This window comes from Aquarana catesbeiana, linkage group LG02 (assembly GCF_042186555.1).
Source record: "Aquarana catesbeiana isolate 2022-GZ linkage group LG02, ASM4218655v1, whole genome shotgun sequence".
Taxonomy (NCBI): domain Eukaryota; kingdom Metazoa; phylum Chordata; class Amphibia; order Anura; family Ranidae; genus Aquarana; species Aquarana catesbeiana.
In genome coordinates this window covers 698,311,643-698,455,821 of record NC_133325.1, presented here as the reverse complement: position 1 = coordinate 698,455,821, position 144,179 = coordinate 698,311,643, and positions in this window count along the sequence as shown.

Sequence of the window (144,179 nt, the reverse complement as noted above, 5' to 3'; positions counted from 1 at the left end):
CGGTAAATCTTCCAGATCCCTGAAAACTATATTGAGTCCCTCTTTTTGTGTCTGTAGTTGGAATGGGAATTTCCATCTATACTGTAGATTATTTTTCCTCAGCTGCTCCACCAGGGGTTTTAGCGCTCTTCTGCGGTCCAGTGTAAATTTGGATAGGTCTTGGAACAATTGTATTGGAGCCCCTTCATACTGAATACCATTATTTTGACGTGCAGCTTGCATGATCCTGTCCTTTATATGGGCATAATGCATCTTACAGATAACATCTCTCGGCCTATTGGGATCCAGTCTTCTACTTCCCGCTGTTCTATGGGCCCGATCTATTAATAAGTCTTTTATTTCTATCTCCTGAGTTAGGTCCTGAAAGATCTTTTGTAGTGTGGTTATTAACTCTTTAGCGCCCACGTCTTCCTTTAATCCTCTGATTCTAATATTAGATCTCCTACTTCTATTTTCTTGCTCGTCAAAGTTGTTTATTAGTTGGTTTATCAGCTTTCCTTGTTTATGTACGTTTTCCTTTAACTTCTTAGATTCTTGTTCTACTTTTAAGATTTTGGTGTCTAATCTAGAGGTTTTTTCTTGTGTAGTTTTAATGGATTCCTTGAGCTCTTGTATTTCTACTTTGTATGAATTTTCCAATCGATGCACATATTGGTCCATATCCTCCCTAGTTGGGAGGGATTGGATATATTTTCTCATATCCCAGTTTTCTTTTTCCATATCTTTTGGATCGCTAGCTGAGCCTGTTGTATCTAATAATGAACTACTTCTGGGGTGTTGTAGTTGTAATTCTCCTGATGATCTGGATGTAGCCGATGTTTCCGCTATGTTTGAAATATCTTGTGGTGTATGTAACCCTTGTACAACAGATTTTTTGTTGGAAAATTTGAGATCCAGATCTCAAATTTTGTGTGACAGAAATTCCAATGGAAAATGTCTGATGGAGCCTACACATGGTCCGAATTTCCGACAACAAGCTCCCATTGAACATTTTCCGTCGGAAAATCCGACCATGTGTACGGGGCATTAGAATGCGTTTGAGACATTTTCACAAAATCTGTCTCTGTACACCAAAAGAAAGTTGATCTTAATTAGCTCCACTTAAGATACGAAGTGTCACTATTTTATTTGGAATCTGGCACAGGTGTTGTGCCGCAATGTAGAAATGGAACAAATCAGAACTACCTGAGTTTGGTGTACAAGTCACTGTCAGTACTAAAACTGTTGCAGTTGTATTTTGAATTTGGAGCAAAACATTAACAGAAGCAATGAATGCCAGAAAAGTGGCACAGCAGCTTTATTGAATTCCCCCCAACATGAGTAGGCATATCATAGCTCTTTTATGGCAGTAAATGATCTTTAAGATTTTGGTGTTGATTTTAACCACTTCAGTACTAGCCTGTAATAACCCTTTACTACAGATCATTTTTAGGAATGTGATTGTTTGACTGACATATACTCTACCATGCAACATTGCAACACTGTATCCAAACAAATTCTTTATAATTTTTTGAGGCCAGTAGAGATTTCTTTCGGTGGCATTTAATATTTTTTTTACTATGAAAATAGATCAAACATTCTGGAAAAAAAAATGCTAAGTATAAGTTTTCCTTTCTTTCCGTTATAAAACATATTGAATAAAAATGCCAGGACAGTATGGAAAATCCCCAAATGACTAATTTTTGAAAAGTAGACACCCCAAAGTGATCTCTGTTTTTGATACACAATATTTTGAAATTGAAGAAACATGCTGAGGGGTTAAAACATGGAGCTTTGTAATTCTGCACTAAACGTAGAGGTCATATATTAGGGAGGAAGTGGTGAAGGTCAAATACGGTAGGAGAATAGAGATAATGGGGTTAAAAACAATCCCGCTATCACAACCCCTCCCCAAGAATATGCTGCTGCCTGTGATATGAAACTTATGAATGAATGAGTCATTCATTCATTAGCTCCTCCTTCCTCTGTTGTAGGCTCTTCAATGTAAACACTACATTGTTTACATTTGTGATTGGTCATCACAGCAATCTCATGGTACAGGGCTGATCAGATTGTCTCATTACATAGTCTCTCTGAACAGAGCCATCCAATGACAGCTTTGGTCACAGACATTAATGGGCACACCTAAGAGTAATTCTGATTATTTATGAACAGCACTGCAGAAATAAGCATCCACCATCATTCAAAATTGTAGGGTGGTATTTAAGTGGTGAAAGGACTGTGGAATTTATCAGGGCTATTTTACTATTGTTATTATACAGAATTAATATAGCGCCAACTGTATATATATATATATATATATATATATATATATATATATATATATATATTAAAATATATACATGTACTATTTAAAGTGGTTGTAAACCCTCTCCTATACCCAGTGAAGTGAATAGCCTCAGATGATGCCCAGAGATTAAACAAATTTCCCTACATACGTTTTATATGTGTATCTGCAGTCTTTCCCTTTTTACACTCTTTAGAAAGTGCAGATCGTGTTACAAATCTTTCTTCCTAATTCAGCAGTGGGTGTGGAGTCTGGGCTTACACTGTGAGAGAGCTGATTGGAGGTAAGGCACACACCCCCTCCACATAGGCAGAGGAATGAAGAAACTTGCAGAGCTGCAGTCTGAATAGACAAGCTCTCTGCTTATCTACCTCTAAGCTCCCTCCCCGACACAAATTTCCAGCTGCTTTTATCTTGTATGTCTAGAGCTTGTCAGAAGTTATCATGCTGATAACAGAGAAATGGAGCAGCAGAAAGACACGGCACTCAGAGCTTTGGAGAGTGATAAGTAAACACTACAGAAATATGTGCCCAGGTCAGATTTCATAAATGGGGTTTACAACTTAAAAAATAAATAAAATAAAATAAAACTAAAAATTGTTCATACTGCTAATAAATGGAGAGCCCACCAAAAACTAATATTTAATTTTTTTTTGCAGATTCTAGAGAAATAAACCACCCAACAATTTCTATATCGCTCGAGGATTCTACTGGTGGGGTCTCTGTACGCGAGTTCCTGGATCTGCTGTTGCTACTATTAGGGCTCATGAACACAGGGCAGTTAAAAACCTCTTCTGAATGCTGGAAACCCTCAGTGAAAAACATCCGTTTTACAGCTTTACATACAGAGTTTAAGAGATAACCACAGGAGACCCTCCCAAATGCCCACAATGCATGAAAAACGAGTAAATTATTAAATATTTCAGACATTCTGTGAGAGAAGAGAGAGCAGTGGAGGTGATAGACAAAATAAATGTAGTTTTTGATTTTGATATACTGTGTATACTGGGGTACATGGAGCAGAGTACGAGATCTAGGGCCATTAGAACAGCAGTCCTGAGATGTCTTTACTAGGGATGAGCCGAACACCCCCCTGTTCGGTTCGCACCAGAACATGCGAACAGGAAAAAAGTTCGCTCGAACACGCGAACACCGTTAAAGTCTATGGGACACAAACATGAATAATCAAAAGTGCTAATTTTAAAGGCTTATATGAAAGTTATTGTCATAAAAAGTGTTTGGGGGCCTGGGTCCTGCCCCAGGGGAAATGGATCAATGCAAAAAAAAGTTTTAAAAACGGCCGTTTTTTCAGGAGCAGTGATTTTAATAATGCTTAAAGTCAAACAATAAAAGTGTAATATCCCTTTAAATTTCGTACCTGGGGGGTGTCTATAGTATGCCTGTAAAGGGGCGCATGTTTCCCGTGTTTAGAACAGTCTGACAGCAAAATGACATTTCGAAGGAAAAATTCCATCTAAAACTACCCGCGGCTATTGCATTGCCGACAATACACATAGAAGTTCATTGATAAAAACGGCATGGGAATTCCCCACAGGGGAACCCCGAACCAAAATTAAAAAAAAAAAAAAATGACGTGGGAGTCCCCCTAAATTTCATACCAGGCCCTTCAGGTCTGATATGGATATTAAGGGGAACCCTGGCCAAAATGTAAAAAAAAAATGACGTGGGGTTCCCCCTAAATTCCATACCAGACCTGAGGGTCTGGTATGGATTTTAAGGGGAACCCCGCGCCAAAAAAAAAATAAAAACGGCGTGGGGTCCCCCCAAAAATCCATACCAGACCCTCATCCGAGCACGCAACCTAGCAGGCCGCAGGAAAAGAGGGGGGGACGAGAGTGCGCCCCCCCCCCTCCTGAACCGTACCAGGCCACATGGGAGGGTGCTTTGGGTTAGCCCCCAAAACACCTTGTCCCCATGTTGATGAGGACAAGGGCCTCATCCCCACAACCCTGGCCGGTGGTTGTGGGGGTCTGTGGGTGGGGGGCTTATCGGAATCTGGAAGCCCCCTTTAACAAGGGGACCCCCAGATCCCGGCCCCCCCGTGTGAAATGGTAAGGGGGTACTTACCCCTACCATTTCACTAAAAAACTGTCAAAAATGTTAAAAATGACAAGAGACAGTTTTTGACAATTCCTTTATTTAAATGCTTCTTCTTTCTTCTATCTTCCTTCATCTTCTTCTTCTTCTGGTTCTTCTGGCTCTTCTGGTTCTTCCTCTGGCGTTATCGTCCAGCATCTCCTCCGCGGCGTCTTCTATCTTCTTCTCCTCGGGCCGCTCCGCACCCATGGCATGGGCGGAGGCTCCCGGTCTTCTCTTTATCTTCTTCTTCATCCTCTTCTCTTCTTCCTTCTTCTCTTCTTCATTTTCTTCTCCGGGTCGCTCCGCACCTATGCTGGCATGGAGGGAGGCTCCCACTGTGTGACGGAGTCTCCTCGTCTGACGGTTCTTAAATAACGGGGGGCGGGGCCACCCGGTGACCCCGCCCCCTCTGACGCACGGTGACTTGACGGGACTTCCCTGTGACATCACGGGGAATGCCATAGGGAAGTCCCGTCATGTCCCGTGCGTCAGAGGGGACGGGGTCACCGGGTGGCCCCGCCCCCCGTTATTTAAGAACCATCAGACGAGGAGACGCCGTCACACAGCGGGAGCCTCCCTCCATGCCAGCATGGATGCGGAGCAGCCCGGAGAAGAAAATGAAGAAGAGAAGAAGGAAGAAGAGAAGAGGATGAAGAAGAAGATGAAGAGAAGAGTGGGAGCCTCCCCCCACGCCATGGGTGCGGAGTGGCCCGAGGAGAAAAAGATAGAAGACGCCGCAGAGGAGATGCTGGACGAGAACGCCGGAGGAAGAACCAGAAGAGCCAGAAGAACCAGAAGAAGATGAAGGAAGATAGAAGAAAGAAGAAGCATTTAAATAAAGGAATTGTCAAAAACTGTCTCTTGTCATTTTTAACATTTTTGACAGTTTTTTAGTGAAATGGTAGGGGTAAGTACCCCCTTACCATTTCACACAGGGGGGGGCCGGGATCTGGGGGTTCCCTTGTTAAAGGGGGCTTCCAGATTCCGATAAGCCCCCCGCCCACAGACCCCCACAACCACCGGCCAGGGTTGTGGGGATGAGGCCCTTTTTTTTTGGCGCGGGGTTCCCCTTAAAATCCATACCAGACCTGAAGGGCCTGGTATGGAATTTAGGGGGAACCCCACGTCATTTTTTTTTTAAATTTTGGCCGGGGTTCCCCTTAATATTCATACCAGACCTGAAGGGCCTGGTATGGAATTTAGGGGGACTCCCACGTCATTTTTTTTTTAAATTTTGGTTCGGGGTTTCCCTGTGTTGAATTCCCATGCCGTTTTTATCAATGAACTTCTATGTGTATTGTCGGCAATGCAATAGCCGCGGGTAGTTTTAAATGGAATTTTTCCTTCCAAATGTCATTTTGCTGTCAGACTGTTCTAAACACGGGAAACATGCGCCCCTTTACAGGCATACTATAGACACCCCCCAGGTACAAAATTTAAAGGGATATTACACTTTTATTGTTTGACTTTAAGCATTATTAAAATCACTGCTCCTGAAAAAACGGCCGTTTTTAAAACTTTTTTTTGCATTGATCCATGTCCCCTGGGGCAGGACCCAGGTCCCCAAACACTTTTTATGACAATAACTTGCATATAAGCCTTTAAAATTAGCACTTTTGATTTCTCCAATAGACTTTTAAAGGGTGTTCTGCGGCATTCGAATTTGCCGCGAACACCCCAAATTGTTCACTGTTCGGCGAACTTGCGAACAGCCAATGTTCGAGCCGAACATGAGTTCGACTCGAACTCGAAGCTCATCCCTAGTCTTTACTAATCTAAAAAGGTGATTATGGGGAAATAGATCCTAGACCACCTTCTATTATGGATTGGCTGAGAAGGATTAACAATACAACAATAAGGGAAAAACTAGCTTACATGCGAAGGGGAGATAAGTAGATTTGAAAAGATATGGAAAGTATGGGTTGAAACTCCAGGATTGATACCCAAGATCATGAACACTTAAAAAAAAAAATTAAAAAAAAAAGGAAAAAGAAAAAAGCCAGAGGGTTAGCATTACAGTCAAGGCAACTAACGCTTGGTTCACACCTATGCGGGTTGCAGTTTGCATACTCCAGGTGCATTTAGCATTTTTCAATATTCATTTTTGATTAATTGAAGTCTATGGAACCAAAAACCAGAAAAAGTCCTCGGCCCTTTCCATAAAATGCATAGACGTGAATGTGACCAATAGGAAACCATGTTAAATCGACTGTAGTGTGTTTCTGAAAAACTGAAAAGGCACTAAAAAAAATGCATATGTGTGAACCAGGCCTTATAGGTCAATGCAGCCAAGGCAGCCTTTGAGTTTTTTCCATTCCAAGCCATTTGTGGACTTGAATATTTTTTCTCAAATCAGAAAATTTTACATATCTGCAAACACATAACAGGAATATCATGCACAATGAGGGGGTCCCCAAGATGTATAAAGGCTGATAAATGGTAAAAATCCACTGGGATCCAGACAAAACATTTTAGTATTTCTAGTGTTTAAAAAGAAAATAGATTAAAGGGTTGGTAAGGTTAGCCAGAGTTTCTGTGATATATCCGTTTAGACCATTTATACTACAGCTAAAAGGAGATTAAAAGTGCTTTGTATTGCACCTATACTGTGTTTCTTTATACTGTAATCCTTCCATATATTATCTAATAGACTTTGTAAATGAAGCACATTTAAATCAGGTTTGTCACTAAATGTTATAGGTAAAATTTGTCTCATTTTCAGAAAAGGAAAGAGGTATTTTTCATGTGGCTGATTAGATTGGATCCTAGCTCTGTAATTTTTGCCATTTGTTTTACACGATGTGTTTAATTATGCTTTGCAAATCTCTTCCTGACAGCTCAGAAAAATAGCATTGAGTGCCAAACTGCTTTTGTTGTAACAAGTGTACTAGCCCTGAATACATACATAGTTACATAGTTAGTAAGGTTGAATAAAGACACCAGTCCATCCAGTTCAACCTGAGTAAGTGTGGGTGCGTGTCTACAATTGTCCCTATCCCTGTACATCTCACACTAACATCAGTCCCTACCCTCAATCCAAGGTCCCCATTCATATACTAGGGCCAATTTTGGACAGAAGCCAATTAACCTACCAGCTTGTCTTTGGTAGTGTAGGAGGAAACCGGACTACCCGGAGAAACCCACACAGGCACAGGTAGAAGGTGCAAACTCCAGGCAGGTAGTGTTGTGGTTGGGATTTGAACCAGCAACCCTTTTTACTGCTAGGTGAAAGTGCTATCCACTACACCACTGTGCCACCCAAATAAATGATGAGGCCTTCTTAGAAAAAAAAATTGCAGAAACGCTTTAGAAATGTTCCTGTCCCCAATGTTATTTATGAAGCAAATACAGCTGAAATGTTGATACACTGGTAATATATGAGCAAGATATAATCATAAAACCAGCTAGTTTATAATTGATGCTGCAATGTAAATGGATCTACAAGCCAGTGACTTATCACAATTACTCAGCTCGTTGTAATGGCAGCTAGATTCTCACATGTGGAAATCCTTTTGTACCCAGGAGTTGGCCACATAACTAATTATGTAAAGTGATAAGAATAGCGCTAATCCACACACACACACAAAAAAACCTTTTACAATCTGAAACGATATATATACTACAAATTATAACGTGTATATATGTGTTTTAACACATTTTTCAACATTTACATGTGTACAATATATTATATTATATATATATTTATATATATATTAAACCAATTCAGTAAGCAATATCTATAAAGTGCTAGTGCATAATATAAACTCTATGCAATATACTATAAAGTTGCTGAGATAAGGTGCAGAAAAGATCAAAAAATGTGCAACGATGAATATCAATATTAAAAAAAATAAACAAAAAATACAAAATATGCCAAATAGGTGAACAGTCTTTCCTTATGTGATTGTCAAAAAAAAAAGCGCAAAAAGCAAACTTCCCCAATATGTGAATCCTTCACTCATTTTTCTCAATTGGACTCACCAGATAAATAATTGGATATATCAACTGGAGGAGCACACTCTCCACAAATGGTCATCAGTCACAGTTTTTCTCTCAACTATTACAGCATATCATGGGAAAGTCAAAGAAAAAGGAAGGAGGCTTCCACAGCGTAAAATATATATCACAGGCTTGTTAAAAAACTATTTGCATTCCACTCACATTTGAAGAGTGCCTGCCCGACACTAGGGGTTAACACGCTCAGCTATGTATAGCTGTTCACCTCCAGACCTGTCATGGACTGCAAGTGTGAACTGGCAATCGCGATGTCCTCAGCGTCCTGGCCCTGCTCTACATCCGTTTCGTCGTGCATCCTCTCCAGTTCTGTCAGGTTGGATGGTAAACGTTGGTGGACAGCCATTTTTAGGTCTCTCCAGAGATGCTCAATTGGGTTTAAGTCAGGGCTCTGGCTGGGCCATTCAAGAACAGTCACGGAGTTGTTGTGAAGCCACTCCTTTGTTATTTTAGCTGTGTGCTTAGGGTCATGGTCTTGTTGGAAGGTAAACCTTCGGCCCAGTCTGAGATCCTAAGCACTCTGGAGAAGGTGTTTGTCCAGGATATCCCTGTACTTGGCCACGTTCATCTTTCCCTCGGTTGCAACCAGTCGTCCTGTCCCTGCAGCTGAAAAACACCCCCACAACATGATGCTGCCACCACCATGCTTCACTGTTGGGACTGTATTGGACAGGTGATGAGCAGTGCCTGGTTTTCTCCACACATACCGCTTAGAATTAAGGCCAAAAAGTTCTATCTTGGTCTCATCAGACCAAAGAATCTTTTTTCTCACTAACTTGGAGTCCTTCAGGTGTTTTTTTAGCAAACTCCATGCGGGCTTTCATGTGTCTTGCACTGAGGAGAGGCTTCCGTCGGGCCACTCTGCCATAAAGCCCCAACTGGTGAAGGGCTGCAGTGAAGTGATGGTTGGCTTTCTACAGCTTTCTCCCATCTCCCGACTGCATCTCTGGAGCTCAGCCACAGTGATCTTTGGGTTCTTCTTTACCTCTCTCACCAAGGCTCTTCTCCCCCAGAGAAGCTCAGTTTGGCCGGATGGCCAGCTCTAGGAAGGGTTCTGGTCATCCCAAACGTCTTCCATTTAAGGATTATGGAGGCCACTGTGCTTTTAGGAACCTTAAGTGCAGCAGATTTTTTTTGTAACCTTGGCAAGATCTGTGTCTTGCCACAATTCTGTCTCTGAGCTCTTCTGGCAGTTCCTTTTACCTCATGATTCTCATTTGCTCTGACGTGCACGGTGAGCTGTAAGGTCTTATATAGACAGGTGTGTGGCTTTCCTAGTCATGTCCAATCAGTATAATCAAAACCAGCTGGACTCAAATGAAGGTGTGGAACCATCTCAAGGATGATCAGAAGAAATGGACAGCACCTGAGTTACAGGTGAGTGTCACAGCAAACGGTCTGAATACTTAGGACCATGTGATATTTCAGTTTTTTTTTTTTTAAATAAATCAGCAAAAATGTCAACAATTCTGTGTTTTTCTGTCAATATGGGGTGCTGTGTGTACATTAATGAGAAACAAAAAATGAACTTAAATGATTTTAGCAAATGGCTGCAATATAACAAAGAGTGAAAAATTTAAGGGAGTCTGAATACTTTCCGTCCCCACTGTGTATATACTGTATATATATATATATATATATATATATATATATATATATATATATATATATATACGCACACACGTTATAATTTGTAGTATTCACCATTTCAGATTGTAAAATTTTTTTGTGTGTGGATTAGCACTGTTCTTATCACTTTACACAGTTCACTAATTGGTTTTTTTTTCACAGTTATTGGAGTAGCAGCTGTTCATTTGATCACACATCTCTGGCGCTGTTACTACTTATTACATATTTAATTATTGCTGATTAGTCAGAGTATTGCTAGCATGACAAGCAACCAAGCAACTAATCCAAAGTTATAGACCACAGCTTACCGTTTGAGTAGGGCACTAAAATGCTCTTATGTATATTGAGATTTGATCCCAGAGGTGGCAGACCTTCAAGTTATAGCCACACCAATAATGAGCAACGTGACTAAGCACTTTGGACCTGACCTGGTATTCTTTTAATTATAGCTCAATCTAGCACACTTATTAGTGTTAAAGCTATTATAAGTCAGTTTTGTTATGTTGCCAAGCTGTTCAGTGTATGCTGTTACAGGTTTAGCACTAGTTGGCCATCTATTTTTTTTGTCAAAGAATTAAAAAAACTTCCCCCCTAATATATCAGATATACTTGGGGTATTCCAACTATGTAAATACAATGCCAGCTGTATCGGATATGTTAATACCATTCCACACAGTATGTTCTTTAATATTAATAGGTAAGCCCCTTTTTCAACACAGTACCTCGAAGTTGATGAGCGTTAGGTTCCTCTCACTGTCAATGCCCCAAACTTTCAAATCCCTAGTCTGAGAGTGGACTACCTATTCATTACTATATGAGTTATAGTATAAAAACAGCTTTTTAAAAAGTTTTATTTAAATTTATATAAGATTTCCATTCACAACTTTATGCACGTACCAATTAGTTAAAGCGGGGTTCCACCCAAATTTTGAACAATATCTGTATGTATTCTCTTCCTTGCCTAGATGCTGACATGCCGTTTAAAAAAATTTAAATCGCCGTAATTACCTTTTAATTTTCTATTCTTCTTTGCACTTCCTGGTTCTCCTCCCGTGGGAGTAGGCGTGTTTCTAGCCTCTCCCAGACTCCTGGGAGCTAGTCTCAGGCTTCCCAGGATGCCACTGAGCATGTGCGGGAACGAGCGGTGAATGCTGGGAGCACAGCATTCACCACATCCAGGAAATAAATGCTTGTGGGCTTCAAATGCCCACAATGAAGATGGAAACCGCCTGCAGTGAATAATATAAGTTATTCTTTCCGACGAAAACTGACACAGGCGGACATATTACACACAATATGTGAGTATGTAATGCTGAGAAGAAAAGTTTGTGAATGAACTCAAAAAAAAAAAACGATAGATAGGTGGACCCCCGCTTTAACATGATAAAGCTCAACCATCTTCCATGGCTTGGTGTAGGTCTCTTCCAAATGCAAAAAGTCTGTGTTCAGCCATTCTCTAAATTTATCTCACACACTTTCACAGTTTAATAGGTACATAGTTAGTAAGGCTGAAAAAAATAAAGTTCTACCAATAGAAAAAAATGAATACATAGAAACACTGCATATACAGAACCCTATACCCACAGTTGACTTAGAGAAAGGCTAAAAAACTTTATTAAGCACGGTCCAATTTGCTCCAACAGGAGAAAAGAATCCTTCCTGATCCCCCGAGGCAAACAGATATTCCTTGGATCAAAAATCTCTGCTGTAATTACTTATAAATGTTAATAGCTGATTACATTCTGTGCATTCAGTATTGCTCACAGCTTTAAAAAAAAAATCAACTCAGCTGGGTAGAACTAGTTCCTGAGGCAATCACACCACATTGTCACATCTTTTACTATAAAGAAGCCTTTGCTTGTGTGGAGGTTAAACCTCTTTTCCTACAAGCGCAAAGAGTGCCCCCTTGTCCTTTGCAATGACCTTAAATTTAAATATTTTGCACCAAGTGCACTATATGAACCATGAATGGATCTATACATAGTGATCATAACGTCCTTTGAATGGCTCTTCTCATTGGAGAATAATAAATAACATACACCGATTTGGGTTACTTTTACCAAAGATATGTAGCAGTATAAATTTTGGCCAAAATTTATGAAGAAAAATGACTAATTTGCAAAATTTTATAACAGAAACAAAGAAAAATGCATTTTTTTTACCAAATTCAGTTTTTTGCATTTATAGAGCAAAAAATAAAAAAACCCAGCGTTTATTAAATACCACCAAAAGAAAGCTCTATATGTGTGAAAAGAAGGACACAAATGTCATATGGGTACAGTGTAGCATGAGTAATTGTCATTCAAAATGTGAGAGCACCGAAAGCTGAAAATTGGTCTGGTTAGGAAGGGGGTTTAAGTGCCAAGTGGGTAAGTGGTTAAAAAGCTCTGCATGATTTGAGATTAATGGGTCCCTCAAAATATTATTTCTAGTTGGGGCTTCTTTAAACTGTTGCACTAAATTGTCTACTAAGTTCATACATTTCTTTTCTTTTTACTGTTCCAGCAGTGCCATTATACAAGTCAGTTTCAGGGTAGCTAAAATTACCTATCATTGTCACTGTCCCAGCCCTTGCAGTTCTTTCTATCTGTGTAAAGAGTTTCTCCCTCATTATTAACACTGGGGGGCTTTAGCAAACTGCAGTAATTAACTTTGCAGTATGCACACCTTTATGTAACTCCACCCGTAATGCCTCAGCAGCATCAAACTCTCAATCAATGAGGTCCTCTTTTATGCTGACTTTTAGATCACACGTCACATACAGGCAGGCAGGTAGACAGGCTTGTAGTAGCTTAATTGACTTCCACATAAATTAACCATAGCAGTTTCAATGGTTTTGTTACTCTGTATAGAACTGCGTAATAGGTTGGCACACCCAACACTCAAATGCCGCGTATACACGATTGCACATTCCAACAACAAAACTGGATTTATTTCTGACGGATGTTGGCACAAACTTGTCTTGCATAAACACAGTCGCACAAATGTTGTCGGAAATTCCGAACGTTAAGAACGCGGTGACGTACAACGAGAAAACAAAGGCACAGTGAGGGAGATTGCAGCACTAACATCCCATATGTTAGTAAAGCAATCTCTCCATTTTCTTTTGTTCGTTCAGGCCCCCCCCCCCAAATAAATCTATATCAGGTGCAAAGGGGACTCCAAGTGACATATAGATAAAGATGTTAATTTTGTAAATAAGGCAATGTAGATCCTCCCAAAATACATGCCAGACCCTAATCTACATTGCATTATTTATAAAATAAAGGAAGCTTTCAGGGAAATGTGAAATAATGCCACTTTAATTGGCATTATTCCTTTGTAAGCCCAGGTTCACATTGAGGCGATTTGACATGTCAAATCACTTGCCAAACGCCGGCTATTGCCGGCAATAGCACCATCCAAATCGGTGAAACGCCACTCCGATTCTCAAGAGTAGTTCCTGCACCTGAAGTCAGACTGACAGTTGGCTACAAAATCGTGCAAGTTCAACTGAACTCACCTGATTTCAAACCCGCATCAATGTGAACCTGGGCTAAATGCCACTTTTGCTATACTACTTTGTTTACATGGTAGAGATGTACTACTTCACAGGCAGGTTTAGGAGACCTCAGGTCTTTTAAATTAATTATTAACCCCTTGTCTACCTAGGTATGTTTGTAAACTTTCTGCTAGTCAAGGGGTTAAAACAAGAGCGGGTATGCTGCTGCAGCTGTGAGCTTGGTATTGATTTTTTCAGCCAACGCTAATCTGTCATGTAGAAGTAACCTGGGCGGCTGTAGATCTGCCCGATCACTTTTACAGTGCCTTGAATGTCTTGCCGAAACCCCCCATCCTCCGCCAGTGCCACCTGCAGTAAATTCCTGGCTCTCCAATGCCTATGCAATGAATATACCCAGATAGACAATACTTTTGGCACTAACAGGTTCAGAGATGTCATTCTCAGGTTACTCTAACCAGCAAAGCAGCTAATCAAGCTTGATCTGTGCTTGATTAGCTGCCATGGAGGGCAGGGGAGACAGTGGAGGTCTAATAGACAGAAATATAATAACAGAAGTTAAATAAAACAAAATAAAAAATAAAAAGTAAACTTTTTTTAAATATAATTTTATATATAAAAATATATATTTTTGAAATGTAATAGCACCCCTGTCACCATGCGTACACACCCGAATGCAAACACATATGCATGTGTACATAAACGACAAACGTTGAAGTTAGAGCAATAAATCTAGGACAATAGCTCATAGTTCACTCCAAAGTGACAACCTGGAAAGGGTTTTAAAGCATCACCTATGAACGATTTTGGATACTACAGTTTTTTGCCAGTTTTTTGAGTGTGAACAGTTCTAAGGCTTGCATATCTAGATGCAACCCCATATTTTACCAAAAATACTTATATTGTGTGTGTGCACATTAAAACTCCTTTTAGTGTGTTTTTTCTGAAAATATGTGTTGACAAATAGTTGAGTGATTATCGTGCAACGTACTGTAAATAAATGCATTTGCCACCATTTTATTCTCTGAAGCCTCTGCTTTCATTAAAAAAAATAGTTGTTTTGTGGTTTAAAGTAAACTTCTAGCACTTCACTACTTCCTGCAAAAAACATTTTTTTTTCTGCATTGATATAGATTTTTATACGTTTGGTTGCACCTCCGTGAAACATACCCTGCTGTGTTCGTCTCATCCCTAACAACGAAACCTGTTTATTACATCTGGGATTCTATTTACCATTCAAATAGCAGATCTGGATGTATTTTTAAAGGACTTGTGAATTAAATTAACTGACTCGATGGCAAGAATTAAAATTCTTACAAAAGACTTTTTTGAATTTATAAATACGTCCAAACGAAAATCTTACCATGTATGGCCAGCTTAAAATATGCCACCTGACTAATTAAAACTCTCACCTGTTTGAATGGATGAATCACTGTACTTCTGATGGTCACCTGAGCCACTATCTCAAAAAGGAAGCAGCTCTGATTGATGTCCAAATTACAGTGCTGATACGAATAAATTGAGTGAATAGTCCCGTCAATTATCCAATCATGTGAAAATCTAATTCCTGTTTGTTTATTACATCTGCATAATAAAATTGTGTACTCAGTGTGAACACAACTACAATGTATTACGTGACAATTCTCTGTGTCTGAGAGGAAACAACTTGAGCCGTGCTTTCTATTCAGAAAGTCCTGTTATGGAGAATCCTTTCTAAAACATACATTGTATGAAAATATTGAAAACAGATATAAAACATTGTTTAAAAACCTATATTGCGCATTGTTTAAAAACCTATATTGTTTACTACACTTCGGTTTGTGAATGAACAGGAAGCCATTCAGCACAGAGCGCTTCCCATTCATTTACTGCCCCATGCAGCTGAAGATTCAGAGAGAGGCATGTGTGTTTGAGCTTTGGGGTGCACATCCTAATGCAATAGGCTGCACACACCTATGCTGAGAGCGTTGACCGGAGTGTTCTGGCCATCCCCTGTCAGAACACAATTGAACAGCAGGGGAGATCGCTGTTCTAACATCGGATGGTTAGTACATGTAAAGTGCTGTGGTAGCAGCAATTAGTAAGGCAAACAGCTAGGCCCTAAAAAACTATTTAAAGTAAAAATAAAACTGGAGTTAGGCTTTAACGAGGAACTTCTCCCTCCACCCACAATTATTCTTTGTTAAATCCCCATTTATCTGATGCTTGGTTTCTCTTAATTTAGATATTTACTCACCCAGTGGATCCAGCATGGTCCTGCTTTATGTGCTGCCACTGCTCAGGTCGCACACCGCCATCTTCTTCCTTGACACTATCAGGAGGTAGCTGTCTCTTCCAGGTTAAGGCCCACCCTCTCATTTTTCCCCATGAATGGAAGCTGATGCTTTCTGGGATATATAAGGTGCAAATCCCAGGAGGGACTAGGAGTGCAGCATGTCACTCTCGCTTAAGAAAAAATGGAGGACAAGTGGGACAAAATTCTAAAAATAAAAAAAAGGTAAACAAATAATAAATCAATAAAAAAGGGTGGATTTTCATGTAGCCTAGAGGGGGGGAATGATGGCAAGAAAGATCCTTTTATAGTGTGAAGGTCCACTTTAATGGCAGCACAGGCTTTTATTGCAGAGGATAATTAAATTGTTAGGTTTTAGTAGAAGTATTAAACTTTTGTCAATCTTAGTAAGTTAATAAACCCCTAGGTATGGAATCTGTAGTATCATGCAATGATCCAGAACTGGAGTTTCTGCTATTCAGTGAATAAACATAAACATGGATAAAAATATTATTCCACGCTAATAGCTGATGACGACAGATCACGTTTTGGAGGAGTAATTTCCAAAACATCTATACAAGAGATAGATTAGATACCATTACACCACACTTGTAAACAACACTTTGCATTGTGGTGGCTTTCATGCCTAAGCCCATTTCTAAAATTTGTTGCTTACAAGTTAAAATCTGTATTTTTTGCTAGAAAATTACTTAGAACCCCCAAACTATATATATATATATTGCAGAGAATCTAGAGAATAAAATGGCGATTCTTGCAATATTTTATATCACACTGTATTTGTGCAGCGGTCTTTCAAATACAATTTTTTTCGGTAAGATAACGAAACAGTAGTTATCCCAATTCTTTTGTATAAATGTAAAAGATAATGTTAGGGTGAGTAAAATAGATCCCCAACATGTCATGCTTTGAAATTGTGCACACTCGTGGAACGGTGACAAACTACACTACCTAAACATCTCCATAGGCGATGCTTTAAAAAGAATTAACGGTTACCAGGTTAGAGTTACAGAGGGGTTCTACTGCTAGAATTATCGCTCTTGCTCTGATGATCGCGTCCATACCTCACATGTGTCATTTGAACACCGTTTACATATGCGGGCGTGACTTAAGTCTTGCGGGTGTGACTTATGTGTGTGTTTTGTTTGCAGCGTAAGCTCACGGGGATGGGGACGCTTTAAAAAAAAATTTTTTCTTATTTTTTTTATTTTTTACTTTTTTTTTACATTAAAAAAAAATTAATCACTTTTATTGCTGTCACAAGGAATGTAAACATCCTTTGTGACAGTAATAGGTGGTGACAGGTACTCTTTATGGAGGGATCGGGAGTCTAAAAGACCCCAAATCCTTCTTTTGCACTTCAAAGTTTTCAGATCGCCAAAAAACGGTGATTCTGAATACTGTAGTTTTTTTTTTTAAATTGCCGCCATTGGCAGTTGAGTAAACCGGAAGTAACGTAGTGACCTCGCTTTCATTTTTACACATAAGAAACTGGAACGTAGCCAGTTAAGATTTCCTTCCAGTCTCACTCTAGCTGGCGGAAGGGCCGGATCGTGGATTGGGTCTCTCGGTGGGAGGGGAGGTCCAGGAAGAGTGGCGGAAGGTGGCGGGGGGACAGACGCACCTTCTCGCTTTTTCAGGATAACAGCCAAGCGGCTTCTAGCCGCATCTGTTGTTATCCCTGAAGAGCCGACCGCCCGCTCTAAAAAAAAAACGGCAGCTGAAGGCATCATCCTGCTATAACCTCCTAAAGCCGAGGCCGCATATATGCGTACGGTCGGCGCTAAGGGGATAGCTTTCTTGTATGACTGTGTTGTTGGATGTCCAGCAACATAACAGCTCCATACCAGTGATTTATAGGGCAAGGTCACTTGTACTTAATAATTTATTCTGTATATGCAGAGATTAGCCTGCTGCTTGATGTTTGACAGGATTTTTACAACCTTTATCTAACCTCACTTGCTGATAAGTCAGTTTGTTATTGTAGATAAATATTCTTGTCTTCAGTGGCTTTCTTTTGTTCCTTGTTTGCTGGAAATGATGACAATACAGTAATGGATCAGAGAATGTCCTGTTTCATAGGAAGGAGGTAATGATAACAATATCACATAGGAAGTTCAAATAGATTATATATCAATCATGTTCAGACATCATATCTTTTAATTAATGTAATCATGAAGGTGCATGTGCTATATTGTGTCTAGGCAGCACTAGGTCACTTGGTGACACTTCAGTATTGCTGCTCCGTTTTTTGTTTTTAGCCATTGGGTTAACCTTTAGGCATCAGAATCCAAAGTCTTCACCCCCACACACTTCCACCATACCTTGGCGTCATCACGTACAATGAAGGACCCTGCATTGGCTTTGATGATATCAGGATCTTAGCCAGCTGGAGCATGGGGGAGAAGGCGTTGTGATTGTAGGGAGGTGCAGTCTATTTTCTCCCCTGCAGGCATCGCTCAACTGCAGTGGCAGTGCAGAGGGATAGGAAGTCAGGAGGAACCTGGTTCCTATATGGTTTTCTGAGTCACTGGGGCAGCATTCCGATTAGATTCTGGCCACCCATGTGACTCTCAAGGAAGAAAGAGAAACCCCTGGAAGTCGTACATCCTCATTGTGCTACAGAGATGACTAGAGTGGCAACCTCAGCCTGGACTCTGACCAGACAATGCCACCAACGTGTTTCACTCCACCCCACTGGAGCTTAGACATGGGGATAGGGAACTCATGCGTATGGGGAGTATTTAACTACCTGCCAACCAGCAGCCGGTTGGCTCCCTGTTTTGCTTGCGTCTATCTAACAAGGTTACTCTGTGGTATAAGCAAAGAAGCTAAGACTTCTGCAGTGTGTAAATGTGCTTTTACTATACAAAGATGCTGTACATACAAAACTATTACAATCTTAGGAATACAATACAAGACTGACAGATATCTCTATAACAAGCAAAATGCCTAGCAAATGAACAACCTATGGTCTATATCAGTACAAATACACTTAAAGTTTATTCATCTTCTGTTGCTGTATGTTCGTGATCTCCATTGGCAATGATTTATATTGAGACCAGGCCCGTTTCTTGAATCATAAGTGGCTTCTGATCTTCAAAGCATGATGATGTGTGTGTATGTGTTCCAGTCTCTACTCACCCCATTTATGTGCCAGGCTGTTTACCATAGTGACCAAACAACAGAAAACATACCTGTTTACTGTAGCCGTAGAAACAATGGAAACAATGTTGAAAACTGTCAATTGAATACAACAATAAGTACTCATTGTCTACTCAAGCCAAAACCTGACAGTAATCTAACAGTCATTCTTTCAGTTTGAGAGCTGAAAGAATCTCAAACAAATAATGTCTTACTTGTTTACTGTAGCTATAGAGACAATAGCCTGTTGAAAACTGTCAATTGAATACAACAATGGTATCTAACCCCATTGTATGAAACAACATTTGTTTGAGAAATCTACTCAAGCCAAAAAACAGATAGTAATCTGACCAACTCACTATTGTAATATTGTCCCATGTATCTGATTAAAATAAAAAAATCATATTTTTAATAAACGCAACACACTCCCCTGCGCAAATCTGTACAGCAGCCGCTTTAAGGGGTATAGGTGGCGCGCGACCCTGGAGCCGATGTGCATAGCCAATCGCTCCTCAGAGAACTAGCATGGGAATCTGTCAATGCAAACAGACAGATCCCTGTTCTGACAGGGGAGTAGAGAGATCTACTGTTCCTAGTGATCAGGAACAGCGATCTCTCTCTACTCCCAGTCAGTACACTAGCCCCACAGTTAGAAACACTTCCCTAGGACACACGTAACCCCATGAATGCCCCCTAGAGTTAACCCCTTCCATGCCAGTGACATTCATACAGAAATTAGTGCCTATTTTTAGAACTGATTGCTGTATAAATGTCAATGGTCCCAAAAAAGTGTCAAAGTGTCCGGTCTGCCGCAATGTCACAGTCCCGATAAAAAAAAATTGCAGATCGCCGCCGTTATTAGTAAAAAAAATAAATAAAAATGCCATAAATCTATCCCCATTTTGTAGATGCTATAACTTTGGCGCAAACCAATCAATATACACTTATTGCAATTTTTTTACCAAAAATATGTAGAACAATACATATCGGCCTAAACTGAGGAAGAAATTCGTTTTTTTTATATATTTTTGGGGGGATATTTATCATAGCAAAAAGTAAAAAATATTGCATTTTTTTTTTAAATTGTCGTTCTTTTGTTTATAGCGCAAAAAGTAAAAACAGCAGAGGTGATCAAACACCACCAAAAGAAAGCTCTATTTGTGGTAGCAGGTGTATGTGATTCATTGTGATAGGCGTTTGTGTGAAGGAATAAATCTGTTGGTGCAAACCTAGAGTGCTACTCTATAGGATGCATAGTATTGTAAGTGCAGAAAAAAGAATATTTGGACACATACTCCCAATTAGACTAATAAGCAAATATAAACAAAAAAATAAAAACAAAAAAAAAACGTTATTAATATATATCTATAAATAAGTAGTGATAAGTCCTTTTATTCATGCATAACTCACAACTGAGGATTACAGTTGCTTAAACATTATATGAACCTGTATACGGAATATTCATCAGAATTACAATGGTTCATCCTAGAAGCCGTTTCATACCTTTTTTATCACAACTATTTTCTTTTCAACTCTATTTTCTTTTCAACTCTGGTACATACAAAGACAAGGAGCTTCTATGGGAGCCAGATTCTCACTAACCTATGCGAATCTATACATGGGCTGGTGAGAGGAGCTTCACATTTACCATACAAGGAGCTTCACATTTACAAAAAGATAAAATCTTTCATATTTCTGATATAGTGACGATCTGATCTTTATCACTAAACGAGAGTTGCCAAGGACTGAATTTTAGGACTATCTCAGCACGAATGATTTGAACTTACAAGCGGAGGTCCGCCCACCACTGCAAAAATTAAAAAGCCAGCAGCTGCTGGCTCGGACACTTACCTATCCTGGAGTTCATCGATGTCAGCACCGCGGCTGACGTTTCCATCAGCTGCCGGGTGCATGCTGCCTCCATTTGCGAGTAAGGTAACCCGGCGGTGAAGCCTTACTGCTTCACGCCGGGAACCCTGCTGCACATGCGTGAGGCTCCACTCTCTCCTACTGGCCTGGCGGCTGGGGAAGGAGGAGGGAGCCCAGGCGGTGAAGTCAATACCCACGGCTGAGGTTTCCGGAAAGATAGGTATCCTGCCCCCCCCTGCCCCACACCGAGCGGAAGTTCCACTTTTGGGTGGAACGCCGCTTTAAAGTTCACTATAGAGGAACATCAGACTGAAACCAACTTCTTAGATCTTGCTCTACCTGGATCCATCCAGGACAAGACTGTTAAAGTACATTTATTCAGGAAAACTACCTCCAAGAACTCTCTCCTGCACGCTACCAGCTGTCATGCTCCCCATACCATCAAAGCAATACCTTGAGGTCAATTCATCCGATTAAGATGAAAATACAGTACAAGCAGAGCACACACAAAAGGTGTACATGCAGGAAGTAGCAATAGGTGGCAGTAATGAGCTCAATGTGTGAACTCAATGACACAGAGCAGCAGAACCTGTGGAGTTGTCTTCTGTAGTGCAGTTTATCCAGATTCACCATTTTTAAAAATGAAAAGCATTTGATCACACCGATCTTGGTGTGATCAAATTAAACAAAAAGTGCTAGAAAATGTCTGGGGGGTGGGTGGGGGGGTCAAGTAGTTATAGGAGTTATCTTTAGATTTTAATTCCAGTGTTCCTTTTGGACTAGTTCTTTAGAAAATAAAATATTGTTGCAAAAAAGCTATGCAAAGCACAGCAGATAACACATGTCACATTTTCATTACAACTCCAAATGAAGGGAATTATTTCTGTTTAGGTATAGTGGGTGAAGGCATAAATATCATTCTTTTCTGCCCCTAGGAGATTTAGGTTTCAGTTTGGAATAGTGGTGAAATCTTGCGCATAATTCTTGGCCAAACTGGTGTCAGAAAAATCAAGCATTTTTTTATTTATTTTATTTTCTGCGGTGTAGAAGAATGTATTTAGTGTAAAGCAGATCCTCACCCAAGCCAGGTTTTCTGTATTGTGTAGCCTGAAGCCAGGTTTCATCCCCTGCTGAGTTTTCCAAGCTATTCTTGACCCCTGCAGGGTGTGGAACTATAAAACATCTGATTTAATTAAAAGCAGAGTATAGTTTTAGGAGTTGCTCTTGTACTTTATAAACGAAACCACTTGACAATTTTACCTGCAATAAAAGAGCATTCTGCAGTCCAGCACCTATAAGAGCATAGTCAGACCAGGGGGTTGAAAATACATATGGGTTTTAGTTGTGCATACTAATTTATGTTTTCAATGCTTTGTGGTAAAATTAAACGCAACGCAATTTGCACTTTATACACATTTAACAAGCCTTTTCCTCCCACTTTATTCCACGCAGAATTGTGAAACCATGAATAGTTTTTAAATTTGCAGTTGTAGCGACATTTGGGACTGGAACAAGTAAAGGATACTAATATTTATACAGTAGGTAAAGTTGATCCAGGGAATATCGGATTTCCTCTTGGGGGATCGGGAAGGAATTTTTCCCCCTGTTGGAACAAATTGGATCATGCTTTAGACCCCTTTCACACTGAGGCGCTTTCACGCTAAAAAAACCCAAAACAAAACAAAAAAAAAACAAAAAAAAAAGTGCCTGAAAAGCTCACGAAAACCTATTTCCATTAAAATCAATGAATGCTTTCACACTGGGGCAGTGCGACGGCAGGGTGGTGAAAAGACGCCCTCTCTTTTGAAATGAATGGGAAGCTCTTTAAAAGCGCCTAAAAAGCTCTTCAAAAGCGCTCAGTGTTTTAGGCTGGATTCACACCTAGGCATTTTTAGTGCTTTTTGCATATTTGCACTACAGAACATGTTCTATAGGAAACCATGCTAGATGGACTGTAGTGCAAATCTGCAAAATGCACTAAAAATGAATAGGTGTGAATCAAGCCTTACTGGCAGTTTAGAAGTGCCTCAGTGTGAAAGGGGCCTTATTTTTTTTGCCTTTCTCTGGATTAATTGTGGGTATAGGATTGTGTATATGGGTTTGTATAATCCCCCCCCCCCCCTTCTATTGATTGCACTGAATGGATATGTGTCTTTTTTTCAACCAGACTATGTAACTATGTAAGAAGCAGGCAGAAAATCGCAAAGAGTTATTTGAAATGTGTCACCAATACATCTCTGAACATCTGAAGGCTTCATTCTGAACCTGCTCCAGGGAAGACCTCATGAATCTGCCACATCCTAAAGAGAAACTCCTGGAGCTCTCCCCATTTATTTTGTTGCCCCGCTTACCTGATAGTGATATGTGGACATTTCAGATACTCACCCCTCCAGTGGATCCAGCGTTGACCTACTAAGATCATCTCATGTTCGGCCACAGCTCATTTTTATGCCGCCATGTTATCTCTGGCATCATTCAGAGGCCCACTGGCTCTTCCGGGTTCAACAGGCGGATCTCTTGATGATGCGCCAATAGGCCCACCCCCTCCTCCTGTTCTTGAATGAAAGACACCCAAGCGGAGTCGCAGCTCCGTGTATCCATTCAGACAAAGAGCCGCGGTTCGGCCCCTCTCTCTCCTCATTGGCTAACTGACTTTGATTGACAGCAGCAGGAGCCAATGGCGCCACTGCTGTGTCTCAGCCAATCAGGAGAGAGAGTCCTGGACAGTCGAGACACTCGTGGACATCGCTGGATCTAGATGGGGCTCAGGTAAGTATTAGGGGGGCTGAGGGGGGGGGGGGGGGGGCTGCTGCACACAGAAGGCTTTTTATCCCAATGCATAGAATGCATTAAGATAAAAAACCTTCTGACTTTACAACCACTTTAAGCATTTTTTTTTATTGTATCACTTTTGTCAGTATGCATTATATACAGAATTTTGTCTTTAGGAGTTAACCTAGAAATTTAAAGTTGATTGACATGTGAGACATGCAAATTGTATTGGCTGAGCATGCTTATTGCAGAGTAACAATAAAGATAAAGCTTGGAAAGTACAGACCCGACAGTTTTTTTTGTTTTTTTCTGCTGGGACTGGTTGGCCAGGGTGTCACATCACATAATCACATAATGTGCATATTTGTGCTAAATGCAACCAAAATTAGTTGAACCATACAATGGTCATCTTTTTGGCTATGGGCACTAGAAAATAATTAGTTACCGTAGGTTGATTTCCAATTGGAATTATTTGAAGACATGCCGCCATGTTTATACTGTGTATAAGCCTATAAAATGGATTTGTGTTGGATACAGAGCTGGCCATAGGCTATACAAAATTGCATATCTCCTCCCTCCCTCTTAAACTAAGGAGTAATACTCTTTAAGGCTCGATTCACACCTATGCATGTTGCTTTTGAGCGTTTTTGGAGGTTTTTTTTTCATGCTTGGCACGTTTTTGAGCCGCGTTTTTGCCGCGTTTTTGCGGCGTTTTTGCCGCGTTTTTGCCGCGATTTGCGTTTTGCGTTTTTTTTTTTTTTTCTTTTTCATTTTTTTTTACAGTCTTAAAAAAAATTACAAAAAAAAAAAAAAAAAAAAAAAAAAACGGCAAAAACGCACCAAAAACGCACCAAAAACGCATCAAAAACGCTGCAAAAACGGTGCACTTGCGTTTTTGATGCTTGTCCATTGAAAACCATTACATGCAAAATGCTGCTTTTTGCATGAAAAAAAGTCCCCGACCCTTTCCAAAAACGCAGAGATACAAAAAAGCATTGATGTGAACATGTTCCATAGGAACCCATGTTAAAAAATTCCCGTGCATTTCTGCAAAATGCAAAATGCATCAAAAAACGCGCTAGTGTGAATGGGGCCTTACTGTTATGTTTGTAATGGAGTGGTAATAGGCGAGTACTTTCCGTTGGCTTCCCTAAGGTGCACCTTACTATCAGGGATGTCAAACCCCAACACATTTTTTTGACAAAATTTACTGAGGGAGCACATTTTTTAATGACAACCTGAAGTATTGCAGAAACATTAAAAGGACCTGTTAAAAAGTCAAAACAGTGGGACAAAATGTGAAAATGACTAAGAGTAAGAAAGACTTGGGGCTTCCTGGGATAAAACAGAAAAGCAAGTTTGCCCACATGTTGTGCAGCAGTGAACGGTGGGCATGGACAGATTTTACCTACCAGGACAAGGAGCTTAAAGTGGAAGTGAAGGCAAAACCTAACTAACTCTATACCTACTCTCAGCCACATTCTAAGCCTAATCTACCCAAATCTGTAAAGAACAAATCCATAGCTCCCAACTGTCCCCGATTTCGAGGGACTGTCCCTGATTTGCAGCAATGTCCCTCTGTACCTCTTTCCCCCTCATTTGTCCCTCATTTTGGTCTGATCCATATAGTTTTATATAAAATGCACTTTTTATCTTTCAAAAAAAGTGTTTCCCAGTGCTCAACCTTTCATCCACATTCTAAATTGCTGCATTGTACAGTTTAAAAGCCAATATAAAGGAATAGTAGTGGTAAAAAAAAAAAACCCTTATGGATTTCATTAACCTTTTTTTTTGGTTAATTCTCCTTCAAGGGTGTGTGGCAGGGGGTGTGTCCTATGCCTACATACATTTGTTAGTAGGTGTCCCTCATTCCCCTCTCAAAATGTTGGGAGGTATGCAAATCGCTATACTTACCTGTTCTGCAGCTGCTCCAGTCCGCTCTCCAGTGGTGCTCTCTGTGTTCTGGAGACAGCTGATGCCCAATGCCTGGGAAGTGATGTCACCCATAGAGTTACTACGGGGTTTCCGTTTGGCCTTCTCTGCACCCGCCTACACACTGAAGCCGCTGCTGACAGCTCAGTGTGGGACTGGACTGGAGCAGCTGGAGAACAGATAAATATAGTGATTTTTTTCTTTTCAGGGCTATATAGATAAGTCTTAGAATGTGGCTGAGAGCAGGTTTAGGGTTAATTAGGTTTTGCCTTTACTTACACTTGAAAGGGGACGGTTAAATAGAATCTGTGCCCAGTCACTGTATACACTGCACAGATATGCCCCAAAAGAAAACAAGGACAGAGGGCACACCAGCCTTGCGCATTACCTCTGCAACACAAAAATGTATTAAAAGTAAAAAAAGTGTACTCACAAACGAGATGACAGGTAATGCAAAGTCCATCATTTGCTTAATCCAGCAAGATCTGCTGGCCAGTAGACTTGGGTAGGATGGAAAAGTCAAAAATAGGTTGACACGTTTCAGAGGCGCTAAGGAAGAGGGGCCACCTTTGAAACGCATCAGCCTACTTTGGCCTTTTTCATCCCTTCCAAGTCTACTGGGCAGCAGATCTTGCTGGATGAGGCCAATGATGGACTTTGCAGCATTATTATCTGTCTGATTTTATCACTCGTTTGTGAGTACACCATTTTACTTTAATACATTTTAGTGTTGCAAAGGTAGTGCACAAGGCGTTACTCCTGGGTTCTCCCTGACCTGTTAAGAGTGGCAGCACAGCCGATGCAATGGTGTGATTTGTGAAGATTTCCCTCTTCAATTTACTCTACGGCAATCTTTCGAGTGCAGGAGCATTTGTTTCTTCTTACACATATGCCCCAGTCCTTATACCCACTAAATATTTGTAATTACTGTGCCGCAAGTGAGAGTCTCACAGACACACATAAACCTTGGGACAAAGGGTCGTAAAAAAAAAAAAAAAAAGTAAATTAACGTTTCCATTGCATATGCTTTACACAAAAAAGATATCAGTTTGTTTAACTGAGCCTACCTTAAGAGCCCTTTCACACTGAGCCGCGCCGGGCGTTAGTGGTAAAGCATGGCTAAAACTAGCGGCGCTTTACCATCGTTTTAGCAGCGCTAGCGTCTGAAGAAAGGATTAAATGCCCCCCTTGTCCCCCCTTACATCAAAGTCCTCAGATTCCCGCTTTACATCAGAATCCAAGGAATTCTCCCCTACACCAGAGTCCACAGAATCCTCCCTTACATTAGAGTCCCTCTTTACCATGTGGTCCAAGCAAGCAATAACCAACGTCAAATGACAGTGCAGGCAACGACAGTTGGAACTGTAACCTGGGCTGGAGACTACAGGCACATTTTCACATACTTTTGTGGATAAAAGAAATCATGGTGTTTTTTTAACAAGCAACTCTTAAAAATATGGATGATTGCCAACCCTGCTTACCATAATAGGGTAATATGGTTGTACCATGGCAATTCCTACTAAAAGATAGCATTTGAATATTGTCTTGGGGTAGCATGGGACAAGTGTTTCACCTTGCCTCATGGTGCTTTTTTACTGTATGTCTCAGACTGCTATATACAGCAGTCTGAGACATACAGTATAAAGGACCATGAGGCAAGCCATCAGCTAAAGGAAAGACATTTTTTTCACTCTGTTTACAATGTGATGATGGTCCAGGATCACAAATAAGCAGGTTGTCAATTTAGGGGTAATGCTAAGGAGGAGTTTGGGCAGCTTTTTAGTGCAGACTAGGTAGAACAGTGAAGAGGAACAGTCTTGCATTATATTGTCCTATTAAGTGAAAAATGTTTTATTGCTTTAAGTCTTAATCTAGCAAGCTTCAGACCCGGTTTTTCACTCTAGACTTGCCCTAAGAATTAAAGTGCTCAACAGGGTCACAAGGATCAACTTAAAGCATTTGTTACCCCAACACCAACACATCATATTCCTTATATATGTACTTGTATGAGAAAGAATCCTGTTCTCTTTGCATTGCTTCCTTTGTGTGAAATCCCTGGTGTTCCTGCTAGTCCCCTTGCCTTCCTATTAAAAACTGACCACACTAAGCAGAAGAGCACAGTGTGGTCAGTTCTCTAGTTATGCTGGGAACTCTGTATACTCTCCTCCAATAATCAGACTTCTCTTGACACCCCCCCCCCCACTGCGCAGCCATTCACTGGGAAGCTCAGTGTGCTGATGCTTCTCCTCTCCTAGCTCTCATACAGCTGAGAACAGAGGGAATGTGATCACTTATAAAAAAAAAAATGTATAAATAACTTTTATATCTATACGAGAGAGAACGAGAGAATGAGAGAATGAGAGAACGAGACAGAGAGAACGAGAGAATGTGAGAACGAGACAGAGAGAACGAGAGAACAAGAGAAAGGGAACAAGAGAGAGAGAACGAGAGAGAGAGCGAGAGAGAACGAGAGAGAGAGAACGAGTGAACGAGAGAGAGAACGAGAGAGAGAGAACGAGTGAATGAAAGAGAGAGAACGAGAGAGACAACGAGAGAGAGAGAGCGAGAGAACGAGAGAGACAACGAGAGAGAGAGAGAGAGAGAGAGCGAGAGAACGAGAGAGAACAAGAGAGAACAAGAGAGAACGGGAGAGAATGAGAGAGAGAGAGACACTACTAGCTAGGAACAAAGATATGTCATTTCCTCCAGTCACCTCCACCCCACTACAGTTAGGACACACTAGGGAACACAGTTAACCCCTTGATCGCCCCCTAGTGTTAACCCCTTCTTTGCCAGTGACATTTACACAGTAATCAGTGCATTTTTATAGCACTGATCACTGTATAAAATGTCAATAGTCCCAAAAAAGTGTCAAAAGCTTCCGATCTGTCTTCTGCCATAATTTTGCAGTTCCGATAAAAATCCCTGATACCCGCCATTACTAGTAAAAAGAAATAATAATAATAAAAATGCCATAAATCTTTCCCTTATTTTGTAGACACTATAACTGTTGCGTAAACCAATCAATATATGCTTATTGCGATTTTTATTACCAAAAATATGTAGAAGAATACATATCAGCCTAAACTGAGGGGAAAAAAATAGCTTCTTTTAAAAAAAAAAAAAAAAAAATTGGGGATATTTGATATAGCAAAAAGTACAAAATATTCAGTTTTTTTTTTTAAATTGTCACCTCTTTTTTTGTTTATAGCGCAAGAAATAAAAACCGCAGAGATGATCAAATACCACCAAAAGAAAGCTCTATTTGTGGGAAAAAAGTGCGTCAATTTTGTTTGGGTAAAGCGTCGCACAACCGCGCAATTGTCAGTTAAAGCGACTCAGTGCCGTATCGCAAAAAATGGACTGGTCATTGAGCAGCCAAATCTTCCAGGGCTGAAGAGGTTAAAGCAGTTGGTTATATGCCTGGCACATATCTATGCCTCACTCTTTCACATTCCATAGTGGCACACTCTACACATTCTACATCTATCATAGTTTAATTATCATCACAAGAGTAAATATGACCAATTAAAAAGCACTGAAGTTGTATTCAAGCAAGATAGTGTTTGAAATAACATTTAAATAGCAGCATAGGAAAGGCGTCATGGGAGATGTTGGAGCAGTGAGCATCATTTAACTCACTTTAATTCACTTGAATGATTTCCTGTAGAGACGGCCAAAATGTAGAGGTGCTTATAATTAGCAGAGGCAGCTGCCTAATAGATTAACTCCTAGAAGAATGTGCATATCCGCTGGATTCTTAGCAATTCTACATAGGCGTGTGCACCAAGATCACTATTGTCCTGCTACTGATTTACACAACGCATGCCAGATAGGTTCCATATCTCCAGATATCATCATCACCGATAACAAATAATGCCAAAAAAATGTAATCCCAGTTACTGACTACTGACACTAGTTTAGACAACATTTTTCACTGAGCTTAAAGTATACTGTAACTACAGGCAAAACTTTATTTTGTTTTGAACTGAATAGAGAGGGACTTATTGGGTTTTTATTACTACATCTGCCCCAGTTAGGGAGATTCACCCTCTCTATTTGTCCTGTTTATCATTAGCATTGAAAGTGAAAGTAAAAGAAAATTCAAAATTTTGGGTTGTCCCCAGAAAAATAACAGACGGGAAATCTTCCAATGGGGACACTAGATCTGACGACCTGAGGGTCCCCAAGGGATTCCATTAATTTTCAGGGATTTACTCTCACTTCCTGTTTTGTCTATAACAGGGGTCTCCAACCCCCGGGCCGTGGCCTCACTGCAGCCGGGCGGCAGGACAGATACAGCATGAGAGCCAGGAATGCGGCATGTTGGAGCCAGGTGGGCGGGCGGCATGTCAGAGCCAGGCAGGCAGGCGACATGAGAGCCAGGCGTGTGGCATGCTGGAGCCAGGCGGGCGGGCGGCATGAGAGCCAGGTGGGCAGGATATCGGAGCTAGGCGGGTGGGCGGCATGAAAGAGCCGGTGTTCTGTCAAACTAGCTTGGTGGATGAGAGAAGCGTGTGGGCGGATGAGACAAGCGGTCGGTGAGAGATGACATCATCTCTCTCTGCCCGCCCCTTATCACCGTTCTTCCGCCCTCACAGCCCAGGCTCTTCAATGTCGGAGGTGCAGCGAGGAGCAGAGATGACATCATCTCTCACGGCCCACCCCGCATCTCACTCTCCTTCCCTCACTCAGAACTGGCCTCTGTACTAAATGGACCAGTGCTGCCACCAATGCAGTGGCAATACACATCTGGTGGCACTGGCAGGCCTCATGGCAAGTGACAATCCACATCTGGTGGCAGGCTACATGGCAAGTGACAATCCACATCTGGTGGCAGGCGACATGGCAAGTGACAATCCACATCTGGTGGCACTGGCAGGCAGTGGTGTTGCTTTGGGGGTGCGGCCCGTACCGGGTGACACCCGCCATAGGGGTCAACACTACCATAGCTTGCAGCGGTGCCGTGCGAGCAGGGCAGCCAGCAGTGCGGGGGAAGCTGCCTATAACACTCCCCCTTCATGTTAAGCTGTCACTCAGAGATCTCCAATATCTCCCGAGGCAGCCGAAGTCCTATACCACTCCAGCCTGCCCTGTACCACTCCAACCTGCCCTGTACCACCCCAACCTGCCCTGTACCACCCCAATCTGCCAATATACCACCCTAAGCTTCCAATATACCACCACAACCTGCCAATATACCACCCCAACCTGCCACTATACCACCCTATACTATCCTAACCTGCCACTATATCACCCTACACTATAATTTACAGGGGCCGGTTTGGGGTGCGCCCCATGACCGTGTGCTACACGCAGGGTGCTGAGCAGCCTAGACAGGAGGGGGGTGACACCATGTTTTACCGCACCAGGTGACACCAACCCTAGTGACGCCACTGCTGGCAGGTGACATGGCAAGTGACAATCCACGTCTGGTGGCACTGGCAGGTGACGTGGAAAGTGACAATCCACATCTGGTGGCACTGGCAGGTGACCTGACAAGTGACAATCCACATCTGGTGGCACTGGCAGGTGACGTGACAAGTGACAATCCACATCTAGTGGCACTATAACACTGCCTATAACACTCCCCCTTCATGTTAAGCTGTCACTCGGAGATCTCCAATATCTCCCGAGGCAGCCGAAGTCCTATACCACTCCAGCCTGCCCTGTACCACTCCAACCTGCCCTGTACCACCCCAACCTGCCCTGTACCACCCCAATCTGCCAATATACCACCCTAAGCTTCCAATATACCACCACAACCTGCCAATATACCACCCCAACCTGCCACTATACCACCCTATACTATCCTAACCTGCCACTATATCACCCTACACTATAATTTACAGGGGCTGGTTTGGGGTGCGCCCCATGACCGTGCGCTACATGCAGGGTGCTGAGCAGCCTAGACAGGAGGGGGGTGACACCATGTTTTACCGCACCAGGTGACACCAACCCTAGTGACGCCACTGCTGGCAGGTGACATGGCAAGTGACAATCCACGTCTGGTGGCACTGGCAGGTGACGTGGAAAGTGACAATCCACATCTGGTGGCACTGGCAGGTGACGTGACAAGTGACAATCCACATCTGGTGGCACTGGCAGGTGACGTGACAAGTGACAATCCACATCTAGTGGCACTGGCAGGCGACGTGGCAAGTGCCAATCCACATCTGGTGGCACTGGCAGGGGACGTGGCAAGTGACAATCCACATCTGGTGGCACTGGCAGGTGACGTGGCAAGTGCCAATCCACATCTGGTGGCACTGGCAGGTGACGTGGCAAGTGCCAATCCACATCTGGTGGCAGACGACATGGCAAGTGACAAGCTGCATGTGGTGGCAGGCGACATGCTCAGGGCTCTCACTGATTCTGCCTTATGGTGAGTTGAACTATTTCATAGTATATTACAATGTAACAATATAAGTAATGCACTTCAATCATCCTGACACCATAAAAACCATGGTGCCGGGATGATTGAAGCGCCAACGTCAGCCATTGCCCCGACAAATTGCCTGCGAAAAATCACCTTGGCCTTGGCACAATCTTCTTCCGGTCCCCGATGCCAAAAATGTTGGGGACTGCTGGTCTATAGGACAAGAAGTAAAGGTGAATCTCCCTATTTGGACACAGATGGAAAAAATAAAATAAAGCAATGGGATTATTACCCTCCCTTATGCCCTGTACACAGCTTGTTGTCGGAAATTCCGACCATATGTGGGCTCTATCGGACTTTTTCTATCGGATTTTCCGACACACAAAGTTTAAGAGCAGGCTATAAAATTTTCCGACAACAAAATCCGATCGCATCAATTCCGACCGTGTGTGGACAATTCCGACGCACAAAGTGCCACGCATGCTCAGAAGAAATTTCGAGACGGAACTGCACGGTCTGGTAAAATTAGCGTTCGGAATGGATACAGCACTTTCGTCACGCTGCAATGTTTGAAATTGTTTAATGCAGCGCACTCTGTTCTTCTTTATAATGCTAGAAGAATGAAGTTGTTTTGCTGCTCAATATTCACACAGACTTCTCACAAACTTCTTTCTTTATTATTTATCGTGATTTCATTAATATACTGTAATATTTTGATTTGTCACATCTGACGAAAAAATGATCAATGTTTTATTTTTTGGTTTGTATTTTTTTCAAACCTGTTCTTTTTTTTTTTTTTACCAGAATATTTTTAGGTGTGTTTTGTGTGTCAAGTTACCACAACACCATTATTATCTTTTATTATTTAATCTCAAGGAGATTGCTTGGTGTTGGTGTCTCTTGTAAATTTCACATTGTATTTTAGAAATGTACCTGTCTCCTCACAAACAAACTGTCCTTTTTGAAGGAAAACACACATAGGCAAGTATAAAAGAAACAAAAATTCCTTTATTAAGTGCTCATAACCAAACAAAGAGGAAGGCAACGCTGGATAAACATCAGAAATTGGCGAAGCCTTTGACCCCCATGGCACACATCAATTATTTTACTGCAAAATTGGTGGCCTGAGGAGTCCATATCTAAGGGAGTGCAGTCTGGTTCAGAAGTCCAAGAGATCATGAAAGCAGCAGATGACATGTATGTTCCCAGGCTGTGGTCATACAAGAGCCTGCATCTTTTGCCAGACCAGGCTGAACCCAGGTCATCACTCTCTGGTCTTCCTTACACGCTTCCTTCCCACCTGTGGCTCTGGTGTTGGAGGTGTGACAGGAGGAGGAGTAGGACCTGGAGGAGGAGGAGTAGGACCTGGAGGAGGAGGAGGACCTGGAGGAGGAGGACCATGGGTGAGCTGACAAATGTGGCTTTCGCATGTGAGTTGGCCTCTCAACCCCTTTTGTAGAGCTTCTAAAATGACACACTCACATAAGAGGCGTCCATCATTTTGCAGGCTGTTATGGCAGCAAAATCCTCTTCCACATCATGGGGTGTTCTGAGGACCTCAGTAGCCTTCCAAAATAGGCCAATTGCTGCCTCCTCCAGGTTACTCCTCTTCCTGCCACTTTGTCTTTGAAGGCGGAGGGAAGGGACCTGGGTATCGGGCAGCCTGCTTGGCCCGGCCACCTCCTGGCTGAGACTTCCCTGTGTATGAAAAAGGTACATCGTTTTAGTTTGTGGTTCATCAATCACATTAAGAAATTAGTACTCCAAACTAACATCTATTTAACATCATTAATTTGACAACCAGAAATAATTTGAAGAATGCTATACCTGGCTCAAGCTGGGCTCCTCCACATGTTGCTGCCTGGAAGGCCCAGGTTGGGCTTCTGAATCCTCAGCTGGTGGGAAGGAAGCGTGGAAGGAAGAGTGGAGAGTGCTGGCCTGGGTTCAGTCTGATCTGACAGAAAATGCAGTCTGTCATAGTACCACAGCCTGGAGAGATAAATGTCATCTGCTGCTCCTGATCTCAGGGAATCCTGGACCTCCCTTAGATAAGTGCTCCTCATGCCACCAATTAGGATCTTCAAATAGGTGATGTCTGCCGTGGGGATCACCGGCTTCACAATTTCCAGCAATTGATCCAGCGCTGCCTTCCTCTTTGTTTGGTTCTTATAATCAGGGTGGTTTACCTGCCACAGACAGGGCAGCTCCCTGAACATATCTATGAATATGCAGATAAACTCCTGATTCTTCAACATATCCATTTTCTCTGCAAGACACAACACAAGACAAACCCTAATGTCAGGCTAAAGTCTCCTAATCTTGTCCCAATATAGGCCTCAATCTAGAAGCAGTATAGGCCCAATTTTAAATCTTACCTTCGTTATCACGATCGGCGCCTCCGATACTCCTTCCTCCGCTCACAGATCGTACGTACTACACACGCATGTTATGCTTTATATACTCTGCGCATGCATGAAACTCCGCTTGCCCCTGACGTTCTTTCTAGTCTATTCCCCGCCCCTTCTCGTTCGGTGCAGCGGGGAAGAGCACATGGCGGAAACACAGCAGGTGCGTGCTAATTACAGCAACGAGGAGGAGGAAAGGCCGGACCCAAAAACGTCCCGATCCCAGAAGAGACGATTTAAGGCATCAAATATGTCCTTTGGGTAGATGTTGGAGATGGTCGACATACTGAAAAGGGACGACTATGATGGGAAGTATGGACCTTACCCCAACCCCAATGTCAGAAAGGCCAAGATCATGACTAAAGTTGTGAAGAGTCTGCAGAAGAATTTTGGTGTATGACGATCCAAGGATCAACTGAGAAAGCGGTGGTCTGACCTCAAATTAAGGGAGCACGAGCAGTACAGAAGGATCAGGAGACTGCTGCAAAAAAGTAAGTAGTTGTCCTGTGTTCCTATTCTTTAGTTTTCAAACGTTCATGCTGCTCCATGTGCTTTTCTTTACTTTTGTAGAGTTTAAAATGGCAACTTTCATGTTCATGGGCACATTATTCGTTCGTATGAAACATTGCTCGTTCGGCATAGAAAACACCATGTTTTGGACATATGCATTTGAATACATTTTTGCTAGCCTATTTCTCTTCAAATAATTTTGTTGTCTAGATGGGTTGTTAACTAGAATGAAATGCAAACTAGATTCTGGGTAAGGAGAGGACACTCAGCAGCTGTTTACATATCTGGATGCTGGAGCACTAGTGTGGGACACCAGAATACCCTTTTTATTAGGGGGCCCACACAGGTGCTCCAGTGTATACTATAGGGGTGTCTCCATCTGTGAAGCTTGTACAAAACAGGTAAGTATTCAAGCTTGATAAAGTCAAAAAATGATTCTTCATCTTGGAACTCTGCCAAAATAGACAATTGTACCCCACTTCCAAGCAATGTTTCATATTCCTATTTCTGTCATCAAATATCTGTGTGCTAAGTATACCTATTTTTTTTTTACATAGGGGAGAAAAGACTCGGAGGACACCACTCATCCGAGGAGACCACAGACCCCCCACCTCATGAGGAAGTGTAAATCCACCAAAGCCAAGCGGAGGAGGAGGAAGGAGACGTTGTGGAAATAGTCACCACAACAGGTGAGTGTCTGCGACCACAGGCTCAGGTAAGAGATGGATGTCGGCATATTTATAATACATGGTGTTTTTTGTTTCTATATTTTTAGGTGATCGTGATGTTGTTGATGAAGGACATTTCACCAGTGCTTGTGCCCAGATCCTGATCGGGGAGATCATGGGGTGTGATAGGGACTTGGAAAACATACAGAAAAACATCAATGATGTTAAAAACAAAATGAAGAACATCATTGTTGTTTTAGGGAGGGTTTAAAACCCCTCGAAATCCCAAATGTAATTGGCTTTTTTCCCCCCAAAATTGTGGCACCTTTTTTTACATAGCGTTGAAAAGCCAAATTTTGAAGATGCACACAGTGTGTCAACATGTGCTTTCTGCCATCATTTGAGATCAATGTAGGCATTTCGGGGGTGCAACCCCTTCCTCAATAATAAAGTAGCTGAGAGGAAGGGGTTGCACCCCCAAAACACGTCCCTTGATCCCCCGTGATGCCAGCTAGCACATGTTAACATTCGCCAATTTTTGTGCATCTTCAAAATTTGGCTTTTCCAGGGGTGACTTCACCCCATCTGAACGCAATATCAAACACAGTTTAGAAATACTCATGTCTGATATTGCCTTCAATTTCTAACAAAGTTGAACTTTGTAAATTCCAGATTTGTGTATTTCTTGTTGGTTTTAAACATGCCTGTTTTACCGTAAAAAGACATTTCTACTTTTATTAATGTGACCCCAAAAATTGTTATACAACAAACATGTTGGTTTGTTTTAAAAACCTTTGATAAATGCACATGTGATTGTGCTTGTATTAAAAAGATTGATAATCAAGAATGTGTGAATTCTTCTTTTAATACTCCCAAAATTGTTGGTTGTTAAAATTGGTGTTTTCTGTGACAATGGGGGTTATTTCCTAAGGGCAAATCCACTTTGCACTACAAGTGCCGTTTCAGTGCAGTCTCAAGTGCACGTGTAGTGCAAAGTGTCTTTGCCTTTAGTAAATAACACCCAACAGTGCTTTCTAATGTTACACAATCACACCATTTTCAGGACTCCCCAAATATTGGCATATTGATGGCTCCCCTACCCGCAAAGTATTCAAGGTATCTTAGACGGACCTCACGGGCACTCAGGGGGGGCAAGCCAGGACGGCCAGCTTCAAGCGCAGTCAGGGTTGGTTCATTTACTTGAATTCCGGATTCAGGCCCAACTGAGCCAGCACAGTTCACAGAATTTCTGCGTAAAAAGTTGTGGAGAACACAGCACGCCAGGATGATGTGATTGAGTTTATACTCCGCCATGTAAATGGGTGTAAGAAATAGGCGTAACCGGCTGGCCATTATTCCAAACGTGTTCTCCACCACTCTTCTGGCTCTGGCCAGCCGGTAATTAAAAAACCTCTGGTCCGGGGTGAGGGTCCTCATAGGGAATGGCCGCATAAGATGATCCCCCAGCGCAAACGCTTCATCCGCAATGAAGACAAATGGGAGTCCTTCCGCATTGTCTTCTGGAGGTGGCAAGTCCAAGCTGCCATTCTGGAGATGCCTGTAGAACTCCGTCTGGGCGATGACTCCACCATCCGACATCCAGCCATTCTTCCCCACGTCCACATACAGGAACTTGTAAGTAGCCGACACCACTGCCAACATCACAATACTATTGAACCCCTTGTAGTTGTAATAGTATGACCCCGAGTTGGGTGGTGGGATGATGTGGACGTGTTTCCCCTCCGCAGTTAGGAAAGTCCCACCGCTGGGCAAAGTGGGAGGCCACAGTCTGCCATTCCTGTGGGTTGGAAGGAAACTGTGGAGTCAAACAAGAAAATAAAATTAATCATTTTTCACATAAACATGTAAACCAGATTAGACACAAACATTCTTGGCCAACATCAGTATTACATTTATTTTAAGGAGCATTTAAAGACAAAGGTATAAGGTCCACCTATCAGATTCCCCCCCTCATGGGCCATTTTGTGAATTTATGGGGGGATGTTTTGGACAGGTAACCCTCTCCACTTCATTGAGAGATGAAAGCCTAAATAATGTGTATTACTTTGGCCAGCCCCTCCCTACTTACACTATTGGCAGCCCACTGGACAGGTAAGAAGTGTCATAATACAAAGAGATAAATACACACTCTACACATTTGAGCACATTTTTACATTCTGCTATTACCTATCAAGATAATAATAGGATACAAAAACTTTAAACAGTACCATTTGAAAGTATTCAGGCAGGCCCTTGCGCTACATGCTTTGGGGAATTCATCCATAAATATAACCACAAAAGAGGTGGGTATAGTGTGTATGGGTTTGGCAAAGTCAGCAGATAGCGGATTGGTATCAGCTGAGTTAGCAGTCAGGGGGAGGGGGGGTTCCAAATGATTTTGTGACCCAAAAAAAAAAAACCTCTGGCACTCTGCATGAATTTAAAGCACAAATCACAATTTTACACATTTTAGGGGGTATTTAGGGTAAAGCACTACTATGGAGCTGACAAAATACATTGTTAGTGACTACACGAGGTGAATATAGGGCCAGGAGAGCATGCTGGGGAGGTAATTGAAGGCAAATATGTATGAAGGACAGAAATAAAAAAACATGCATGAGAACAAAGGGGACATTCACAGCATATTACAATCATGGTAATTAGGCAATGAGGAAAGAAATACAATATATTATCAAACATTAAATACAATAAAATGTGATGTTAAAGGATAAAAATCTTACCTTCATATACTCCTTCTGCAGGACCTGGATGATGGCAGAACAGGTCTCTGGGATAATGATTCCCAGAGCGTGGGGGGAGATGCCTGTCGAGAACTTGAGGTCCTGCAGGCTTCTCCCCATCGCCAAGTACCGCAGGGTGGCGACTAACCTCTGCCCTGGAGTGATGGCTTGCCTCATGCAGGTATCCTGCCTGCTGATATAGGGGGTCAGCAAAGCCAACAAACGGTGAAATATGGGAACTGTCATCCGGAGAAATCCTCAGGATTATTCTCACTGATTTCACGGAACAAAGGCATATGACAGAACTGGTCACGCTGGAGCAACCAATTCTTGGTCCATGAACTCCTCCCCACCCTGTTCATGGACTGGGCTTGTGTCAAGGTAAGGACCCCAACACCAAGCCCCCGCAGCACGAACTCTACGAGGAGTACGTATACACAACATGGCTAGAAAACGGTCGGCTGCTCAGAATGAGGTAACAGAATGCACTGAAGAACAGCAAGGCCTGTGAAGAGCGACCTGAAAATCAGTAACGAACGAACATGAACACAATGACAAGTCATTTGTACTCGCTGCACGCACTGAAGACCAGATACAAACCCACAAGCACAAACTGAACAGCAGAAAACGATCTGAAAGCCACGAGTCTGAAAAAGCGCAAATCGTCTCTCACTAAAGTTTTACTAATATGAGATTAGCAAAAGGAGCCCAAAGGGTTATGAACTGCCCGTTTATAGTCTTGTCGTATGTGGTGTACGTGACCGCGTTTTTGGCGATCGGAAATTCCGACTACTTTGTGCGACCATGTGTATGCAAGACAAGTTTGAACCAACATCCGTCGGAAAAAATCCATGGATTTTGTTGTCGGAATGTCCGATCAATGTCCGATCGTGTGTACGGGGCATTACTCTATCCAAAATGAAAAAAAAAAAAAAATTTTTCAGCTTTCAGCGCTGTTGCACTTTGAATGACAATTGCGCGGTCATACAACACTGTACCCAGATGAAATTGTTATAATTTTTTCCCCACAAATAGAACTTTCTTTTTGGTGGTATTTGATCACCTCTGCGGTTTTTATTTTTTGCGCTATAAACAAAAGAAGAGTGACAAGTTTGAAAAAAAACACAGTATTTTTTACTTTTTGCGATAATAAATATCCAATTTTTTTTTCTTTAAAACAAATTTTTTCCTCAGTTTAGGCCAATATGTATTCTTCTACATATTTTTGGTAAAAAAAAAAAAATCGCAATAAGCGTATATTGATTTTTGGTTTGCACAAAAGTTATAGCGTCTACAAAATAGGGGATAGATTTATAACATTTTTATTTTTTTTTTACTAGTAATGGCGGCGATCCGTGATTTTTATCGTGACTGTGATATTGTGGCAGACACATCAGACACGCTTGACACATTTTTGGGACCATTCGCATTTATACAGCGATCCGTGCTATAAAAATGCACTGATTACTGTATAAATGTGACTGGCAGGGAAGGGGTTAACACTAGGTGGTGATCGAGGGGTTAACTGTGTTTGCTAGGGAGTGTTTCTAACTGTAGGGGGAGGGGACTCACTAGGGGAGGAGACCGATCGGTGTTCCTCTGTACTGGGAACATACCATCGGTCTCCTCTCCTCTGACAGGACCGTGGTTCTGTGTGTTTACACACACAAATCCACAGTCTTGCTGTGTTACTGGCAATCACTGGTGCCCGGCGGACATCGGATGCCCAAGTGACACGACGGGCGCGTCATATGACGCCCGCCCGCAACGACAGCTGTGCCGCCTGGCCGTCAATTAACAGCCGGCGGTCAGCAAGCAGTTAAGGAGGGGTGGGCTCCTTCCAGGTCCTCCTGCCCTCTGCCTATCCATTAAAATACATCTGCTTCCACCGTGGAGACTCTCAGAAGTTAGAGTTAGGGACTACAGAAAACAGGGTGCCTTGACGGGGCCTGTAGCTTACGCATGTATTTGCAAATGTGTGCAGACTAATCCCTTGTTCTTAATGCATATTGTTAGACAGGTCAATTCGGTTGGTAAGTTTGAACTTAGAAATCTTTTTGTATTTGTTTGACATAAGTTGCCCTTCCAGTGCTCCTTGCTGCATAAACCAGTTATAGGTGGGGACAGTGGGCACTTGTTTGTACACATTAATGCAGCTCTATAATCATTAATGCGTCATTTAATGCACTGTATTTTTTTCTAAATCCAATCAGTGCCTCTTGCAGGCTATTGTACAGTCCATACAGCGGAGCTCAGAAATGAGAAAGGAGAAGCAACACAGGGAGCAAATCAGGTGGACTGCAGTGCAAGTAGCATACTGATGGGAGTAGAGAGCAAAGTAGCACAGAGATGAGCTCATCGCTATGCCCCTTTTCCTTCCATTGTCCAGTTGCAGGGGGGAGGTGGGAAGGAGATCTGCAGATAAAATTAGAACCGCAGAAAAGAAAAATCAAGTCCCCTCCCCTTCTAGTAAGGGCTGGCCAGTAGGGCAGTACTGTAAAAATACAATTCCTTTAGCAGACAAAACATATATGTATGTTATCTGTGTATTTATCTGTTTGAAATTCAGCTTTTAAGTTGAAAAAAAAAGCAGAAACATCAGCACAAGGGATAAAACTTAGTCAGTAGGATGTGTTCCAGAGCGGTGGGGGATAATAGCACTAAGGGTCTCCCACAGTCTCTCATCACAAGAGCACGACTATGCCCACCCTTTCTGCTGAGCATTCATAGAAGGCGTTACTTCTACCTCTATGAATGAAACATGATCTATGAATGAAGGAGTTATCAATCACACCCCCTTGTCCTCCATTCATAGATTCTCTTTCATACAGAGAAGTTGTAGTATAGCTTCTATGAATGGAGCAGTTGGGCGGAAAGGGTGCATAAGCATAGTCGTGCTCTCTTGATGAGAGCCTGTGATAACACCTTAGTTCTAATAATCCAATGGAGCATTATGGCAGCAGGGGTTGGGAGGGCATGGATGGAGGAAGATTTCAACTAAGAGAAAAGGCATCAGTACAAGGGGCATTTCCTACTGACTGTAAGTTATGTCCCTTGTGCAGATTTTTCTGTTTTTCATCTTGGGCTGCACTTTAGACTTTAAAGTAAACCTGTCACAAGCTTGAATGAGCTATAAGTAAAAGTTGCCTTCGGTAAAAACAACATGTCAAAATGCAGATCCCAAGGCACCAAGAACACAGCTAATCTGTTCCTGTAATAGCATATGTTTTATTAATTAAAAAACATTACTGAAGTATAGCAAGCAAAAAGCCAAATTCCTAATCCCCCTCCCTTCACCACAAAACCCACCTTGTCTGTAAGCCTTAACTGGTGTTACAGCTGAACCCAGGTTTCCATAATTTTATTATCTTTTGATGTGTTTGTACCTCTGCAGTGTAGCCATATTTTTTCTTTATTTGAGTCAGCATAAAAATTAGTTTCAATCTGTGTTTATTGATACAGATACTGTATAATACAAGAAAGAAGAGAAAGCATGTCCAGATATGAGTCACAAAAAAACTATTTAAATAGATACTGTCAGGTGAGCTCTGACACCATCAGACAATAGAGCTTATCCAGGTTGACCTTCTGAAACAAGAAAATATGGATTGGGGAGTATATCTTGTTGGGGTGTAGGCTGTCAGGAGTCATTGTCAATTTGACTTGAATGGTCTAACTCAGCGGTCACCAAGCAGTGGGCAACTGATGGTCCATGAGAAAATTCTGGTAGTCCCCAGGGGTTCTGCTGCAGTATATAGTATACTGCCCAATGTTGTTTCCAGTGTTGTTCTCAATGTGCGTTGACAGTCAATACTGTCAGAACACATTGATACCCAATGCTCCTCTGTAGTTCCAGCTCCTGTGAACACAGAGGGAGGCAACAGGAGTAGTGCAGAGAGCGGGAGGTGAGGAACTTCCAATGGCAGGGCTGATCATAGACTGCGGGAGGGAGCATGGAGCTCGAGCACACGGCTGGATAAGGAAGTGAGATCCAATGATGAATCTGTGTAAGGCAGCAATGTGATGTAGAGTGCAGGGGAGGCAAAGAGCTGGAGCATTGTGTGTATAAGGCATGTAAAATTCATTTTAGTGGTCCGCGGGGTTCAAAATTTGGAGTTTAGTGGTCCATGAGGTCCGAAAGATTGGCGACCACTGGTCTAACTATGTATCTTCATGGTAAACACTACAATAATAAATCACTGAAAATACTATGCAACATACTTTCTCTTTAATACATTTAGCAAATCCTTGGCAGATGTTGGAATATAATCTGGCCATAGATATTGTGGAGGGACTTGTTTTTCTAGTGAGAAACAAGGATGTCATTATTGCCTTCCAGTTTCCACTACACCAGTTTTATGAGCGTAAAATAATAAAACTTACAAGCAAAATATCATCATGATTTTTATGACCACTTGAAAGTCAATTAAAGGCCTGTGGTTACAAAAGGCAAGTAGGTTTGCACTGAAAGATAAGTCATACTTTAAAAAAGCCAACCTGTGGTGCACGCCTTGAAAGTGTTTTCACACAAGAATACAGCCATAACCACACCAGAGTAATGCCTGATAAACACAGCTCTAATGTAATGGAGATGACAGTCAAGTCAATAAATGTTGGATAAGTATCTCAATGTGCTCATATCAACTGAAAGGGAAGGAACTGGTGTCCCTTGGGATGTTTTATCTTCTCAAAATTTCTACTGTAGATTCCACAGAGACTGTAGTTTACTAAAAGCTTCATCCCACTGGGACAATTTCATAGCTTCTCTTCCTTTCACTCAGTTTTATGAGTTGCAGATTTTATTATTTTTATGGTCTTTATTTTCTATTGCAATGCCTCATTTCTTTATAACTCACATGAAAGAGTTTATACTGTCCTACTGAACTCAGGTTGCTTGATCAAGACCTATCATTTTCTTTCAAAAAAATTACCCCACCCCTGACAAAAATGAATGAAGCGTTCACTATGGAAGAGCAAGGCTTCACACAAACAGCCGTTAAAGTGGAACAATATCCAGAATTCCATATATGCTGTTTTATATTACTAGCATTAACACAGCAGGTTTTGTTTTTCTAAGTCCACCCTTTAACATATTTTTATGTTGATTCCACCTGTAGATCTGCTATTTTTCCACTTCCTGTAGCAGGGTGACAGGGTGGACAGAGCAGTTGTAGATGGATGTGTAGTTTTAAATGGACTTTGGGTAAGTAAGTAGGAATGCTCTACCTGGTTTACCTGGGTTCAGTACGAAGTGGGTTCGGCAAACATTACTACCCTTCGGGTGCCAAAACCTAACCATATTAAAGCCAATGGGAGCCAAATGTTAAAAAATATCAATGACCATTTCCTAGGCTAATTGGAAAAGAACTGTCAAACAAATGACTTGGGGGCTGAGCAGTGTTCCTGGAACAGGGTGGCCCCATTCAGTTGAAGTAAAGATACATTTTGGGGATACATTTTGTCATGCTGTGATGCAAAGCATCTTGTCTGTGGCATATGTACACCCACATCCACTGCAGCTTAAGAGGGGGGGCAGTTGAGGGATGGTACATCTACCCAACTGCAAGTGTAAATTAGACCTTAAAGTTTATGTCAGAGCAAAATAAACAAGAAAAGAAATGCAGTATGACTCTGTGATAACTGCAGTTGTTGCTGCATTGTGCCTCTTTATGCTATGAGCACAGAAATATACCTGTTGATCCTGTAGGAAATGCACACTTACTTATTGCTGGACTGACAACACAATGCCTCTGCTGCACTGAAATCTAAAAGTGTGTTGTTAGCCCTGCCCAGTTTTCCCCAGCTGGACTAGAAAGCACTTTCCATCGCCATATCATGGGAAGGGAGAGCTTAAATAAGACTGACAACATCACAGCAGAGGCAGCGTTCTTGACCCAATAAAGGAAGTTTGGAGTTTACTGGGTTTCTGGCAGGATCAGCAGGAATATAGATGTTCTAAATATGTATATATATATTTTTTTTATTTTGCCCAGAAATACATTTTAATTGTTGGCATGCTTTATTCGATGGGATGACTGTCTGAAAGCCCTTTAGCTCAGTGGTGCTGTAAATGGCCTTCAGGTTACTGCCTGCAGCTATTCTATGGCAGGCCTGTAATGTACAGTAATGCAATCAATTGTGCTTAGCACTTTGGTCCTTGCGCTACTTATTGAATAAGCCTGTATGCCTTTTATTTGACAAGTACAATCTTCTTTCAGACCGCATTATTGCTAACGGGCCTTGCTGTCCTTTCCCAGCATCCAGTGTCAAATTAGGTCTATCAGGAAAAAGAAGAAGTGACAGGCAGATTAAAGAAAGGACGCATGCATCTAGATAACTTGGGGACAATAGCAACATAGTTAAAGCTGTACATAATTTATTATATCATGCATTTTCTTAATTAATACTTAGTGTCGTTTTACACCACCATCAATTCTGATTTATTGTAACCTGAATATTACGGTGATGGAAACGATGCCTACGAGCGTGCACAAAATGTTCTTTCAATGAGTTCTTTCTAAACTCCTGTATATTTCATATAAAGCATTTTGTCACTTTAGTTGCTTATTATCTGTGTGTTTATGCTTTGCATTCACTTCTCCAATGCGCTTCATAGGGAAATGTCTGGACATTGTTTACAATGGAAGATAAGTGTTTGTGCAATTCTTCCTCAAGTAAATTACCAAAGTCAATCGACATTGCAGAGTGCCGGTCCAAAAGTCATAATTTCTGTCCTGTCTACATAAGTATAAAAGCCATTGAATTGCCATAACATCCAATTTACTAGCATTTCTAACATTTAAAGCTGAACTCCAGATAGATATAGGCAGGTCTGGTCCTAGGGTCACAGACGCCTGGGTGCAGAAATATTTCTGGCGCCCCCACATGGGCGTGGCCATCATACTAACTCCTCCCCTTTACAAATGTTTTCATGGCAACGACTCAAACACAGATATGCTTCCCTAAGGAGTCTTTGTTACCCTGGGATCCTCAAATGATCTCTTAACAATAAACAAAATACAGGAAGAGAGTACACTAACGGGACAGAGACTGCAGATATGATACAAGAGATGGTCAGAGACTGCAGACATGATACAAGAAATGGTCAGAGACTGTGGAAATGATACAAGAGATCAATGCATCAAATGCAGCCTACCAGTGCCCACCAAATGCAGCTTATCAGTGGCAGTGCCCACCAATTGCAGCCTGCCAATGCCCACCAATTGCAGCCTACCAGTGCCCACCTATTGCAGCCTGCCAGTGCCCACCAATTGCAGCCTGCCAGTGCCCACCACATGCAGCTTATCAGTGCCCACCAAGTGTAGCCTGCCAGTGCCCACCAATTGCAGCCTACCAGTGCCCACCTTTTGAAGCCTGCCAGTGCCCCTGGATCACACAGAGCGGCGACGATCTCCAACTGTCACGGAGCTTGGATTTGAATCTCCCAGGCAGCCACTGTAACAAAGTCCTGCCTCCTAGACTGTCTTGCGGCTCCTATGATGCACATCACACTGATTCAATTTCACTGCATTGGATCAGTGTTCCATCTATCTCACAGGAGCCAATCTAGGAGGAGGGACTTGGTGTTACAAGGCCGCCGGGCATTTCTGACCAAAGTTTGTGTGGTGTAACACACACAAGAAGAGGAGGAGGGAGGGGAGCCCCCCTCTCTCTGCGCCCCCCCCCCTCTCTGCGGCGCCTGGGTGCGGTGCATCCCACGCACCTGCCCAGGATCGGCCCTGGATATAGGAGTTACAAATGAATGCAAATCTGTATTCATTAAAACATCTATAAATGTGTTTTTCAATGCAAGCAGTGTAAGTGCCTCAAATATACTTGGTATCAGCCTCTTGCCATCCAGCAGCAGAGCAGAGAAAGGTAGGGAGAAGAAGTACAAGGAGCAAATCAGGTGTTTTAATAGTGTCCTACACCATGTACTCTCTTATTACTATGCAAAAAAGTACTATAAAAACATTATTACCTTATAAAAATTATATTTTGTTTTTTGATATAATATACCAGTATTGTATATATATATATATATATATATATATATATATATATATATATAAATATTGTAACGTGAAACAATGTATCACTTTTATAAGATCATGATGTTTTTATAGTACTTTTTTGTACTTGATGCAAGAGGACAGTGATATAAGAAATATATGAGTATACCTGTGTGTGTATGTATATATGCCCCTTGGCACCTCCTGGCCCTTTAAGAGTTTTCAGATACTGGGAGGCAGGTCGGGGTTTATGATCATGTGAACACGTTCTCGGCACAGCTGTGTCTGCTAAATGGTACACAAACATGCGGCCGCAAGGCGCCAAGGCCCACAGCATATTTACATACTGTCGGCGCCTAGGGGTTAAACCCTTACGTTACATTACAAAGTATCTCTGAATCATGCTTCTCATCAGTATTTATATACCAGTGATGAGACAATCCAATCGCCTTGAGCTGTATACATTATATGTACAGTACAGCTCGCAAAATTTCTTCTCGCATTAGGTGAGTGGAAATAAGCTGACGACCAGTGGAGCAGGCAGAAGCAGCGGGAGCCAGAATCCTGCATAGTTGCCAACTGTCCCGATTTAGTCGTTGTTCCAGAAGGGTTGTCCCAGGCTACATCCCTGGGTTGTCCCAGGCGTTTACGGACAGCAGCCAGGAGTACTATTCTGCCCAGAGCGAGCAGCCAGAGCTACAATAGTACGCCTATGCTTCCGGGCACATTGTGATCCTGTGGCTTCCAGCTCACTAACTCAAAAATAGCACAACCCCCTCCTTTGTAGAACTTGGTCTGATCCATACCACCCACCCCTGGGCAGCACACATGGCCGTATCATCTCAGCTTAGGAGGGGGGGGGTGCCTGGGGATTTGTTTGCTAATGTAGGCTCTGCCCCTTCTGTTCATGCAGAGTCCTGAAAGGAATGTGCAGTCAGAGGAGGGACAAGTGACCAGTGTGGGGCGGCCCTCTGCTGAAATCTATTGGGGAGAACATAGATCCCGGGACATGAGGAGTAAGATATTGTAACAGCTGGAATGGAGTACTTAACTGGCCAGTGAGGAGGGGGTGGCTTCTCCTTACTTTGCATTGTGAGACCCAGAACTTTCCCACCAATCTACAGTATATGCTTGTCATAGACAGCTGCAACACCCAAAAAATGGGTGGACTAATCTAAGGCTCTGTTCACATTTGGAGTTTTGGGATCTCGGGCAGAATCACAGTGTTTCTGCCCACAATCTCAAATTGCAACGCAATTGCAAAACGCATGTACAGGTGCCATTCAATTTCAATGACACCTAAAACACGGTGCTGTTTTCCCTTGATTATTGCACAACAATCTGCAACACGAGAAGGTTGATGCCCAAAAATGCATAGGGGCTGTATGATCATGGCATACCATATATGATCTGCGCATACCCCTATATGATCTGTGCATACCCTTGTATGATATGGATAAAATATGATAGTTTATGAGGATGTGTTTAGGGGTGCAATTAGGGATGGGGCATGGTAGGGGTTGGGTGGGGCAACTGATGGCGGGTAACTCTTAAGGCCTGGCTAGTAGCTCAAGACTTGAAATTTTAAACCCTGCATAATATATATATATATATATATATATATATATATATAGGAAGAACAGTATGGTGGCCTGAAATTATGGGAGGAGCCCAGGGGGTATTTAAGCAGACCACCTACACTGGTCTTTGTCGGTTCCAGTGCGCAGTACTACGCGTCACTAGGCTGGCACTTCCAGCTCACCCCATGTTCGTGAGTCTGTACATTTGATCACAAGTGCATTGTGGTTTCAACGTTCGTGGTCTTCGTCAGTGGTTCCCGCTCACTGTTGCAGGTAGGATTCGAACCTTTTCGTAACATTTGCAATCTTGCGATTCGTTATGCATCCTATCCCGCATCCCTTTAGTTGAAAAAAAAAACCTGCCTCTGAGTTGTTGCCGGTCATGTCCCGACATCATTTGGCACAGGCGTAGTATATTCGTAGGTTCTTCTGCCTTGTTTGTCATCCTATCTGCAAACATACGATTCATTTGCAGATCCAAGCCTCTGAGCCGCTGTCGATCGTTGTCACTCGACATAGGCTTCACTGCTTATAGGATTCACTGTCCAAGGGGTTGCCCTCTCATCCATTTGGGGATGAGCATGTGTTGCTTGTATGGGTTCTGTGGCTGATTGAGGTGGTAATTAGACCCACCTGGTGCTTTGACTGCACCTTGATTAGCCTGGGGGGTTGGGTGTTTGGTTGTGTTTGGTTTCAGAGCTAGGGGTGGCATACACTCTACAACCAATTTTGCATCAAATCCATTTATTACTACTTACTACCAATTCTTATCTGATTAGTTTCATACATTTATAACCAATTCGTATCGGAGTCATCTCTTATTACAAACCGATTAGTAGCAGATATCATTTCAAACCATTGTCTCTCATGTTCCCCATTTGTAAAACTGTTGTCACCTCATGTCGTAAGTCCCTTGCCTCATTCTCACTGCTTTGTAGAAATTTCATCATATCATTCGTATGTATGCGTACTCATTCGTTAAGATTTTATCCTCATTTGAGTCCAGTCGCATCAGCGACCTAACGACTCGTGGCAGCCCACTGCTCGGGACCAATCGTATCTAGTTGCCCAGGCGGCACGAATGTTAGGAATCCACGTAACTCACTCACACTACAGCCACTTCTGAATCAAGTCGCATCGGCGGCGTATGTCCCAAATCCTCTGCCCTACATACCACACCTCCTACAAACCCCACTGTTACTCACACCAACAGCCCAATCCGAGTCTAGTCCCATCATTGACACAACGATTCGGTTCCTCGGCACTAAAAACCCTACCGTTACTCACACCAACAGCCGATTTGAGACTAGTCGAATCATCGGCACAACTATTCAAGTCCTCGGCACTACAAACCCCACCGTTACACCAACACCCTTATCCGAGTCTAGTCGCATCATCGTCACAACGATTCGGATCATCGGTGTTACAAACCTCACCATTACTCACACTCCAGCCCAGTCCGAATCTAGTTGCATTGGCGGTACAAACGCAGCAGCACAACGATTCGGATCCTCGGCTCTACACTCAACACCATTTACTCACTCTGCAGCCCGTTCCGAATCTAATCACATCGGCATGACATCGCGGTGGCACAACGATTTCGGCTTTACATTAGTCTTATCAAGCATAAGCATACACATCACAATCCATCTATTTGTACGTTGTTGCGGTCAGTCATTCCTACATGCTCAAATTCCGCTATCTTTTGTTTTTGCCTTCCTGATAAGGCTGCTTACTTGCAATCGTTGCAAGCATCTCTGCAAGTGGCTCAAATTGGCTACTCTGCGTCTCCAGTGGGAAATCGGCTGATCACCTATTCTCTGTCACTTCCGCCTTTAGGTCAGTAGAGTTCCAGTTGGTCCATCCTGCACCAGGTTTGGACGGTATTCCCTCAGGTAGAAAAAAAAAAAGTGTGTTCATAAAAAAAAAAAAAAAACACACACACTGACAACAGGGCTTGCACCTTCACCAGGGGGCCAGCCATGCCCCAAACAGCTCTTTGCAACCCCCCCTTGTTAAATCAATTTCCTATGTGACCTTACTACAGATTCTCGTGGACCCAGTTCTCGACCCCAACCAGGACTTCACAAGCTAGGGCATCGAGTCAGGTGCATAAATCAAGGGATCCTCCTTTGTATTTCACTTAAGCACTCTTTCACGACATATTTTACTTCACATACATGATTTGAGTTACTCCTGAGGCGTTAGTAACTGTTGCATACTTCTGTGCACTTCACTCTGTTTTCGAAGCAAGATCCTTCACCACACAGACAAGGTCGCTTAACGTCAAGCTTGCTGGCAGTGCAAGCGTTAATAAGCTACAGGTCGCAACATTCCTACTTAGAATACCAGCACGCAGCTCCCCGCCCAGTACGCCCTGGGGGCTCTGGTTCACTAGTTTGTGCCGAGCACAGATGGGCACCCAAGTTATCGGTTACCTGGCAAGTCACCTCCTGGCTCACCTCGGTTGCCACGCATTCTTTTGAGTTTTCTAAATTTCCATTCAATTATCCAGTGCTCATCCGCAATCTGGCTTCTTCACTACGCTTGTCATTCCTTTTCCTGTCCTTCTCGTTTTCCTCCTTCTTTTCTTCTTTTCTTGCCTACCCAATGCATCTGTCCCCTCCTACCTTTGCAACCTATCTTAAACATATGCATTCTCCCCTCCTTGTCTTTTAGCTGAAGTCATGTCGTAGGTCAACAGCAAAGACTTTGCCTCTGCCGCGCCGTCACCCTCTGCGGGGTTCAGGAAGCAGCGGCACTCAATCTCCCTTGGACCTTTCCCAAGCTCACAGCAGAACTGTGGCACAGGGGTATTTCCTACCCTGCCACAGCTAGGAAAGCCAAGCTTTTTAGGCTGCTATTCCCACCGCCAGCGGCAGCCCTACCAGGCATCCAGGCATCACTGCAGTCTATATCCTCGACTATCGCTTAGCTCTAAAAAAAAAAAAAAAAAAAAAAAAAGGATTGGAACTTGCAACTACACTCAGTGTAAGCTCCTTCATTTTTGCCTCTCATGCCATAAAGCACATCCCAAAGTCACCATCAGCATTAAGCAGCTAAATACATCATGACTAGGCTGCATGCATGGTGGCTCGGGTTATACTTATCCTCCCACCCAACTCCCTCCCTGGCCTCCTTCCTCGTGCAGGGATGCACCTCAGGATTCCACTTCGGCCTCATCATGCTGCCCCACACGACTGCAAGAACCTACTCTCAGCTGCCACCAACGAGTGAGCCATCAGCATCTTGTTCCAAATCAAACTGGACTGGGGGTACATGATTGCCCCTTTTCCAAGTCGCCTTTCGCCATCTGGAGAGTCAGCCCTATTGGACTTGCCGAGGACATGTATTCTAATAAACTTTGTTAGTGTATGATTTGTCCACGCCTCATTGTTCTCATATCTCAAGTTTGAACTTCCTAATACCCTCACAAGAATTTTCCCTTAAGCATTCGTCAGTCAACCTAGCCATTCGAGCCATCGTTAATAATGGAGTAGGCGCTTGGTGGTCCAAAGAGGACATCTCAGACACTTTCAAATTATGGCCCATCGAGCCATTCCTCTAGCGATGGCATAGGGATCAAGTGGAAAGGCTTGTATTTCACCACCAATTGTCATTTGGTACGAGAAAAAAAAAAAAAAACAGCCCATGGCTGTTCGATACTTTTCTCAGTCCCGTTCCTGGACCCTGTTGCATCAGGCACGTTGCCAGACAGTCATCCACTATCTCGATGACTTCCTGCGCATTGAAATACCCAGTAAGCCCCCAGTAGACATCGACAGCTTAAGAGGGGTATTTGGTAAGTTAATGTGCCCATAGCAGAGATTAAAGTGGAATGCCCGCCACAGTCCATCACCTTCTTGGGTGTCACGCTCGACGCACGGTCCATGCAGGCCAGCCTGCCTCCTGACAAGTTGACCCACATCAGGTCGGTCGTTCACACACTTTACCCTTACTCAAGGGTATACCAAGAGACCGCTACAATCCTTGCTGGGCATGCTTGATTTCGCCATAAGGATCATCCCTCAAGGGTGGTCCTTCATCTCACACCTCTTAGTTTCCTCTCGCAGGCGCAACATCCCAACCAAATTCCTAGGCTAGACACAGCAGCAATAGCAGAATTGTCATTGGGGGACAAATTTCTCACAAACTGGAATGGCATATCAATGATCATTCCGTCAGCATCCTCTTTGTCACCTCGGATAGCCACGGATGCCGCAGCCTCTACAGGCTTCATGGCAATTTTTGGCCATCATTGCTTGCAGGGCCATGGCAGCCAGAAATCCTCCTGAACCTTGGGTTCAGTCAGTTCTTCTCACTATTCGAACTCTACCCCATTGTGGCTGCAGCTCAAGCCTGGGGCAGCACCTGGGCAGGGTAAACAGTAACGTTTGCCACAGACAATCAAGCCACAGCTAATATCATAAATATAGGCAGGTCAAAATCGCTAGCCATCATGTCCTTCCGGCGCAGGCAACTATCCCTGCAGCATAAATTCAAAGTGCAAGTGCAAAGACTCGGCCGACGCACTCTCCCATTTTAACTTTGCTTCATTCTTCTCATAGGAACCTGAAACCGACCCGACCACATCTCTTATCTTATCCCACCTTGGTCACAGCTGACACTGGATTAAAGCAACACCTACGTGATGCGACCTGCCTTGTAAATCAGTCGTTATCCTGCAACACCCTGTAGGCCTATCGTACAGCCTGGAATTCCTACGGCAGGTTTCTAGCCCCAAACCCCGGGGCAGTGTCGGGAGATCTTAAACACATCCTGGCTTTTATATCATACTGCCACATGCAGCTGGCTCTATCACATAATACGATCAGACTCTACTTAGCTGGTATCTAGCATTTCGTCTCTTTACAGGACCCTACCAAGCCATCCTTGTTCTCTGCCCACGCGGTTAAAACCATCCTACGCAGTATCCACAGGCAGCAACCCTAAAACTAGTAGCAAGCGTCTACCCGGCACTAGCGCCATCTTCAGAGACATGTCTACCATCCTGTCATGTTCCCCCTTCGGGTTACTGCCCAGCCTGGTCCTCCCATCTACCTGGCCTTTTATGGCTTCTTACGTCCAAGTGAGTTCACTGTCACTGGCCCCAGCTGTCAGGTACTATGCAGACGCCATCTGAAAACGCCATCAGAATCACGTCATCATGCACCTCATAGTGTCCAAAAAATGCAATCCCGGGCTAGATTTCAAGCTATTCCAGACTCACAACACCTGGTGCCCAGTGGCCATTCTAGACCAGTCGTTATCTCATCTGCCCGACCTGTCGGAGTCTAGTCCACTGCTACCTTTCCTTACCAACCCTCTGAGTGGTAGCCAGTTCACCAGACACATTAGGATCCTCTTGCTTAAACTTAGGCCTTGACCCTGCTGATAATCTGGATATTCCTTCCGGATCGGAGCAGCGTCAGCAGCATCACAACATAGGGTACCAGACCATGTCATCAAGAGAATGGGCAGGTGGAAACTCCGCTTGCTTTGCGCGATACATTCCGAATCCGCAAGCAGAAACGTTACAAGCCTTCAGCAAGCTTGCCCAGTAGTACGTTATCAGCTCAAATAAATAATTACCTCCCAAACCAAGTGTTTTGCCCACTTCTCTTGGCATACCATCCAGCAGACCAGGGCACACTTCAGGTCTACTTTATGTTGTTAGTCTATGTGGTTCACATCTCTTCTGGACATAGGGCTCCAACCAGAAATAGGAAGGCCAGTATGGTGGCCTGAAATTACGGGAGAGGTATTTAAGCAGACCACCCACACTGGTTTTTGTCGGTTTCAGTATGCGGTATCCACCCACCCATTCCCCTTCTTAGGGCACTTCTCTTAAAACACTTTCTCTACAAAACCATCCACTCACTTATCTTGGGTATGCCCCCTTCTCTTGGCATACCGTCCAGTAGACCAGGGCACACTTCAGGTCTACTTTATGTTGTTAGTCTTGTGACGTGTTTATTGGTTCACATCTCTCCCGGACATAGGGCTCCGACCATAAATAAATAATTAAATATATATATATATATATATATATATATATATATATATATATATATATATATTTAATATATATATATATATATATATATATATATATATATATATATAAAACCTGCTGCTCTCTGATCTGGATTCAACAGGGACCAGTCAAAGTTCGATCAGTGTGTTGGCTTCTCCGCTTTGAAGAGACATATTGGAAAATCAGCTGCAGCCACTGATCAGTGTATTCTAAATATAATGCCCTGGTGCAGAAAATTTCTCCATCCAACTCCTTTGTGTGGATGGAGGAATCTGTTTGTTTGTATTCTTTCAGGCTGAAAGAAAAAAAAACAACCATATATGGCCAGGTTAACTCTCCAAGTTGGAGAAAGGTGGCATTTTCAAGAATTCCAACAGTGAGATCAGGCTTTAGGAATCTCCAAAGGAATATAAAGAATCCAAAAGGATGACCCAGCATACAAATATCTACCCAAAAAGAAAAAAAAAAAGGAAGGTTTTTAATAGATTTAGAGAGAAGACTGAAAGCATTTTTTAAATTACAACAATCCTTTAAAATCAGCAATCATAGAAAGTTTTTATGATTTACTCAATGCATGATTGACTGGTTCACTAATGCCGCGTACACACGGTCGGACTTTCCGGCATACTTGGTCCGGCGGACCAGAGTGTGCCGGACAATCCGCCCGTGTGTGGGCGGCGGCGGACTTTTCCGGCGGACTTCTTCCCAAAAGCCCGCCGGACCTAGATTTTAAACATGTTTGAAATCTTTCCGTCGGACTCAGTTTCGGGCGGAAAGTCCGCTCGTGTGTGTGCTGGTCCGACGGAAAGCCCGCTCATGTGTAGGCTGGTCCGACAGACCAAATACGACACGAGGGGATGGTATTGCATCTCGCGCTCGCTGCAATAGGAAAAACAAATCTTCCTATTGCGGCGAGCGCGGGGCATACCAGGCCCTTAGGTCTGGTATGGATTATAAAGGGGAACCCCGCTACGCCGAAAAAACGGCGTGGGGCCCCCCCTAAAATCCATACCAGACCCCGATCCGAGCACGCAGCCTGGCCGGTCAGGAAAGGGGGTGGGGACGAGCGAGCGCCCCCCCCCTCCTGAACCGTACCAGGCCGCATGCCCTCAACATGGGGGGTGGGTGCTTTGGGGGAGGGGGGCGCCCTGCGCCCCCCCCCCCAAAGCACCTTGTCCCCATGTTGATGAGGACAAGGGCCTCTTCCCGACAACCCTGGCCGTTGGTTGTCGGGGTCTGCGGGCGGGGGCTTATCGGAATCTGGGAGCCCCCTTTAATAAGGGGGCCCCCAGATCCCGGCCCCCCCACCCTATGTAAATGAGTATGGGGTACATGGTACCCCTACCCATTTACCTAGGAAAAAAGTGTAAGTAATAAAACACACTACACAGGTTTTTAAAATATTTTATTAAACAGCTCGGGGGGGGGGATCTTCCTCCGGCTTCGGGGGTCCCTCCGCTTCATCTTCTCCCGGCGTCCGGTTGGTTCTTCTCCGCTCTCCGGCCTCTTCTCCCGGTGTCGCAGGTCTTCGGCCGGCCCCTCCGCTCTCTTCATGTAGCTCTATTGCGAGCGGAGGTCCGGACTTCTGGGCTTCTTGGCTTCTTGGCTTCTTGGCTTCTTGGCTTGGCTTGGCTTCTCTTCTCTTCCCCCAGATGTTGACACGACGCTCTCTCCGGCTGGACTGGTTTCTGAGGGCTGCGTTGTGACTTATATAGGCGGAGACCCCGCCCCCATATGATGTCACAGTCCCTGGGCATGCTGGGACTGTGACGTTTTAGGGGGCGTGGTCGACCACGCCCCCTAAAACGTCACAGTCCCAGCATGCCCAGGGACTGTGACATCATATGGGGGCGGGGTCTCCGCCTATATAAGTCACAACGCAGCCCTCAGAAACCAGTCCAGCCGGAGAGAGCGTCGTGTCAACATCTGGGGGAAGAGAAGAGAAGCCAAGCCAAGAAGCCAAGAAGCCAAGAAGCCAAGAAGCCCAGAAGTCCGGACCTCCGCTCGCAATAGAGCTACATGAAGAGAGCGGAGGGGCCGGCCGAAGACCTGCGACACCGGGAGAAGAGGCCGGAGAGCGGAGAAGAACCAACCGGACGCCGGGAGAAGATGAAGCGGAGGGACCCCCGAAGCCGGAGGAAGATCCCCCCCCCGGAGCTGTTTAATAAAATATTTTAAAAACCTGTGTAGTGTGTTTTATTACTTACACTTTTTTCCTAGGTAAATGGGTAGGGGTACCATGTACCCCATACTCATTTACATAGGGTGGGGGGCCGGGATCTGGGGGCCCCCTTATTAAAGGGGGCTCCCAGATTCCGATAAGCCCCCGCCCGCAGACCCCGACAACCAACGGCCAGGGTTGTCGGGAAGAGGCCCTTGTCCTCATCAACATGGGGACAAGGTGCTTTGGGGGGGGGGGCGCAGGGCGCCCCCCTCCCCCAAAGCACCCACCCCCCATGTTGAGGGCATGCGGCCTGGTACGGTTCAGGAGGGGGGGGGCGCTCGCTCGTCCCCACCCCCTTTCCTGACCGGCCAGGCTGCGTGCTCGGATCGGGGTCTGGTATGGATTTTAGGGGGGGCCCCACGCCGTTTTTTCGGCGTAGCGGGGTTCCCCTTTATAATCCATACCAGACCTAAGGGCCTGGTATGCCCCGCGACGGGGCTCGCAAGGTGTCAATCTAGCCGATAAAAGCGGCAAGATTGACATCCTTTTCTAGTCCCGTCGCACCTGAGTCACGTTCAAAATGAACGGACTTGTCCGTGTGTGGGCAAGTCCGTTCATTCTGAAAGTCCGCCGGAACTCCGGCGAAAGTCCGTCGGAAAGACGGGCGGACTTAGCCCGCCGGAAAATCCCGGCGTGTGTGGGCAAGTCCGTTCGTTTTAAAGTCCGGCGCACCTGGCGGACAAAGTCCGTCGGAAAGTGTGCCGGACCAAGTAGGATAGAAAGTCCGCTCGTGTGTACGCGGCATTACACTTCTCTATTACATGGTCACAGCATGCTCCATCCAAATATTGCTGTTGGTGGTCAGATCTGTTACAGTCCTAACAAAATTCAGATATTGTTAGCCAGTTATACAGTGCACTTATCTTGATGACACAGCAGAAAGACAATTCTGCTAAATGTAGGGCTATTCGTACAGCTTTTGTAGCTTATGGTGGAACCTGCAGGTCTCATGAAAGAATAATGATAATTGCAAAGATGCTGAAAACATCAAAATAGTGACTGCATGTCGGCTGACAAGTTGTCCTAGAAAAATGGTCTGTCAGAACATCCTCTACCTTTCTATTATTCAGGGACATGTAGATGGCTGTTCTGATGTCAAAATAAGTGCAGACAAGGTAGTTTGCTTTCAAATATTTGTCCCAGTTTAGTACGATTCTAAAAGTAAAAGATAATCTATTATTTGCACGGCAAGGGTCATTTCAGTTAAGGCTAGCTTCACATTTGTGCATTGCAGAAACGCATGCAAAATCGCATGATTTCCAGCTAAAGTGAGGGAAAAAAGTGTTTGTTCCCCTCCTGATTTTGTAGTATGTTTGCTCACTGAAAAAGAAATGATCAGTCTATAATTTTAATGGAAGGTTTATTTTAACAGTGAGAGGCAGAATAACAACAAAAATATACAGCCAAATGCATTTAAAAAAAGCTATGAATTGATATGCATTTTAATTAGTTAAATAAGTATTTGATCCCTATCAATCAGCAAGATTTCTGGCTCACAGATGTCTTCTATATAGGTAACGAGCTGAGATTAGAAGCACTCTCTTAAAGGGAGTGCTTCTAATCTCAGCTTGTTGTCTGTATAAAAGACACCAGTCCATAGAAACAATCAATCATTCAATCAGATTCCAATCTCTCCACCATGGCCAAGACCAAAGAGCTGTCCAAGGATGTCGGGGACAAGATTGTAGACCTACAAGGCTGGAATGGGCTACAAAACCATCGCCAAGCAGCTTGGTGAGAGGGTGACAACGGTTGGTGTGATTATATGTAAATGGACACATGAACACAAAATAACTGTCATTCTATCTCAGTCTGGGGCTCCATGCAAGATTTCAACTTGTGGAGTTTCAATGATCATGAGAACAGTTAGGAATCAACCCAGGACTACAAGGGAGAATCTTGTCAATGATCTCAAGGCAGCTGAGACCATATTCACCCAGAAAACAATTGGTAACACATTACGCCATGAAGGACTGAAATTCTGCAGTGCCCGCAAGGTCCCCTTGCTCAAGAAAGCACATGTACAGGCCTGTCTGAAGTTTGCTATTGAACATCTGAATGAATCAGAGGAGAACTGGGTAAAAGTGTTGTGGTCAGATGAGACAAAAATTGAGCTCTTTGGCATTAACTCAACTCGCCGTGTTTGGAGAAGGAGGAATGCTGCCTATGACCTCAAGAACACCATCCCCACCGTCAAACATGGAGGTGAAAACATTATGCTTTGGGGGTGTTTTTCTGCTAAGGGGGAGGACAACTTCACTGCATGAAAGGGACGATGGACAGGGCCATGCACCGTCAAATCTTGGTGAGAACCTCCTTCCCTCAGCCAGGGCATTAAAATGGATCGTGGATGGGTATTCCAGCATGACAATGACCCAAAACACACGGCCAAGGCAACAAAGGTCTGGCTCAAAAAGAAGCACATTAAAATCCTTGAGTGGCCTGGCCAGTCTTCAGACCGTAATCCCATAGAAAATATGTGAAGGGAGCTGAGAGTTCGAGTTACCAAACATCAGCCTCTCTGAAACCCTAATGACTTGGAGAGGATCTGCAAAAAGGGGAAGGACAAAATCCCTCCTGAGATGTATGCAAACTTGGTGGCCAACTACAAGAAACATCTGACCTCTGTGATTGCCAACAAGGGTTTTGCCACCAATTACTAAGTCCTGTTTTGCGAAGGGGTCAAATAATTATTTCACTCATTAAAATGCAAATCAATTTATACGGTTTTTTCTGACCCTCACTAACTGTTAAAATAAACCCTACCATTAAGATTATAGACTGATCATTTCTTTGTCAGTGGGCAAATGTACAAAATCAGCAGGAGATCAAATACTTTTTTTCCCTTCACTGTATGCACATAAGAGGCGCATCTTTTTTGCAAGTGCATAATGGTGCCATTAATTCGTACTGGTTCCCCAATTGCACACAAATTCATATCAAAACTGATGGTAGCAAAGTACCATGCAATTTTATTTGAAAAAAAGTGTCCTTGAGCTTATTTGGTGCAATTTTTGTGCCTAAGGCAGCTCATTGAAATTAATGGGCAGACCTAAACCCAACATGTGCACACGCCGTTATATCGGTATAGGTGTGAACAGAGCCATTCAGGGGATTAACTCATTCACTTGTGTCTTACATGTTTTACTGAATCTGTTGATAAGATATCCTGGTTTCTTTCACTTACCAATAAACCACTTGTCAGGTGTATTGTCAGTATTTACTGGTATATTGAAATTTTCTAATTTTTCCAGATCGTTGTCAAGTATATTTGCATACAAATTTCCACTTTTACTCACTGTGTGTTCACATAGGGAAGTAGGTTTTATTGTCATTTGACATTTATACTAGTTTATTTCACTTGATTTATTGAGCGCAATCTACTTTAATGTAAAAGATTCTTTATTTAACTATTTGCATAGTGCTACATGTTTTTCTTTTTACTCATAACATACCTAGTATCAGAATATTGTGTTGGCAGCTTCCCTGCTTCATAAGATTTCGACATAAGCGTCATTTTTAAAAAAAATATATATTATACAGTATGACTATGTCTGAATTTTCTGTACTGCTATGTGAATACCATTTTCTTAAGGAACATAACTTTCTTTAAAAACTGCAAAATATCAAATACAAATTGGTCTATATGTACAGTGCATCAGGAAAGTATTCACAGTGCTTCACATTTTTCCACATTTTGTTATGTTACAGCTTTACTCCAAAATGGATTACGTTCATTATTGTCCTCAAAATTCTGCAAACAATTCCCCATAATGACAAGGTGAAAAGTTTTTTTTTTAATCTTTGCAAATGTATTAAAAATCAAAAATGAAAAAATCACATGTACATAAGTATTCACAGCCTTTGCCATGACACTCAAAATTGAGCTCAGGTGTATCCTGTTTCCACTGATCATCCTTGAGATCTTTCTACAGCTTGATTGGAGTACACCTGTGGTAAATTCAGTTGATTGGACATGGTTTGGAAAGGCACACACCTGTCTATATAAAGTCCCACAGTTAACAGTGCATGTCAGAGCACAAACCAAGCCATGAAGTCCAAGGAATTATCTGTAGACCTCTGAGACAGGATTGTATTGAGGCACAAAACTGGGGAAGGGTACAGAAAAATTTCTGCAGCATTAAAGGTCCCAATGAGCACAGTGACCTCCATCATCCATAAATGGAAGAAGTCTGGAACCACCAGGACTCTTCCTAGAGGGGGCAGCCCAGCCAAACTGAGCGATCGGAGGAGAAGAGCCTTAGTCAGGGAGGTGACCAAGAACCCAATGGTCACTCTGACAGAGCTCCAACGTTTCTCTGTGGACTAAGGAGAACTTTCCAAAAGAACAATCATCTCTGCAGCACTCCACCAATCAGGCCTGTATGGTAGGGTGGCCATACAGAAGCCACTCTTCAGTAAAAAACACATGACAGCACACCTGAAGTTTGCCAAAAGGCACCTGAAGGACCATGAAATACAAAATTCTCTGGTCTGATGAAACAAAGATTTAACTCTTTGCCCTGAATGGCAAACATCATGTCTAGAGAAAACCAGGCACCGCTCATCACCTGGCCAATACCATCCCTACAGTGAAGCATGGTGGTGGTAGAATTATGCTGTGGAGATGTTTTTCAGTGACAGGAACTGAGAGACTAGTCAGGATCAAGGGAAAGATGAATGCAGCAATGTACAGAGACATCCTTGGTGAAAACCTGCTCCAGAGCGCTCTGGACCTCAGATTAGGGCAAAGGTTCATCTTCGAACAGGACAATGTCCCTAAGCACACAGCTTAGATAACAAAGAAGTGGCTACGGGACAACTCTGTGAATGTCCTTGAGTGGCCTAGCCAGAGCCCAGACTTGAACCCAATTGAACATCTCCAGAGAGATCTGAAAATGGCTGTGCACTGACGCTCCCCATCCAAACTGATGGAGCTTGAGAGGTCCTGCAAAGAAAAATGGGAGAAACTGCCCAAAAATAGGTGTGCCAAGCTTGTAGCATCATACTAAAAAAAGACTTGAGGCTGTAATTGATGCCAAAAGTGCATCAACAAAGTATTGAGCAAAGGCTGTGAATACTTATGTACATGATTTGATTTGTTTTTTTAATTTTTTTTTTAAATAAATTTGCAAAGATTTCAAACAAACTTCTTTCACATTATCATTATGGGGTGTTTGCAGAATTTTGAAGAAAATAATGAATTTAATCCATTTTGGAATAAGTCACGCCAGCTCGCCAAAGGCTAAGGTGGCTTGTTCTTTGATGCTGTGATTATATCCCTTGTTTATGGGTATTTTCACCTGTTTTTTTCTTTAATAAATTATGTTAAAAACTTCTACACTATGTGGATTCTCCTTCTCCCTTCTTGCATATGAGACCATCTTGAGGCATATATCTATCCTTGAGCATTTGTGGATAACACAGGGGAGAGAATCATCTATTCATCTGTGAGCAGTTCAAGCTATATGTTAATCGCTTCTGATGTTTATGAGAGTCGCTCCTAGTGTGTGTGGTTGATCATGAGCAGCACAAGCGAAGATCCCTCCATCGATCCCTGGGCAGCATAAAGTTAGACCTCCTATGTTTGGGGTCCAATGTTACCTGTAGCCAACTGGTGCAGTGTTGGCCTTGAGCACTGGATTAGTGGAGGTGGTGCAAAGGATACACTTCACAGTGGATTTTTATTTTATAGTTTTTTATTTCCACACCAGAACTTGTTGTATTTATGCAATGAATTGTTATTGAGTTTATAATAGAGCAACACATTGTGCTGTGCTATGTTGCATCCGGAAGAAAGAGCAATGTCTGTTAATTGATCCATTGAAATGTGTTGGCAGCCCTTTAATATTGAATGAGTTCCCGTAGTGCAACACATGTTCATTTAAGTTATACAAAAAACTAAATCATTATCACTGTGTCGGTGTTATGTCCATGTGCCTTCTACTCAGTAATGCCCCTCCATACTGTGTGGACACTTTGTCTAATGGCAGTCACTCCCTTACCAGCTAAAATGCTGCAGAACCTGTGATCACTAGTGAGGGAAATATACCTGTTCCAGATAGCATGGGATCAACACTTAGGAGATGAAAATTGGTTTGTAAGAGATTTTATGCAAAATTGGTATAGCCACAAAAATATTAATTTTTTTTGGGCCACAGTGAAAACTCTAAATTGTGCTCATTGACAGGCTTAAGTAAAATTTTCTTTAAAAATGTTCTACTCTTCTTTTTTTTGAAGATTGATCTTTTTGGTTGGGAAGTGTATTTGGGTTAATTTAGTTCATTTAATTTAGTCAACTGCACTTTAAAACCACATAATTTGGCATTCCTCATTGACTCCAATGCATTTTGCCAAAATGGCAACATTTTGCAAAACTCTTCTAATTTTCACAGAAATTTCGGGGAAAGTGATCTCCCCATTTTTCTTCTCTATACACCTTTCAGCTACCTTTAACTAGCAGCTTAGGCAAATGTTGCAGAGAAAAAAAGACTGTGCTGAAAAAATGAAAACAACCGGGGGGTAGTGATGGCTGATAGATGTACAAGAAGAAAAGAATAGATGTATCTATTAGAAAGTGTCAGTACTTGTTAACTGTGGTGTTTACTGGAGATGTCTAGTCAAAGTCAAACATTTACAAGTAGCTTGGAAATATGCACTGGAGACCCAATTTGCCTTCCCATGGCTTATATACAATATTCTTTCCTGACTCACTTAAGCATATTAGGTCATTCCATCAAGTTAAATTGAAGTAATGGAAATAGATATGCATTCAGATTTTTGTACTAACAACCTCCATTTTCCTGGTTTTATCTCAAATTTCCTGTTACAGCAGCTGTGCGGGACGTCTAAAATGACCAGTCAATGGGGTTGATTTATTAAAATTGGAGAGTGCAAAACCTGGTGCAGCTCTGCATAGAAACCAGTCAGCTTCCAGGTTTTTGTTTTCAAAGCTTAATTGAACAAGCTGGAGTTAGAAGCTGATTGTCCACTATGCAGAGCTGCACCAGATTTTGAACTCTCCAGTTTTAGTAAATCAATCACAAAGTAATAGGCACCACTGTTGGATACAGTGCCCTCAGTAATGAAACAGACATGGTCAAGCACTCTCCATTCTCTGTAACCCAGGTCTGTGTGAGTAGGCTTGCACTAAGGGGAGTGGTTGCTATTTAGTTCTGCAGGCACAGGGCATCCCAGTGTGAGAGCAGAAGCAGCATTTTCCCTTAAGGAATAAGGCCATTTTACAGCATTTCCAAACAAAAATCAGCCACAAATCATCAGGTATACAGGACTATTAAGAGATAAAATGCTGTGAGACTTCAGGCTGGGTTCACACTACTGCAAATTGCATGTGGATTTCCCTGCATCCAATTCGCTTGTCAGGAGATTGTGACCATCGCTTTATGGAGCCGGTTCACACATCTGTGGAGCGGCTTTGGTGCGAATTGTACAAGAGTCCTGTGCTTCTTCTGGTCCGTTTCAGGTCTGAATTCAGCCAAAAATTCGGGCTAAAATCAGACCCGAAACGGTTAACAGGGACACACCGGACCCCTGCTGTGAGCAGCTCCATGCTGCGGTGTGAACCCAACCTAAATTGGGCTTCATAGTGAGTAACTCTAATGCCTGAAAAAAAACAATCTTATGTTTCTAATTTTACAGGTCACAGATTCTCAATTCTGTTTATGAAGGGAGAAATCATCGATTTTACATTAATGCAAATCAGCAATATTCCTGTCAACATAATAATGGGACTGGCTGGCTCTGGCACATGCTTTTGCTTCTCTACTGCTCCACCTTTGAATATTGTATTTGTGTAATCTTGGACTATATCTTTACATTTATGTCTTATGTTTTTTTAGCATAACTTTATTGATGTACTTCTGGTATACTTAAATAAGCAATTGCATATGTCTATGGAATTATCTTTTCATAAATAGGCAAAATCCTAATCTGCTAATGGATAACTGGGCAGCCAGCAACGGAACCAATATATATAATAATTCTAAGACCTCTGAGAAAATTGCAGAGCCATGATGCTGCAATTTTTTCAGAGATCTTTTTATAAGACAGATCTTTGAGAGTTGGATCTTGTGGTTGCTTTCTCATATCTAGAGCTAGCCTAACCCCTCTTAGCATTTACCATATATACTCGAGTATAAGTCGAGATTTTTAGCCCTTTTTTTAGGCTGAAAGTGGCCCCCCTCGACTTATACTCGAGTCACCACCGTCTGTCTGCATGATCATGCAGACAGACGGCGGCCATTCCACTGTTCAAAAGCCGCACCTCCTCCTCGTCTGTGATAGGCAGAACACTCAATTTCCCAGCAGTCGGTGTACAGACTATCATGGACATTCTCTCATCCTCGTCTGTGGTATGTGGAAGAAAGAATGTCCATGATAGGCTGACCGCTGACTGTTGGGAAACTGAGTGTTCTGCCTATCACAGACGAGGAGGAAGCGCAGCTTTTGAACAGTGGAATGGCTGCCGAATGTTATTATCACACGCTGATCGCTGGATGCAGAGCAGCACACGGAGGATGCAGATCGCCACATGGAGACTGCAGATCGGCACACGGAGGCATGCACAGGACACAGGTAGGCTGCACAGGGACGCATGCATAGGACACAGGTAGGCTGCACAGGACATATGCACAGGACACAGTTAGGCTGCACAGGACACAGGTAGGCTGCACAGGACACATGCACAGGACACAGGTAGGCTGCACAGGACACATGCACAGGACACAGGTAGGCTGCACAGGACACATGCACAGGACACAGGTAAGCTGCACAGGGCACATGCACAGGACACAGGTAGGCTGCACAGGACACATGCACAGGACAAAGGTAGGCTGCACAGGGCACATGCACAGGACACAGGTAGGCTGCACAGGACGCAGGGACACATACACAGGACACAGAGAGGTATGCAGCTGCAGATGGGCATTGTTGACCCTCTTTTTCCACTTACAGTAGCTGCTGCATTTCTCACCCTCGGCTTATACTCGGGTCAATACGTTTTTCCCAGTTTTTTGTGGTAAATTAGGGGCCTCGGATTATATTCGGAATGACCTATACTTGAGTATATACGGTATCTAAAATTGAAGGATCATCCCTAGAAAAGGACTTCAGAGAGTGGAGGGTTAGAGTTTAGCATTACATTTAGATGTAAAGGATAAAACCAAATATAGGGTATTTTCCCATTGCTTGATGATATGATTGCTATGGGGAAAAAAATCTTGCTGGAAAGGCGATCCTATACACTGCTGTAGTGTCTTCTTGTAACTGTCGGAGTACTCATTATCCCCTGGATCTCACCGGCAAGGTGGGGATGCCACATTCTGCTGAGGGGAAGTTGTGGAAAGGTAAGTATATAGTAAGTTTATGATCAAGAGGGGGGATTTGGGACTTTAAATGAGGCACATTATATGTACCTCCATCCTGGATACGAGTACGTAAACAGAAAAAGGGAATGTGGGACTTTAAATGAGGCAATTGACTTGTGGAGGTAGAGTGGTTGGTAAACATTATTTATTTGTAACAATAATATCAAACAGATAAATAAGTATTTACATATATCTGCACATACACATGGCTTAAACGTAATAGATACACATATGTTAACTTGGCAGCACATAAGAGATAGTAAATATTAATAAAGTATAATACAAGGTATTTCCTATTAGCAGGCATTGGTGACCCATATGCAAAAGAGCTGCTGTAAGATAGATACACATACACATGAGTGGTTCCATACTACTCAATGAATTTTAAATGTATAAAAGATATATATGGGCCAGTGAATAGGTGGTGAGCCAGGCTTGACTGAGCACCCCATTGAAACTCAACGCGTTTCATGGCTATCTGCCATTCATCAGGAGTTGGGTACAGAAGTAAAAGGTTGGCTAAAACACTGTACTTGGCTGGCAGTGAGGAAGATGGGACCCCAAATGGTTGTCTGTTCCGGAGGTGAGGCAAGGGACCCCACCCCAGCCAGGAAAACACCCACATGGCATGCCCGACTGCCACAGCACATTTCACATGTATGGGGAGGATTGCAAGTATGGTGTTGTTACGTGTGTGTATCCAGTGAATGGGCTGTGTGTGTTGCCTCCCTGGTGTCAAACACATAGTAAAAATAGAAAGTTTATGCATTTCAGCAAGGATGAGGGATCGCAAAAAGAGCAGGCCTTGCATGGAGTGCCAGGTCCACTTTAAATATTAATGCCATTATTTATTAATTTGTGAGTACGCCCCCATGAATAATTAATTTACACATAGTGATTTTTTTTTTTCAGTCCTATTAAATCATATAATTTCTGGTGTACTTTATTTGAACTTCCCTAACCATGAATATATTCTAAATATGTTAAAGTAAGGTCTGTTCATGAGATCAGGGCCCCCAAGTCTCCACATTAACATGAAAACAAAGAAAACTGTGGGAAGAAAGGTTGCTAAATATACTTACCTTACCCCCAGCTCCTACACAGCAGAGCCATGCACTACACAGGACAGGAACATCTTCTCCTGAAATTATGGATGCTCAGCATTCCAAGGATCATTATGACATGATCTCCACCTAGACACCTCTGATGGAAGCTGTAGGTGACGTGTGTGTATAGTGTTTTCTAACCTTTTTTTTTTCCCCAATTGTTTTTTGTGGCAATTTGGTATGGAGGTGGGGGTTCTGATTTTTTTTTTATTTTTATTTTTTTACTGCAAGGTTTACTTTAAGAATTGTTTCATCTAACTGCACTTATTTATTATGTTCAGGGACATAAGATACCTCTATATTTGTTTGGGATGATTCATATTAGGGGATTTAAATGTATTAAATGTATTTTTGTTGTGTAGTAGTGGCATTCTAGCTTCTTGCCCCTAGGAGTGGCTGCACCCCCTGTTTCTTCCATGTTTAGCATAGTGTATTAAGTGTAATTATATTATGCTGTAAATATTCTATACAACTGGCAATTGCAGTCATAATTTAGGAAGGCTGATAATTACGGAGCCAATTCTCAGACCTTCAGGGTCATCATGACCTCCACACCTGTTATCTGTAGCCTGTAGATCTGGATTTGTCCCATTGTTTGGTTTCATGGAGAATTAGACATCTAACTGTATTCATAAAAGTGTTATTTGAAGGGTTTCGTTGTTACTTTCACCACACCCACCAACCACATGCCTAATGCATCAAAGGGTCCCTGCTGTCTCTTTGTTTGTGATAAATTCTGCAAAATGTTACAGCAACTCGCTAGTGCATAATTAAAGTGTATCTAAACTCAAAAACATTTTATATATTGCAGCTTTTTCAGTCTTTGCTACTTTATTTTCATTTAGAAATCCAGAAAATGACAAACTTTCTGTCCCAGGATGACTGCATGTAGTACACACAATCTAATGGAGGAGCCAAACTTGTAACCAAGCCCAGTACACACTGAACGTTTTTTCTTTTTGTTCACCCCAGCAGGCTGAATGAAAAAAATACCTGACATAATGCTGCCAGAGTACACTGATCAGCGTTTGCAGCCATTGGCTGCAAACATTGATCAGATTCAGTTTTTTAGCATGTCCCTTTGACAAAAGCCGACAGACAGCTGTACACTGACCGAAATTCATCTGGTTACTGCTGAACTGCACAATTTTTGGCCAGTGTGTTCCTGCTCTTTCCCTACTCAGCAGGAGCCTCTCCCTACTGCTATCAATGTCCCTGTCAGATGGGTGACCTGTGCCTACACTTCCCACATGTACGTGCCAAGCCTGGGAGCCAGGGCCGTAAATAGGGTCTGCCTGACTCAAGATTGCTGCTAGTGTTACATGGGGCTTCAGCATCCAATCGGATAACTCCCCTAGTGACCATAGAGGAACCACGTTCCTCTTGACTTCCTCTCCAACTGCAATGCCGCTTTGGCCGAGCGCCACCTGCAGTGGAGAAAATAGAGTGCATCTGCCTACAGGCTGCTTTAGTGGCTAGTACAGTGGAACCGTGGTTTGCGAGTAACACGGTTAACAAGCGTTTCGCAAACCGAGCACTGTATTTCTAAAAATGCTAACTCGGTTTGCGAGTGTTGTCTCGCAAAACGAGCAGGATTCAGGGCAAAAGCGGTGTGCAGTACCGCTTTTGACCTGAGGTGGGGGGAGCCGGAGCTGAGTAGAGCTGAAAGTCGCCATTCGGAGCCGTTCGGAAATGCACGGAAAGGCCCGAGGACAGTTCGGCTGACCTTGGCAAACCTCGGAAAGGCTCGTGAACGGGGTCTTTCCGAGGTTTGCCGAGGTCAGCGAAGTGTCCCTTGGGCCTTTTCGGCCGTTTCCGAGGCTCTCCAGCGCCCCCTGCCTCTGGCCGCATGCGGTATTGCATCCCATTGAAGTCAATGCGGAACAAATTATTTTCGTTTCCACTGACTTCAATGGGAAAACTCGCTTTGATATGCGAGTACATTGGATTACGAGCATAGTCCTGGAACAGATTATGCTCATAATCCGAGGTTCCACTGTACTACAAACATGTTTTTCTCTCTTCATCTACATGAGGAGGAGTGGAAATTGTAGTTTACAGAAGATGGTTTGGAAGGAAGATAAGCTTGTCTGCAATTTTAGTTCAATTCCAGGAAGTGGCAAGGACACTGCATTTATGGTAAAATCAACCAATTGCCACTCTGTACTTGCAGAAGATGTTCTGTGCTGAAAAATGAAAATGAAGTCAGCCACCACATCTAGTTATCTAATGTAATCACATCTGGTAAGCTTCAATGTATTGATTTTATTCTTAGCTTTAGATGCACTTTAAACAAGCTGACCATTGTGATTATTCTAATCAATTGTTTTAATTATTTTCAAAGCAGGCGTACTGTATATAAATTCATTATAACATAGAACTTCTAGTCAGAGTGGTGAATATTACTTTTCTGTTGGCATAGTTACAGTTTTACACTATAACATTTGATATAGAATGTTTCTGGAAGAAGTCCACTACTTGGATTGTTTTATATTTACTACAGTATTAGCCAGAAAAATTAAATACAACTTGTGATAAAAATGTTATGCTTTGTTACTTTCTTTTGTCTCTCTCTCTCTCTTTATATTTACACAGTTATGTATATTGTTTTGTAGCGCTTATTTATTACAGGTCATATACGTGTGCACAAGGTGTGTCAGATGTGCCTTGGCACACCCTAATCATGTGCATTAGCATTATTGCTCTGTGTGCCAGCAGGACGATGGGAAAGATCTCCCTCTTACCGTCTCTGCCATAAGAGAACTGTTTATACACTTCTCCTTCACTGTGCCAGCAGGGAGATTACTGTGCCAGGGTCACATATATGTAGACACACACACAGGCGCGTGCACACACAGTGCTTTACATATATTGTACATTCACATTACTTGCTCAAGGAGCTTACAGTCTAAGGTCCCTTGCTCACATGCATCCATACACATACTAGGACAAACTCAGACAGAAGGCAAATAAACTACCAGCATGTCTTTTGAGTGTGGGTGGTAATCAATGTAAGCACAAGGAGAACATACAAACTCCATGCAGGTAGTGTAGTGATTGGGATTCAAACTGATGACCCTTGTGCTGCAAAGCAAAAGTGTTAGCCACTCTACAGAATGAATATTTAAGAAGAATAGAAGTGAGAGCATAGGCGTGCGCAGGGGGTGTGCCAGGTGTGCCTGGGCACACCCTAATCACCCCAAGCACATTAGCATTATCACTCTGTGTGCCGACGGGAGATGGGAAATATCTCCCTCTGACCAGTTCTGTCATTAATAAAGTGCTACCATACCTCTCTTTCACTGCATCGGGTCTGCCATAAGAGTGTGTGTGTGTGTAATATACATATACACATATATACACGTGCATGTGTGTTTGAGCGTTTCGGTGCACACCCTAATGCAATAGGCTGCGCACACCTATGAGTGAGAGGAAGACATTAGCCATACTGGGTTCATTCACAAAGTGGTATCTACCACTTTAAGAAATGCGGTCAGCGTTTTTCAAAAACATGTTTGGCATTTACAAAAAAAGCTACTATAATGTGGCATGCCCTATTTTATTTATTTATTTATTTATTTTCTTTTTTTTTTGTGCCAGTTTATTAGAAAAAGTCTTGTAATAAGACAGGGTATACCTGTCAGGGCCGGGGCCTTACCTGGTTTCAAAAATTTTGAGGGCACCTAGGAACTTGTCTATTGTAAGTAGCATGCGCTACCCGAAGGGCCTGGTAAGGATTGGGGAGGGGGTACCCCATGCCATGCCAGTGATTTTTTAATACCGGCAATTTCTTTACATTCGGCTGTAAGCAGGGAACCCCTCGTAAGACAGTTACTGGTGGCTAAAGCGGAGCTTCAGTCCCCCCCTCCAAAATGAAAAGTCAGCAGCTACAAATATTGTAGCTGCTGACTTTTATTATTAGGACACTTATGTGTCCAGGGGTCTCGCGATTTCGGCACCCTAGCTGATTTTTCAATCAGCTCTCGGGTGCTGCCGCCGCCATTCCTTGTGTAGGGAACCGGCAGTGAAGCCTTGTGGCTTTACAGTCGGTTCCCTACTGCGCATGTGTCAAGCGTGCTGCGCTTTCTGAATGGCTCGGCGGCGGGGGAAAGAGGAGGGGGGCTGAACTTCTGCGGCAAGGTCTCCCGGAAGTGGAGACAGGTACCTGTCAAAAACATGTACCTGCTCCCCAAAAGGTAGCAAATATGGCAGCGGAAGGGGGGGGAGAAAACAAGCGGAACTTCTTTTTTGTGGAGATCCGCTTTAAGGATGGAGTCGGCTGCCCTCTCTTGAACAACCAGTTACAATCATACACAATCCTAAATACCGCAATTCTGGACCACTACTGTATTATCACATGCATTTAATACTTTCTTTCCTTCTGTGAATTGAGTTTAACATTTGTTCATTCGGTATTTACTGAGCATTGTTAGCGTTTTGCAGTGAATACCGCAAAGAGGCATAGTGAACTGACCGTTTCATGACCACATGCAATATTTAGGCAAAATGTGTCTGGACACCTAAATACCGCAAGCAAGATGCTTTGTGAATGGAGCCCACTGTAACATAGAGAAAAAAATAATGGAACTGTCCAAAGGTTGTTCAAGTATTATCACCTGTAAATATCTTTGTCACAAAATTGTACCAGTGTGATACTTTGCTATTAAGAAAAGAAGGTGTTCTGGGTGGATATGGATGAGATTGAGGTACAAGGGACTCAATTATGAAGTAATTCTTGTTACCTGAAACAGGAACTCTAAATATAACCCTGGGCTTTTTAATCCCTATAAGAAACAGGTGGTGCAGCGCTTAAATAGAAACAGCAATATAAAGTCCGTGAATAAATCAATCCGACCGTTCATATGTGATGTGACTTCATGCTGACATCTCAGTGACTTTATGTGATCCCTCCACCAATGTAAAGGATGGCCTCTCACCTTAGGGCAGGAACCCTTTGATTATAGAGGGTCAGAAGCGCTTTCCCTTACGGGTCATATGTGGATAATTCACCGCAGATCCAGATCGGTCAAACAACAGGACAAGGGCAAGCATTTGGTAGCATAAGACACTCTCCCAGCGTATAAATTTATATGAAACAGAAAGAGTACAACATAGTGCTCTCTATAAAATACAAGTTTAATAACTAAAATGTTGCACTTACAAACAAGGCACTCATCCAGTGCCGGATAGTGTAGCGTGTAGCATGTATAGGAGAAGATGCGAGATGGCTGCGGGTGACGTCACGACGCTTCCTTCCTTCCGCGTTGCGTCCCAATGGGCGGGGACTTCATCAGCGGATACGGAAGGAGCGTGGACACCCGTGTAATACACAAACTCCGTTACCATAGCCACTCTCTTCACCAAGCCACGTAACAAGAGGGGCAGAGATCACTATGCAGCGATGAAATCCCGGAAGTGTCCCCACTCGTAGAAAATAGACGAACGAAAACAAATCAAAATATAATAGTGTAAATTCACAGCTTGTACGGCATAAAATAACCACCATGGTGGCAAAAGGAATGCTGGCAAGTACATAACAGGAGGGAGTAATCAAACCCCAAGCAGACATATAGAGCCATAAATATTACAGGAGATATAAAAATAATATATATCTGCATGTATTGATTTATAAGAAGTAAAAATATGTGTTAAAATATATATAAAAAATATATATATATAAAAAAAAGTCATCCACGACCATCTATTGCATCAACAACAGACAATAAATACTCAACCACAATTAAAATAATCAATGATCAGTAATAAAACAATTAATATCAAAATCAACATTTAATCCAACAGGGCAAAGAACACGGGTTTCATGTATCCAATAAGATTCCCTTTTGCTCAACTGTCGTATAAAGTTACCCCCTCTCCAGTGTTTGATGACCCTCTCAATACCCCAAAATTTTAAACTTTTGGGGTTCTGCTGGTGAAATAATTTGAAATGTTTAGACACGTTATGGGTCTTGAGACCCTTTTTGATATTATTGACATGTTCCGCCAACCTAACGTGCAGGGGTCTCGAGGTTCTGCCAATATATTGGAGCCCACAGCCGCACTCTAACATATAGACAACCCCCACCGTATCACAAGTGATAAGTTGCTTAATGTCATATTCTCTATTGGTGGCTAATGCTAGGAACTTTTTTTGTTTTTTGATGTTTCCTTTAGAATGCTTACATGGAATACACCGTCCACAGGCATAGAAACCCCCCAAGAATGAGAATAATCTGTCAGTAAGAGGAACTGGAGGAATAAGGACGCCAGGGGCCAGGCGATCTCTTAATGAGGGAGCTTTTTTATAGATAAACTGCGGTCGCTCTGGTAAAACAGGACCTAAAACCTTGTCCTGCTTTAAAATAGACCAATTCTTTTGAATAATTTTTTGGAATTTAAGGTATTGCACATTATAATCTAAATTCATTTTAAAATTACGGTTATCCCCATTGGAATCTTTATTAAAGACAGAGACCAATAAACGTCTATCCATGGATTTAACCCTCAAAATTTCATCTTCTAAATTGTGTCGATCATAACCTTTTTGTTCAAACCGAGAAACCAGAACATGAGACTGAGTAACAAAGTCATCCTCATTGGTGCAGTTTCGACGTAATCTAATAAACTGTCCCCTGGGGATGTTGCACAACCAAGAAGGGTGGTGACAACTCCCCAGGGGAATGTAAGAATTACTATCACTGGGTTTGAAGTAGTTGGTAAGTTTAAAACGATCGTTGTCAACACTAATGACCAGGTCAAGATAAACAACCTTTTCAGGATTAATGGTCCATGTCAAGGATATACTTTTCTGATTATTATTCAGAGATTCAATAAAGGCATCAAGCTTAGATCTATCCCCCTTCCAGATCATGATGAGATCATCTATGAATCTGCGATAACAAACAAGTTCAGGGGACGATTTAAAAATACAGCCTCTTCCTCCCAGTGGGACATAAAAATATTATCCACACTGGTGGCTAATATTAGCCACACTGGTGGCTAAATAATAATAATATTTTTCTTGATATCACTAAAAAAAAAAGCCTTTGAGAATTCCTTTGCAATAACTCCATCAGTTTCACCAGCAAAGCAGCTTCATTATTATCCCATTAAAGAAAAAGAGAATTGTGCACTGCATTTGTAGATTTCATAATTTACCACGTCATAAATGTTAATTCTCCATTACAAACGCTAATTTACAAGACTGACCGCTTCTGGCTTGTCCTTGCTCCCGAGCATGCGTGTTTGTACTTTGGACTTTTGTCCAACGGACTTGTGTACACACGATCAGAAAATCCGACAACACACATTTGTTGGCGGAAAATTTGAAAACATGCTAGCCAACATTTGTTGGCGGAAAGTCCAACAACAATTGTCCGATGGAGCATACACACAGTCGGATTTTCTGACAACAGCCTGACATCATACATTTCCCGTCGGAAAGTCCAATTGTGTGTACGGGGCTTAACATTTGCTAGGAATGTGTTCCTTTAGGGCAATGCTCCCATAGGGCGGGTGGTACTAAATCTCACAGTAGGTGGTACACTGTAGGGGTCAGACTGACTTCTGAGAGAATACACTTTTCTACCAGCTGTCCATACCCAAGAAGAATGGTGAAACAGCTCGTGTTTCTGGTGAAGACAAAGATGTTGATATATTAAAGGCAAATAGGCTGTTCACTTTGCAAAAGTTTTAATCCCAGAGTTTAGTGAATGTGGAGAAGTTTCCCTTAGCCACTTCAATACCAAGCACTTTCCCCCCTTCCTGCCCGGGACAATTTTCAGCTTTCAGCGTTGTCGCACTTTGAATGACAATTGCGTGGTCATGCAATATTGTCCTCAAACTACATTTTTATAATTTGCTTCCCACAAATAGAGCTTTCTTTTGGTGGTATTTGATCACCACTGGGATTTTTAATTTTTGCTAAAACTTTAGAAAAAAAAAACAATGGGCACTGATAGGTGACACTGATAGGCAGCACTGATGGGCACTGATAGATGGCACTGGATAGGCAGCACTGATGAGGAGCTACTGACATGCATTACTGAGTGGCATCTGAAGGGCACTGACAGGCATTACTGATGGGGCACTGATTGGCACTTTTATGGGCACTGATTGGCACATTTATGGGCACTAAATGGCACTTTGATGAGCACTGACAGGCGTTCTTTATGGGGCACAGGCTGGCAGCTGATGGGCAGTGATTGGCAGCTGATGGGCACCTCTAATGGGGGCTGCATTGATAATCAATGTGCTGATTATCAGCACAGACCCCCCCCCCTCTGACAGGGAGAGCCGCCAATCGGCTCTCCCTGTCAGCGTGAACCGAGAAAAGCCATTTACTGACACTTGCTGGTTCACACGATGATCAGCTGTGATTGGTCACAGCTGATCACGTGGTAAGAAGCCTCCGTCAGAGGCTCCTTACCACGATCGGAGATGCGGTGTGTCAGACTAACACACAGCACATCTGCTCGACACGCTGCGCGCCCCCGCGGGCACGCGGGCACGCGTCAGCATGTTATCCTGGTCACATCATATGACGTCTGGTCAGGATAACAGAACCACTTTGCCGACATCATATTGCTATATGGTGGGCGGCAAGTGGTTAGGTTATCATGTGCAAGGAAAATAAAATATATTTGCTTGCACATGATTGGATGAAGGGAGTCTGCAGAGTTTCACCTTATTCACTCATCTCAGATGCTAATTCATTTGCAAAGTGCAACTGTACTTGTCTCCCTTTTCTAACATTTTCAGCAGTTTACAGGCATGGCGGAGTGTTCAGAGCTCAATTCTTTATTCAGCTTTTTGCTCTGGAGTAGGATGTGTAAATAGAAGGTGCCAAAACTGTTTATTTTTCCACAGCTAATTACTTGGCAACAACATCATTTCCAAATAAGCAACCAGAGCTTACAAATATGTGCTACAAATAATAAATACAATGTTGCAAAGTCCTGCAAAGCGTTTCTATGTAACCTTGTTCAATTCACACACAAAGAATGACCTTGGAAATTGATACACTACCTTTAACCTGGTAAATTATCCACAGCACTGCCTCTGTTCTGAACTCCACAATAAATATGCACTAACTACCACTTCCAGAAAGGCGCCATAAATCTCCAACCACCACCTCCAAATCTACATAGACATAAAATACAATTGAATAATGTAATACTGCGTTATTATAAAATAGGACTATAAAACATATAGTTGTGCTTACAATACATAAGTGTACTGAGCACTATGATATGGTAAGACTGTCAGATATTCAGGGTTCCACCACATCACCAAAGGTCACATTGAACTCTATTAGTGGTAAATCCTTACACTCAGGATAGGAACCATAAAACAGCATGACCCGGGTAGGACTGAGAGAGCAGAGTGATATGACATTAATCCTCATAAATAATACAATATGGCACAAATTATTTTCATTGGAGTATTATGGTCACAGCTTTTATTAAAATAAAAAAGATCATAACAATAACATGATTTAGGCACCAATTCTATAAATGCATACAAGAATTCTGACACAAAGCCAGATCCTTGATAATGCCACCCAATAACATGTTCTGTTGTGAGCCTGTACTGACAACCAGTTCAGTAGGTATACACACCAGTATTCACTTGGAATAAACCTTAGTAAGTACTTCTTCATGAGCACCACACAATTATATGTATTTGTAATCTGTAAGATTAAACTACTAGTCCAAACATTACCAATTATCTTACTTTTTTTGGCACCATCAAGGAACCATATGGTTCACAATATGGCCCACAAGTCCACCATCCTCTTCTCATATCTCAGTTTCCCTAACGTATAAACTTTCAATTATAGCCATATCCACACAATTACCAAGAGGGTGGGCAGGTGGATAGAAATGCTCACCACCTTTGTCTGTTCCTCCTTGAGGTTTCACTAAGCTATGACCACATCCTCCCTGCTCCCTACATCATATCCCTAAACTATTCCCCACCCATTCTGAACACTTCCCTTGCCTTCCGGCCCTCCTTGTCATGTGCCCTTTCTTGTATGTGCTCAGGGCAGCCCCGATAACGGCACATGCTTAACCTTGATCAGTGCATTTCTTTGAACGACTTCAGAAAACATTCGATGTGGACCTGATGAAAACATGCGATACTGTGGATAATTTACCTGGTTAACCAGTTCAGCTCTTTGGACATACATAGTACATCCAAAGAGTGAACCTTTAGACCCCTAACATCTCCCTAAAGAGTACATGTCACCTGCCCAATGCTATCACACAGGAGTTTATTAATCCTTTGTCATAGTAAACAAGTAAAAATAAAGAAAATAAAAACATTTTAAAAAATAAAATTATAATAAAATATATTAAAAAATGTTTTTAAAAATTGTCGCAACCCCCATTGCTCTGTACACCTGTGCAAATGCAAACGCAAGCCCAGGGTGTGCACGCGCATGTAAACTGCGGTCACACCACGCATATGACATATCGCCATAAATGTCAGAGTGAGAACAATAATTCTAGCAAAAGAGCTCCTAGTTAACTCTAAACTGATGATCTGTAAAGACTTTTATAGCATCACCTATGAAGATCTTTGGGCACCATAGTAACATGCAATTTTAAGGCATGGAATGATTTGCTATCTATTTACTCAATGCAACCTCATCTTTTATATTTTAACCAAAAATAGGAATTATATTGTGTGTTTTTGCACTAAAATTAATTTTATTATATTTTTTCCTGAAAATGTGCGTTTAATAAACAGTTGCGTAAATATCACGTGACATAAAAATGTGCAACTATCACCTTTTTATTCTACAGGGCCTCTGCTTTCAGAAAATATATAATGTTCTGGGGTTTAAGTAATTTTACTGCCAAAAATTTAGATTTTTACATGTATGCAAAAAATAAAACAAAATTGCTCTGGAGCTGAACTGGTTAAGGATGGTGGAACAATTTCCAAAGACATTCTTTAGTGGTGAATGAAACAGTTACACAGAAAGTCTGTGGATTTTGCAACATTCGGAGAAAGTCATAAAGAGTGTCTTAGATCTTATAAATTCAATGTGCCTCTACACTATAAATGTCAGCGCTGGTGACAGATTCATGTGCTTGTTGTAGACCGGTATAGTGTGGATATAATATATTTATTTAATCATAACTGCTTTTCACATTATAAGGGTTTATAAAAAATGCTGATTGTTGGATAGCGCGGTTGTAGAGGGAGGATGTATTATCTGCAAATTTCAACAATGTTTGAGTACGCACTGTGAAGTTGCGATTTGCTCCAATTACACTAAAAAATCCCAGTGCTTCATTGCCCTCCTTCTGAATCACCCGAGATATCACTTTCTTCTGCCTACTCCTTAGCCTGGCCCTGCTTTATTGGCTAAATACAAAAAAGTAGTAAAACTTCCTAATATAAGATCAGGGGCGGATCCAGAGTCTAGTCTCGGGAGGGGCACTGCCAGAAAATATATTTTTTGGGGTACATTTATTGGGGAAATGGCTGGTGTTGGCGCTTCAATCATCACGGCACCATGGTTGTTATGGTGTCAGGATGATTGAAGCGCATTATTACCATAATTACATTGTTATAAAAAATTAAATAGTTTAACTCACCATAATGCAGAATCAGTGGGAGCCCCGAGTGTGTCACTTGCCACGTCACCTGTCACTAGATGCAGATTGTCACTTGCCACGTCGCCTGTCACCAGATGCAGATTGTCACTTGCCACGTCGCCTGCCACGTTGCAGATTGTCATTTGCCATGTCACTTGCCACGTCGCCTGCCACTGTGCGGATTGTCACTTGCCACGTCGCCTGCCACGTTGCGGATTGTCACTTGCCACGTCGCCTGTCACCAGATGCAGATTGTCACTTGCCACGTCACCTGCCACGTTGCGGATTGTCACTTGCCACGTCGCCTGTCACCAGATGCAGATTTTCACTTGCCACGTTGCGGATTGTCACTTGCCATGTCACTTGCCACGTAGCCTGCCACATGTTGCGGATTGTCACTTGCCACGTCGCCTGTCACTTGCCACCTGCTAAGGTGGTCTCTTGTGTCCCAGAGACAGGCAGCAGAGAGATGATGTAATCTCTCTGCTGCCGCAGTTGCCTGCATGAAGGGGGGGAAGTTGAACTGCAGGGATGCAGGGCGGGCGCCGAGAGATGATGTCATCTCTCTGCTCCCCCGCCCACCGGCTCCCTGATTGGTCAGCAGGCAGCAGCCCGCCCACAAACACATTGAGCGGCGGCTCTTCCTCGCCTATGGAGCCGCCCGGCGGCTCCCTCACTTTCTCCCTCATTCACCGAGCCGCCCAGCGGCTCCTTCAGTCACCGAGCCGCCCAGCGGCTCTCTTAGTCACGGAGCCGCCCAGTGGCTCTCTCAGTCACCGAGCCGCCCAGCGGCTCCCCCAGTCACCGAGCCGCCCAGCGGCTCCTTCAGTCACCGAGCCGCCCAGCGGCTCTCTTAGTCACGGAGCCGCCCAGCGGCTCTCTCAGTCACGGAGCCGCCCAGCGGCTCTCTCAGTCACCGAGCCGCCCGGCGGCTCCCTCAGTCACCGAGCCGCCCGGCGGCTCCCTCAGTCACCGAGCCGCCCGGCGGCTCTCAGTCACCGAGCCGCCCGGCGGCTCTCTCAGTCACCGAGCCGCCCGGCGGCTCTCTCAGTCACCGAGCCGCCCGGCGGCTCTCTCAGTCACCGAGCCGCCCGGCGGCTCTCTCACACACCCTGCTCTCAGTCACCTGCATTTCTCGGAGGGGGCAATTGCCCCGTTGCCCCCCCCCCTGGATCCGCCCCTGTATAAGATCCACTTAAAATCATTTAAAAAATAAGAACATACTTTTATTTGAAATGTGTGTAAAGCCAAAATCTTTCTCCTTCTTAGGTTGGAGACTGTGGTTAGGGTTTAGGTCTTCACAGCAATCACTGTCAATGTTGTAGAGATTCACCTCTCTGCAGCAGGTTTCAATGTCTCCTCTACACCTGAATGCTGTACTTTTCTAAAAGGGCAAAGCTCCAAAGCCTCTTGGGAGTGCTGAATCTTGCAAAACAAAGCCAGAGAAAATTCCCAGCTCAACTCGCCAACCAGTCTGCTACCAACCAAATTATCTTTTCTAACAGTATGCATTAAAAACAAGGGTTTAGTTAGCACATATTTGCAAATACATGCGTATGCTGCAGAGCCGCTCCAAGGCACCCCAACATTTTTGCAGTTCTAACTCTTGTAAATTTATGAGAGCTTTCACACTGGAAGCACATACATTCTAATAGATAGATAGAGAACAGATGAGCTGGAGGTAGCCTTGTCCTCCTTAACCACTTCCAGCCCAAGGACGTCATATGACATCTTATGACATCTTTGACTTTCAGTGGGGATATCTGGATGATGCCTGCAGCTGCAGGCATCATTCAGATATCATCTTTTAGAGCCGGTGATTCTGTGCACTGTAAGAACAATCATAGAGGCAGTTCAGCCGCCTGATCAATCTTACAGGCGGCGGGAGGGGACATCCCCCCTCCCACCACCCTCCAGTGCTTCTCCGGGCTCATCCGTGCTATCGGCGACCCGGAGAAATAATCTGCCACCGCCGTACGATGATCATCAAGATTTCCGGTGACCAGATGGTCCCCACTTATCTCTATGACCATCGGAGGCTCGCGCGTGACGTTATGGCGTCACATCCAGCCGGCGGAAGTAAACAAAGCCAAGCTCTTGGCTGGAAAGAAAGAGATCGGTCATTTTTTTATCTCAATCTTTCCAGCCTGGAGGAGAGATGTGGGATCTTATAGACCCCACATCTCTCCATGAAGAGGACCTGTCGCGCACCATTCCTATTACAAGGGATGTTTTGTTTTGTTTTTTAAACACGTTTGAAAAATCGTTGCACAAATACCATGTGATATAAAAAGTTGCAATGACCGCCATTTTATTCCCTAGGGTATCTACTAAAAAGGCATATATAATGTTTGGGAGTTCTGAGTAATTTTCTAGCAAAAAAATGATGATATTTACATGTAGGAGAGGAGTGCCAGAATAGGCCCGGTATAGAAGTGGTTAAAGGCCCAGGGGCACACTGGACACCCAGCATATAGCACAATGGCAGGAAAGGTTTCCAGTGTGTTCCCTCACCAATATTACATCAGTAACAAAAAAATGGCCCCTGCCCCATCTATAACTGGCCTTCACATCAAGGAGTACATGGAAGGGCAACGCATGCAAGGCAAAACCAGAGCAAATTCCCAGCTCAACTCGCCAACTAGTCTGCTACCAAACAAATTATCCTATCTAACAGTATACATTAAAAACAGGGGTTTAGTTAACACGCATTGGTAAATACATGCGTTTGTTACTAATGTTATATTGGTGAGGGGACACACTCAACACCTTTGCTGCCATTGTGCTATGTGCTGGGTGTTCAGTGTGCCCCTGTTCGGCTCACCTGCCCTCTATCTATTTATTTGAATGCATATGCTTCTACTATGGAGACGCTCATAAATTTACAAGAGTTAGGACTGCAGAAATATTGGGGTGCCTTGGTGCAGCTCTGTAGCTTGCACATGTATTTGCAAATGTGTGCTAACTAAACCCCTGTTTTTAATGCAAACTGTTAGACAGGATAATTCAGTTGGTAGCAGACTTGTTGGCAAATTAAGCTGGGAATTTTCTCTGGTTTTGTTTTGCTTGCATTGCCCTTTCACGTGCTCCTTGCTGTGAAAGCCAATTATAGATGGGGCAAGAGCCATTTGTTTGTGAGTGCTGAACCTTCCCTGCTTCCTCCCGCCTCCCACACATTCCCATTGGCCTGACATTGTGATGACCTGCCATACTTTTCATTAGGAATGACCAGGAGGTGGGAGTGTGTAAGAACCATAACTATCAGAAGGTTCACTGACTTTGCCCTACCAAGGCTTTATGCATTTGGCATTAGAGGGGGCAAAAAGCAAAAACTGCTGTGGATATAGAAGCTTTTATTGTATACCTGCATTCTTTTTTTAAGTATCAAAGTCAATTTAACGTATAACTCCACTTTAGGCACCACAAAATAGTAGATAAAAATTCCTTGTTTTATTTGATATCAAAAAACACACATAACAAAAACAACAATTATATGGTTTAAAACACAACATGTGTCTGTACTTGAATCGTTGCTATACAACACCATCTACAGTATGAAATTCTTCGGACATTAAGAGAAATAACTTCCAATGTAGATCAATCCGAAGAGGTGGCTATATAGCAGTTCCATAGTCAGTTCATATGTTGAGATTGATCGATGCTCGACATGTTTCGCGTATGGACTACGCTTCCTCAAGAGCAATAGCAATGTATGTTGTAGATTTAAAACCAATATGAAATATTAAAGAAAGGTATTAGTCCGCTAGCAAGGAAAGACCATATAACTTGACCATATGATAGAGCTTTACGTATCCGGGTCAGTGTGTTTGCTATTTTCTTATATATATATATATATATATGAACCTGTTCCACCATTAGTCTTACAGATCGAGAATCATAGTCTATGTGCCTCTGAGTTCCATCATGGAATACACGCAGGCATAGATCGCAGTATCAGTATTGTAATATCCAGTGTGAACTTGAGATATAAACCCTGAATATGAAAAAGGGGAAGCCTGTAGCATGTATGGTCCTCCTGAACCTGGAGCGGAACGATCTATGCCTGCGTGTATTCCATGGTGGAACTCAGAGGCACATAGACTATGATTCTCGATCTGTAAGACTAATGGTGGAACAGGTTCATATATATATATAAGAAAATAGCAAACACACTGACCCGGATACATAAAGCTCTATCATATGGTCAAGTTATATGGTCTTTCCTTGCTAGCGGACTAATACCTTTCTTTAATATTTCATATTGGTTTTAAATCTACAACATACATTGCTATTGCTCTTGAGGAAGCGTAGTCCATACGCGAAACATGTCGAGCATCGATCAATCTCAACATATGAACTGACTATGGAACTGCTATATAGCCACCTCTTCGGATTGATCTACATTGGAAGTTATTTCTCTTAATGTCCGAAGAATTTCATACTGTAGATGGTGTTGTATAGCAACGATTCAAGTACAGACACATGTTGTGTTTTAAACCATATAATTGTTGTTTTTGTTATGTGTGTTTTTTGATATCAAATAAAACAAGGAATTTTTATCTACTATTTTGTGGTGCCTAAAAAGTCCATAAGTCCCTTCTCCCCCCCTTTTTGGTTTACCAAATGTTTATGCAGGCTTCTACTTTTTTTCTGGTCTGAAGAAAAACATTTTTTTTCATCATGTCCCTTGCAGACTGATTCTGAATGGGAGTGTTCGGCTCATTATAATAACCTGGTGCACTCAGTGATGAGGAAAGTTGCAGTGTCTGCATCCCTTTAGCAACTGCATATTGAAAAAGAAAGGTAATTTTTGATAACAATAAATTAAAATATGGCTTGTGGAGATATTTTATATGCTATATTTTTTATTTGCTATATTTTTGTGGAGTGGAATTACCCTTTAAACAACATCATAAATAACCTCCAAGGAACGTTGTATTATTCCAAGCAGTATTTATAGCTCATTTATTTTCTGTACATTGACCTTTACACTATTTAGTGTTTGCCAATATGTTAGTAGGATATTGAAAACAGGTGAGCATATTCCCAGGGTGTTTGCGATAATCCAAATATCTCTGACCATATTTTGCTTGAAATAATAATACAAAGGGAAGAGTAGAATTCAAAATGAAGCAGGCCAGATCAACCAATCAGAATTCATCTTTTTACTGGGATTAAAACAGTAAAGTGAAATCTTTCTTGTCATTATGGGTTACTGAACTTTTTTTTACCAACACCTTACCAAATTAACCTAGCCTATGTCTAGTTCTATTTTAGATTTGGTTATATGGGAACAGGTTTTTTTCCACACTAGTTCTATCTTGTTTACTTCTTCCTTTTTCCCAGCCTGATTGATGATATGTTACTGGAATTGCAAATCACCCCTCTGTAATGATTAATCATTGGTTTGATGGAATTAGCAAGGAAAAGATTTTGAAGCTTTGCAAGATATTGCATTTCCTGTCTACTGAACAGGGTTATTGTATTTTACAGGGCCATTGCTTTTTTAATTTAACTTTGGATGCTAGTACAGAATATTCCACAAAGACCTGGCTGATAGTCCCAGTCTGACTTCCACTCACAGATCACACAGGATCACAGATTAACAGAGGCACACTGTTTCTATAATAATCAAGATATACTGCAAGGACAATTAAAGGATATCAAAACCCAAGAGCCAAAATGTAATAAATATATTGCATCTTAACAACCCTTAGATGTGGTGTCTGCATTTGTTTTCATTTTAACCACTTGCCGACTGTATAACTTATTTATACGGCGGCAAGGAGGCACTGCTGTGCCAAATCAAGTACCTAGTATGCGATCTGACACTTCTGGTGCGCGCATGCGCGCAGCCGCCAGTCTGCTCCCACTGTCATTGTACACAGCAGGAGCTGATCTACGGGTACCATGGACTCTTTGTTCACCGGCACCTGATGATCATCCAGTAAACAAGACAGATCGACGTTCTGTCAGTAGGGAAGGCATGGATCCTGTGTTCCTGCAAAGCAGGAACATGGATCCATGCCTTTCCCTAGTACAAGCACCTCCCGCACAGTAAAAAAAAAACACCAGCTATGCAAACATTTAACTCTTTGATCGTCCCTGATATTTAAACCCCATCCCAGTCAGTGTCATTAGTAGAGTGACAGTGCATATCTTTAGCACTGATCACTATATTAGTGTCACTGGTCCCCAAAAAGTGTCAAAAGTGTTAGTGTCTGACTGTCTGCCGCAATATCACAGTCCTGCTGTAAGTCACTGATAGCTGCCATTACTAGTAATAAATAAATAAATAGAAATATCCCATAGTTTATAGATAAAACTTTTGCGCAAACCAATCAATATACACTTATTGGTATTTTTGTTACCAAAAATATGTATCAGATACATATTGTCCTAAATTGGTGAAGAAATTAGATTTTACTTTTTTTTTTATTGGCTATATTATAGCAGAAAGTATAAAAATATTGGTTTATTTATTTATGTATTTAAAAATTGGCGGCTTTTTTTTTTTGTTTATAGCGCAAAAAATAAAAATCTCAGAGGTGATTAAATACAACCAAAACAAAACTCTATTTGTGGGAAAAAAAAGAACATACATTTTTTTTGGGTACAGTGTCACACGACTGCTCAATTGTCAGTTAAAGTAAAGCAGCGCCATATTGCAAAAAATGGCCTGGTCATGAAGAGGGGTAAATCTTCCGGAGGGTGGTTAAGGCTAAGAAGATTTTCAGCATGTAAGGAAAATGCCTATTGTTCATGCCAGAAATGGCATGTAAATCACACCTCCTGTGAGCCGAAGTAAACTACTAATTCCTACAATTCCCATGTATTAGATATGAAGAGAGACATGTTTAAAGTCTAGCCTGGGTGATAATTATAGCTCCCTCCATAGATGCAGTGGAGAAGTGAGCACAGTCATACTTGGAAAGGAAGTGTGTTACAGTGTTACTAAACGCAGGACCCTGCATTCACTATATCTGGTCTCCCACAGTACACCGAACATGGAAATGCAATTATTTTAGTAAATATAAACTGCTAAATGCCTTTTCTCATCAGCAGTAGGGATGAGCTCCGGTGTGTTCGCATGCTGAACGCGCCGAGCCCGCCAGGAAGTCGGCACGGCGCGGCGCTAATCACAGGTAGGGAGACATTTCCTGATCTCTGCAGCCGCACATTGGGAAATGTCTCACTGATTGTGATTAGCGCTGTGCTGTGCCGACTTCCTGGCGGGCTAGGCACGTTCAGCATGCGAACACGCCAGAGCTCATCCTTAATCAGCAGTATATAGCAGTCTTGTGACTTCTATTGGTGTCTGGTTAAAGCTTGTAAGAGGAGCTTTCATTCTTCTCTGACTGTCCTATGAGACTGCATGACCCCTGACCCTCTGCCTGGACAGTGCTGATTGGCCCTGTGCTGATCACATGCACCCTCCAAAAAAAAGTAACAGCTTTAGCAATAAACACCAAAGCATGTGTAGAGTGCGTGTTAGGGCATGTACTATCAGCAGATGGGTTGGGGACTGTGGGAGAAGGTGAGGATCAGAGAAGACAGGATCAAACAGCCTTTTTACACAATGCAGGGGATCAATCCCTTAGGTTCCACAGTAAGTATAACAATCATGCTTTACTGTATATACAGACTGATTTTACTGTTGTGGGTTTACTAACATTTTGAGGTTGGGTCTAACAACATGAGGTTAGTGTTTTCTATGTATCACTGGTGGCGTAAATACGTATAAATATTTTATGTATTGCACAGAAGTATTTAATCACCCACAGTGGTTTCATCCTCTTCCTTATTTAATTTGGATTAATGGACTTTACAAAAGAATTCTGTAAAGTTTTAACCGTTTAGAAGAAGAAAAAAACGTTTTATATATTCAGTGTGGTTTTTTTTCCACATGTCAGTCTTCCATGTTGAATCATGACCAGATTAATTTAACCCACTTTCCTTTGAGCCTGAGTTGTCATGGATCTGCCCTCAGCCTGAACAGTGAAAGAAAAACAGCACAGCAATGAGCTTATGTTGTTGTCACGCTGAAGTCTTCGTAGTTCATTAAAGTATATGTATAACCTCACATTGTAAAATAAATCATTCCGCTTAAAATAGAAATGAAAGGCTGTCAGGGATTGACCCAGCGCATGAATGTGCGCATGCACGCGGGAACGGCCGCGCACGCCAGTGAGACTGGCACCAAACCCCCCTCAGCTGCACAGAGACTTTGCTGTCTGATCTGCAGCTTTTACCTGTGAAAACCTGTTCCTGAGATCCTGAACTGATTCCTGCATTTGACCCGGCTTGATCTGACTATGTTTGCTCTCTGTTATCCTGAACCCGGCTTGCCTTGCTGACTACGTTTACCTCTCCACTGCTTGATATACTGTTGCTGAACCTTGCCTGCATCCTGACCATTCTCTGCCTGTCGTTTATATCTGCATGATCGTCAGTTACCAGACCCGGCTTGTTGACTACGCATTCAGTGTCTCCTCAGCTCTGCACATACCTGCTTCCTGTTCCTGTTTCCTGTCTGCATCAGCTGAACTGACTAAACCTGCCCTTTACCTGCTGGTCTACCCTGGTGACAAATCCGCTGCACGGCAGACGACCCAAGCCCCCATACAACGCCAGGCTCTTGTGGCCACTGTTGCAACATCGGTGGCCCTTGAATCGAGGTTGTACGCAAGGCCTTCCTACTGCATGCCAGGCTCATCCATCAGGTACATGACAGTATCAGACAGCCATGTCTGAGCCTGCAAGTGGGAAGTGGGCCATGGATGTCAGCCCTTACCAAAGCTGTCAAACCTCTACAGGAGGGCTATATGCAATTGGAACAATGTGTACAGACTCGAGCTACACCAGCAAGCATGGCAGCAACCACTGCAGCACCCTCTGCCACAGGGAATGCCACTACACCACCCTCAGTAGTGAGGCTGCCTTCTGAACCCAGAGTTCCAGCAGCAGAGAGATGTTCGGGTGACCGGGGGGAAGTTTCGATCCTTCCGTAACACATGTGAGCTGTACTTCGCCCTGCAACCTAAAACCTTCTCCCTCGAATCCACCAAAGTAGGATTTATCATCTCAATGTTTCAGGGGGAGCCCCAGTTCTGGGCCCATCGGATGTTGGAAAATAACAATGTATTGCTGCAATCCATGGCCGCCTTCTTCGGCGCGATGGCTCAATTGTATGATCACCTGCAATGAACCACTACAGCAGAGGCTGCCCTTCATGCCCTCCAGAAAGGCTGCAGAACGACCGAAGACTATGTTACAGACTTTAGACACTGGAGTGCAGACACGCAGTGGAATGATGCAGCCCTGCAACACCAGTTCCTCTTGGGGCTATCAGAAAGTCTGATAGACAAACTGGCACGTGTCGGAGTCCCAAATACCCTGAAGGCCCTTATCACACTGGCCATTCAAATTGACTGTCTGCTCAGTGAGCGGCGGTCAGAAATATCAGCCCAGCAGCCGTGTTCGGTCTGGATGATGCCCCGGATCCCAGCTCCTACTTACCCCACTCCTGCCAGCTTCACCCCTGTTCAGCCCGCTCTGGTTACTACTGCAAATGAAGCATCGGAGCCTATGCAAATGATCCCAATACACCTTTCTCTGTCTCCTGAGGAACGCCTGTACTGACGACAGAATAAGTTCTGCCTATACTGTGGGGGAGCAGGCCACTATGTATGCACCTGCCTAGCCAAAACACGTAAGTGGCGGACGATCTCAGTTAATCACGTTTCTTCATCAATCAATGCCATCCATCTAACTCTTCCCATTTCTTTCCAGTTAATGGGTAGTGAAGTGCCAGTCACTGCGATCATTGATTTTGTGGCCTGCAGTTGTTTTATTGATCTGACTTTCGGTACACAACAACACATCCCCTTGAGATCTAAAGCACGAGGACTTTCTGTTTACCTGGCTGACGGGTCAGGGTTTAAGTCCAGACCTGTAACCCAAGAGTAATTTCTCTTATCTGTGTTGACCTCCTCCCAACATAAGGAGATCCTAAGCGTCAATGTCATCTCTTCTCCACTATTCCCTGTTATTCTGGGCATACCTTGGCTACAGGTACATTATCTATGAGTTGACTGGACCACAGGGAGAATTAAATTCCACTCAGCCTATTGCCTGGAACACTGCCTACCAGGGTCCCCAGTTCCTTCCACAGTACTACTCTGTATGGACTCTGAGTCTGAGGTGCGACAAGCCGTACCTGAACTCTACCATAAGTTCCTGGATGTCTTTAGTAGTGGCGGCCAATGCACTGTGGGCGCACGGGTGCCTCCCCCCCATCCAAGCGCCTGGCCCCTTTCAGGACGCCAGATGCATGGATTCCCATGGTGGGGGCGGGAGGGGGTGGTACTTTTTGAAGCACCTGATTAGAGCCAGAGGCTCTAATAGGCTTCAAAATAGGGTGGGCTCAGAGTGCAGAGAGTGCGCCCTGATCCCACCCAATTTTGTGATGATAGCGAATTAATTTTCGCTATTTTCACACTAACCTTCCTCCCCACCAATCAGGAGGCAGGGCGTCAGACCTGTTTCCTGATTGGCTAAAGTGCCAGGCCACCCTATTGGATGGCTGGCGCTTAGGAAGAGGAGCGGAGGAGACACACGCTGGAGCAGAGGTTGCAGCCTCTCTGGTGCACTGAGAGGAGCTGCTGCCTGGCGGTAAGTGCCAGGGGGTCTATCTGTCAGAGCCACACAGGGGGGGTTGTGGGTGCTGCCAGAGCCGCGAGCCCTGCGAGTGGGGGGGGGGGGGCGGTGGGCACAGTGCCTGCATATGATGGGCACAAGTGGCTGCATATACTGGGCACAAGTGGCTGCATTTGACAGGCACAAGTGGCTGCATTTGACGGGCACAAGTGGCTGCATTTGACGGGCAAAAATGGCTGCATATGATGGGCACAAGTGGCTGCATTTTATGGGCACAAGTGGCTGCATTTGATGGGCACAAGTGGCTGCATATGATGGGCACAAATGGCTGCATATGATGGGTACAAGTGGCTGCATATATTGGGCACAAGTGGCTGCATTTGACAGGCACAAGTGGTTGCATTTGATGGGCAAAAGTGGCTGCATATGATGTGCACAAGTGGCTGCATTTGATGGGCACAATTGGCTGCATTGATGGGCACAAGTGGCTGCATATACTGGGCACAAGTGGCTGCATTTGACGAGCACAAGTGGCTGCATTTGATGGGCACAAGTGGCTGCATTTGATGGGCACAGTGGCTGCGTGTGATGGGCACAATGACTGCATATGATGGGCACAAGTGGCTGCATATGATGGGCACAATTGGCTGCATTTGATGGGCACAAGTGGCTGCATATAATGGGCACAGTGGCTGCATATGATAGGCACAAGTGACTGCATATGATGGGCACATGTGGCTGCATATAATGGGCACAATGGCTGCATATGATGGGCACAGTGGCTGCATATGATGGGCATATTGGCTGCGTTTGATGGGCACAATGGCTGCAATTGATGGGCACAATGGCTGAATTTGATGGGCACAATGAGCCTGCAATTGATGGGGGGGTTCAGTATTTTTCAGTTTGTTTTGCGCCCCAAAAAATTTTGAGCACCAGTCGCCACTGGTCTTTAGTAACCAAGGGGCTGACATTTTTCACCTGCATCGAACATACAATTGCCCAATTGAACTGCTCCCAGGGGCTGAGACCCCTTTTGGTAGGATCTTCCCCCTAGCTGAACGAGAACAGGAGGCACTAAAAGAGTACATCCAGGAGAACTTGAAAAAGGGCTTCATCCGACGCTCTGCTTCCCCAGCAGGAGCAGGGATATTCTTTGTTTAAAAAAAAGATTACTCCCTACTACCTTGGCGTGGATTACTGGGAACTCAAAAAGATAACCGTTAAAAATCGGTACCTTCCCCTACCTGAACTGTTTCAGAGGCTAAGATCAGCAACCAAGTTGGATCTGTGGGGGCCTACAATTTAGTCCGCATCCGTCAAGGGGATGAGTGGAAGATGGTCTTTCGCACCAGATGCGGCCACTTTGAATATCTAGTGATGCCCTTTGGCCTTTGCAACACCCCGGCCACCTTCCAACATTTTATCAACGACTTATTCCGAGACTTTCTGGACATTTTCATGGTAGTTTACCTAGATGATATTATGATTTTCTCCATCTCTTTAGATGCTCATCGAGGTCATGTCAAAAAAGGGCTGTTCCGGCTCCGCCAACACGGACTGTACGTTAAAGGTGAGAAGTGTGAATTTGAACATCGCAGCATCCAGTTCCTGGGGTTAGTAATCTCACCAGAAGGGATCAAAATGGACTCCCAAAAAGTTGCTGCCATCCTAGACTGGACTACATCTACTGACAAGAAGGGGGTACAGCGCTTCGTAGGTTTTGCCAACTTCTACAGGAGGTTCATCCGAGGCTTTTCATAATCCCCATCATAACCCCCATCACGCAGCTGACTAAACAGAACCTCCGCTTCCAGTGGACATCTGAAACACAAGCCGCTTTTGATACCTTAAAGAGACTGTTTACTTCAGCACCTCTCCTTAGTCATCCAGACCAGTCTCTGCCGTATGTGCTAGAAGTGGACGCATCCGAAGTCGTCATTGATCTGATGCATCCCGTAGCTTTTTTTTCTGTAGGCTTTCTCCAGCCAAGAGGAACTATGATGTCGGGGACCGAGAACTACTGGCCATAAAGGCAGCTCTGGAAGAGTGGAGATACACTGGGACTACAGGCCACACTTGCCCACTACCTTAATTCCCCAGATACAACCATGTAGAAGAGAAATACACAAACACATTATTTTGGTAGAAAATGGCTGCGGCACTTTATTGGTTTACAATATTCATAACGACAAAACATATAAATCCAATATTTGGATGAAATAAAACATAGAGCAGACTTTTGCCCCCCGGATTCCGGGGTGACCCAACCACACAAAATGCTTGCGACGGGGAGGGAGCTCTTTCCACTGTAGTCCTGGCCGCTGCAAAAGGAAGGAGAGACCCTCTGCAGCCCTTTTATCACATCCCAAGGGAATTCCAGAAACTTCCAGGAATTCCCATTGGACCCACCTGAAAACTTAATTTACATATTTAAAGTGACAGTACATCCACCATCATTTACATCACTAATCATATAACTGACATGAATATTGAAAATAAACAGGGCTGGGTGGCCGCCGTCCCAAGAAAGTGGGCTCAGATGATGCGCCCCCTTTGTACATGGGACTGCAGGCCACACTTGCACACTACTTTAATTCCCCAGAAACAAACATGTAGCAGAGTAATACACAAACACAATGTTTTGGCAGAAAATTGTAGCACTTTATTGGTTTACAATATTCATATTGACAAAACATATTAATCCAATATTTGGATTAAATAAAACATATAGCAGACTTTTGCCCAGTTGTCAGAACTCCGGCAGCTTAAACTTTATTGAACAAAGAAATACGTCCCCACCAGCCGGACTTGTGAAACAAGCCCGGCCTACCCCAAAGACGCAGCCATTTTAATGCTGCTTTGCAGCCAAGGATTGAAGATATTGGCACCTATATCCGAAAGGTGGACCCCGTCCTGCCTATAAAGCCCTGGGATTCCCCCTTCAAGATCCATGTGCCGATAAGCAAAACCCCCTAACAGCGGCATGTACTTAGCCATTGCCCAATTTGACCCTCCTCCTCATTTTTTCCATCACTCTATAGAACGGGGAGGACAGCCAAGTTAAGCGTGGAACTATCTCTGAAAAAACAATGGTTGTACCAGGGGAAGTCAAATGAAACCTATAAAGATCCCTTTTGATCATAAACAAAAGATCCAAAGTACAAGTGTTACCCAAGTCGTTACCTCCGAGATGGACTATCAGGATTGAAGGTGGCGGCCAAAACTGATATAATTGGGACAATTGAAAATATAGTTGCTGCCACTTCAGACCTCTCACACCCAGTACAGAGCGAAGGATTCTGGCTGTAAAGATAAGTTAGCAGAGTACCTGCGTTGAGCCGCATGCTTCTGTGCCTAATATATGTAAGAGTGGCCCAGAATCCATACACAACGTTGAAAACCTAGGATATCAAAGTGAAAGGTTAAATAATGATATTTGAAGCGCTTCACAATGTGCATGAAAATGAATATATAAGAATAAATATAAATAGTAAAATAAATCCAGCGGTGAGTAAAAATTCCTAAAAAATCCAGCAATCAAAATAGTGTAAAATTATAAAAAATTAGTGACACCAAATGTGTAAAAAAATTCACATAAAAAATCCACATAAAAATAAATATATAGGGATGTATTCAGAAGGTTCAATTATACAGGTGTAGAATCCTGATTGGTATAGAGCTTTTGATCACTAGCAAAGCTGTTTAAAAACACTTGCTTAATCAAGGTGCTCATTGACCTTCATAGTAACAATGTGCTTTTTGCTTCTATTCACAACCAATGTGAGAATCATAAACAGGCAGATAAGAGAAAAAACCAACCATTGTGCAATAGTTAGGATACCAAGGTACACAGGCAAACTTCAATCCACTCACGTGTGCCTTATAATGATAAGGCATATGCAGGTTTTACTATAGCAGTCAGCCGCCTTAGACAGGAGCAGATTCAGTGCAGTACACTGTGTGATACTGCTGATCTGCACAGAGCGTCCTTGGCTCCTCCCACGCGTTACATCACAGTCACGTGACTTGAAAAAGTCACGTGACTGTGATGTAACGCGTGGGAGGAGCCAAGGACGCTCTGTGCAGATCAGCAGTATCACACAGTGTACTGCACTGAATCTGCTCCTGTCTAAGGCGGCTGACTGCTATAGTAAAACCTGCATATGCCTTATCATTATAAGGCACACATGAGTGGATTTAAGTTTGCCTGTGTAGCTTGGTATCCTAACTATTGCACAATGATTGGTTTTTTCTCTTATCTACCTGTTTATGATTCTCACATTGGTTGTGAATAGAAGCAAAAAGCACATTGTTACTATGAAGGTCAATGAGCACCTTGATTAAGCAAGTGTTTTTAAACAGCTTTGCTAGTGATCAAAAGCTCTATACCAATCAGGATTCTACACCTGTATAATTGAACCTTCTGAATACATCCCTATATATTTATTTTTATGTGGATTTTTTATGTGAATTTTTTTACACATTTGGTGTCACTAATTTTTTATAATTTTACACTATTTTGATTGCTGGATTTTTTAGGAATTTTTACTCACCGCTGGATTTATTTTACTATTTATATTTATTCTTATATATTCATTTTCATGCACATTGTGAAGCGCTTCAAATATCATTATTTATTCTTTTTAAGTGACTCTGAAAACACTCTCTTTTGATAGCAGCCTCACTTGGTTTTATGTGTAATTATCAGCTATTTAGCATCACAGCGCTTTGTGTTTTATATATATAAAGTGAAAGGTTAGGTCTCTTAAAACAATTGGACCTCCATCTTCCCATACCCATTACGGCTTTGGCCGGCAAACTCCTCTCAACAGGGTCAGACGCTGCCCCTACTCCGAATGAATGGGATGAAAACTTCAAATTTTGTAAACCCAATTTATCAAGACAGCGTTTTAGGACAAATGAAAATTGGTATTTAGTGAGCGACAGAAGATCCTCTCTACGACATTATTTTACAAGCAAAAGCCAGGAGGCCCAATAGCAACTGCATCACTTTTAACAACACCTTACGTCTCCTTAAGAAAAAGGCAATAAGGTTCCTCATTTTGTCAATCTTAGCCTATGGCAGACTAAACTCCCTTGCCTCAGTATCAATCAAAATACCTAAAAACTCGAAATCGCAGGGGAACAAGTCTTCTCTGTGGCCAGTGGAACACCAAAATGTTCCGTAATAACGCCAAACAGCCCCAACAGCTGAGAACAAATATCAGATTTCGCCGGACTGATAAATAAAAAATAGTCCAAGTAATACACTACGATGCATTAGTAATGTCCAGGTAATGTCTCCGATCGGGGAGTACAGTTCGCTTCCCGATTCTGGAAAGCGATGTGTGAAGTCCTTATCCTTCACCTACCATCCCTAGACCAATGGGCAAACAGAAAGGACCAACCAGACACTGGAGCAGTACATCCGCTTCTTCACCACTTTCGTCCAGAATGACTGGGTGTCACTGCTGCCACTGGTGGAATTCGCCTACAATAATACCAGCCACTCTTCTACAGGTCAGTCAACCTTCTTTGCTACTTATGGTTTCCACCCCTCTTTTCTACCTGACTTTGTTTCAGAGGCCACGGTTCATGCTGTCCAAGACACAGTGGATTTCCTTAACTGCAATAGTAAGTTGCTACAGGAAGCAATCACCAAAGCACAAGCAGCTAACAAGCTAACTGATTCTCCACCCTGGAGACCAGGTATGGCTGTCTACTGTAAGTCTCAGGCTGGCGTGTCCCTCAAAAAAGCTGGCACCTAATTTTGCGGGACCATTCCCAGTCAAGAAAAGACTAAATGAAGTTGCTTATGAACTGTCTCTACCTGAGTCATTCAAAATACACCCTGTCTTCCATGTCTTTCTCTTGAAACCTGTAATGCCTGATTCCTTTCCAGACAGAGTATCCAGACCATCAGAACCGGTGACCATTGATGGCGAAGAAGAATATAAAGTGAAAGCCATCGTGGACTGTAGGAAAAGAAGGAATCAGGTACAATATCTAATAAAGTGGAAGGGCTATGGCCCGGAGGAAAACTCTTGGGAGTCTGAACAAGTTGTCCATGCCAAAGCCTTAATTGATGCCTTCTTCTGCAGTCACCCATAGAAGAGAAACGGAGGTTACCTGTAAGGAGGGGGCAATGTCAGGGATTGACTTGGCGCATGAATGTGCGCATGCACGCGTGCACGCACACGCCAGTGAGACTGGCGCCAATCCACCCTATTTAAACCTCTCAGCTGTACAGAGACTTTGCTGTCTGATCTGCAGCTTGTACCTGTGAAAACCTGTTCCTGAGATCCTGATCTGATTCCTGCATTTGACCCAGCTTGATCTGACTACTTTTGCTCTCTGTTATCCTGACCCTGGCTTACCGTGTTGACTCTGCTTATCTCTCCACTGCTTGATATCCTTTTGCTGAACCTTGCCTGCATCCTGACCATTCTCTGTCTGTTGTTTATATCTGCATGATCATCTGTTACCAAACCTGGCTTGTTGACTACGCATTCAGTCTCACCTCAGCTCTACACATACCTGCTTCCTGTTTCTGTTTCCTGTCTGCATCAGCTGAACTGACTACACCTGCCGTTTACTTGGTGGTCTACCCTGGTGACACATCTGCTGCACGGAAGACAATCCAGGCCCCCATATACTGCCAGGCTCTTGCGGCCACTGTTGTAACATCGGTGGCCCTTGAACCAGGGTTGTACGCAAGGCCTTCCTACTTCACCTCAGGCTCACCCATCAGGTACGTGACAAAAGCAAAACATTTGTGTATATGTGTAAAAAACAATATAAATACATTTATCCCCTTTTTATAAGTGATCATATACCCTCTGTTCTCAGCTGCATATGGAGCTCAGAGAGCTGAGGAAGGAGGAACAGCAGTACACTGGTCTTCCCAGTGAATGGCTGTGCAGGTGGGGAGGCGTGTCAACACAAGTCCAATCATTGTATGAGAGCAGGCTGAGTTTTCAGCTTAGCCAGAAAACTGTCCATGCTGTGCTTTCACGCCTAGTGTGTTCAGTTTTTGATAGGCAAGCAGAAGGTCTAGCAGGAACATCAGGTATTTCACACAAAGGAAGCAATACAAAGAGAACAGGATATTTTTGATGTAAGTGCATGGCACAGCAGGAACATATCAGGAATATGAAATATTGGGTTTACATATTCTTCAACTGATTGGCTCCTTGTGATGATTTTCCTTTCACACGGGAGCTCTGCTGTACAGAGACTGCAAGAGGCTGATACTGGGTCAAAATCTGATGCTTATGTAGCACCCTAAGCAAACTGTAGTCTGGCCCAGGGATAAACCTGAGTAACTGAATCTGGGTCAGGGCTATTGGAGGCCAGGGCTGGAAGACTCATCCTGACAGCTCTCTGGAGCCTCCCCCTGTTTCTAGAATGTTGGAGAATGTTCTGTAAGATAGTTGGAGGAAGCTAGGAGGGGTTGCCTTGAATATTTAAGGGCGTTTAGCCAATTTCCAGGTTGGGGGCCTGGCAGTGAACTAGGGAGCCCTTGGATAGACTTACACCATGTCAGGGGGTGAGTTGGGTGGAAGATGGAGAAGCATTGCTGATGGGAGTCTGTTGGTGGCCCTTGAGGGACCCCTGCCGGGGAGAGATTTTACCTCGGGCTGGAGCTTGTGAGGCTGGCCTTGAAGGACGCAGTTGGAGGGACTCTAACTGAAGAGGCAGCAGAGAGAGCAAGGAGAGACAGTGAGTAGATCAGCAGGGACAGACAAGGGAAGAGACTGCCAGCTGTAGCACGTCTCTCTTGAAGACAGCAGTGTGCCATGTCTTCATCCAACCTTGCCCTGGGGATGGGGAGTCTCCATGTGTATGTCAGTCAGGAGGATTGGGACGAGAAAGCAGCCAAGTGGGCTGGTTGCAGCTAGGCGGGCTAGCATTCTGCAAGCAGCAGAACTGGGATCAGTGTCTACGGAGAAGCAGAAGGTGGTGCGAGATGCTGTTCACTCCACATGTAATGGGCTGTTGTTGAGCTAACAAGAGACTTTTTATTCCTCCAGAAGTGATCCAGCAGAAGCTGTACAAAAGGGAACCAGGTTTGTGCAGGTGGAAGGAAGAAGAGGAATATGTAAATAGGGAGGATGTTGTCCCTGGTTTTGATTGTTGGATATTTGCAAGTTGGGAATCCCATAATCCCTTAACCCACCCAAGTTATTATCCCCTAATAAAACAACAAAAACAAGCCAAATGACTGATTTCTGTGTCTGATGCAAGAAGGAAATGCTGTGTGACTGGCTGTGTAAGCAGTGGGGAACCCTGACTTCAGCAACTCCTTCGGGTTAGTGCTATATATGTTGCTTTCATTTATAAATACATTTAATAATATATTAGTGATAACAGAGATGCATTAATTTTATATCTGCCTTGGAGGAAATGCTGATTGTTGTAATCAAATGTTGCCAAAATGGCACTATGGATGTGTCTTTTTTTCCTTCTCCTTCCTCTTTAGCCATGAAAATAAATCACAAGTATGACTGTGATTTACAGAAAGACCTTCAAAGGGTTCTTTAGGTAGCACCAATCACCCTCACATCTCCAAAGGAACCTTCAGCCAAAACCTTTTTTTTCACAATTGATGAGAATAGGGAAGACTATAAGTTCCATTGGATCTTTATTACTATCAGTGTGATCATCAAGACAGAAGGGGGAGGGAGTGGAAAATCTCCTTGATGGAGACACAGACAGCCATAAAAACCCGAAACAAGCTGAAATCCTCCCCTCTTTATCCAAAACCAAAAACAAAGTTCCATTTGAGACAATCAATAAACATTTTATTATAGGGAAAGAATCACATATTGTTAAGGGTACTTGGACTAATTAATTATTACCTAAAAATATCCCCATAATTTTATTATACTTGTTTAGCCCATACCAGATAGTCACATTCAACTAGACTCGCTTTTTGATAATGTGGTTTTGCAACCATTTGACAAACTTGCAGAGAAATATCATTTGCCTAATAAGACATTTTTTCAATATTTACAGCTGTGACATGCTCTGCAGAGTCAAGCAAATGATTTTTTATTAAAATATAACCCTTCATCAATTCTAGCTATGGTAGTAACTATAAGGCGATCTAAACAGAGACTTATCGGGAACACATATTCTTCTTTATGTAGCGCTGGTAGATTTCTAATCTACTGCTGATAGGTAAATCTAGTGGGTTACTTGTTAGGTGAAGTTAGATTTGCCTCTGTTCCAGCTTGGCTGAGTTGCATGTAGTTCCACACTGCGCCGGTGGGTGTCGTTGTCACCATGGGCCAGTGTTGGAAAGGCAACGTGTTGAAGCGTATGAGTGCTCCTCTGTCCCGGAGACAACTCGGTGGAGGTGGTCCTCCGAGTTGCATTCTGGGAGAGGGTTCGTTTTCAGCCACCTGCTGGCCATCCTGGCTGACAGGCATGCGTTAGGAGTACCACCTCGTGGTCCTCCGATCCGGAGGCCCACGTCGCTGCAGCATGTGGGTGGGCCCAGAAGCCTGTCTGGGGCCTACCACAGCGGCAGAGGAATGGTCCTGGGCTGTCTATCCCGTGTGAAGAAGCTGTACAACTGAGGAGATCCCAGGGGAGGACCCATCATGGAAGGATCATGCAAAGTGCTAGTCTGGAGAGGGGCCTGGTGACTCAGTTGGAGGATGTATCCTGAAGTAATCTTACTGCATAGTACTGCCGGGTTGGCTTAAAGGTTCAAGTGCTGTGTCTGATATTCACCGTAAGCCATTACATCCTGTGGCAGAGGATCGTACCGGTTTTGACCCAAACAAGTCTGTGGCAGAGACTTTTGTTCGTGCTGCTTACTGGCTGCTAGGCGAGTGAGAGAAACTTATCCAGGCAGGCAAAGATTGAATCCCACAAGGGGAGTATATTCAGTTACAAGCGTTCAATTCCTAATGATGTACCAAAGAATACTAAGAAAAGGTATTTGAGCTTCCCTGCAATTTTCCTTCTGCCTCTTTCCTGCTACTTCCTTTATTACCTGTTCATTAAAGCATTGGAAAAGATACTCAAGTGTCTGGTGCCTACATTGTCCAGAGGTAAACTCAACGGGACCCTAGACCCGGTGCTGGTGAAATAGAGGTGGCGAAAGTGAAGGCAACAGCCCGTTTTAAACCCGCAGCTCCACCAAGACTTTGTGCTACATTTGGGGGCGTCGTCCGGGATTTGTCAGGCATCAACTTCCCGCAACCTAGAGAAGTGTTTCAACGGGAGTTTACAGTAAAGGCTGGACTTTGTCAATTTCTCAGGAGAAGAAGAGGTTAAAGTTGCAGGACTTTATTTCTGACTGCGTAGGCGGTGGGCGCCAGTAAAAGCCCGGGAGCTACGGGATCATAGGAACAAGTGGGAGGAGCCTAGCCTGCTTGATACCGCGTGGGACGCGTGTATGTGTGTTGGCGCCAGAGAAGAAGAGAGGCCTTGTGATCGTGCTGAGAAGATCAGAGTGCGGCCATGTCTTTTTCGGTGATGCAACCAACTATGGGACCTAAGATGTTCCCTACCAGCACCGCTGTGAGTGCTATGCTGACCGGAACCTTGCTTACGGATACCGGCATTCATCTGAAACCGCAGGGGAGGTTTGTTCTCTATAAAGTCGGAGATACTGAAGGGCTGGGCATGCTTTGCCACAAGTGTGAGGGACTGGCCATACATCTCCGTCCATTTGTTCACTGCTTGCAATGTGGAGAATATTTGTTTGTAGTGGAGTGACCTACCATGTTGCCCCGTGCTTATCGTATGGACTGGGCTACAGGTATTGCCACAGTGGAAGCTGCTACTACTGCTGAAAAAGAATGGCAGGCTGTGATTTTGCCTGTTGTCACCAAAAGTGTTCCTGAGGGGGATACTGCGGTAACTAACTCATCAGCGGACAATACTTTGATTTCCGCATCCACTACGCCTATCCCCGTTGTACCTGTCCAGAGGAAGGTGGGATATGTGAAGGCTTCTCGTGGCCGTGGTCGAGGCCTACCCCAGAAACTACCCGAACTGGATCCTGAGGAGTCCACGTCAGGAACGGGTGAGAGATCAAAGGGGAATGTATCTGGGACTTTGTGTAGATATTTGCCAGCGGAAGAGTTGAGAGATTCGGAGATAGATTCCATGTCGGATCTCTCCGGTGATGATGACCTGTTTGAAACGATGTCACAGGAATTGTTATGGGCTCAGAGTGAAGATGTTGCTTCTGCCTTAACTTTCTCGGAGTGGACGGCTCTGAGTTCTGGGAAGACATAACCTTGTGTGGAGCAGCACAGTACTGTAAATGAGACATTGTCTAAAGTTGCTAGTTTGCTTCCGACGCCCGTCGGGTCTATGGTGAGCAAGTCATTGAACTCGTGTGTGCCTCCTGGTTTGGGGAAAAATAGATCTTTGCCGAAACTTGCACGTTTGCAGAGAGTGCTTAATAAGCGTGTGGCCAGGGAATATGGTCTGGAGTTCCCCTATGTTACTCAGGACATTATGCAAGAGATTGAAGCCAACCGGGAGCTTTGGTACAGTGAAGCTGTTTGGGACTTTTTGTCTGTGCCTAAGCCTTTCCGGAAAACTGGATATTCTGTTGCCATGGATGAACGCTTCAGTGGATGTTTCCTACACTGGAACTATGGTCGGCACATTCATGCTGACAAAGTGGTAATTTGCAGACCTGGAAAAGATGACATTGTGTACTTTATTACTACAGTGGATAAACTGGGAAAGAAACTGACATTGCCAGATCCTCGGTTTTATTGGTAATTATAGACAAAGAACTGTGGGGTATGTAGATAGACAGTGTCAGTGTTTAGAGATCTTCGTGATCAAGATTTGATGTTCATCTCAGTGTTTCTAAATCCAAGGACTTTTTGCTAGCCGGATTTTCTTTGTTTAAAAGATGTGATATACCTAAATATATATATAGGGATGGACTCCTCAAGTTATTTTAGTTGGTCCCTTAAAGGAAATACAAGAAGGATTATGGGAAGAGAGTTTCATTCCTCTTTCGGAATGAGACTTTGCTCCTAAACTGTATATATCTCGTGTGTGCGTTTAACTTTGTTTCTTTTCAGGGGCAAGTGGATCTCCTATCAAGCTGTTAGGCTTTTCAGCTAGATAGATAGTGGAGCTGCAACAGTCCCAATGTGGTTTTGTTTGCGGATCTTAACATATTGTTTTAAAAATGTTGAAATTGTAATGTCTTTCTACTGTCTTTCCTTCTTCTTTACTTTAATCCAAGTTTTAAGTTCAAATACCTACTCTCAGGCTTGGGAGTTATTTTTGACAGACGTTGAGGACAGCGTCTATTGTAGTGGGGGGAGTATGTAGCACTGGTAGATTTCTAATCTACTGCTGATAGGTAAATCTAATGGGTTACTTGTTAGGTGAAGTTAGATTTGCCCCTGTTCCAGCTTGGCTGAGTTGTGTGTAGTTCCACACTGTGCCGGTGGGTGTCGTTGTCACCATGGGCCAGTGTTGGAAAGGCAACGTGTTGAAGCGTATGAGTGCTCCTCTGTCCCGGAGACAACTCGGTGGAGGTGGTCCTCCGAGTTGCATTCTGGGAGAGGGTATTTATGGGACAGACGCCATGTTCCGGGGTTCGTTTTCAGCCACCTGCTGGCCCTCCTGGCCGACAGATATGCGTTAGGAGTACCACCTCGTGGTCCTCCGATCCGGAGGCCGACATCGCTGCAGTGTGTGGGTGGGCCCAGAAGCCTGTCTGGGGCCTACCACAGTGGCAGAGGAATGGTCCTGGGCTGTCTATCCTGTGAGAAGAAGCTGGACAACTGAGGAGATCCCAGGGGAGGACCCGTCACGGAAGGATCATGCAAAGTGCTGGTCTGGAGAGGGGCCTGGTGACTCAGTTGGAGGACGTATCCTGAAGTAATCTTACTGCATAGTACTGCCGGGTTGGCTTAAAGGTTCAAGTGCTGTGTCTGATATTCACCGTAAACCATTACATCCTGTGGCAGAGGATCGTATGGGTTTTGCTCCAAACAAGTCAGTGGCAGAGACTTTTGTTCGTGCTGCGTACTGGCTGCTAGGCGAGTGAGAGAAACCTATCCAGGCGGGCAAAGATTGAATTTTCCTTCTGCCTCGTTCCTGCTACTTCCTTTATTACCTGTTCATTAAAGCATTGGAAAAGATACTCAAGTGTCTGGTGTCTACATTGTCCAGAGGTACACTCAACGGGACCCTAAACCCGGTGCCGGTGAAATAGTGGCGAAAGTGAAGGCAACAGCCCGTTTTAAACCAGCAGCTCCACCGAGAGTTAGTGCTACATCTACAAGAGAAAACTAGAACAAATTTACTAGAAAGTAGCTCTAGACAGTGGCATAGAGATCTGGAGACACTCAGTGATGAGGAACAGGAGCAAGCTCTGAAGAACTTATTTGGGGTATCCCTATCCTCTTCACAGTGTTTGACACAGTTGTTTACTATTCATAGAGCTCATTATACTCCTTTGAAGTTGCACTCTTGGGGCAAAGCAACTACATTAAACTGTCCAAGATGTACTACTGATGTTGGTACACTCATACAGTACATATTTTGTGGTGTTGTCTCAAATTGCATCGTTACTGGGAAGGTGTATTTGACACTTTGAATTCCTTGTGCTACACACAGGTTCATTTTGATCCAAAGATAGCATTGTTAGGGATTGTACCTGAGGATACTCTACCAGGTGAAATGCAGGTGATGTAGCTAAGAACTATGTATATGGCTCTTAAACTCATACTATAAAAATGGATATCAAACTAATCGCCAATAATAGATCAATGGATTAAAGCAATTAATCTTAATTTAAGACGTGAGGAGTTGACAAAGGAGATGCCCCAAAATATTTGTGAAAATCTGGTATTGGTGGCTAGTCTCTGATCTGTCTAAGCAGTCAATTGAGCCTATTATTGATAATAAGGAAAGCTAATAATAAGATAGAATATCTGTTGAGGATAACTGCAAATATAAATAAATACTGATAAAACGTAATAATTTAAATGGAATACTTAGGCCAGGTTTATAATATCGATAATTCTGTGAAGCTGAAAGGAGATTAACAGTTCTGAAGTGATGGAGGGATTTGACTGACGACTTAAATATCTGGTGTGCGTAGATATCTTGATTTTTTTGTTTTGTTTTGCTAAATTGGGGTATTTGATGGAAATGTCTTATGTTGTAATGTGTTTTTGTTATATATAAGAAAATTCAATAAAAATTATGTGATTAAAAAAAAACAAAAACTAGACTTGTTTTGTAGCATACCCCAGCATTTATAGACATGTGGGTAACTCAGTCCTTAAAGCCCATCTCCAGGCAACAGGACCAGAGCATCCCATGACTGCTGATTTGGGTTACTTAAAATGCATTATAGTAGTTTTGTTTTTAATGTTTTATGAGAGTGTTTAGTTAGAGGGGTAGAACGAGGGGGGTTGGAAGATTGCCTGGAGAGTTTAATCTATTAACCATATAACTATTAGGGATGGGTCGAATGGACCCCTGTTTGGTTCGCACCAGAACTTTCGAACACCGAGAAAGTTTGGACCCAAATAACAAACCCCATTAAAGTCAATGGGACCCGAACGTCAAAAGTCAAAAGTGCCCATTTTGAAGGCTTATATGCAAGTAATTGGACATACAATGGTTATAGGGGTCCGGGTCCTGCCCTGGTTTGTGAAAAACGTCATCTTTAAATGAGCAGTGATTTTTTTATTTTTAAAGTGAAAGCAAAAAAATTCCTTCCAATATAGTACCTGTGGGTTCCCTCAGTTTACCTGTAAAGTGGCAGATCTGTACCATGTCTAGAATCTGCTGCAGCAATAATTGCATTTATAAAGCCAAAAAAATTAAATTTTCCCTGCAAGCTGCCTTTATTTTGCTCAGCAACAGCTGGGGAGCCATTGTGTATGATGAGGCCACAATGTAGTGCACTGGGAACAAGATTAGAGATTTTTTGGATACATTCTGGTGTCACATTGACTTTGGATAGAAGTAACGGGTGCATAAAAATTGGTCTTTGGGTGTCGGTGGCGCCTTCCCACCGTAACCCTATAGAGGTACTCTTGATGAAAACAAGAATTGGCCTTGCTGTAAAAAATTACAATGATATGCACCTGTCAAACAGGTGCTGAAAAATTGGTCTTTGGGTGTTAATTGTGCCCATGAAACCTATACCAAAAACATTCTTCCAGATGAAATGATTGAACACCCTCAAAGCTACGCAGTCTCGAAGTCCTGCAGAGATTCCACATCCCAAAAAGACTTAATCAGTGATATCGGCATCAGGGGCTTCATAGCTGGTAATCCAGGACTGATTCATTTTTATAAAAGTCAAACGGTCCACGGAGTCTGTGGACAGACGTGTTCTATGATCAGTAATGAAACCTCCTGCAGCACTGAATGCCCGTTCTGAAAGCATGCTGGATGTAGGGCAGCCCAACAACTCAATAGCATACTGGGCAAGTTCTGACCAGTGGTCTATTCTCATGACCCAGTGGATCGTCAGCTGGAAAGCTCTCCATCTCTGTTTTGGCCCTAAGGTAATCTGCCACCATGTGATGCAGACGCTGCCGATGGGATGTAGAAGCTGACAGTCCTGGGCTGCGAGGAATAAAAAAAATTCTAAATGCCTCACTTAGGCGGACGCCTTCTCCAACGCTCCTCTCTTAACCAACAGAAGACTCAAAACTATGTTTTCCATGACACTGTAACCTACTGGAGTCAGGTAAAACTTTCAATACAATCTTCTTTAACGTGTCCTCAAGAGATTTTATCTTCTGCACTCTCTGTGGGGATGGGATGAGTTCTGAGACCTTCCCCTTATAACGGTGGTCAAGGAGGGTTGCCAACCAGTAATCATCCTTCTCCTTTATGCCACGTATTCTTGGGTCCTTTCGCAGGCTTTGAAGTATGAGGTTGCCCATACGCCTTAAATTTGCCGAGGCTTGAGAAGCAGACTCCTCAGGGTCACTCAGGATGACAGCATCTGGAACTTCCTCCTCCCAGCCACGTACTACTCCCAAGGGTCCTGGGCTTGGAAAGCCATCGCTTACAGATTGACGCATGTCTTGCTCTTCTTCAAAACCTATGAAAGTGCCAGAATCCTCCTCCTCATCCTTCTCCCCTCTCTCCTCCTGTGTGTTCTATGACATAGGAATGATGGTGTCTGGATAAAGTGGGCCTTGAGAGGAAAGGAAGTCCCCCTCTTCCTCCTGCTGCTCTGCCTCCAGTGCCCTGTCCATTATGCTATGCAGAGTCTGCTCCAGCAGGAACACAATAGGGATTGTGTCACTGATGCATGCACTGTCACTGCTCACCATCCTTGTGGCCTCCTCAAATGGTGACAATATAGTGCATGTATCCTTAATGATCAGCCATTGGCATGGGGGAAAAAAGCAGAGGCGGCTTGAGGCTGTCATAGTGCCGTACTTTGCACAGGTACTTGTTGACGGCCCTCTGCTGCATGTATAGCTGCTACAGCATTACCAAAGTTGAGTTCCACCTGGTGGGCATATCAAATATCAGGCGGTTTACGGGCAGGTGGAATTCCCGCTGAATTTCAGCCAACCAAGCACTGGCTGTGTATGACCGCCTGAAATGGCTACAGACTCTTCTGGCCAGCTTTAGTACATCTTGCAACCCTGGGTACGTACTTAGGAAACACTGCACCACCAAATGGAGGACATGAGCCAGGCATGGCACATGTGTCAATTTTCCCTGTCAAAGGGTGGACAGGAGGTTTGAGCCATTATCGGACACCACCATTCCTGGCTCCAGCTGACATGGTGTGAACTTCTGGGCCTGTCCCTGCAGAGCTGCAAGAATCTCTGCTCCGGTGTGGTTCCTGTCCCCTAAACACACCAGATGAAGCACTGCATGGCACTTTTTAGCCTGACTCTGGGAATAGCCCTTTGAATGCTTAGGGGGTACCTTATGTTCATAGGACAATTCTGCAGAGGAGGGCATGGAGGTGGCAGAGGAGGAGGAGGAGGGGGTAGAGCTCACAGGTCTGGCATCATAACCACCAGCTGTATGGAGACGTGGGGGCACAACAAGCTGCAGCACCGAGCCCTGTCCTGCATCCTTTTAAGTTGCAAGCAGCGTTACCCAGTGTGCTGTGAACAAAATATATCATCCCTGCCCATGCTTGCTGGACCACGTGTCAGCAGTAGGTGGATTTTACGGCTGACTGCCTTGCCCAACGATGCCAGAACATTCCCTTCCATGTGATGGTAGAGAGATGGAACGGCCTTACGTGAAAAGTAGTAGCGACTGGGAACCTGTCATTGTGTTACAGCACATTGTGTAAATTCACAGAAGAGGGCAGAATCCACCATGCTAATAGGCAAAAGTTGGAGAGCCAACAGCTTTGACAAGCTTGCATTCCGAAGCTGGGCATGTGGGTGGCAGGGACTGTATTTTTTTTTTCCGCTGCAGCAGATGGGGCACAGAAATTTTCCAGCTACAGTCTACAGCTGGTGGTGTGCTGCTGGTAGATGTGCTGCTAGGACCTGGGACACCCTGTGCTATACCATTATCCCTGCCAGTGGAGACTGCTGAGAGGTAATGACTCGGTATCACAGAGGCAGACTAAAGTGGGTAAGGAGGAGGAGGAGGGCCAGATTTGTGCCCCTTGGGTGTGGCTTTTAGGTGATCTTGTCAACGGGCTGAGTGGTTGGACGTTAAATGCCTTGTTAAGCATGTGGTACCCAAATGGTTAGTGTTTTTGCCAAGTTTGATGTGCCTGAGACACAGTTTGCAGATAGCAACAGTGAGATCTGCTGCAGATGTGCTGAAAAAGGTCCAGACAGCTGAGCTTTGGGGAGTGGGCCGATAACAGATAGATAACAGCTGCAGAATGTGATTGAATAGGGTGGTTGCTCTCTACTCTTTCTTGATGTCAGCCTCCTTGTGGTTGTGCTGTCTCACCTTCAGTTTCCTCCTCTGCTCTATCTGGTACCCAAGTCGCATCAGTGACCTCATCATCATCATCATCATCTCCATCTCCTCCATCTTCTTCATTACCACTGGAGACAACTTGGCAATACACTGCGGCTTGGGGAACATGAATGCAAGTTTGTCTACCAGTGTTCCTCACTCTCTCTAGGCTCATGTTCCTGTCATCCTCAACCTCAGAATCAATATCTGAATCCAGTAATGGCTGGGCATCATCAAGGAGCAAGTGGCTGACGCTGTGGTCAAATAACTCAGCTGACTTCTCAATGGCTGATGTTGGGGCTATGGCAGGAGTAGATGTGGACAAGGAGGCAGGTTTATCCACTCTGGCAACTGCAGGGGACTGCACACTTGCCTCTGCTTGCGTGGCAGAGGATGAGGAGGATGAGGAAGGTTTAGTAAGCCAGTCCACCACCTCCTCTGCATGCTGTGGCTGGATAGCATGGGAAAACTCACTAAACAGAGGGAAGTATGCCCTGCCTGAGGACTGACCACCATGTCCACCTTTGTCTGTGGACACATTTGTTGCTGGCCCCCTTACAGTGCCAAGGGAACGTCTGCCTCTCCTTGTTGTCCTCCCAGACATTATTGGGAAGGAGGGGCGGTGCTTATAAGCAAATGTAAAGAAGATGTTAAAATCTGTACGTAGATGCACTTTAATCAATGTAAAGAGGTGTTTGATGCACTTTAATTGGAGTACACTACGCAGACACACTCCACGGATACACTATAATATACTGCAATATAATGCGTCAAATGTACAGTGATGCACAGAACTATATAGCGTTAAACTGTCAGTAACACACACAGGACTATATGGTGTTAAACTGGCAGTAACGCACACAAAACGATGGCGTTAAACTGGCAGTAACACACACAAAACTATATGGCGTCAAACTGCTAGTAACGCACACAAAACGATATGGCATTAAACTAGCAGTAACACACACGGAACTATATGGCGTTAAACTGGCAGTAACGCAATCAAATAGATGGTGTTCAACCGTCACTACACTGACGCTATCTGAACTGTCCCTACTCTAGCTTTACACTAATGTAAAGATTATTGACATAGTCTCACTACACTACACTGAAACTATACGAGCTGTCCCTATTCTACACTAATGTATGTATGAATGACACGGTCTCACTACACTACAGTGAAACTATCTGAGCTCTCCCTACTCTAGCTGCACACTATGATGGTCCTCCTCACTACACTCACACTATCCCTAGACTGACACTAAACTAATATTCTACACTGACAATTGAAGCAAAATAGCACAGTATAGGACACTAACTAACTAATAGCACTGAACAGAACCCTGTTCTATCCCTCTCCATGCCAAAATCACACTGGAAATGGCTGCCATTGAAAGAATACTTTTATACTGTGGGGCGGGAATGAGCCATGATTGGATAAAGTCATGATGACAGTCCAAATCATGACTCTGACAGTGCTCTGTGCCCTGATTGGCTGAAGCTTTCACTGCTTCAACCAATCAGGGCTTGCAATACACTGTTCAGCACCCCAATGCATTGTGGTCGGTTCGGGGGGGGGGGGCAAACGGTCGAATGACCCGTTTATTCGGCTGTTCGCCGAACGACCGAACAACGAAAGTTCTGCCTGAACTTATGCTCGGGTCGAACCGTTCACCCATCCCTAATAACTATTGACAATAATTTCCACCTTTTCACCTGGCTATGTAACAACAGGTATGTGTTGGGTATTTCACAGATCAGTGCAATACAAAATGTACCTAAGCACACTTACATGCCAGTCAGCAAAAAAATGTAAACTGCTTTTAAAAAATGCATGAAAACTGTTTTTTTTTGTTGAATACATTTAATATGAAAGCCACAATACCATGACAAAGCACCTCTGTATAGTGTGGTCCAAAAACTCCAGTCGAACATGTAACAATTTATACCTGTTCCAGGCTTCATGAAATCATAACAATTGGATTATATAGAGTTGTAGATGTGAGAGAGGTGACACATCTTCAACATTACAGAACAAGTTCAGTTGAATGTGAATAACTACTACAATTTACCATGACCTGGGTGAATGAAAACCTTTACAGACCTGCTTTTTGTGACATTCTTCAGTTAAAGATTTGTAGATGTGACTAGCTGCTGTCTGTATGACAGACACTGCAATTAGTATATATATATATATATATATATATATATATATATATACCGATACCGAATACTGATACCTTTGCGGTGTGATTTGAGCCCATGCAAAATGAATTGGCTCAAACCGCACCGCAAAGAATCGCATTTGATTTGAACAGGAATGTGGTGTGATTCCTGTCTGAATCACATGCGGTTTCTGAAGTCACTATCACAAGCCTGGGTTCACACAGGAGCAGTGGGGGAAAACGCATGTGATTCGGACAGGAATTGCCCATGCAAACATGTACTTCTTGCACTACTCGTGCAAATGCTTAGGATTAGCACCAATACCAGTATCGGTGCAACCCTAGTTGAGCAGTTAGCATAGCAGTCCATAAGCCTGTTATCACAGCTGATTTTAGGAGGAAAGGACCAAAAAACACTTGGCCCCCACCTAGGGTTACCACCTCATCCCTTTAAAACCAAACACATATTAATTATACAGGTTCTGTGGCTGATAAGGGTGGTAATGAAACTCACTTGGTGCCTTACCTGCATCAAATTAGCCTCATAACCTGTGTAATTCATATGTGTTCGGGTTTAACCACTTCAATGCATGGCACTTATACACCTTCCTGCCCAGACCAATTTTCAGCTTTCAGCGCTGTTGCACTTTGAATGACAATTGCGCGGTCATACAACACTGTACCCAAACTACATTTTTATCATTTTGTTCCCACAAATAGAGCTTTCTTTTGGTGGTATTTGATCACCTCTGGGATTTTTATTTTCTGCTAAACAAATAAAAAATAGAACTAAATTTTTGTTTTGTTTCTGTTACAAAACTTTGTAAGTTTTCTCCTTCACTGATGGGCACTGATGGGGCTGCACTGATGGCAACTAATAAGGTGGCACTGATGGGCATCAATGAGGTGTCACTGATGATGGGCAGTAATATGCGGCACTAATGGGGTACTGATAGGTGGCACTGATATGCAGCACTGATGGGTACACATAGGCGGCACTGATGGGCACTGAAAGGCGGCACTGATGGGCACTGAAAGCTGGCACTGATGGGCACTGATAGGTGGCACAGATGGGCACTGATAGGCGGCACAGATGGGCATGAATGGGCACTGATAGGTGGCACTGATGTACACTAATGGATGGTACTGATGGGCATCACTGATTGGCAGGCATCCATTGTGGGCACTGATTGGCAGGCATTGTGGGCACTGATTGGCACCCATTGTGGGCACTGATTGGCAGGCATTGTGGGCACTGATTGGCATCCATTGAGGGCACTGATTGGCATCCATTGTGGGCACTGATTGTTATCCCTGGTGACCATGGTTGGCATACCTGGTGGTGACTAGTGGTGGGCATCCCTGGTGGTCCTGGTGGTGTCCCTGGTGGTCCAGTGTGGGCATCCTCGGGGGGCTGTGCTAATAATCAATCAGCACAGACCCCCCCTGTCAGAGGAGCAGCCGATCAGCTCTCCTCTACTCGTGTCTGACAGATATGAGTGAGGAAAAGCCTATCAACAGCTCTTCCTATTTACATCATGATCAGATGTGATTGGACACGGCTGATCACGTGGTAAAGAGTCTCCGTCAGAGACTCTTTACCTAGATCGGTGTTGCGGTGTGTCAGACTGACACACCGCAACAACGATCGCTGTGATGCGCGCCCCTGGGGGCGCGCAGCGGCTTGATATCCTGGCGACGTCATATGATGTCCGGTCAGAATATCGCAACCACATCGCCGCCGTCATTTTGCTATATGGCAGGCGGCAAGTGGTTAAAGGGATGAGGTGGCACCCCTACTCCCACCCAAATTTACTAACTTGTGCTGAGGGCTGCACAGGCTCTTCCACACCTCCATTGGTGGTAAAGGTACATGATTCCCAGGGGCAGACGGTTCATGTGAAACTATCCTGATGAAAAAAAAAAATCATAATGAAGATATGTAGTAAACTGTTCTTTAACCACATAGCTTACAGCTGCAAAATGATTAGCTTGGGAATGGAAATATAAGGTCAATGGAAATTGGGTTGATTCTTCTTTATCCTAGTTTGTATCTTAAACAAAAACATGTGTTGCTGACCAGTAATATTTTGTTATCAAAGCAATGGTTGAGATGAAAACTGCTATCAATCTGCATATGGGCTGACCGCCTGTCCAGGCCCCTCTGCGGTTGGGAGTGTACGATCCAATTTGTCAACCCTTCTAAAGAGTTATTGGTGCAAAGAAAACACAAACATGAACCTTCAGAACAAAATGAAGACAAATCTTCTTGTTAATCTATTTGTTTGCATTACGTTATCCCTGCTAAATGTATCATTCTTTGGACAGTCCCTCTCATCTCAACAATGTTTTTTGTGCAAGTCTCCACCAGTCTGAGAGTTCCTCTATAATGCATTTGGTGATCACCCTTCTAATACTGAGAACCTCCTATAACTTCTAGACCTTTATGAGGGGTCATCATTTCATCTAAGATATAACTAAAGGCAAACTTTTTTTTTTTTTTAGTTTTGGATAGAGTAAAAATTGATTAGAACAACTTTTAAGTTTGTATTGTTGCCTGTGCCCTATTAGGGAGATTCATCCTCTCTATTTGTCCTGTTTAACATTAGCATTGAAAGTGAAAGTAAAGGAAAATCCTAAATGTTGGGTTGTCCCCAGAAAAGTAATTAGTAATTGAGGGGAAATCTTCCAATGGAGACACTAGTTCTGGTGACCTGGAGGGCCCCAAAGGATTCCCCTTAATTTGCAGGGATTTCTTCTGTTTTGACCATGGGACAGGAAGTGAACATGAAACTCCCCAGTGGCAAACAAATAAATAAATAAATAAATAAATGACAAGGGCTATAACCCTCCAATAATCTATCCAAAATGAAAAAGAGTTTTTCCCATAGTTCTACTTTAATGCATTTTTCACAAATATACTAATTGGTGTATATACTTTTTATGCACATATTTCAATAAAGTTGTTGTTAATATTTATTTTTGTAACTCAATTCTGCATAAAACATTTAAATGTCATTTCATGTGCTTAGGGGCGGAATTAGGGGAGGGGCAGGGTAGGGGTTGGGTGGGGCAACTGGTGGTGAGTAACACTTAAGGCCTGGCTAGTAGCTCAGGACTTGAAATTGTGAGCACTGATGTATAATATATTCTGCTGCCATTTCTTGAGATGTTAACTCAAAGGATTTTAAACATTCTTGGGGCTTTACATCCCAATTGCAGTAACATTTCTTCAGAGACGGAAATTATAACTAGCATGGTGTCATTTTTAGTAGGAATGGGGTCATATGAACTTTTTTGCACTTTTCAATTTTACAGTCATTAGTCTTGTATTAAAATAATACCTGGTGATCCTGCCATGTTGATCCTTATTGAGGTATTTCCTGTTATAGGATGCATATGGCCTGTCGTTGTCTCCCAGTTGTGCTCCTGTGTTATCACTTGGTCTTTTAATAGAGAATATAGGTGGTCAAGCCATTGTGTAAGCAGAGGAGTTAGCACCCCTATATGGAAAACCCTGCCCCCTGGTTATGTTTGTAGGTTGGGCTATCTCTTCCCCACATAAGTAATAGGGTCGGGTGGGGTAGCACAAAAGGTTCATTAGAAGTGGTAGTCTGCTGCGAGCTACCATGTAAGCTACAGAAGGTTGCTGAAAGATAACCATCTGGGGTAGGCTAGGGACTAAGACTAGGGATACGGAGGAGGGCCCACATCAAGAAAAATCTTACAATGGAGGAAAGATGGAAGAGCTGGTTGGCACCCCTTGTTGAATTGAAACAAGTGTTGACAGTGATGTAATTAACTGATGTAAAGAAGGAGGCTATGTATGACCTGAATAGTACCTTATACTGTGTCTGTGCTTGCAGTGAAGCATTCTAAATGGCTGATTACATGGACAATCATTTATTGGGAGCCAATGGAGACACACTAGTGGAAAGTGTGGGCCCCAGGCTGGGAGAAAGTGAGTAGCCAAGATGGTGGAGTTGTTTCCTTAAGATGCGTTAAGACTCCAGTCTAGCCAAGTCATGTGAGAAGAAGGGAGGTGTCCTTGACCAGCATGACTTTTGCTTGCGACGAACCCAGCATGGTCCGTTACTGTCAACATCTGGAAACACGCTGCAATGGTGTGCAGCAACTGCTGCAACAAAGAATTAAACAAGGTATAAACAGTAGTTTATTTTAACCACTTGACATCCAGAAGATTTACCCCCCTTCATGACCAGGCCATTTTTTTATTACGGCACTGCGTTATTTTCACTGACAATTGTGCGGTCGTGCAACACTATACCCAAATAAAATGTATGTCCTTTTTAGAGATTGCTTTTGGTGGTATTTGAACACATCTGCGTTTTGTATTTTTTGCGCTATAAACAAAAAAGTCTGACAATTTTGAAAAAAAAACAAAACAAAAAAACTATTTTTTGTACTTTCTGCTATAAAACATGTCTAATAAAAAAATTGAAAAAATCTAATTTCTTCATAAATTTAGGTCAATATGTATTCTGCTACATATTTTTGGTAACAAAAATCCCAATAAACGTATATTGATTAGTTTGCACAAAAGTTATAGCGTCTACAAACTATGGGATATTTATGGGAGGGGTGTATGGACCCTGCCCAGGTCTCTTGGGCTGGAGCACCCCTCCCCCTCCTCATTACCTCATATTAGTGGCCACCAGTGCATAGGAGGAATCCCTTCAGTTCTCCCACATAGAGGAGTTTATCTCCCATGGTTGAGACACAGGTTTTTTCATTCTATTACTAGGGTAGGACCCACTTATTCGGGGTACTTTGTCGCAGTAAGTGGGCTTAGCAATATATAACCATATACTGTGACCAAACCCCCGTATTTTTGAATATGTTTAGGTGTTTTTAACTAGCCTTGCAGGATAAATGTCATTTTTGTATGTGTGCACTGTAATCTGTTTTGTACTGTTTTTGGTCTTATAGCAGCACCATCTTGAATGTAAAGCATTTTAGGGTGTGCCCCCCAAGTATGTTTTTGTATTCTGCATTACAGGCTGCCACTGCCAATGACACTGGCTGAAAGGGGTTAACATCAGGGGCAATCAAAGGGTTAACTGTGTGCCTAATCTGCGTTTTACTATACTGTGTGAGGTGCTTTTACTAGGGGAAGAGATGGAATTTATTTCCTGCTTTGCAGAGACACAAACTTCATCCCTTCCCTCCTGTCAGAACGGTGATCTGCCGTGTTTATATAGTTCTGTCTCGCTACCCGATGATTGGAGGGTGAAAGTGAACATTGAGTACCTTGCACCCACCGATCTGCTTCTGCTGTGTATAATGACAGCAGAAGCATGCCGCCGCTGTTGCGCATGCACACCCCCTACTCAGAAGTATTGGATCATGTTTATTTATGTGATCTGGCACACAACTGCTGCCCTGTAGCAGTAAAGTTGCTATAGGGTGGATCTAAAGTGCATTGGTGGCTAGTATTTTTTTTTTGGGGGGGTGATAACAACCACCCTCCCCCGGTGGAACTTCAACCCCCCCCCAGCTCGCTGTCTACCGGTCCAGCACTTACCCCATCTAGGTGGCGGGTCTTGTGCAGCGTGCATTTGGGCAGCGGGCATTCGGGCATCCGGGAAGCGTGCATTGGCTCCTCTGTACTCTGCTCCTCACTTGGGCCGTGCGGCTCCTCCCCTCCTCCAAGGCATCCAACAAGATTGCCTGTCCTTTCAACCAGTCGGTGATGGGTCTCTTACCCGCTAACTGAGCACCAGGGAGGAGGACCAGTGTTAGAATAGCGAATATTCATTCGCTATTCTAAAACACCTGGGTGGGCTGTGAGCGCATTCTCTGTGCCCTGGGTCCACCCTTTTGTGAAGCCTATTAGAGCCTTTGGCTCTAATCAGTGCTTCAAAAAAACACCCCCGCCACTATAATTTATGCACCCGGCATCCTGCAAAGGGCCGGACACATGGATAAGCGAGGCGGTGCCCATGTGCCCTTAAAGCGGAGTTCTGCCTGCAAATACTGCAGCTGCTGATTTTTTAAATAAGGACACTTACCTGTCCAGGGCGCCCGCAATGTCCACACCCGAAGCCGATCTGTCCCCCGAAGGTGCCGGCATCTTAAGTAAGGGAATCAGGGAGTGAAGCTTTGCGGCTTCACAGCCTGTTTCCCTAATGCGCATGCGCGAGTCACGCTGTGCGTTCTGACTGGTCCCTGCTGTCTTCTGGGACCTGTGTGTCTCCCAGAATACAGCGCAAGGGGGGCGGAGGACATGGCATAGATCTCTGCGGATACTACGGCAATCTTTTGCCAGAAATGGGAGCAAATACCTGTATTAGACAGGTATCTGCTCCCCCCTCCCCTCTGAAAGGTGCCAAATGGAGGGGGGAGGAACCCGCTTTAATCGACGGGCTGCCCCTGCTAAAGTGGTTAAAAAATAAGACAATTGTTTATGATTTAACAAACTAAATGTTAGGGTTCAGTTAGGGTTTACATCTGCTGTAACTACAATCCAAAAACATACAGAATTTCAGATGTCAGAAAATGCATTCTTGTACAGACAGAACTGTTTGCATCTTTATGAAGAAGCCTATTTTTGTGCTTTTGGTAATTTATAGTCATTTCCATGCTTTTATGGAGTAAGATTGTTCCCAGTTATTGCTTTTCAAGAAACTTTTTTCTAGTCATTTAATTAGTGGAGATTGAAGTGCTTCTGTTAAGAGCTTAATGGCTATTTCTGAGAAGGGATGTAGGTGAGAGACTAAAGACTGGAATGTTAAGAAGAGCCGCCTTTTTACAATGGCGCCATTTTACTGGAATCCATGCACTTGAAATTCTAAACGCACAAGCCTAAACAAAAACAAATTAACAAGACATTACAGATTCTGTGCAGGGATGAACAAGGCTTCGATGGCTTAAAGGATGGGGAAAAGGCTAGTGATGTTATCCCAATTTTAGAGCTAAGAGCCATTATGGGGTTTCAGTTTCAGGGGGCACCAACATTGTCAGTCTGGGAGGAGGGGAGTGTTAGGTGTACTAGAACATTGAAACCAAACTCCAGTTAATAATTTATAAGCAGTTAGAGCAAACATTTTTTTCATCAGTTAGAGCAAACATTTTTTTTTTCCCTTTTGGCCTAAAGGTTTTACATAAATAAATAAAAGATGATCATTTTAGGCAGCCCTGCCCAGATAGCAAGCAATTGTGCTGCAAGTTTGAAAATGACTGGCTAAGCTATTGCTAGACTTGCCAGGCTTCACAAGTTTGTTGCACAATTACAGCAATTCCACAATGCATGACTCCAGATCAACTTTCTTTGCAAACATTCTGCAAGTCTGCTGCAAGTTCTGGTTCAGTTATGTTGTGCAAAAGTCATCCCACCACAGGGGTCACTGTGGCTGAATTTTCATGCTGTAGACTTGCAGAGCTCTTGCTGTAGACTCACCACTGCAACTTTGCTCTTGCTAAAGACTTGCCACACAAATTGAAAAAGCATCAACTAGAACTTGTGCTCCAAGTGCTCTGCAAGTGTACAAGTTGTCAGTGAAAAAGTGTAGCAAGTTAACAGACTTACAATTCAACACTGCCACAACTTTGTGGCAAGTTATCCTTGCTATCTGGGTGCTAGTGTTAAATAGTTTATCTCGTCCCTGTAACGGATACATTCTGCTGGACAGCTTGTTCTTTTGAAAACAACAGGCCACATCACCAGGTGAAAATAGAAGAAAGGAAGCCTAAAAAGCAAACGAATGCAGCTATCACATCTAAGAATTAGTAGGCTGCAATATAATAAATGTTTACTTTTGGGTTTAATACTGCTTTAAATGTTTTGTGCAGGTAAAATGTGAAACCATCCTCAGTAGATTGCTTAGGTTTAAAGCTGAACTATGGGCACAGTGAAAAGATAGCAACATGTAATTTGGTTACCTTTAGCACAGGGGTCTCCAAACTTTTCATTTCAAGGAGCCACATCGTAAATTTTACACATACTCACGGGCCAGAAATTTTTTTTTTTTATATAAATAAATCCGGCGCAGCGGTATGAATAAAATGTACCAGGTTGCTGGAAGCGGGGCTAGAAGGTGCATCTGTATCCTACTCCTGCAGCTAAATGCTGTAGCCTCATTCAGCAGGTTACACTTCCAGTGTGCATTAGGGCCTTAAATCTGTGTCCTCATCATAGCTCCCCACACATTTGTGTCCCCATCACCCATCAAAGGATCCCTGCAAGCTGGTGTCTCCATCGGAGCCCCTCTGCACATTTATGTACTCATCGGAGCCCCTCCGCACATTTGTGTGCCCATCTGAGCCCCTCCGCACATTTGTGTGCTCATTGGAGCTCCTCCGCACATTTATGTGCTCATTGGAGCCCCTCCGCATATTAGTGTGCACTCTCAGACCATCACATCTCCCTGTGTCCCCATCACAGCCATAAAACCCCCCACAATTGTGTCCCTTCAGTGACATAACCCCCCTCCCCACAACTGTGTCCCCTTCAGTGCCATACCCCCCAAAAACACACACAAACTGTGTCCCCTGCAGTGCCATCAAACCCCTCCCCCCCACAGCTCTGTCCCCTTTAGTGCTATCACCCGCAACGGTGTCCCCTTCAGAGCAATCAACTCCACGCCACCCCCCCTTCCACAAAAACTGTGTCCCCAACATAGCCAATCCATCCCCATGCCATGCATTTGTTTCCTCCCCATCAGTCTCTCAAGTGCAGACCTTCTACACCTCCCCATCTAGGCCCCCACCCTGCTGTTACACAGACATGCTGTATGCAAAAATTACACTGATGTAAACAGCGGGCGGGAGCTGGGAGGTGCAGCCAGTCTGTACTGAAATACCTCATTGGTTGAGGCCGGGGCGCCGGGAGTGGTTGCGGGACCTGTGCTGCATACTGCCAGGGGTGAGTATCAGTGGTGGCTGCAAGGCCGTCTTTAAGGCAGGGCAAAAGGGGCAGCTGCCCTGGGCTCTGTCATTGTTGTGGGGCCCAAAGCAGCTGCCTCATACTTGCCAACTATCCCAGTTTAAATTCCCTTGTTCCTTGAGGTTTTAGTCCCGTGCTATGTCCCAATATCTCAGCGTGAAGTTCTGTTACTAATGCTGCCCAGCTCTGCCCTATTGTTGTGTAGAGATGACTCACCTGCAGACCCTGTGTTTACATGTAAATATCGCCAGTGATATGTAAATAGCAGCAGCATTCATATGCAAATAGTGGCGGATCGGCAGCATTCATATGTAAATAGAGGCAATATTCATATGTATATCATGCCCCCTGAGGTCTTATCCACCATTACCTATACTGAATGCTGCCCACTGGGGAGATAAAGGGGCGTGCTTGAATGTCCTGCCTACAACTGTGGTTATTAAGCCTAACATCAGCCTGTTCTGCAAATTAGTATTGGGGGGGTAGTGTGGGTTGTGCAGAGGTAGGCAGAGGAGGAATTACAGTTTGGGGTGCACAGGTGAGCAAGGAGGGGATGTATGAAGGTAAGGAAGGCGGGTGCAAAGATGAGCAGAGGAGGCAGGTAGAGTTAAAGGGGAGGGGGAGTGGAGCGGATGGGGGAGGTTTGGGGTGCAGAGGTTAGCATGGGTTTTAGGATGCAAAGGTGTACTGACAGGGTGGATAAAGATGCAGGTCACGTGTAAGGCAGTCTATTCATTTCAATGGGCTGCTCTGTGCACTACAAATGCGGAAGAAAGTCCCAAACCCTTTTTCAAAATCACTCGGTGCCAAGGCACATGTCAGCAGATGTGTGAGGGTGTCATTAACAATTAATGACACTGCTGTGTATCTGCTAAAGGGCAGCACGTTTCTGTGGTGTCAGGAAAGCAATTTTGCATGCATTCAAATGCATGCAAATGTGAATGCAGGTTAAATTTCTTAGTTACATTTGTTGTCAGTGTAAATCTTCTCATTACATTGGTGCTTAGTGTAAAATCTTTTCATTCACACTAGTGGCTATTGTGAATGTCCCCCTTACATTGGTGGTCAGTGTAAATCCCTCCTTACATTGGTGGTTACTGTGAATGCCTCTATTACATTAGTGGTCAGTGTAAACCCCTATTACATTAGTGGTCAGTGTCAACCCCTATTACATTGGTGGTCAGTGTTGAAACTCCTTTTTATATTGGTAGTCGGTAGTAAAAGAAAAAAAAAAATCAGCATTGCCATTGATCACACCCTCCCCTCCCCTAGCACTGAGTCTAGCTGGTATTTATTGTATGTCTCAGAGCAGGTGGAGAGCGAAACTGCATGGAGGTGGGGAGGGCCCAAGAAATTTTTTACCCAGGGTCTAATCAATATTAAAGACGGCCCTGGGCGGCTGGTGCTCAAAATTTTTAGGGGGGGCGCAAACTGAAAAATTCTGAAAAATACTGAAAAAAAACCCCATCAATTGCTGCCTCACTGTGCCATCAAATGTAGCCACTGTACCCATCATATGCAGCCACTGTGCCCCATAAAATGCAGCCACTGTGCTCATCAAATGCAGCCACTGTGCCCATAATATGCAGCCACTGTGCCCATAAAATGTAGTCACTGTGCCCATAAAATGCAGCCACTGTGCCCATCATATGCAGCCTCTGTGCCCATCATATGCAGCCTCTGTGCTCATCATATGCAGCCACTGTGACCCCCCCCTTAGTCGCCCGCTCGTTGCCTGACCGGCACTTACCCCATCCTGGTGGCGGGTCAGGCAGCGGGTGACGGCGGCGAGCTGTGGGGCATGCAGCAGGTCAGGCGATGGCTCCTGCATCCTCCATGGTTCCCGTGCATCTCTTCTTCCGTTTCTGCTAGGTGTCCAATAGGGATGTCTGTGCCTTCAGCCAATCATGTGACGGGTATTAGACACGTGCTTCCTGATTGCCGGAGAGGCGGTTCAGTGTTAGAAAAGCAAACATTCTTCACTGGCACGATTTCCGATTCTCTTAGGATTACAACACCTTTGTGACCCCCTCAGTAGAGCTACAGTGACAGAGCATGTGGGTTTTTTTTTTTTTTCCCTTTTTTCTTCTCGCCTACCCCCTCTCCCCCCCCTTACTGATCTTCCGCCCATTCCCTCTTTTAAACCTGCCTTATCTTATCGGTTCTTACCATGTTCATGTCTTCTTTCCTGTCTTCAGTTTTCCGTACTGTTATGTCCTCTTTATTACTTGAAAAATTTGTGTGGGTGCACCTGACTTGGGGCGAGCATATTGCCTTTTTAATGTACATTGTAGTACTTTATGGTTAATGTGGGTGAGCTGGCGCTATTTTTGGTGCCAGCTGACTTGTCACCTTCATATAGTATATTGATGCTGTGTTTTTGGTTTATGTATCGGTCTGCCCTCAATGTACAAACTGTCAATGTTGGTCTTGTTTTGCCCTACCCGGTGTACTCAATAAAAAACTCTTTAAATGAAAGAAAAGCAAACATTCTGTTTAGAGATCTCATTTGGAGATATAAACATCCTCGGATTAGTTTGGAAATTTTGCAGCTACATAAAGATGAAGGAGGTTTGGCTTTCCCTAATGCCAGGTCTATTTATTTGGCATCCCAACTCCAGCAATTATATAGATGGAATACTATAAACTGAGAGGACCCCATACAGCAAATTATATTCTCTCAATTGCCGATAGATCCACTAGTGCAGTCAATATTTCTATAATAAATTTAGCTATCCCACATTTTACCTGATACATAGGGTTGGACCACTGTTCAACAAGATACTCAGTATTAGGGCTATATACAATATATGCTCATATGGGATAATCCACAACTGTCGGAAGTAGCAAAACTTAAAAATTTTGATTTGTGGAAAAAGTCCAGTATTCTGTTTCTTTGCCAACTTTTTGACAATGATGTTCTACAATCATTTGATAAATTGGCGGAGAAATATTATTTACCTAATAAATTATTTTTTCATTGCCTACAGTTACGGCATGCCTTGCAGAGCCAAGCAAAGACCCTTTTATTAAAATATAATCCTTCATCAATTTTAGTGTTGGCAGTTACTACAAGACGAACTAAACAGGGACTAATAGGAAATATATATTCCTCTATTCAAATGACAACTAGAATCAACTCACAAGAGGGTAGTTTTGGATGGTGGCATAGAGATCTAGAGACACTTAATGACAAGGAATGGGGGCAAGCTTTGAAAAATGTATTTAAGGTATCCTTATCCTCCGCACAGTGCTTGACCCAACTATTTATCATCCATAGAGCTTTCTACACCCCTTTAAAGTTGTATTCTTGGGGTAAAGCAATTACATCCAATTGTCCAAGATGCACTATTGGTACAGGTACACTTATACATATGTTGTGGCGATGCCCCAAATTGCATTGCCACTGGGAGTCCATATTTGACACTTTAAATTTGTTGTGCTCTACACATGTACAACCTGATCCAAAAATAGCAGTGTTAGGGGTTATACCAGAAGATATTCTACCAGTTGAAGCACATGTGATGTGGCTGAGAACTATGTATGTGGCACTTAAACTTATTTTGCAAAAATGGATATCAAACTGTCCACCAATTATAGGTCAATTGATTAAAGCAATTAATTCTAATTTAATAACTGACGTATAAACATAGGAGATGTCCTAAGAAATTTGAAAATATCTGTCATTGGTGGTTAGTGTCTAGTCTGTCTGAGCAATCACATGATTATATTGATGATATGTAAAATTAATAAAGAAATATAATACCAGAGCGAAATGAAAATATAATTGTTTTTTGTCTGCACTGAAGTTGGGTGGGGTAATGTGATGGTATTGTTAAATGTGTTTTATTTTTTATTTTTTGTTGTATAATGTGAAAAAACCCAATCAAAACTAGTTGATTGAAAAAAAAAGAAAAGCAAATATTAATTTTCTTTGCTAAAACACTTGGGTGGGCTCCAAGCACAATGCTCTGCGCTCCGAGTCCACCATTTTGAAGCCTATTGGAAAGGGGTCGGATGCCTGAATAGGGGTGGCTACAGTGGCTATTGATAGATTCATGCTATCCATGAATCTATTCATTTTACATATAGGGGGGTTTGCGTGATAGAGGGGGCGGTGCCCATGCGCCCTTAATGGATGCAACGCCACTGGTGAGTATGCATCACAGGTTTTACAACCCTACAATGCTTTGGCAGAGTGACCGTTCCTGCGGCGAGTCTAATGACTCTAGCTGCGGGGCGGTAAAAACAGCCTAGCGGGCTGGTTGTGGCCCGCGGCCGTACTTTGAAGACCCCTGCTTTAGCATATTTCCAAAATTATCCTTATACCATATATCTTTCACTATTTATTATTCTCAAGTATTTAATGTGGAGGACCAATTTCATTTCCCAGCAGTGTACAACGCTGCCCATATGGTCTTTAACACATACCACAATTGTGCCCAACCTTCCACTCTGGTTATTGTCCACATGAAGCACCAGGACATCACAGATGGAAACCTAAGCTGGCCATAGACTAGTAGAAATTTTGTTTTCAAAACTTTCATTAATTTTTGAATGGTTAGTGGGGTCAAAGCAATGAATTACTGTAGTGACGAGAACATTTGACAAAAACATTTTTCTTGAACAATGAAATTCTAGTTGTGAATGTGGGTTTCCTTCAGGGAAAATTGGAAATTTTGTAATGCACAAGTTCTAGGCCCATAAAAACACTGTTTAATATGGCTGAGATCCCATTCAAGTAGCAGATCTGGAGGAAATTTTAAGGGCTTTCCAACAAAATTAGTTGACTCGAAGATGGCAAGATCGAATGCTCTGATTAATGATTTTTCTGAATTTCTGTACAAACTTTCAAATGAAATTCCACTGGTGTATGGTCAGGGGAGGATGAGATTTAATAGTAATCAGAAAAATTGCTGTGGAAAATGCAGTTGCTGGTGCAACACGCAGTATTTTGGGAGGTGTAGTCCAAAGATTGGCTCTGTGTCCTTGGGTAATGACTTAGCAGCTCCGTAACCAAAGCAGTTGTAGCGCACTACCCCCGAAGGAGCTGCAATTTGTGTGTTCTATCTGTAATTCACATTTGCCATCTAGCCCATCGCAACCCATAGAAATTGAAAACAGTCCATATGGTAATTTTCTCTTGATTTTATTGATATAACGTGAACTGGGATAGGAGAAGGGTTTTCTGAGATGCTCTTATACTGCTTTATAATTTTTCCTTTGCCTGTTTCATGCAAAGACTTAGAACAATGCGGACTATAAGACATCACTCTGAATGATTTCTTTAGTGGGGAAGACGAAAGTAGATTTACTAGAGAATATATGGTAAAGAGTCACTCTGAATAACTTCTTCACCTGCAGAACTTTAGAACAGTCTGTATCTCTATTTGTGCTTGGAGCTTTACCGCCACCTTTTTACCACTACTTCCCGTCTGCATGGTACTTCCAAGTTGAGCTAAAGAAGAGATTACTCTGAATAATTCCTCCCGCCTGACTGATTGGAATCTCGGGGCATTGTTGAACCCAAAGTCACAGGCCATCACCACCTGTTTCGCTGACTTGCGTACCAACATCCCTCAGCCTCTGGTAGTACCCTTCCCCTGGGCTTTCACTCACTTGATCGATAGTCCATGTTTCACTCACAAACAATCGACTGTCCAGATGTAGTCCGCTTAGTTGCTACTTCTTCCATAAGTGTCTCTCCGTACTTTCTCTCCAGTCTGGCACGCTCCCTTCCCTGTAGGGGCGTCCAGCGACACTCGCGACTACATGCTGTCTGGTGTTATCAACTCCTCTCCTCCATGTGTCCCGGTCCCCCCTTCCTTCCCCGTAGGGGGGGGACTCCGCTTGGCTCCCCACAGGGGAACCTCTCCCTGCGGGCTCTAACTCCACTCCACCCTGCTGCCATGTGACCCCAGCTTTTATGAGAGTCCCGCCTCCTGCCAAACAAATTAATGATTGGCCAGAACTCACCTACAAGCTGCCTGTCACTCAGATCCCAAGTCCAACCTCTCTTCCAAAATCATTTCATTGAAAGCAATGGGAGGCTTCTCTGGGTCCAAGCACAGGTGGCCACACCCTGCACTATACTAACACTCCCAGTTTCCAAAATAAACAACCAGGCCTGATATAATAGTTCAAGCCTGCTTAAATTTTACCTGAAACTGTATTTTATACTTTAAGCTCAGAAAAGGTCACCTACATGAAAGTAGGTGCCCGCTACACAGTAATAAACCCAAAAGCAAACATTTATTATATTGCAGCTTACCAATTGTTATGCCGTGTACACACGAGCGGAATTTCCGACAGAAAGAGTCCGATGGGAGATTTTCATTGTATATTCCGACTGTGTGTATGCCCCATCAGACTTTTTCTGTTGAAAATTCAGACGGACTTAGATAGAGAACATGTTTTTCCGACGGAACAAATTACTATCAGAAAAAACGCTCGTCTGTATGCTGTTCCGACGCACCAAAAACGACGCATGCTCTGAAGCAAGTACGAGACGGAAGCTATTGGCTACTGGCTATTGAACTTCCGTTTTCTAGTCCCGTCGTACGTTTTGTACGTCACCGCATTCTGGATGGTCGGAATTTTGGTTCTGACTGTGTTTGCAAGACAGCTTGAGCAGAATTCTGTCGGAACGCCATCGTAAAAACCTTCAGAGTTTATTCCGACGGCAAAACTGGTCGTGTGTACAGGGCATTAGATGTGATGGCTGTATTAATATTATTTTTTCTTTCTTCTATTTTCATTTGGTGATGCAGCCAAGAAGTCTGTTATTTTTCAAAAGAATAAGTTCTCTAGTGGAATGTATCAGTTAGGCCCTGTTCGGATATCATGTTGTGAGAACAAACGTTTTCCGCTTGCAATTCTGAAAGTGTGATTTAAATGCCTTTTTGTGTGTCCCACATAGAGTAAATGATTCACTTCAACGGGCTGCCCTGTGTGTGTTTGTTGCCCAGAACAAGCTCCTGCTCCTTTAGGACGACAAACTTAGCGTAATTTTTGAACATGCTTTTTGCTGTGATTGCCATACATTTCTGTCACGGGACAATCGGGGCAGAAATGCATTGCGTTATTAAGAATAATGACACCCAAATGCGCATCATGCATTTTGTCGTGATTTGGAATTGCAGGCAGAGTTCCAGTGCAATTCCAAATCAACTAATGTGAGCGGGGCCTTACAGAGATGGTTTACCACTACCAGGGATAGTTACAATTATCTGATTTTTATTTATTTGTGTAAAACCCTTATCCCAAAAGAAAAAATACTTATAAAGTATTAGCTGGAGTTTGGCTTCAATTTGTTAGTGAAATTACATTTGCTATTCCATTTAACACCCCCCTCCCCCAGACTGATAATGCTGCAGTCCAAAGGTGCCTCCTGTTCTCCTTCATCCAGAGTGAAGGCATTCTAATACAGGAGGTGTGTTACTGGCCAGATCACCAGGTGAATATAGGGGAAGAAACCTAAAAAAAGAAAATGGATACAGCCACCACATCTAATGGTTGGTAAGCTGCAATATATTACATTTTGGGGTTTGGGTTTAATACCGCTTAACCTCTCAAATAATGCATTTTTTAAAGCAGAATGGAGCTGCTGAGAGGGAGGCAGATGTTTATGGTTTATGGAAGTTTTCAGCAATATTAATTGCAAAATGTGGAGTGTCTGGAGATTATTTGGCTAGTGATATGTGTTTCTCATTGTTTCCACAGCTCCCCACATCATTCACTGCGCTCATACAGTATATTCCTCTCTAGGTCACTGATAGGTGATGATACATTGTGACTAAATACCAGGAGAAAGAAAAGGGAGGCTGAAGAAGGCACTGTAATCCATGGAAATAAATGATTAAAGCAGGATTCCGGCCTTAAAAAAAAAAAAATTAAAATTCAGCAGCTACAAACACTGTAGCTGCTGACTTTAAATAAGTACTTATCTGTCCTGGGTGCCCGCGATGTCGGCCACACGAGGCCGACCCGTCCCTCGGCTCTCGGGTCCTGGCGCCGCCATCCTACGTAAGGGAAACAGGCAGTGGAGCCTTGCGGCTTCACTGCCAGTTTCCTACTGCGCACGCGCGAGCGGCGCGGCACTCTGTCAATGGCCCCGTGGTGTTCTGGGAACACACACAGTTCCCAGAAGACAATGGGGCCACTCACCGAGGAGCAGAACACGCCGCGGAAAAGGAAGAGACAGATTAGGAAGGTAAGTTTAAAAATATATTTTTTTTCAAATGTTTTTTTTTTATTTTTTTTTTAAATCTTTGATCTGATTGGACTACATGAAACCTGTTCATTCTGTGCTTGGCTCTTTTGGAGTTTAGCATAATGCAGTGTATTGCAGTGTAGAAAAGCCAGTAATCAATTTATTTACTATTTCCACCAGGACCCAGTTTTTACACTCAATAGGCTCAATTCACACAAAAACACCAGGTTAAGTATACTTATTTTTTTTTAAAAGTGACAGTTATTTTCAGCCTAATCCTTGTGTTAGACTTTTTGAACTGAGCCTATCGTTAGATAAATTTCCATATGCAGTCATTCACAATTGTTACAAGCACGCCACATAAAAAGTCTGTTACACAATCGTTACAAACTTTGTACAGCACTCCATTTTTTTACATTGTATAGTTTTCATTTCCATATTGGCTATTTCTCCTATTAAAAAAAAAAACAGACTCAAAGGATGGGTGTCATTTCTTTGTGTTTTGTGTTCAGCAGTTGACATTCATGCTTATACTGTTGATATCAACACCTCAGTATAGAAAACCATTCCGACCACATTGTAAATGATCAATACCTAATCTGGAAAGTGTCTCCTCTGGTTTCATTAGGTGTGTGATAGGATGGTGCTTTATTTGGTAGATTGTAACTACTGAATTAACCCTTTGCACACTGCTATACACCTTTACAAGTTAAGTGCATAATGTGCTAGTATGCATCCAGCAAATATTTTTTTCTCATGCTGCCTCTGCTGCCAAGTGCTCTTTTGATTCACACAGGTCTTGTGTGCATGCTTGAGATCTCATAAGAAGCCTCCTGCAATTTGTGGCAGATATTCATGAAGCACCCTGTAACATCTTTTACATGTGCACAGGCACTTAAAGGCTAATCTAGTAAGCATGAGACAGAGACACATTTTCATTGGGGGGGGGGGGGGGGGATTCGGCAGGGTTAAAGGTGAAGTATGGTCAAAGATCTTTTGACCCTACATCTCCTGTGAGTCACAAGAGTGCACTTAGTTCTGCACTCCTGTGACCTAGATTCAGCCAACAGTAGGCTAAAGTCTGCTGTCAGCTGGTCCAAACTCTGGAGGGATACAGACAGATGCCTGACTAGCAGCTGGCTCAGCCTCTCAATACCCTCCGAGAGCCCAAGCCAGCCACTCCTGTCCCCTCCAGTGAGCGCTGGAGGGGCAGAGCAGAAAGCCGGTGACTGACATTCACTGGCTCTCTGCTCAGTGAAGGCCAAGAACTGAGCGATCAGCGGTCTTTGATCGCCTAGTTCTTGGTCTTTGAGGCGGCAGAGGACAGATGCTGCATTCATCTAGATGAGTATGTACGTTTTCTTGTTTTTTTAATCCCAACCTTTTCTTTTAAGTTCCTTTATAATGCATTAATTGCATCATTTTATGAGGAGTTATACAGAGAAAATATGGAGGCCTCCCATTACTAGTCGCTCCTACTGAAATTATTAGTTCACTGGCTGTCATACTCAGATGGGGTCCTAAGTACTTTCCAAATCACTGTTCAATAAGACAAGTGCAGATCAGGAGTTTTGACTTCACTATGACTTACTATATATTTTTGTGGATCAGTGGCTTAAACTATTGAAATCACAGACAGAAAACATATTACGTGTTCAAAAGTAAGGCAGCAATGGCAGCCTCCATAATTCTCTTTAGGGCTTGTTAACACCAGGTAAAAAGCATGCATTAGCCTAATGCACTGTAGCACACATTTTGAATGGAACCCCAATGCATATCCACCGTGCACCAAAACGGAGTTCTGGTGAAAGTTTGAAAATCCCCATCCTTAATTGCTGAAACTAAAAATAGAATCAATCAAGCAATGATCCATGCTAAAACAGAGGCTATAACTCAAGATAAAATATCCAACTTTGAGAATATATGGAATCCCTGGGTGACTCACTTTTTGCCTTCCAATTTTGATGCTTCCCAACTAAAACCTTGGTAATCTCGATTTATACTTCCATTCTCCGCATTCATGGTATGTGTTTATTACCATGTACTATCCCGGGGACCCATACTACCTCTCATTTCTTTCTTCCCTATCTATTTTTTCTCCTACCTAAGATTACTTTTTCTTTTATCTTCTTTCTCTCTACTTTTTCACCCTATTCTCCCTCTCCTCTTTCAATTTACTCTTTATGTAGTTCTGGTAGCAGAACTTTTATTTCCTCGGTTATCATTGTACCAATTGTACATAGTTCCAATATGTAGTATAAGATTTTAGATTCTATAATAAATTATTTCTTTTTCTTTTTTTTTTAATTTATTTAATAACTATACTCTTGATAATAATTAAGACTTTTTTTATCTGAGGTAAACTTATCTTGAGCTCATTAACCTGTTCTAAGTTGGTTTTATCCTTATACAATGTATGACGCAATCTTTTGAGTAGTTAGATCCATGCTAAAATTGTTTTAGTTAAACTACTTTTAGTTTATGTTGGAACTACAACTCAATATTACTACCATATATGTGATCTTTTCTTTTGCTGCCACCATATGTACTTATGTATACTAATTGTTAAAATTCAATAAACAAATTTGAAAAGAAAAAAAAAACTGTGTTCTGGTATTAATAGAAATGACTTACATCACAATTGGGGGGACACGATTCTCAACACCATTTTGAACACATATAAATAGGACAAGGCATCATTGTACAATGGCCTTGCATTGTAGTGCATCCTACTTTCTAGTATTTATTTTGAAATGGGAAAACTCATTACTAGTATTAGTCAAACATGGTGAAGATTTTTCATCCCCAGTGGTATGTAAAGCAGTGAGAGGCACGCAGTGTACAGAAAGACAGGTGAACCATGAAGACATTTGCATGCACTTAAGAACATGAAAAATGAAAATCGCTTTCAGGTAGACCCCTCAATAAATTGCTTCTAAAAGCACTGAATCTATAAATACGTCCTGTTTTTTCCTTTTACAAAACAAAATTGTATACCCATTAATAACCGTTTGTTCCTGTGTGTATATCTCAGTTACTGTGAATAGCTGCAGATGACTCACTCAAGCTTTGGGCCCTGTTTAAATTGAGGTATTTATTGGGTAAAGGTTTATATGGACATCACAGTTAATGTGGTCTTAGCTAGAGTTGCTTCCTGTCGACGTGACCTCATACAGACGTCAGCCTTATTTTTAGCACTGTTCACGGTACACCATTAGCCTCATCTCATGTGATTGCCACTACCTGTCTGGATGCTTAGGTGCTGTTTGCCAATGGCTACCAGCTCAGACAAGCTACACACAATGGGTATTGATTCACAATTGCTCAACAGCAATTATCACAAAATACACAATGTGCTCAGCTTTCCAAGACTGAAAAGAACAGAGGACTAGGCTTATTTACAGTCCTAGGTCACTGTAAATAGATTTGAACACCATCTGAGGTCATGTTTATATATCTCATATTATCCAAACATCACTAATTCCATGTTTGGCTGTCTTATGGACCTTTTGATCTATTTGTTTGTGAGTCTTTCTGCTATCTATTCATTTGTCTATCTTTCTTGAAAAGATTTACAAGCTAGGTATAGTTTATGATCTGTGGTGAAGTGTTAGGAGTTGCAGGGGATAATCTGTGTCCTGGTTTGATGTGGCAGTGACCAATCTTAAACTGTTCATAGATGTATAGAACTTTGGCCGGTTCAGCAGGGATCATCTAAATTTCGATCCATCAGTGGCCATTTCCATTCATTAAAAGTTGATCTAATTATGAACTCCCACAAATGGACTTATTAGATACATTTTTGTTTTATCATTGTGTGGATGGGGGGATCTGTTCCATTTTTTTGATAAGCCTGCTGTTTGATCAAAAAATAACTCACCCATGTACTGCATGTTCAGCTTTAGGTCCTCCTTCACACCTGGCCATCTTGCTGTGGTGCGTAAAGCCTGGTACACACTATTAGTTTTTTTCCTTCAACCCCGCGGGTTGAACGAAAAAAAAACTGTCAGCTCTGGTTGGAGCCATTGCACAAACCATGTGAGGTTAGTTCAGTGATCTCCCCCGCTGAGCTGTTGTCCTCTGACAGGGGGACGCACCCCCCCGCCAGAACACTCTGATCAGTGTTCTCTGCCATTGGCTGAGAACGCTGATCAGGAGCTGGTTTTCCAGCATGCACGTCCAACAGACCGACATGGTCTGTCGGATGTGCTTGCTGGAAAACCAGCTCCTGATCAGAGCCGAATTTCAGCCGTTTTTTAACCGGTCATTGTCTCCCGACATTCAGCCCGATTGTACCCTGCTTTAACGTTCATACAATATTTCGCACATCAACACGCATTAAGGTAGTCCATTCATTTGAATGGAGCACTGATGCACCACTAAGGACCTAAAATTAGACCTGCACTATTTTTTCCAGTGCAATGAACTGTAATATATAGTAGTGCATTATTGTGTGTTGTGGTTCACTGCAATGCAGGTGTGTTGAAAGTGCATTGATGCGCTAAGGTAGTGATGATCAAATGGAAAATTATAGAGGGCCTCAAGACACCTCCACCCGCACCTGCACAATATCAGCACATTTTTACACCTCAACACCTAAAAATGTTGTTCCTTCTGCATTTTTTACAGTGTATCGCATTGCACACCAAAGAAGTTGGAGTACAATTACCCCTAGTATTGCTGTCAGTGGACCCAATAATAACCCCAACATTGGTTTTAGTGGCCGCAGTAATAACCTCACAGCATATGCAATAATAGAGATATATAATTATTCCCGCGCTATCAAGTATATAACAAACTGGACTAGTGGGAAAAGCCGCCTGCACCGAATCAGGTACAAACCAAACCCTGTGGATCAATAATAGTATAAATAAGTGGTGCTGCGCTAATCCTGAGTAAATTAGCTAAACTTGGTTTATAAAAGTGTGACATGCATTAAAGTGTGCATCAGGGAGTGTAAATTACACTTTGGGGTTAATGACATCAGCCGTGTAGGACTACACACTCATACGGCAACAAATCTAAATAGTGAAAAAGTAATCATCTATAGTGACAACAATAAGTAAAAAATATCTCACCATATACATAAGAATAAATAACGATAATGTGAAATTGTCAATTATTAATAAAGTGCATATTGCAATACAAGGTGAATCATAATGTATAACAGACATGCAACACATAAAGTGACAATGTGCAACAGTGCAGCTAAATTTTCAGCGGTAAAATGTCCAAAAAATACAAGGTGCTTCAACATAAAATCCTTCTTTTATAATGTGACAGCAACGTCCTGACATGCATCAGTTGCAGTGTAGTGCTCAAAGTAAATCACATAGTGCACATCTTCGTGTTTAGACACACAGGTGGGTAGTGGCCCCTTACCTTAGGGTAATAGGGCAAACTCATGTGACCAAAAACTTTAGGGGTATCCTCCTATAGATGCAAGCACTAGCCTCACGGTCCTAGTCCCAGGGGATGATTCCCTCAGATGTTTAGGGGGGAAGTGTAGAATATATGTGCAATAATAGACCCGAGCACTGCTGTCAGTGGACACGATAATAACCCCCAACATTGGTATCATTGAGCGCAATAATAACCCCCAGCACTTGTGTCAATGGACACAGTAATCGCCCCCAGCATTGGTGTAATTGAATGCAATAATAACCCCCAGCACTGGTGTTAGTGGATGCAGAAATAACCCCCAACATTGGCATAAGTGGATGCAATATTAACCTCCAGCATATGTGTCGGTGAATGTAATAATAGCCTCAAGCGCTGGTGTCATCAAACACAATAATATCCCCCAGCACTGGTGTAGAGGACACAATATTAGTGGCCATTTCAATGTCATAAACCTCTGAAGCAGCCAGGATTACCGGCAAAACTGGTCAGGCTCCAGCCCTGCAGCTCACCTCCACCCTTTTTATACAGTACCCAGCATGGATCTACCTGCACTTACATGATAAGTACTGCTTTTCTATCAAGGACTGTTTTGTACATAAGTATCTGCTGGTACCGAGAGAGCTAAAGAATTTGGATGTGAATTGTCTAACAAATACTTAAGACACTTTAAATGCATTGTGCCACAATGCACAAGACTGTATATGCCTATATTGCTCAATTTGTTTTATTACATATGTGGCACTGTGCATAAGTGTCCACTGTCATTGAGAGAGTAAAAATCTGGATGTATATTGTTTGTCTGATGAGTTTCCTAGATACCTGCAACATGCTTTACTTCAACATATAAGATCCTACATGCTTATACAGCCTTATCTTCTTTACTTCACAGTATAAATTTGAATATGCTGCCATGCTGCAACTAATTGTCAATGAGTGTGACACCTACACTATTGAGAAGGTGAATGGACATTATGCTTGTTGAGTGATTACTCTTGCGAGGCAGGGAGTGCGTGTCATTGTCATTGACACTAATTAATCTACACTAAAATCTCCTCTAGACCAGGAATATTCCACGCTTCAGACAAAAACACTTTGCTATAAGAATCTGTGTGAGGGAGGTTACATGGATTACACAAATATGGATATACTCTAATACTTTGCCTCCTCTAGACCACAACAGATGAATCCAGACATATTCATCGCAAATCTAATGTTCAAATACATTGTCTTGCAAAAACATAGACTTTATTTATTACCAGTTCTCTCTCGGATGCCATGAGGTTAAGGGCTAAAAATGCATATTAAAGGGCCCATTTTTAGTATAGTCCTGTGTTTTGTGTTGAATTTGTGCCATTTATGTATTTTTATATAAAGAATAAAGATATTCATTTGAATGCAGTTGGGAGTTGTCATGCATCTACATACAGTATATATATTTCTAATTTTTCTATTAAATAAGCCTAATTTTCTCCAATGCATAGAGTTTGTAATATAGACAAGTAAAGGAGGGGTTGAGCCCATATTCATTGACTGTGGAGTTTTTGTAGTAGTATATTTTTGTGGGGGGCTCCCCTACCAATTTGGAAGGAACCCGGACCTTGCAGGTTTATGTTGTGTGTTTTTTTATATAGGACTCAATAATAGCCACAAGCACTGGTGTCAGTGGACCTAATAATAGCCCAAAGCACTGTTGTACGTGTACACAATATTTGCCCTCAGCATTGGTGTCATTGAATACAATAATGGCCTCCAGCACTGGTCTCAGTGTACGCAATCATAGCCCCCAGCATTGGTGTCACTGAACGCAGTAATAACCCCCAACATAAGGTATCAAAAGAAAACAATCATAACCTCCAATATTGCTGCCAGTGGATGCTATAATAACCCCCAGCACTGGTGTCAGTGTTTACGCAATATTAGCCCGCAGCATTGGTGACATTCAACACAATAATAACCCTCAGCACAGGTATCAGTGGACGCAATATTAACCCCCAGTATTGGTGTCAGTGAATACAGAAATAGACCCCAGCACTGGTGTCAGTATCATTACCTTTGGTGGTCAGTGGCTGTGAAGATTAACCTCCATTGCATTAATGATCAGTAGCAGTGAAATTCAATCCCCCCCTGCATCGGTGGTCAGTGGCAGTGAAAGTTAACCCCTTCATTACTGGTCAAGGCAGTGTAATTGACCCTACTCCCCATTGGCATTGCTGGGCATCCCCTCCAATTGGAGATCATTTATCCATTACACACTCCTGCGACTCTTGTTCCTCAGGCTGGGACTTTAATTGTACTGTAGGTGGAGACAACTCCCCCCTCTATACAGTCTCTTTCCGTCACCCAGCACCCTGCTGCCACTCTACTCTGTGTCTGGTGGCCAACAGCCCGTGGGCCATGTGTTTGGCGCCAGGGTATTAAGGTATATATTGCTAGATAAATAAATAATCTTTAAAATAAAAAAATAATTTTGGATTGCACTAAAGTCAGAAACAGAGCATTCTTGCTTACTACAGAACAACACAATTAGCAGTAGATGCTTTGACCAACTAGTTCAGTGATATGTTAAACATCTGGACTGCCACTCGAATGATGTCTGAACTGCCTCACAGCCTGCCTGGTCAAATGGCTGTAAGACTGTCAAAACTCAGCAGCCAATTTGGAGAGGAGAGATGGTGACATCTTGAAAAAAATTAATTGAAAAAGATACAAATCATTCTATGAATGGCAGAGGTGCAATGCGAGTGACCCCTCTGTGTTCAGTGTACAGAGTGGATGCCATTCACAGAGAATCCAGAAGATCATAGCTCTCACTGTATGTAGCACAGACTACATTGATTTACAGTTTCCCATTAGTCCTCTGGATATCAGATATAGATACTTACATCAAGTCAAGGTGGTACAATCTAAATATGCAAAAATATAATTCAGCTTTTAGGTCCACTGTACACATGAAGAGAGGTGACCAAGCAAATATGCACACCAGTGGCCACTGGCAAATGCAATGATTGGGTCTGGCTCCATTAAAAGGGGAAACTGATCCAAAACTCTGGTTGCCAGTTCACTAGCTCTTGCATGCATGTTGCTTTTTTCAGATTGAGATTTTGCCAGCTTCAAGCTCTGGAGAAACTGCACTTGCAAAGTGGACAGTCTTTTTGCCTTTAGTAAATCATCCACATTATGACACCTAACTTAGACTCTGTTTCACTATTCTGCTGTGATACACACACCAGTTGTCCCTTGGCGCTGTCTATACCGAGCTGGATATGGCAGTAATAACATTTACTGTATGTGTGTATTCCCTGTGGCATAGTTCTACTCATAGCTTTACTCATTCATAATTTCCTGAGGAGTGGCACCATAAGCATAAAATGTATGTGATGTGTGGGTGTTATAGTTAAAGCGTGGTGCAGCCAATGAACTTCAGATTTGACATTTATCTGATCAACCAATCGGTTTCCTCTACATTTTATTGGATGATAATAGTGTGTATATCAGTGGAAGTTGAACTGGCTAAAATTACGAAAGAACTAACTTTGTATTCTGAAGGGTTTCTGCTCATTAAATTATTTTAAATACCGTATATTCTACTGGACTTGTCACCTGTTCTGGAATCAAATTTTACTATATGTACTATATGTACTATATGACAACAAGCCCCTGCTGCCATAATCATATGCCCCCAGGGTGGAATGCCCATGATAGCCATGGCTCACATGAAGTGAGATATATGATGATGTGATGAACTCAGAATGGGAGCCGTGGTTAGAGGTGAGCATTGCAGTCAGATCTGATTTTTTTTTTTTTATAGCGAGCCACTGATCTTCACTTTATTGACAAAAGGTAGAAGTGGGCTGCTTCTACCCTAGAGGGGTGTTGTTAAAACTGAAGTGGAGTGGAGCCATTTAGAAATAAAACTGCTTAGCAAGAATACCATTAGGATAACATAATGGCTGAAAAAAAAATGATTGAGTAATGGCTCTCAGCTCTTTACTTTGTAAATAGGTATTAACTTTGTATTAGTTTAAATAGAGAAATATGTAACTTTCTGAATTCTTCCTTCATTAAACAGACCATACATGGTGCTTGTGACACAGCATCCAACAAACAATTCCAAGACAGCCAGTTCTGACAGTTTCCAGGCTTTTCCATTGTATAAATACAGCTCATCTAATCTAATGTGTTTTGTAAACCGATGTGTTGGAGAAAACATAATAAAATATTAAAATGTTGCAATAGATGAACCCATCTGATTGTACCATGAAATTTTACCATTAAACGTGTTACTCTTTTTTTTTTTTTAAGGTTTTGCATATACATACAAAATGAATTATTAAGGACAAAAAAATTACAAAACTTGCATATAACAGAAAGGTGTACTGCAACTAAGGGGAGCGAGGACATTACAAATCCTGAGGGCTACACAAAGCCTTACAACAAAAGTAGGTGACAGCACTAGGTGTCCTGAAAAAAATAAGTACGTGAACCCAGAATGCACTGATACACACATATGCACACACACACACACACACACACCAGCCCCACAATCCCCTATATACATATGCACAGTCAGGCCCGGACTGGGACAAAAAGTAGGCCTGGGCATTTTGGATTGAGCAGCCCATGACATGTTAACTGACCCCTTTCCCACTCTCCACCCTGATGGATACCCCGGGAGAGGGGAAGAGGGAACCCGGCAGAGGTGTGGAGGGGGGGTGAGGGGGGACCAGGAAAGAGCATGGGGAGCTGGAGAGCACAGGGAGAAACCTTGAGAACAAGGGGTGGGGTGAGAGCACAGAGGAGAGGTGGAGAACACAGGGAGGAAGAGTAGAGCACAGGGGTGCCTGGAGAGCATGGGGGGGCTGGAGAGCACAGGGGGTGGGGGGTTGGAGAGCACAGGGGGAAGCAAAAACACAGGGTGGGGCGGAGAGCACAGGGAGAAACAAAAACATGGGGTGGGGCGGAGATCACTGGGGGGGAGGCAGACAGCACTGGTGGGAGGCGAAGAACACAGGGAGGGCAGGAGAGCATGGGGGAGGTGGAGAGCACAGGGGGAGGCAGAGATCCCTTGGGGGAGGCGGACAACACTGGCATTGCTGGAGAGCACTGGGTGGAGGCGGACAACACTGGGAGGTTGGCGAAGAGCACTGGGGGAGGCGGACAACACGGGGGGAGGCGAAGAGCATTGGGGGGCTGGAAAGCACTGGGGTAGATGGAGAGCACTGGGCGAGAGGCGGAGAGCAGGGGGGAGGTGGAGAGCATGGGGGGTGGTGCAAAGCACAGGGGGCAGTGGAGAGCATGGGGGGAGATGGAGAGCACGGGGAGGCTGAGAGCCAGGGGGAGGTGGAGAACACAGGGGGTGGAGAGCATGGGGGGATGTGGAGAGCACAGGGGGTGGCAAAGTGAGTGTGCTGTGAGTATAGAGGTTGTATGGGGAATGCATGGAGTGTGCTGTAAGTATAGGGGGTGTGTGGGGAATGCATGGAGTGTGCTGTGAGTATAGGGGGTTATGGGGTGTACTGTGAGTATAGGGTGTGTATGTGAAATGCATGGAGTGTGCTGCGAGTATAGGGGGTATATGGGAAATGCATGGAGCGTACTGTGAGTATAGGGGGTGTATGGGCAATGCACGGAGTGTGCAGCGAGCATAGGGGGTATATGGGGATGCATGGAGTATGCCACGTTAAGAGTGCAGAGCTGAGGGGTGTGCTAGTTACAGAAATTTACAAAGTGCAAGATTCAGGCTTGTGCTACACACAAAGTGCAGGGTTATGGTGTCCAGGAGGCTTTGCGACATGCTAACGATATGTACAGACTCCATGCTGACCGCAGACGCCTGCCTGCGCCTTCCTACCAGGTTGGGGACAGAGCCTGGCTGTCGTCTCATAGCCTCCGACTTCGTGTTCCTTCTTTGAAGTTCGCTCCTCAGTTTATTGGGCCTTTCCGTATCCTTCTCAGGATTAACCCAGTGGCTTACGCGTTGGACCTTCCTCCTAGTATGCGCATCTCTAATGTGTTTCATGTCTCCTTATTGAAACCTTTGGTCTCCAACCACTTTACCGCCTCGGTGCCACGTCCTCACCCTATACAGGTTGAGAACCATGAGGAGTATGAAATACAATCCATTGTTGACTCCCGTAGGTTCCGTGGGCGCATACAGTACCTGGTGCATTGGAAGGGGTACTGTCCGGAGGAACACTCTTAGGTCTCATCCTTGGACGTACATGCCCCTGTCTTTATTTCCATAGACGTTTTCCCCTCAAGCCTGGTGGTCCTCTGAGGGGGGAGGGGTCGTTGAGGAGTGGGTACTGTCAGGGCTGGGCTCAGCCCTTCCTTCTCTGAGCTGGCCGCTCAGCTGTCTGCTAATTGCCAGCTCCTTTATCTCCACAGTGACTCAGCTGTTGATGATCTGCTCGTTCGTCCTGCTTACTTAAAGCCGTCCAGCTCACTTCATCTCTGCCTTCGCCTTTGGTCACATCTCTGAGATTTTCTACTGCGTTCCTGTTGAAGACTTGCTCGACTGACGTCCCTTCTGGCTCCTGATCCTGCTTGCTGTACTACTACATTGATCTCTGTCTCTCTGACATTGGCTTTGGCTGACTACCTGATCTGGTTACTGAACTCTGGCTATGTATTGACTACGCTTAATCTGTTTACCTTTTTATTATTATTATTAAACAAGTGTGATTAACTATACTTCTGTCTCGGTCTGATTCATGGTTTCTGACATGGGCTGACCTTGGGTATTTAAGGAGGCCTGCCTCCTGCCAATCCAAGTTGGGGATTGGTCAGGGCTCCTCAAAATACCCCAGGCAGCTCCACCTTTCCTCTCCTCCTTCCTCGCCAGAAGATACTAGAATCTTCTGGAAAGAAGTGGGAGGTGTTGATGATGCTGCCTGTGAGTCACCAGCTCTGCTCTGAGTTACTCCCAACCCAGATCAAAACACACCCAGGCTTAGCTGCCAACCAAGCCTGGACATTTACCGACTCTATCAAACATCCTAGCTATACTGCTTCTAGCACACTAGACGGGTCTACACTTCATAAGTCTTCTCTCTGTATTAATAACTAAATCATGTGCTGCGCTATCCCCTTAATGATCTACTGAACCTGCAACAAAACCTAAAAAACAAAACAATTAATTAAAGTGATGTGCCTATAACTCAAATCCAAGAATATAATAATATGTAAGCGACTGAAGTCGTCATTCAGCTTTCAACATCATACAGCGTGAATATATACACATATCATAAAATATAAATATTGATACAAAAGTGAACCATAAAGTGCTCAAGTTCATATAAGTCAGTGTGATACCATTTTAAAAGATTTTATTTACTACAAACAAAGCCCTATTATAGGCTACTCACATGGGTCTGGTGCGTTAGTGCACTGCTCTATAGCATGCCTTAATAGCGCCAAGCCGTGGATGAGATCATGTGCTCTTACTCCATAAGGTATTAAATTGAGATTAAAAAAAAAATCTCCCAAGCACATATGCACATAAATTTAGCAAATCTTGGGCAAGCAGCATTCAATGTAGCAGTGAACCCAAATCTTATCCCTGCCTTTATATGGAAAACACATTTGATTCTAATTTATCTTTTAGATAACAACATCAATTAAGCAGAAACATTCACCCCATACCAATTGTTTTCCCAAGGTATCCTACCACCACCAATTCTATTAAAACATGAAATTGTATATAAAGCCAAAATTGTATTTTTTTGGTTGAGTAAGGAAGTGTTGTTTTTTTTTGTGCTGCCTGTGTCCAACTTAGGAGATTTCCCTTTACTTCCTGTCCTAGAGATGCAACAAGATATAAAAAACTCTCCAAAGTAATGGAAATACCATTTTAGAGAGCTGCCACAGGAACAAGTGTCTCCATCTGAGCATTTTCCCTGTCTCATGGCTGTGATAATGGCTCTAAAATTTTAGATGCTCATTCCAATGGCATAATTGCTATGTGTATGGGCAGCACCAAAACAACAGAAAAAGTTGGTGTGTATGATATTAAATCATATCTCTTCTTTGGTTTATATGTCTGCTGACAGAACAAAATAATTGCTCCTTTGAAGGAAATAAAGCGTGTTCAGTTATCTCTGTGCAAACAAACATGGAAAATACTTGAGGCAATGTAGATACAGAAGAAAAAGGTTGTGCTCTTTCAATTGCTGTATAATTAATTGCAAAGCTTGTGGCTTTGAAAGTACAAATATTTGTATTACTGGTTTTGTGTAGCCTTAAATATTAAGTTATTGTTTATGAAATATGATTTAGACCTAAATTCTCAGAGTTCATATTTGCCAAGACTGAAAACTGTATCAGGATAAAGCAATAATGTACAACAAACATTTTTTTTTTTATAGCTTATAAAGTGAATCCATAATTAATATTTAATGCCTAGCCAGGTACATAGGCATATATATACAGTATATTATTTTAAATAATTAATTTAAGGTTGGAAAATGTAAAATACAATAATTAAATTTAAAGCTCAACTTCTCCCAAAAAAACCCAAAAACAAACAAACAAACAAACACAAAAATTCCTAGCTGGATTGAGTGTGAGTGCCACCACAGCATCCTGCACTCACAGTAGAATGATGACAGCGATTATGTCAGCGCCACACTTTACATAATTGAGGACAACCCTGTTCCAGAAGAGAAGAAATGATAAAGAGGACTCTGTTACCAGTCTACATTCATCTGAAAAGAAAATAATTTAAAAAAAGCATACCATGCCTCCAGGGTCTTGTGCATTTGTAAAGTTCTGTGTATTGCCATTTTAAGAAAATGTTATGGCATTTCTGCTTTAAGAGATTGTAGGGGGAGTTGGGGCAGGAAGTTTGTTTGATTAAACCGGAGTTCCACCGACATGTATTAATTCTTTTTTCAAAATATTTATCAAGATCAGAACATTCACTTTTAGCACTCACTCAATTTCGTCCCCCCGATGTCCGCTTTATTATAAAAAATAAAGTTTTATTCTTTTGTCCCGGCCGTTCCCATCTTGCTTGTGGGCATGTGAAGCCCACAAGCATACTGTTCTGGGATACGGTGTAGCTGAGTGACCATCATGCACCGCCCGTTCTCGCGCATGCGCAGTATGACAGGCTCGCAGCTCCATTGAGTCCTCACTTTGCCATCACAATGGGCGGCGGCCGCGGAAGTGCCCGCCCCCGTTGTGATGGCAACGAAGCCCTTGGCACTGCCTAGTGACTCGTGGGAAATGATGACAAACATCTCCCAGGAGCACTAGCGAGCACGGGCGCCGAGGGAAATGATGTCGGGTACAATGTACCCCTACCCATTCACATAGGCGGGGCCAGGATCTGTGGGCCCTCTTGTTAAAGGGGGCTTCCAGATTTTGATAAGCCCTCCGCCTGCAATCCCCCACAACCAGCGGGCAAGGGCTGTGGGGATGAGGGCCTTGTCCCCATCAACATGGGACAAGGTGCTTTGGGGGGACCCCAAAGCACCCCCATGTTAAGGGCAAGCAGCCTGGTATGGTTTAGGAGGGGGGACGCTCACTCATCCCCCCCTTTCCTGGCCTGCCATGGCTGCTTGCTCGGATAAGGGTCTTTGGGGGGGACCCCCACACCATTTTTTTTATGTTGGTGCGGGGTTCCCTTTAAAATCCATACCAGACCTGAAGGGCCTGATATGGATTTTGGAGGGGACCCCCACACCATTTTTTTTTATATTTTGGTATAGAGTTCCCCTTAATATCCATACCTGACCTGAAGGGTCTGGTATGGACTGGGGGGGGGGGACCACACGCCATTTTTTTCAATTTTTTTTATCTATATTGCCGGAAGCCAGCATTACATTACAGCCGCAAGCAATTTTGCATTACATTTTTTCCTTTAGAAATGTAATTTTGCTGTGGGACTGTAATAAACATTGAAAAGATGCACTACTTTACATGCAGACTAAGGGGACACCCCAGGCACGATATTTTTATTTCAATCAAATTATTTTTTTTCAAATTTTTTCACGTTACACCAAAAAAAAATGAACTTTGGTATCAATTACATCTCATTACCCCACCCAACGTTGTGTACACAGGCAAAAGACAAAGCAACCAAACATACGATCATACAAAACAAACAAAACAAAAAAAGAAAATAGAAATATATCTGCGTCCGGCAGTCCCTTTTTTTTTCAATTCCCTCCTTCACCTTATTCCCGTATAATAGCTGTTTTATATGTATTCATTTCACTCCAGTGTTGATTTTCTTACCTAATGTCCCATATTAATAAACTCATCAGATTTCCCAACCAGATCAGACACTAACCACCAATGCCAGATTTTTCCAAATTTCTTAGAACATCTCTTATGTTTAAAGGTCAGTTACTCTCGTCTTAAATTAAGATTAATAGCTTTAATCCATTGATCAGTCTTTGGTGGAGAATTTGATATCCATTTTTGCAATATGAGTTTTCGTGCCATGTACATGGTTCTCAGCCAGATCTTTTGCACCTCATCTGGGAGAGTATCTATCGGCATAACACCTAACAATGCTACTATTGGGTCAGGCTTTACCTGTGTGGAACACAAGGAGTTCAAAGTATCAAAAAACTCTTAGTAGCGGTGCAGTTTGGGGCAACGCCACAACATATGTATAAGTGTACTGGTACCCTTTATACATCTTGGGCGATTAGATGTAGTTGCTTTACCCCAGGAATACAATTTTAACAGAGTTTAGTGAGCTCTGTGAATAATAAATAGTTGAGTCATACATTGTGTGGAGGATAAGGATACCTTAAATACGTTTTTCAAGGCTATCCCCCAGTCCACATCACTAAGTGTCTCTAAATCTCTTCGCCACTGTCTAAGGCTACCTTCCTGTGAGTTGACTCTAGTTATCGTTTTAAAAGAAGAGTATATCTTTCCCATTAGTCCCTGTTTAGCACATCTAGTAGTAACTGCCATAGTTAAGATTAATGAAGGATTATATTTGAATATGAATGTCTTTACTTGGGACTGTAAGGCGTGCCATAATTGTAGGTATTGAAAAAATAATTTATTAGACAAATTATATTTCCCTGCCAATTTATGAAAGGATTGCAAAGCATCATTGTCATAGAGTTGGCTAAAAAACAGAATGCCTGCCTTTTTCCATAACCCAAATTTTTAAGTTTCGTCACTTCAGGCTGTTTTTGATTATTCCATATGGGCATATATTGTGTGCAACCCTCATAATGATTTTTTTGTTGAACAGTAGTCCAGATCCTATATACCAAGTGGAATGTAGGATATCTGTGTTTGTTAAAAAATTGGTAGGAAACTATTAATTGCACTAATTGATTTATCTGCATTAAGGAGACTATAATTTGTTGTATAGGATCCTCACAATCTATAGTATTCCAACCGTTTAATTGCTGAAGTTTAGATGCCGGATAATAAAGCCTGGCATTAGGGACAGACAATCCTCCTTCATCCTTAAGTAGCTGTAAAGTTTCCAAGCTGATCCGAGGATATTTATATCTCCAAATTAGATATCTAAACAGAGTATCTATTTGTTTAAAAAAATTCCGTTGTAACCATATGGGACAGTTATGGAGCAAATATAATAATTGTGGCATCCACATCATCTTTATCAAATTGGCTCTACCTATTATTGTCAAAGGCAATTTACTCCAGATTTTTCCCACTTGCCCACGCCGCTTAAGTAGTGGGGACAGGTTCCTCTCCACATATGTACCCACTAGTGATGTAATATGTACCCCTAGATATTTAAATGTAGAGACTACTGCGAACTGAGAAGCAGGGATTGGCAGATTGGTTGCCTAAGGGTCCACTGGTAAGAGTACTGACTTATCCCAATTTATCTTAAAGCCTTAAAAAGAACCATATGTTTTAACCAAAGACATTACTGCCTCCAATGAGGATGAAGTATCTCCCAGAAATAGAAGTGTGTCATCCGCATATAAGGCGATTTTGTCCTCTCCCGTAGATCTACAAAACCCAGTAATATTCTTGAATTGCTGGATGGAAGTACCCAACGGTTCTAAAGCTAAAGCATGCAACAAAGGTGATAATGGGCATCCCTGTCTTGTTCCTCGTTGCAGTGAAAAAGGTGCAGATATATGTCCATTTACCTGCAACCGTGCCACTGGAGTAGTAAAAAGTAATTGTATCCATCTTATAAACTGGGGTCCAAAACCAAATTTTTCTAAACAATACCACAAAAAGTCCCATTCTATACTATCAAAAGCTTTATGCCCCATACACACGAGTGGAGAGTCCGACAGAAAAAGTCCGACGGGAGCTTTTCATCGTATGTTCCGATCGTGTGTATGCCTCATCGGTGTTTTTACGTTGAAAATTCTGACGGACCTAGAAAGAGAACATGTTCTAAATATTTCCGACGGAACCAATTCCTATCGGGAAAACCACTCGTCTGTATGCTGTTCCGACGTACCAAAAACAACGCATGCTCTGAAGCAAGTATGAGACGGAAGCTATTGGCTACTGGCTATTGAACTTCCTTTTTCTATTCCCGTTGTACGTGTTGTACGTCAACGCGTTCTTGACGGTCGGACTTTGGTGTGATCGTGTGTATGCAAGACAGTGTCAGCGGAATTCCGTCGGAACTCCATCAGAAAAACCTTCAGAGTTTATACCGACGGGAAAACCGGTCGTGTGTACAGGGCATTAGCCGCATCAAGCGACAGTATAGCTCTATTACCCAAATTTTCCATT